Below are 140545 nucleotides of genomic sequence, written 5' to 3'. Positions count from 1 at the left end.
CAACCAGGTACTCATAGTAAAGATCAGAAAAATCCCCAGAGAACTGACACTGCCAACTTCAGTACTAATTATAAAGCTAAAGTAACCAAAACAGTGTGGAATTGGTGAAGAAAGAAAAAACAGACAAATAGGTTACTGGAAAAGAACACAGAGCTCAGAAATAGTCCTACATAAATAGTCAACTGATCTTTGAGAAAGGCACAAAAGCAATTTAACAGGGCAAGGATAGTCTTTTCAACAAACGGTGCTAGAATGACTAGACATCCACATGCGAAAAATAAATAAATCTAGGCACAGATTTTACACCTTTCACTAAATGGATCTTACACCTGAATGTAAGGTGCAAAACTGTAAGACTCGGGCCGGGCGTGGTGGCTAACACCTGTAATCCCAGCACTTTGGGAGGCCAAGGCAGGCGGATCACAAGATCAGGAGTTCAAGACTAGCCTGGCCAACATGGTGAAACCCCGTCTCTACTAAAAATACAAAAATTAGCTAGGCATGTTGGCGCACACCTGTAATCCTAGCTACTCAGGAGGCTGAGGCAGGAAAATTGCTTGAACCCAGGAGGGAGAGGTTGCAGTGAGCCGTGATGGCACCACTGCACTCCAGCCTGGGTGAGCAAGACTCTGTCTCAAAAAAAAAAAACAAAAACAAAAAAAACACTGTAAGACTCCTAGACAATAACATAGGGGAAAATCTAGGTGACTTTGGGTTTGGTGATGACTTCTTAGATACAATGACAAAAGCACAATCCAGGAAACAAAAAATTGATAAGTTGAACTTCATTAAAATTAAAAACTGCTTTGTGAAAGACACTGTTAGGAGAATGAATAAACATGTTATAGTCTGGGAAAAATATTTGCAAAATACAGATTTGATGAAAGACTGGTGTCCAAAATATATAAAGAACTCTTAAAACTCAATAATAAAAAAGCAAACAACCCAATTCAAAAATAGACAAAAGATCTGGACACTTCACCGGAAAAGATATATGGATGGCAAATAAGCATATGAAAAAGATGCTCAAAATCATTTGTCACTAGGAAATTGCATATTAAAACAATGAGATATCACTATACACCTAATAGAATGGCTAAAATCCAAAGAAGGGACAATACCAAAGGCTGTCAAAGATGTAGAGCAACAGGAACTCTCATTCATTGCAGTGGAAATGCAAAATGGTAGTCACTTTGGAAAACAGTTTGGCAGGTTTTTTTTTACAACGCTAAACATAGTATCGCAATATAATCCAGCAATGGCAGTTTTAGGTATTTACCAAAGTAATGTGAAAACATGCTTACTCAAAAAACTCGCATCCAAGTATTTAGAACAGTTTTACTCATACTTGTCAAAAATTGGAAGTAACCAAAATGTCCTTCACTAAGTGAATGGCTAAACAAACATGGTATATCTGTACAATAGAATATTATTCAGTGATAAAAAGAAATGAGCTATCAAGCCATGAAAAAACATGGAGGAACTTTAAATACATAACGCTAGGAAGAAACTAGTCTAAAAACTCTATACACTGTATGATTCCAACACTAGGACATTCCAGGAAAGTCAAAATGGTAGAGATAGTAAAATGATCAGTGATTGCCAAGCGTGAAGGAGGGATGAATTGAGTTGAATACAAGGAGGTTTTCAGCAGTGAAACTATTCTGTGTGATACTGTACTGGGGATTTATGACATTAGGTAATTGTCGAAACCCATAGAACTGTAAAACTCAAAGAATGAACCCTAATATAAACTACGGAGTTTAGTTAATAATAATGTATCAATACTGATTAATCATTGTAAAAATGTATCACACTGATGCATGATACTGATGACAGAGGAAATTGTGTGCTAGGGGACAAGGGAGAATAGGGGAATTCCCTATACTATCTGCTCAATTTATCTGTAAACCTAGAACTACTCTAAAAAATAAAGTCTATTAAATTTTATTAAAGTTAGGATGCAACAGCCCCAAATCAAAATTTTGGTGGCATCCTGTTATTATGTGGTTAATACGGGGTGTTGAGGTGCACCAACCTGGAGTCAGAACAGTTGGAGATGTCAACGCCTATGCCTTCAACCTCTGGCCCTGTGGGTGTCCCTGGAATCCAGAGAGCAGATCAGTTAGCTGGAGACAGCCTCAGTGCTCCAGACAGCACAGGCTTCTGGTAAGGACAGGGAGAAACCATCTCAGGGCAGAACTCGGTGAAGACTAGGAACCCCTGAGACTCAGCAGCTGCCCCAGTGATGCCCAGAGATCAAAGAAGGAGGCTGGGAAGAGCTGAGGGCTATAGGATGATCTCTCTGCTTAAAGAAACAAGTGGCTCCAGAGACTGGTAAATTTTGAGAGAGAATCAGAAGCCAGAAAAAAAAAGCTTAGGTTTCATTGCAGAGTGGTCAAGAAAGGAAAGGGGGAAGGGGAAGGAAAGAAAAGGAGGTAGGGAAGAAAGGAAAGGTTAGGGAAGGGAGGAAGGGACATAAGAAGGGAAAGAAAGGAAAGGAAGGAAGGGAAGAAAGGGAAAGGAGAGAAGGAAAATAAACTTGAGTGAAGGCTAGAACATCGTGGGTGGGCTTAAACCACCAGTATTTTCCATAAACAGCCCACGTGCTAACCAATTATAGCACAGAGACACAATAATGCTAAACCATATACTGTTACCATATGGTGACAGGGGGCTCCCCAACCCCTCTATACTCCTCTGAAACACATTCAAAATCGACTGGAGCCAGAGACATTGAGTTTTGCCTTTGGGCAAGTTTAGACATCCACAGGAATGAGTTGGGGCACTGCGACAGGGAACACCAGGCCACGACTTTCCCTGCTGCTCCTCATCTGCCTCAGAAGCTGCCCCGCTGCAGGGGGGGCCTCAGCCCCTAGGTCTGGAGTCATCCATTTGCCTCTTTTTTTTTTTCTTAAGACAAGGTCTCACTGTGTCACCCATGCTGGAGTGCAGTGGCACTATCTTGGCTCACTGCAGCCTCAACTTCCCAAGCTCAGGTGATCCTCCCACCTCAGCCTCCCGAGGAGCTGGGACCACAGACATGTGCCACCATGCCCAGCTAATGCCTTGCTTCAGAGTATTTCACTGCTTGCACTTGCTTCCAGTCCCCCAGGACCCAGTAGGCATGCACCTGGGAAGGACACAAACTGGCTGTGCCCCTATATCTCTGCCCACTTTCGATCCCTACAGAGGTGGGCTCCATGGGGCAGTGACCTGAGATTTGCTTACAATGGGATCCCTATCACAGAGTAGGGTCTGGCACCTTATAGGCGCCCCATGAATGCTCAGTGAAAGAAGGCATCCGCCACAAGGTCCTGGGTAACCAAGAATTATTCAATTGTGGCCTATAAATTTTTAATCCTAGAAGATATCGGAATGAGAAACATGAGGGGCTTTCAAAAGTGGCCAGTCTCTTAAACCATTATACTGGCAGGTGAACCATGTCACTTCAGACTACACCTTAAGTAGCCAGGATATCTAGTTATATCTATATACAGATAGATAGATATTTGGTGATATAGACATATGGCCATATCTATAGCTATGGAGCTATAGTGCTATATATATATCACCAAGTGTATTTACCAAAATATGCACAATGGTTGTCTCTGGATATCCCTTTTTTCTTTATATGTTTCTGTATTTTTCATTTTTCTCTCAGCGGATACTCAGTAACTTTATAATCAGAAATATAAATATATAAGTGTTAAACTTTCAATGTCTCCTCACTCAAAATAAGGCTCAAATGTCTTTATTCAGCATCGGAGGCTCTTAGTGATCTGGCCCTTTGTGGTTTCCATGTCCTGATCTCCTGCAGCCTCCGAACACACACCCCACGCACCTACAAACCTCCAAATCATCTGTATTTCTCCAGGGGCTTCTCCCTTACTTCATTTTCCTCACCTTCCTTGACTGGCTCTTACTTATCTGTCAAGATTTTCTTTGGCTCTTACTTATCTGTCAAGATTATCTTTAAGTACCTCCTCCTCCAGGAAGCCTCCCTAACACCCCATAAGGTCCAGATATCTCTGCTTTCTGTTCTGCACTCCAGCAACAATCAGAGTCACCTCGGCCATGATAATAAGAAGTAAGTGTTGCTTTATTTGTCTTCCTGCCCTGTTAGACTGGGATTCCAAAGGCAGGGACTGTATCTTTATTTCTGTATCCACAGTGTTTAGGTAGTGCCAGGCATAGAGTTGGCACTCAGCAAGTACCTGAATAAATACAGACAATCCCTAACCTACAATGGTTCAACTTAACAAAGACTTTTTGACTTTCTGATGTTGCGAAAGCAATACACAACCACAAAGTTTCAGACTTTAAATATTGGTGATTCTTTACCAAAAAGTCTCTGGGCTGAATTTTCAATTTACAATACTTTCAATTTATGATGAGTTTACCTGGACATAACCCCATCATAAGCTGCGGAACATCTGTATACAAAAAAATGGATTTGTAAAATATAATGGGTTTCTCAAATAGTCGTTATTATATATATATATATATATATATATATTCATATTCATTTTGAATATGAAGAAATATGTGCAGGGAGGTTAAGTGACTTGCCTTAGGTCACAAAGCTAATGAATGAGAGAACCAGAGCTCAAATCGATTGTCTAATCTGCCTTCCACTTCACCACAGCTGCCACCATGAAATAGTAACAAGAAAAAATATGCATGATCATGTGTCGGGTCAAGTTGATGGACAGGTGTCTCATACCAGGAAGCTTTTCTATCAGGAATAGACCTTCACAACAGTCACGGATAATGTATTTACTGTTATGGTTTAAGAACAGATTAAGCTAAAAAGTTTGAATGTGTTTTAAAACATTTTAACTCATTTCTTTGCTGGAATAGATGATAAATTTTAAGTCATGTTTTTCAAAAAAGAGAAACTGAGCATGCTCAGGCTGATGTGGGCTATAGGGACACTTCCATCATTGCACTCTTCCCTTCCTCAGATGCCTCAGGACCACTCTTCTTATCATCCTGTGTTGATCACTGATTTATGGTTCCTGCCAAAATCCACTGAGAGCATACTCTGCTCAGAACACACAACACACCAAGAGAAATCTCTCCCCAATGAACCAACAAGCATCAAGGGAGACAAATGAGCAGATAGGCAATTTCCCTACTCTATGATAAGGGCCACGAGAGGCTAAAGGAGCAACACCCAACCCCAGTCTAGGTGAGGTTGGGGAGGCTTCATGGTGGAAATCACATCTGGCCAAATCCTAGCGGCTGTCTGGTCCTACAATCTGTCCCCAGCCAGTATGTCTACCTTCTGGCCTCCTTTCACTGCCTTCCATCACCACTTGTCTCCTCACCTGGAGTGTGAATTCCTCAAACGGAAGGACCATGCCGCCTTCATCTGTGCATTCCCCACAGCACCCAGCCCAGCAGCTACAGCCAAATGACAGACTCCCAATCTAATGCCCTCACCACTAGATGGCTGAGCCTGGCTGGGGAAAACTATGCTGGAGCCAGACATCCTGCCAGAGTTCCAGCCTGACTGTAAGCTGTGCAGGGAGCCATAGAGTGTTGCCCAGGAAAGAGTTATCTATGAACCGACAACTGAGAGAACCAGTGTCTACACACCCTTCCTTGCAGGTCACCACGTCAGGGGTGGGGCAAACAACTTAAGACTAATCACAAAGCAGGTTGTTTTCACCTAAGAAACCCCACCAGCAGCTTAGCAGCTTAGTCTGCACCTTCCTTCCCAAACCAGTGCTCCTCCCTGCATTTGGCAGGCACCAGAGCACAAGGTGTCCAGGTCTGAAAACTTCTGGCAGTTCTGCTCCTTCCTCTCCCTATGGCCAAGAGCTCAGTAGCAGTAGCCTGCAGATTCTTCCTGTTCTTTCTCTCAAATCTGTACCTTCTCATCCACCCTTGCCACCATCATTCCAGGGTGGGCCTCCCTCATCTCCTGGCCCTCATTTTCTCCCAGCTTCACCCCATTCTCACATCACAGCTGCTCTCTCCTCCACAGCTGGCCGTGGTCCCTCCCTCTATGATTTCACTGTGTCTACCAACACAGTGATCAAAGGAGAAGGAGGCTGGGAAGAGCTGAGGGCTATAGGATGATCTCTGCTTAAAGACACAAGCGGCTCCAGAGACTGGTAAATTTTGAGAGAGAATCAGAAGCCAGAAAAAAAAAGCTTAGGTTTCATTGCAGAGTGGTCAATTTTTTAGCCTGGAATTCAAAAGCATCAATAATCTAGCCCTCATCCCTCACCCAATCCCTCTTTCTAGCCACTCTTGCTGTTCCTCCAGTGTGTCCTGTGCATACTCCCCTTGGCATCTTCCCTCGTGTTACTCCTCCCCCAGGACTACTCTTCTCTCAGCCCCTGTCCCATATGCTCAATCAAGCCTATCAAATCTGACCCAACCTACAAATCTCACTTCAAATCCTATGTCACCCATGAAGTTATTCTTAAGAGTCCAGCCAAGAGGGAGCCTGCTGTTCTGAAGTCCCCCGTGCAGCACTGCCCACACATGCTACCTCACCTCAGTGCTGGTTGTGAACACTTCTCATGTTCCTGCCCAGATTGTGGTTATGTTCCCAAGCAGCTGTCATCGCTGTGGTTCTACCAAGAGTAAGGCAGAGTCGGGTGGTGACAAGAGGGGAGGCTTTGAGACTAAGCTTATCTGGGTTCCAATAGGACTATATCAATGCCCTTAGGGAAGTTATGTAGCCTCTCTGAGCTTCCTTTCCACATCTGAAAACAGACTGGCTATCTATTTTACAGGGCTTTTGTTAGATTTACAGATAATATACATAAACCACAATAATTATTACTATAATCATAGCACTAATCGACCTAAAATATTTCTTGGAGTGATCATAAGAAACAAATAAGATAACATATGAGACAGAACTTCATAGAATATAAAATTATTGTGTTAATTTTTAACAAGAAGACTTGGAGTATGTTTGTGGGGGTTTTTTTGTTTTGTTTGTTTGTTTGTTTGTTTGTTTTTGGCAGAGTCTCGCTCTGTCTCCAGGCTGGAGTGCAGTGGTGCGATCTCGGCTCACTGCAACCTCCGCCTCCTGGGTTCAAGTGATTCTCCTGCCTCAGCCTCTCAAGTAACTGGGATTACAGGCATGCACCACCACACCAAGCTAATTTTGTATTTTTAGTAGACACAGGGTTTCACTATGTTGGTCAGGCTGGTCTTGAACTCCTGACCTCAGGTGATCTGCCTGCCTCGGCCTCCCAAAGTGCTGAGATTACAGGCATGAGCCGTGTCCAGCCCATTTGTGTTCTTCTATCAAATGGCCATATGTTGGTCATATGACCATACATTGGTCACATGATACAAGACCTCACAGATGCCCCACTAATTACCAGCCAGTACATCCTCCAACAGCTAAGCACTTTAGCTTTCAGAATATCTGTGCTCAAAGCTGTTAGAATGAATTCACTTAAAAGTCAACCAATAAAACTGGTGGAATCCTATGCTCAAACTGAGGTTTTGGTCCATATGGTACCAGACACTAGTTCAACTTAACAACCTATTTTCACCTATATATATATATATATATATATTTTTTTTTGGCGTCTTGTACACAGAGCATTACTTTTCTCACTGCTCAAGCCCAGAGAAATGCTGCCAAAAGCAAGAGAAAATGGGGTAGGATGTCAACCTAAATCACAGCCTCCATCTCAAGCCAACTAGGTAATCTTTCCAGCCCCATATTCAATCCTCTGGTTTCCAGCCAAGGATTTCCTGCCTGGGCCACTCAAGAGAAAGTAAACCCCACTGTCAAGCTATTCCCACTGTGGCCACCAGAGGGTCCCACAGCATTAGCTACAAAGCAAGAACACACCCTTTCCCAGTAAATTGTCCATTTTAAATATTTCCAGAAAGCCTTATGGCAGCCTCCCCAGCTTTCAGCCAATAGGACTGCCCAGAAACCCCAGAGCTAGCTGCTGCTAACATTGTTGAGGCGTCAGTTCATACCAAGCAGCCAGCATTTCACAAGGGGTTTGAGTCACTGGGGCCCCACAGAGTCCAATTTCTGTGGGTCTGAGCTCTCCCCAGCCACATTCCAGTATCATCAATGAACAAAGAGTATCTGTGGCTTCAGTAACTGTTTCCCTTTGACACAGCATCCAAATGTTTGCCTGGAACACCACTTGCTCTCAAGTTTTAATGAAGAGAGGAGAAATGCACCCTATCAGTCTGGCAGACCACAGTCCATGATAGGCAGGTCATGTCTTGCAGAGTTCTCCCCGAGTGCCAAACACTGGGATTCAGACAAGCTAGCATTCCGTTCTGCCTGATCACTTCACTGAAGGTGAAGAGTAAGTTGTCTTCTCCTTGGAAAAGGACATGTCCAAGATCACACAGCTAATGAGGGGCAGAGAAAACGTGATTTCCTCCCAAGCCTGTCTGAAACTCCAGAGTCTGCACTTACAACCACTATATTACATAATTGTTTTATTTTTTCCATTACCAACAAAAAGGGTTGACCAGATCCCTGTAGCTCAGCTGTACTCCCTCTCGGCCTCATCCCATGTCACACTTGCCTTGCTTCAGACACACTAGTGGTTTTTCAATTCCTCTAACAGACCCAGCTTCTCCTCATCTCTGGGCCTTTTCATGGGCTTTTTCCTCCCCTTAGGACACTTCCTCCCACCCCTCCTTTATTTGCAATCCTAGTTTCTCTTCCTCCTCTAAGGCTGGATTTAAGTATCCCCTTCTCAGAGAAGTCTTTCCTGATTTCCTACCTAAAATGGGTCCCTTCAATTCTCTCACTCAGACTCTTGATTTCCCATGATGGCACTCATTATAAACTTACCAAATTTTTGTATTAGTTTCATTTTCCCCTCTATTTCTATTTTATTTGCCTTCCTGAGGTAGGAGGTGGGACTTGATGCCAGAGGCGGAGCTCAGACACCAGATCAGATTGAGGACTAGCTAAAACAGGGCTTGGGCAAAAGCAGCTTTCAATCAGACATGCCCATTAGTGTGCCATGTCAATTTACCATTGCCATGGCAATATCTGGGCAGTTACTACCCCTTTCCATGGCAATGCCCCAATGACCCAAAATCTACTACCCCTTCCCTAGAAATTTCTGCATTAAACCACCCCTTAATCTGCATGCAATTAAAAGTGGGTTATATAAATACAACTGCAAAACTGCCCTGAGCTGCTGCTCTGTGCCTACTGGGTAGCCCTGCTCTGTAGGAGTACTCATGGAGCTATAACACTGCCTCTTCACTAAAGCTGTTTTCTTCTACCTCTGGCTTGCCCTTGAATTTCCTAGGCAAAGCCAAGAACCCAGTGGGCTAAGCTCCACTTTGGGGGTTGCCTGCATCATTTCCCACTATAATGTAAGGCCTGTGAGTGCAGAAATTTGTCTTAGTCATTGACATATCTCCAGGACCCATAACATGCCAGGAATTAGTAGGTACACAGTAAATATTTGATAGATTATAATTGTTAGAATTTGCAGCTCACCTGTAGGAGAAGACAGGTGGTTTTCGACCCCAATCTAACAGCTATCCTATTTTTAAAAACAAATTTAAAAAGCTACACTTCTTCAGCTTCTGCAGCTCCAAGAGATATGTTAGCACAGCAAGCACAGCCTTGGTGGAGTCCTCCCAGTACCCTAGACAGAAGTCTGCTGAAAGGCATTCACGAATCACACACACTAAAAACCCTGGGTGACAGAAGAGCCCTGTTTGGCTTCCTGACAACTGCCCCTCCACAGAGTGGGAGATCACACAGAGGAGGTGGGGATCTGCCTTCCAGAACCTGCTGCTTGCTGAGCTGGATGGCTTCAAGTTCATTAGATGGTTCAGTCTTTTCCATCATCCCAGAAGATAGGTGGAGACCCAGGTTCATAGTGGTGAAATGAATTGCCCAGAGCCATGCAGCTAATAATGCCCTTTTTCACATTCTTTAGCGGCTCTTATTACCTTAGGAAACTCCTTAGCAGAATATCTCAGGCACCCCAGGAAAGACACCTTCTCTCAAGACTCATCCCCATCCAAGACTCTAAAGGACGCTGCACTCTCCTCATGCAGAACAGCAGGTAGTTCCTGGCACAGACATAGTACCTCACAACTCCATCAGGCACATGCCTTTCCCTCCTGTCTGCCCCCACACAATGGGGCTTATTCCTACTTGTCCCTTAAAATCCACATAAATAAGTGAAAAAAGATAGGTCCTGATAGAAACATATCATAAGGAAACAAACATGAGGGCAGATATATTTATTCAAAAGTAGTCTCTGATATATAGTTAGCTTTGACAGTAAAAAATTAGAAACAACCGAAATGTTCAAAAAAATATGGGAAATGTTTAACAAATTATAGGATTTCCCTATTTAGGGGCTACTAATACAGCCATACCTGGGTTGGTTGGTTTGTCTTCCTTTTTGGATTGCCAGCAAAAAGTCTTGACCAGATCACTGTAAATCAGTGATTCTCAACTGAGGAGGCAGGAAGAAGTGCTAAGACTCCTTCCCAAGGTATTGCAATTGGTAGGTAAAGTTTATACAACTATGATTCATGCTGTTGACATGGTGTCTGGGCAGACAGAATGTTGAGCTGGGTTTTCACAGGTTTCCATGTGGTACAGGGCACAGCTTGATACACATCAAGAAACAATGACACTATGCATTTGCTAAGACCTGTGTGAACTTTGCTTCATAAGTATCTAAAAGAGTGACCAGGGCAGTAAGTAGTTCTGCTCAAACAATGACACTATGCTGAGGTGTCATCAGTATAATAGTGTAATTACTACACATGCAAATTAATCCTTTCAAATGTGCAGCCAAAAATACTAGCACTCAATACCAGCACTTTGTTAAGGTTATGCTGTAGCAAATAAACATTCAAATTCCAAGGTTCTTTCTCACCCACATAGCTAGTCCAATGAGGATGTTCCTGCTCAGCAAGTGATTTTCCTCCATACAGTGATTCAGGTACCCAGGCTCTTTCCAATTATGACTCTTCCATCCTTAGAGCCTTGGAGTCCTGTCAGGTGGAGAGAAAGAATATGGGAAAGTCACCTCTTTACTGCCTTGGCCTGCAAGTGACACATATCACTTCCAGTCCCATTGTGTTGGTGGCTAGTCACATAGTCCTACCTAGGGGTATGAGGTGGTAGAAATATAATCCCTAGCTGAGCGGCCAAAACTCTACACAATGAAAAGAGGAACACACATTTCTGGTAGATAGCCCACCTTCTGTGCCACAGCCACAAACCCAAAAAAGTTGAGGGTAATAGGATTTTGTGGCTGTGCCACATGGAGAAGTGGTAAAATTCCCAATACTGCCTCACTAGTGGATCAATCTCTCCAGCTCCCAACATTTTGTACATTGGAACCTACTTCAGCCCTGGTAGAAGATTTGAACATTGCTTTCTCATCATTTCAGAGACCACATGGATGGGGCCTCTGCTCTCATTCCTCCAGTGGCCATTCAGTTGGCTACCCTCCTGCTAAGACACTATCCTTGCTGGGCAGCTCAGGCTTAGGCACTGGTCCCTGATGCCATCAGTTTTCTCTAGGGAAGCAGAGCTGGCTTCACTGAATGCATGTAGTTGACAAGGTATAACTACTTCCTGGAGAAAGAACTGCCTGGGACCCCTTTTCCTAGAGAGACTATAAGCATGGCTGATACTTGAAGCTTTATGGACCTGCTAGTACACAGAGTCATTAAGAAACCACATGAGGCCAGGAAGAGCAAGGTGTGCTGACCATTTTCATCACTGTATTCCCAGTACTCAGCACAATGTTTTAGAAACCCTGCAGCATCCTCCTGGAGATGCACCCACTAGGGCCTTAGAGTTCTGCTGGCAGATTGGAGAAGAGAGAAAAAAGAAGACACAGTACAGTACAGTTGAACAGTTACTTGTCAAATAAAAAGGTGAAAAGAATGATTTAAATGAATAAACATATGATCTTGATAAATATTTAGTAACATAGGAAAGAGTAAGAACAAAAGGAAAAAGTATGGGACAAAAATAGAAACAGTCATGTGTCGCTTAATGATGAGGATACGTTCTGAGAAATGTGCCCTTACACGATTTCATCCTGCAATCATCATAGAATGTACTTGTACAAACCTAGATGGCATAGTCTACTACACAGCTAGGCTGTATGGTACAGTCGAGGACTCTGAGGCTACAACCCTGAATAGCATACTGTAGGCAATTGTACTACAATGGTAAGTATTTGTGTACCTAAACATGGAAAAAGTGTAGTAAAAATATGGTATAAAAGATTTAAAATGCTATACAAATAGGACACTTACCATGAATGGAACTTGCAGGACTGGAAGTTGCTCTGGGTGAGTCAGTGAGTAGTGAGTGAATGTGAGGGCCTAGGACATTACTGTACATTACTGTAGACTTTAGAAACACTGTACACTTAAGGCTACACTATGTTTAAAACAGTTTTTCTTTTATCAATGATAAATTAACCTAGCCAGATGCAGTGGCTAATGCCTATAATCCCAACACTTTGGGAGGCCAAGATGGGTGAATCACATGAGGCCAAGAGTTCGAGACCAGCCCGGTCAACATGGTGAAACCTCATCTCTACTAAAAAAAACAAAAATTAGCCAGGCGCTGTGGGACATGCCTGTAATCCCAGGTACTCGAGTGGCTGAGGGACAAGAAGCACTTGAACCCGGGAGGCGGAGGTTGCAGTGAACAGAGATCACACTGCTATGCTCTAGCCTGGGCGACAGAGGGAGCCCCTGTCTCAAAAAACCAAAATAATAATAACAAATTAACCTTAGATTACTGTAAATTTACGTTATAAACTTGGAAATTCCTTTTTCTTTCCTTTTTCTTTTTTTTTTTTTTTTTGAAATGGAGTCTCACTCTGTCTCCAGGCTGGAGTGCACTGCCACAATCTCGGCTCACTGCAACCTCCGCCTCCCGGGTTCAAGCGATTCTCCTGCCTCAGCCTCCCAAGCAGCTGGGAGTACAGGTGCGTGCCACCACGCCCGGCTAGTTCTTTCTCTGTAAGATGGGGTTTCACCACGTTGGCCAGGATGGTCTTGACCTGTTGACCTCGTGATCCGCCCGCCTCGGCCTCCCAAAGTGCTGGGATTACAGGTGTGAGCTACCACGCCCAGCCTAACTTGTAAATTCTTTAAATGTTTGACTCTTTTGTAATAACACTTAGCTTAAAGCACACATTATACAACTGTAGAAAATATTTTCTTTCTTTATATCCTTCTTATGTAAGTTTTTTCTATTTTTAAAATTTTTATTTTTTTTTAAGTTTTTTGTTAAAAACTAAGACACACACACACAAAAAAAAAAAAAAAAACTAAGACACAAACACACGTATTAGCCTAGACCTGCACAGGGTCAGGATCATCAATATAACTGTCTTTCACTTCCACATCTGGTCCCACTGAAAGGTCTCCAGGGCAAAAACACACATCTCCTGTGATAACAATGACTTCTTCTGGAATACCCCCTGAAAGACCTGCCTGAGGCTGTTTTTTAAACTTTTTTTTAAGTTTTACTGTTTTTTTAATAAGTAGAAGGAATACACTCTAAAATAATGATGAAAAGTATAGTGTAGTAAATACATAATGCAGTAACAGTCATTTATTACCATTATCAAGTATTGCATACTACACATAATTGGTATGTGCTATATTTTTATACAACTGGCAGCACAGTAGTTTGTTTACACCAGCATCACCACAAACACATGAGTAAAGTATTGCGCTAGACAGCTACAAGGTCACTAGGCAACTGGAATTTTTTTAGCTCTATTATAATCTTATGGAACCACTGCTGAATACATGATCCATCGTTGGCTCAAACACTGTTATGCAGTGAATGACTGTACTTAATTTTATAATCAGTATGATCACAATTATGCAAATATTTGTTACATATGCATAAAAAGACTAGAAATATGAAAATGTTTATCTTTGGCTCATGTATTTATAAATCATTTTTTATACATTGATATATTTTCCAAGCCTTCTAAGAATGGAATCTTTGTACAGATTAAAAAGTTACAATAAGTGTTATTGTTGTTTTTAAATTTCTACCCAATGTTGCTTCCTGCAGAAATTATTCTGTGACCACTCCAAGAGGACTTGGAAGCCCCTCCTCAGTGTTCTCCTAGTATCCAATAGTATCCTCTACCATTCACTAAGCACACTGGATTTTAATTGTTTGCTTATCTAACGCCCAATACTTGGAACTCTTCAGAGAAAGAGACTGATTCTCTAATCCCTGAATTCCCAGGCCTACCACATACACTAAAGCACTCCTAAGGTCTGTGGACCAGATGAAGAAATCAGATGAGTAGGGGTACGCAAACCCAGGCATTCCCATTCTAAACCCAGTCGCATTGCAATCCCTGCAACAAAAGGGATCCGAGATTTCCTCCACTGGTGACTGTGACCTGGGGACTGGGAAGTACTGTATACAGGAAGATCTTGAAGAGCTGTCCCCTTGAATAGTCAGCACCAGGGTTGCACGGAAAGTAATAGCTGAAATCCAAGTTGGGTTTTCCTGGCAACAGCCAATATTAGTCAGAGGTGGCACTTGGAGGATTCCCCAGGTCTGCTCATTCCTTTAGGATCATTCATTCCTCCCAAGGCCTCCCTTGGGAACAAAGGAAAACCCCAGAGTTTGGGATTGGGCTCTTTTCCACCAACAGCTGCTAGTAGTTTGTATTTAACCCTGAGTCACAATTAAAATAAAAGAGGGCGGGCGGGGGAGGGGCGAGGAGTTGGTAAGCATCCCCTAGGAAACACTTAGGTTTTCTCTAAATTTATTCCAGAAAATTCTTCTAAAGGACTTTTCAAGGACCACAGCATACTGCCTTGGAAACTTAGTTTTTAACCTTTTTCTTTTCTTTTTTTCTTTTTTCTTTTTTTTTTTTTTTTTTGAGACAGAGTCTCACTCTGTCACCCAGGCTGGAGTGCAGTGGTGCGATCTCGGCTCACTGCAACCTCTGTCTCCCAGGTTCAAGCGATTCTCATGCCTCAGTCTCCTGGGATTACAGGCGCGCATCACCACTCCCGGCTAATTTTTGTATCAGTAGAGACAAGGTTTCACCATGTTGGCTAAGCTGGTGTTGAACTCCTGACCTGAGGTGATCCGCCCGCCTCGGCCTCCCAAAGTGTTGGGATTACAGGCGTGAGCCACCGCGCCCGGCCAGTTTTTAACACTATTAGCCACACTGAAACTGAACTATTGATCAAGTGACGCCACACAAAGGGGTAAATCCCCTGTTCAACAAAGGGTTTGTGACGCCCCTGGGTGCTGACAAGCCAAACCGCACCCTCCCTGCGGCACCTCGCGGGCCGGTGGGGCGGGAAGCCCGGCTTCTGGGGAGGTGCCGCCCCTCCACTGGCGCAGGCCGCCGAGACCCCCAGACGGACCTCCTAGGGCTAATCTGATAGTGCCTCTGAGGTCGATAGGACTCCACGTGCCACTCCCTGCAGGGTCATCCAGCAAGTAATTCCTAGACCCGTAGGTGGCCGCAGAGCCGGTTACCTCTGGTTCTGCGCCAGCGTGCCCCACCCGCAGGACGGCCGGGTTCTTTGATTTGTACACTTTCTAAAACCAAACCCGAGAGGAAGGGCAGGCTCAGGGTGGGGATGCCCTGAAATATTCGAGAGCAGGACCGTTTCTACTGAAGAGAAGTTTACAAGAACGCTCTGTCTGGGGCGGGCGAGGCCTCTGCGAGGCGGGTCCGGGAGCGAGGGCAGGGCGTGGGCCGCGCGCCCGGGGTCGGGGGAGTCGGGGGCAGGAAGAGGGGGAGGAGACAGGGCTGGGGGAGCGCCCTGCCGAGCGCCCGCCAGGCTCCTCCCGCTCCCGCGCCGCCTCCCTCTACCCACCCGCCGCACGTACTAAGGAAGGCGCACAGCCCGCCGCGCTCGCCTCTCCGCCCCGCGTCCAGCTCGCCCAGCTCGCCCAGCGTCCGCCGCGCCTCGGCCAAGGTGAGCTCCGCCCGGCCCACGCGCCCCTCCTGGGTAGTCCCCAGGCCCGGACCTGCTGCCCGGGGAAAACCCTGCACCCGGCTTCGCGGGGCGTCCGGAGCACCGCGGGGCTGGGCGGGGAGCGGCTGGTGGGGAATCCGCTGCTCAGTGCTCCGGGCCACACCCAAACGAGGCCAGCAGCGCCCCTCCCCGGCCCGGGCGCGGCCGCCCCCAGACCCACGCGGACCAGAGGAGGGGGCACTTGTTCTTTAGGAGGGGACCGTGGTATTGGTGCGCCTGAACCTCTTCCCTCCTCCCTTTATGTTTGCGTTGCTTTACTCCCACCTTTCCTACTTTCCCACTCGTCTCTCGGGTTACCGAATCCCTCCTACACGCCCCTGCCCTGGCTGGCGTGTTTCTTGGTGGGTTCCGCTCGCAGGCCGGGTCTGCATGTTCGTAGCCTGCTCCCGGCTGTACCGCCCAAGTAGGCGCGGGTAGGACGAGTAGGCAGCTGGGGCGTCCCTTCCGTAACCCTTAGTCCGTCGGCCAAACAGGCGTTTCTGGTCGGGGCTTCCTGTTGTCTGCTCGACGGAAAGGGTCTTCCTGCTGAGGGAGGGAGGTCCACTTGTTTTCTTTCTACAGCAGTTTGGCTGGGGTTTGTGGGAGAGGGCCCTGTGTGACGTGGTTTCTCTACTGAAAGGGTTCCCTTGCTGTCTTAATAAGTGGAACCAGAAAGAGATGGAGGAAGAGCAGGCTTGATGAAGGATCTTCCAATCATAGATTAATTTGGCCCGGTGCAGTGAAACAGACAGACGTGCCTTTGGTACTTGGTTCACCACCTGTGCTTTGGCCGAAGGAATGGCGCTGCCCCTAGCCGTGGACACTGCTGCCTGTCCAGCCTCAGTCCAGCTCTGCCTAAGTGAAACCAGGAGCTCTGCCTTGTTGGCTGGGGTGGAATGCAGAGCGCTCCAAGCCAGGCCAGCACAGGGGAGCCCTAAGCCAGATTCTGGGATGCATTAAGCCCACCCCGTTTTCTGCCCCCACCCAGTTCCGTCTCTGCGGGAGCTTCTGCAGGGCGTGGTTAGCACAAAGGGCTCCAGGATTCTCCCAGTGGTCTGAGGCCTGTGACTCAGCTGTGAGACCATGTGGGTGTGGCCGGTTGCAGATACTCTCGGTGGATGGTTTGGACAGAACACTCCCTGAAGGAAAAGGAGAACTGTGCCATCTCAGAGGGCATTTTCCAAGAGGAAGTGAGTCACACCTGGTCTGGCTGCCAGTCTGCAGGAGAGGTTTCTCGACTGAACTGCCGGTGAGGGCAGTAATTAGATCTGCAGGGCCTTGGCGAGACCGCTTTTCGTTATCGGCCAGTATGCGCCTGGCAGCCTGCCTCAGCCTTACTTGGGAGGTAGCTTTTCCCGCTAAGAGGTTTGCAGTTGTTGCGGATATTTTTCCCCAGAAGCTTGAGTTTCAGTCTCCAGGAATGGAGTTTTATGTTGTGCGTTTTAGGTGAGGCCAGGCTCATGGAAACACCCAGTCGGTGATCTTTGCCTCCAACATGTTTCAGCAAATTGCAAAAGATAATGCCAGGGGTTGGAGTGGGAATGAGTTCATATAACTTATTGGAAGTTTCTTCATCGGCCCTGCCCCCACAGATTCCTATCCAGTTTCTCTTTAATCATCCCTTCCAAATGGTGTATTTGTTCCTTCACAGCCAGAGGATAGTTTCTTCACTGTGGCCCTTGATCCACCATTTGGAGTTTCTTATCTAGGTTCTTACAATTTTTTTGGTCTACTGGGCATGAAGCAATTTTTGGGTCTTACCCTGCTTTCTGGGTGATGCTCTTCCTAGCTTTTCTCCGACACATCATATAGGCCCCTTTCCTCCCGTGTGCTGGCCAGCCTCCTAAGCAGCCACTCCAGTGAGGTCAGGGTGGAGCTGAGACTGTGTGCCTCCCTGCTTTCTACTGACAGTTCAAAAAATGTGACTTTTGTAGAGCACAACCCACTTGGTATACCCTTGGACACAGTCCAGTCTTTTAAAGCGTAAAGTTGAGAGAAACAATGGAATTCTTTCAGGATTATAATGTATAAATTAGCACTCAAAGTGCTGAGAAAGCTGGACTAAAATTTTAACATCTTAAGTTTCTCATTTTTCTGGGGACTCAACAAATTTAGGAATCCACATCAAAAGCAAAAAGAAAGAATGTACTTCTTTTAAACAATTTTCAGCACTTTCTATCCCTTTACTAAATAAATACCACCCATCCTACCAAAGGATTTAACTAAAAGCAGTTTTGACAGTAGCTATGTTGGCTGATTAGGCTGATGCCTAAGCATTCTTTAAGGAAAAATTGATGTAGTTGGTTAGATTGAAGGAGGTTTCTTCCAAGTTCTTTCTTCCTATTGAATTGCATCTGAAACGTTCCTTTGCTGCCCAGTTCTTTAGTGGGCAAGTTTTAGTTGGTGAGAGGTGAGAGAGACAGCCTGGATCCAGATCCATTGCTTCAACTCATTTTTTCTGAATTCCCTTCAGAGATCAAATTTAAGAATGCCTTCTGGGTTCAATTTTAAAAACTCCAAAATTTCTAAAGCAAAAGGAAGGAAACCTCAAACATATTTTAAATAACAGATGTTTGTTTTTACTGACACCCTGCCGTTTATTTTCTGGGTGGGCTGTAAGAAAACTAGGGTATGGACAAGACACAGAGGAGCAAAGCAAGTCCGACTCACTCTGCAGAAGTGTCCTCTTTGAAACTGCAGCCGGGATCTGGGCATAGGTCCAAAGCAAACATTTGAGATTTTTCAGGAGCAGACACTTTTCTGAGGAGGACTCCTGCTTGTCTGCTACTCGCAGGACAACCAAAATACATCATTATCAATTTCTTAACAATTCATCGAGCAGGCTCTATGAGGGCTGGGGCACTGGCTATTGGGACCCTGCTCAAAAAACCTGCAACCTAGTGAGGAAAGAAACAGAAACACAAATAACTAGAATTCAGGCCAAATGCTTTAATAGTATTCCATTAGCTGGTGAACTCCTCAAAGGCAAGCACCATGGAGAGCTTTGTGTGTGTGTGCATGTGTGTATGTGTGTGTGAACACCCTCATGCCTAACACCATGTCTGGGACATTCAAAGTAGGTGCTCAGGGAGGGAGAACCAAAAATGGAAAATTGAATTCCTCCTAAGGTAACTAAATTTGTGGAGTCCAGAATTGTTTTCCATAGAGAAAACTATGCAGAGAAAGATGTCTCCGCCTCCCTTCTTAAGACCTGTTGCTCAGACAAACATGTAGAGGGCATGTATAGGCATCAGATTAGAATACTTCAATAAAAGGTGAGTGGACAGCAAGGCTGTTATTATCCTGTGGAGCTCAGCAGTGAGATAGCAGCACTAGAAAAGCAAAAAGTAGAAGATGGGATGAATGAAACACGAGAAAATAGCAAGTGTTAGAAGAGAAGGAGCACAGTCATGTCATTCTGACTAGACCTGTTTAGCAGGACACATATTTTTCCTTTTGCGTATGGAATGTGCACTCCTGTGTACTCTATCTACTGTTCCGTTCATAGTTGAACACTTTTGGGGCCCCTTTCCTGGCCCTTCCCAGCTCTCACATCGTCCTCCTGAGCTCTGAGCTACAAGGCTTTCAGCCTAGTCCTGGGTAATCACACCTGCACCTCAGCTACTGCCCAAGGGATTGTGTGGTTCATTTATGCACATAACAGTTATATAGTGCTCCATGAATAAAAGCAGAATAATTTGTAGTTCTTAATCAAGAGAAGCTTAAATCTCAGGCAGACAAGTAAACAATTAAATGAAATTGAATGTTTCAGGTGCAAGAGTACGTTATTGGGGATAGAGAGGACACTGCAGCCCCTCAGCCCCAGCCCCAAGGCCCTCCTGTCAAAATGTGTCTAACCAGGATGCAGGAAGCCCACATCTGTCCAGGAATAGAGCTTGCAGAGTGGCTACGTGAGGGTGGAAATGCCAGATTGAAGTCCCTGAAGAACTTCAGTTTTGGCAGCTAGCAGTGCTGCAGACAGCCCTGCCCAGGCAAGCCCCACCCAAGAACGGAGGGCCAGGCAGGGCTGACTCAGTTGGGCAACCATTGGCTGCACTCAGACAAGAGTTACATGATTCATCCTCTAGCCAAGAGAACAGAGTTTTAATCACAACATTTCCCCCTTTCCTTTGTCTTATTTTAAAGCCAGTGTGCAACTCCTTCCCCAAAACAGAGTTCCTTGCTGTGGCCCTGGTCAGTGCCCTTTGGGGTACTGGTTGCTGAGGAGACAAGGGCTTCTCCACTGATTTTCAATGCTATTTTCACCTCCTGGCTACTCCCTCCTCTGCATCCTTATTGCAGAAGGCCTACTGGACACACAGGGAGTCAGCTGGCTGCAATATTCACAATCCATCCACTGAATAAAACCGCTGGGGGAGGAGGGGAGGGGAAGACCAAGTGGGAGAAGGATGTAACTTCAGAGAAGGAAGCTCCGTCACTTCGTAATGGCTGTGGGCAAGAGAGGCATGCGACTGAGTGACTTCAGACCTAAGCACTCACACAGTGTGAGGTAGACTCACCTTGCTCTCCTGAAGAAGATACTCAAGGGTGGCCAGGATTTCCTCAGCTGACAACTTGTATTTCTTAGAACCTCCTAAAATTAGCCTTTTTAAAATTTAGAGGTCCTTACCCTGCTGCATTCCCTTTCTTAATTCTGCACTTTCCTTCTGTCCTGTCATCTGAAAAAAGTAAACTAGGTACCCCACCCAGTTCCAATTTCTGGGATCTTTGGGAATTGATCCTGAAGTGCTCTGCTGCTCTGAACTTGAGCACAGGTATTTTTAAACCTCTGTGGTGTCTGACTCCTTTCCTGAGTTATTTAAGAACTGGGGTGGGATCCCACGTCCTTCTCCCAGAGGTGACTCGCCCAGTTCAGTTCTCTTAAATTGCTGGACTTGGAGTACCAGTCCAGGCAAGGCAGACTCTCTGTAAGCCCACTGCCATCTGAAACCCATATGAGGGATGGGGGATGAGCCAGATCTGAGCTGTGTCAGAAGAGAAGGAAAAGGGTGTGGTTCCCCTGGAATTCATCTCACAGCAGACCTTGAAGCATTAATTTGCAGCTCTCTCCAAGATAACTAACTGCCTTTCAGATGACTCATGCCAGATTCTGATTTATAGCATTCTTTGGCCTGCTGGTTCCCATACTTTTCTGGAGATTAAGGGGTAGAATTTACAATTCTTAAGTGTTAATTGCTCAATCCTCATGTTTACCCACTCCACCTTCTCCTCTGTAAAAGATAGCATTTGAGAATCAGTGTTGAACAGGCATCTCTCAGAGATAGGAACCAGACCAAAGCATGTCTCAGGTTCCCATTAGAGCTCTTCAGCAGAGGAATTTGCCAGCCCTTCAATCTAAGCTCAAAGCCTATTCTTGTGATTATTTATTTTTATTTTTTAGTGCTATATTACAGTCTCCATTCACGTTCACCTGTTTCCTATCCAGTAGTGATTTTAGGTGATATTAGCCAAAGCTTATCTGTTCTCGCCAAATGATTCCTTCCAATTAAGCCAAAATTCACTGAGGTTCTATTAAGTACCACGTACTGGGTCTTGTGAGACATATACCCCTAGTTCATTATACCCAAATGTAATGATCTGACATGTTTCCTTTCCTTTCTTATAAACGCTTCATGATGAAAGCTCTTGCTTTCCCACTGTACCCCAGACTGTGAGAGCAGCTCATCTGTCTAATGTCACTAAAAACATAGGAGGCCCTCAAATGAGTTAGGTTATAGTATTACTTGTTGCTTCTCAAGTGAACTAGACAATGGACTTTGAGTAGTTTTCTGTTTGGGTAGAGCAACTGTATTTTACTGCCAGAGATGCAACTGTCTTTATTGCAGTAAATAACAAGTTCAGAGCTTTAGTAAAGAATACATATAGGCCGGGCATAGTGGCTCACGCCTGTAATCCCAGCACTTTGGGAGGCCGAGGTGGGCGGATCACGAGGTCAGGAGATCGAGACCACGGTGAAACCCCATCTCTACTAAAAATACAAAAAAATTAGTCGGGCGCGGTGGCGGGCACCTGTAGTCCCAGCTACTCGGGAGGCTGAGGCAGGAGAATGCCGTGAATCCAGGAAGCGGAGCTTGCAGCGAGCCGAGATGGCGCCACTGCACTCCAGCCTGGGCAACAGAGCAAGACTCCGTCTCAAAAAAAAAAAAAAAAAAAGAATACATATATACCCAGCAGATAAATTCATTTGTAAGCAGATTTCTAAACCCTAGAATCACACTGAACCAAGTTACCACTTTAAGCTTAGAAGGGTGAAGTTTTCGTATTTACCAGACTTGACTGTGTGGATTGTTAGTATCAGCCATATCTAAGAATCCCATTTACTAGTGCCAAGAGAAATTATGAACTATCTGTTCTTTCAGTAGGTGCTTTGTCAGTTAAAAAGAGGAACACTGGGCCGGGCGCAGTGGCCTGTAATCCCAGCACTTTGGGAGGCCGAGGTGGGCGGATCACCTGAAGTCAGGAGTTTGAGACCAGCCTGCTCAACATGGCAAAACTCCGCCTCTACTAAAAATACAAAAAATTAGCCGGACATGGTGGCGGACGCCTGTAATCCCAGCTACCTGGGAGGCGGAGGTTGCAGTGAGCCAAGATCACAACACTGCACTCCAGCCTGGGCAACAAGAGCAAAGCTCCGTCTCAAAAAAAAAAAAAAAAAAAAAAAAAAGAGGAACACTGATGTTGCTTTTCTAAATTATTAGTTTCTATTCTTCATTAGATTATTCATGCAAATTAGCTGGAGTTAGCTAAACCCCTTTATTTACAGCACCAGTATCTGAGGTGTCTATTTCTACCAACAAGGGACCCAAACTGGGGTGGACTGGTTCTTAGATTCATTCACTGAATTTTAAAGCTGGAGAAGATCAGATGGATGATCTAATCTCCATCTTTCCAATTATCCTAAAAAGGCTGGCAATACATATGGCTTAAAAGTTAATGTAAATCTACAAAGATGAACCTGGAGGACGTTACGCTTAGTGAAATAAGCCAAGCACAGAAAGACAATTACCAGATGATCTCACTCATGTGGAATCTTAAACACTGAATTTCATAGAACTAAAGAATAGAATGGGCTGGGGTGATTGCATTTGAGTGATGTTGAGGAGCTATTGGTCAAAAGATTGAAAATTTCAGTTAGGAGGAATAAGTTTAAGAGATCTACTGTACAACAACGTGACTATAGTTAATTACAATGTATTGTATTCTTGACAAATAGTTAAGAGTGGCTAAGTGTTCTCACCACAGAAGTGCTAACTATGGGAGGTAATGCATATGTTAATTAGCTAGATTCAGTCATCCCACAATGTATATATACCTGAAAACATCATGTTGTACACATTAAATACATACAATTTTATCTTTCAATTTAAAAAAAATAAATTCATGCATAAAGTCTGCCAAAAAAAGTTAATGTAGACCCTGTTACTTTACATCCTTTAATAGGCTTCAACGGACCACACCAAAATGCCATCTCAAATGGAACACGCCATGGAAACCATGATGTTTACATTTCACAAATTCGCTGGGGATAAAGGCTACTTAACAAAGGAGGACCTGAGAGTACTCATGGAAAAGGAGTTCCCTGGATTTTTGGAAGTAAGTGTTGAAAAGCTTACAAAGAACCAGACATAAAAGTCAATGCTTCTAGGCCTTGGTTCCTTTTCCTTCTTGTTTCCATCCCTTCCCTGTGGAGGTCACCACTAGTGAATAAATGAATGTAGTCACCTGAAGGAATGAATGAATGACCTCATTCATTCATTTATTAAATAGTATTGAGTACCTGCTATTTGTAAGATACTGTTGAGGAAACAAAGTAATGAAGACACAGCCCCAACCTTCAAGGAGCTTACAGTCTGCAGGTGAAATAAGACTGCATACAAATAACCACAATATGAGCTGTTTGTTGGAAAATTCCATCGGGTTATCTGTGTCTGTTGTGACGATGTTGGGGACAGAGTTGGGAGAAAGAAAGCTTTTCACAAAAGAGTAGTCAACCAGAAAATGGCTACCTTCAGGTCCAAAAACCTGGTGGTGGAGATGCCACATCCTGGTCACATTCCATTTTGAGCAACTCGAATCTCCCTTCTTAAATCTCTTCAGATAAAGGGATTGTTTTTTCTTTTTCTAATACTACAAAGGAGCAGTGTCAGTCATCTACTGAATAAAAGCCACATATCACTCCAGAAATAACTGCTTTTCACATAATAATGCTCTGACAGCACAGGAGCAGTTTGAATTTATGTCTCACCTTTGACAGACTGAGAGATGCATGAAGACCTATAAGAGGACTCTGCCATCAGCTCAGATACATCACTCAGGACATGGGGCCACAAGGCACAGTTGTCCTTTTATATTCCAGGTTCTCGAGAGGTGGCTGTTGAATTCAACTGAAGGTGCAACATTGCATGACAAAATAGTAGACTGAAATGCAAGCCCTTCTTTCCCTACCACAATTGTAGTCACCTGAAAAGATTGTTTCTGTGCTTGGTGTTGAATAATGCATTAACCTGTAAAGGGTGAGAGGAGATACGGTAAAACGTTGGGTCCTGCCTCTTGTCATCTGACTGGTAAACGGCACATTAGTCCAGCCCCTGACTCCTGCAATCAATAAACATGAGGCTTTTTAGTATACTATAATTCGTATGTCATCAATATCAGTTAAATAAACAGATATAAATAGCCTAACTGCTCTCTCAGAGCTGCAGTTATTACCTAATGCTATCCCAGAATGAGTTAGAATATGCAGGTCCTCTGCTTTTGTAGAGTCCTGTGATATAGCCCCAGACCAGGAGTTAGAAGATCTGGCTCTGCCTTAACTAACAATGGGCAGGTTGCTTCAGCTCTCTAGTCTTCAGTTTCCTCCCCTGTAAAATTAGAGAGGGCTGGACATAATTATCTGCAAGGTCACTTTCACTTTCTATGATCATTCAAGACAAGCATTAAGATGCAAGGACAAAATGTGCTCATTGTAAGCCTGCCTGTCCTATAGACAAAGGCATTCTCAGTACACTAAACACTTGTTAAGAGTGTTGTTAAGAGCCAGAGTGAGTATCATGTAAGACACAGACCCTTTCTTCCTAAAGGCTTTGTGGCATCAGACACATAAAGGGTATATGTAGTGTGGAGCACTAACCATGGCAGGGTAATTTATTCCAGGCACAGAGTCATAATTCTGGAAACATCTAGACTCACTGCATTAACAGAGCATTTTGTTTCTAAAGTAGACCTCTTATGTCATCCAGATTTCACTCATTCTGACCACAGCCAGGAAGCTGAGGGTGAAGCCAGAATTAGCTGAAACCCACCAAGAGCTGCATAGAGCACGTTTAGCTAGAGTAGGAGTTTGCAGTGCTCATGTGGGAAATGCTGCTGCTATACTTTTAGGAATTTCTGAGTGCAATTTAGAAACATCTAGCACACTTGAAACACTGCGTATCATTTTCCTCACTCATGAATATAGTCATCAGAATTCATAAATAGTTTACCTGAGCCCTTTAACAACCTCAAATAGGCCATATTTCTCTCTCTGGTTGATGGCATGGACCCTACAGGAAAAACCACACCTTACCGCTTCTGACCAGCATCACTACAAAAAGGAGTGCTGAAGCCAATCACCATGTAAGCAAGATAAAAGCAAAGGGGGTCTTGCCTGCCCATCTCTGTTCCATACATTCTTACCAGGCACTGAGAGTCATGGGGAGTTTAAGACTCCATCCCACATACTCCTTTTGAAACTGGTCCAGTGTACAACATCCAGTGAAGAGTATAGGATGGCATAGACTTACCAACTCAAAGAATGAAAGGATTCTAGAAACATTATAGTCCAACCTCCTCAATTCATCGTTGATACACAAAGGCCCACTAAGCTGTGTGGTTCACTCAGCATCACGTGGCTAATATGATATGAAGCCACACTAGCTTGTCCTCAGCTGTGCCAAGAATGAGAGCTGCCTTCTCCAAACCTAAAACCAACCCATGGCATCATTAACACCTCTTTAAAATCCATAGGACAGTGATCCAAAACTTATTCCCTAAATCATAAATATCTTTTCATAAGGAGTTTCCTTTGTAAGGGATTTGACCATGCCATTAGGAATAAAATTTTAATAAGAGAATGTAAGTTTAAACCATAAAATGAGGAGCTTAGGGTGGTTCTTAGGCAGAATCTAAATATGAAATTACTGAAATGCTCCCACAAGGCAAAAAAAAAAAAAAATACATTTAGATGAACTCCAAAGGTTGCTTATGACCTAAAACAAGAGCTCAAGTAATTGGGAGATATATACACAGTTCTCAGCAGTACAAATCAAATAAGCTCCTCATTGCAACCTTTGACTTCTATTTCTTGCCTTTGTTCTTTTTTTTTTCAGAATCAAAAAGACCCTCTGGCTGTGGACAAAATAATGAAGGACCTGGACCAGTGTAGAGATGGCAAAGTGGGCTTCCAGAGCTTCTTTTCCCTAATTGCGGGCCTCACCATTGCATGCAATGACTATTTTGTAGTACACATGAAGCAGAAGGGAAAGAAGTAGGCAGAAATGAGCAGTTCGCTCCTCCCTGATAAGAGTTGTCCCAAAGGGTCGCTTAAGGAATCTGCCCCACAGCTTCCCCCATAGAAGGATTTCATGAGCAGATCAGGACACTTAGCAAATGTAAAAATAAAATCTAACTCTCATTTGACAAGCAGAGAAAGAAAAGTTAAATACCAGATAAGCTTTTGATTTTTGTATTGTTTGCATCCCCTTGCCCTCAATAAATAAAGTTCTTTTTTAGTTCCAAATTTGAGACAGAATGTTTGTTGTTCCCTCAGAAATTCTTGTTCCCCAAGAGGCAGCTTGCCCTTGGGCAGCCAGCACACAGCAGAGCTTTTCTTACACAGCAGAGCTTTTCTCACAGAACTGGCAAAATGAGAAAACACTCTTCATTCAGGCTTGGAGTCTGACTTCTCTAATTGTTCTGCCCTTGTAGCTGTGTCTATATGAAGGACTCAAACTTGAAGGATTAGGAGAAGGCTCTACAGGAATAGATGGTAAGTTTATAATTACTGGGCACAGTTTTGCCCAGTTAAATCAGTGCTTTTCTAGCCAGCACTTTGCATGCCTGCAATGTCTGAATCCAATTTTCATAGCAAAGTGTCAGCAAACCTAAGGCAGAACTAGGAGAACCAATCAGGAGAGGGTGTAGCTTGACACCTTGGTAATAACATCACATTAGCATCTATTAAGTCAACTCCCAGATGTCAGGAAATATGGTAGGCATGACTTATACACGGGGCAGTACACTTTTGTTGAAAATGAAGTGTCAGTACTGATGTCTTGATAATCAATGCAAAATGTTCCTCCTAGCCCTTTTTTGTGCCTGTTAGAAGCTTCAGGGTATATGTGCATCAATGCTATATGCTTATTAATAACACAGTACTCTATGCTTTTATGGAGAGGTGATATATGAATTCCATGAATTGGCACATAGCATTGTTCCAAGTAAATAGGTCAAAGAAGATGGAATATTTACTTTTTTTTTTTTTTTTTGAGACGGAGGCTTGCTCTGTCACCCAGGCTGGAGTGCAGTGGTGCAATCTCGGCTCACTGCAAACTCCACCTTCCCAGGTTCACACCATTCTCCTGCCTCAGCTTCCCGAGTAGCTGGAACTACAGGCGCCTGCCACCATGCCCAGCTAATTTTTTGTATTTTTAGTAGAGACGGGGCCTCACCGTGTTAGCCAGAATGGTCTCGATCTCCTGACCTTGTGATTTGCCCGCCTCGGCCTTCCAAAGTGCTGGGATTACAGGCGTGAGCCACCGCGCCCGGCCTGGAATATTTACTTTTTTGATTGGACACATCAATATTAACTCTGGGAAAAACTTCCATCTCACTCTGGGAAAAAGTGCAATATAAGGTTATCGATAGTCACAAGGAAAAGCATGCAAAAGAGAACAGGATAGTTCAAAACTGGCTTTGGTAGAAAGAAATCCATAATAAAAAAGGAAAACATTCCAACCATTTTATTTTTTCTCAGTCAACAAATGAACAGTGTAAAACAAACCATAGCTTTGCGGCTGAAGCATTATATCAGCAAGTTTACAAAGAGGAATTTATTACGGGAGTATTAATGAAGGAGGGGAGTTGATTAGTTAAAGAAGTGACTCTAGATTGACTCCAGGAATGACTTCCAAACCCATGCTACAGAACTGGGCCGCCAAGGAGCTGCTGGCTCAGGAAGCTGCCTGCTGAATGAGGAGCCATAGCCACAGCTGGCTGCTCCAGGACCATGGCACAGTCTGCACAAGCAAACGCACATCCCCATCACCCTCCCTCTTTCCACATACGGCTGGGCTCTCATATCCAAGTCTCAGTGAGGTGCATCTGACTGGCAGAGCCTTAACCACAACAAATTCCTAACCGCAAGGGACTCTGGGAAATAAAGTTCTAACATTTTCCAACCTTTGCACATTAGCAGCTGATTCTACCACAGTGACAATTCCTAATCCTACGTGAAGTCTTCCAACCTGGAAGTTAAAGAAATTGTGGCTCTAAGGAAAGGAGGCTCTGGAAGATGACGTCTGTAATAGAGACAAGAAAAAAAAACTGGCCCATCACAGTAAGGCAATCCATGAGAATTTGTGTCAGTCCAGATTCACCCCTTTGGTTAACCTGCCTCCTGGGCAACTGTGTTTACTGGGTATTAGGAGGATTAGTGGTCAACTCACAAATGAATGGGGAAGATTATAAAAGGGAGATATTATGAGCTCACATGTCCTGAAATCCATAGCAAACTTTCACACTCTAAGCCTCTTTTACCTGAAAACAAAAACACAACTATCCCAGGAGGAGGGAGGCTCTCAGGGTAAGAGAAAGGAAGCATCAACTCATCTTCACAGTGGGTGTGTAGATTCAGAAAAATTCTGAAGCAATGTGTTATTCCCAGCAGATTACCCCAAACTCTCATTCAGAAGGTGCCCAGTGCCAGGAAATGATCTGAGTCACTGTATTTGGGATGGATGTGTATGTGTATTGAGGGAAAGGGTTATGGCACCTTCCTCGCTTTGGCCTCATTGCTCATTTAGTAGGGAGCTGTATGAGGAAAATAAAAATGGTATTTATGGCTTGAAATCCCACATGGCTCTTTGTGCCAACAAAAACACACGGATCCCACAATCTGACCTGCTAAAACTGCTGTCTAGGCTTCAGGGGTTGCAGCCCAATGGCTCCCAAGGGGCAAAACTGCCATTATGCCAACAGTCATCAAGAGGAACCATCTGGAAAATTCCACTCATTCTGCTACATGGCTGAGTTGTAAAAAGTAGATCCCGCCCCTCCCCACACCCAGTTACAAAAAAAGAATGAATAGCAGTGCAGAAAGTCAGTTTCCAACACGCTGCAGAGCTGACCCTGAAAAACATCATTTTTCTCTCTTGGACCCACTCCCTTGTCCAAGTCCCCTGAACAGCGGCCAACTACCTGTGATTTAATAGTTTTCTACCTAACCCATCTCACTAGGAGACCGAGGACAAGTCTACAAACCTCTCTCATTCAAATTTGACCAATTCGTGATTGGTCAAGTAATTGTTCAAGTCCCTTCTCCAGCTCTTAACCCCACAGGGATAGTTGTGAATAGAAATTCATTCACTTGGCAAATATTAGCAAGGGCTACCATGTGAATGGCACCAAGCAATGTTCTGTATAAAGGCAGGTACGAAGAAGCAGATGACCACAGTGCCTGCTCAAGAAGATTACAATCTAGATTGAAAGATAATAGATAAAGCAGGCCAGGCGCGGTGGCTCACGCCTATAATCCCAGCACTTCGGGAGGCAGAGGCGGGCGGATCACGAGGTCAGGAGATCGAGACCACGGTGAAACTCCGTCTCTACTAAAAATACAAAAAATTAGCTGGGCGCAGTGGTGGGCGCCTGTAGTCCCAGCTACTCGGGAGGCTGAGGCAGGAGAATGGCGTGAACCCGGAAGGCGGAGCTTGCAGTGAGCCGAGATCATGCCACTGCACTCCAGCCTGGGCGACAGAGCGAGACTCCGTCAACACAACAGAGCATTGGCAAGGGAGACATGTGATGGGCACCTCTGGTCACTGTTGATAGGTATGTAATTCACACGACCTTTCAGAAAGGCAAAAGTTAGCAATATGTACCTGAATCCTTTAATGTGTTTTCTTTGACCCAGTATTTCTATTCCTAAGAATTTCTCTTAGCAAAATAATCAAAGATACTTATGATATTCATATACAAAGCTATTTGATGCAGCATTATTTAGAATAGCTAAAACCTAAAGAAAACCTCAATATTCAACAATGGGGTCATGGTTAAATAAGTTATGTTTAGATTGTTTAGATGTACATGGGATGCTATATGGCCCATCAAAACCATCACTTTGAAAAATATTAAATGAGATGGGGAAATGTCTATGTAAAGTAAAGCAGACTGCAAAATTGGTATATAATCGGATTCCTTTCTTTTCTAAATATGCGTGTCTGCTTGAGTGCATGCCTGCAAAGACACACACACACACAGAGAGAGAGAGAGAGAGAGAGCAAGAGTGAGAGCAAGAGCAAGCGAGCGAGAGAGAGAGAGAGAGAGAGAGAAACTAAAGGGAATACACCCAGCTGTATTTAGTTTCCAGAGTAGGAGTTACTGGCCAGGGAAATTGTTGCTCCAGAAAGACGTTTATGAGACTATTGTAATTTTCTTTATATACAGTGCTATATTATCTTAATTTTCTATGCAATTCCTTCCTAGCCCACCTACATGCACTTGCACTTTCACAATCCATAAAATTTTAAATAATATATTTTGAAAGAGCCTGTGTATTTATTGAGGGTCTACCATGAGTCAGGACCTGTATGAGATACTTTTTAAGCATTTATCTTACTTGGACCTCACAATAACCCTGTGAAGGTATTATAACATCCATTTTACAGATGACAAAACTAAGACTTAAGTAACTCCCTCAAAGTCCCACAGCACTTATTGTTTCAAGATTTAAACCCAGATATCAAGATAGTCTCCTTCCTTCCTTCCCTCCTTCCTTCCTTCCCTCCTTCCCTTTCTTTCCTTTTTTTCTTTTTCTTTTTTCTTTTTTAGAGTAAAGTGAAAAGCAAGGAAAGGAATAAAGAGTGGCTACTCCATAGGCAGAGCAGCTTGTATTCTGCAGTTGTCTCAAGGGGCTATTTGAGTAAATTAACTATCAACTGTGTTATTCTTTCAAAAAAGTAAGAGATTTCGTGGGTTAGATGAGGCTAGTCAGATAAGATTTTGTGTAAGAGATAAGATGTTATCTGGTCTTTGAAGATTGGAAGAAATTTAGATTTGGATACCAGCTAACATTGAGTTCTTACTACATTGCAGGCTCTGTTCTAGTGCTTCACAAGTATTAACTCGTTTGTTCCTCCCAACAACTATGAAGTAGGTACTATTACTGTTCCCACTTTACAGGTGATTTGACCAAGGTGGAGGCAGGATTTGAACACAGGTGGTCTAAGATTTTAGCCACTCTTCTCTGCTGCATCCCTGGACGTAGTAATGATGGAGCAAAGGAATGTCCAGGACACAGAAAACTCAGGAGGCCACGTAGAATCCAGCATGTCTAAAGTGGTGTATGCTCACTGCAGAAAGTGTGTGTAGGTGGGATAGGACAGGCAGGAGGTGTTAAAGGAATGATAAATGGAAAGAATAAAGGATATGTTGTGGGTGAGTTTGCTCAATAAAAATCTCTACAGGTCCTAGGTTTGGGTTATTACTACTCCTTCGGGAAAAAGAGGTGGCCCTCGTCTAAAAGGAGACAATCAGACAGTATGTTCTTGTGAATGTTCAACCCACTTTTCTCCATTGCTCACATTCCAATCACATTCTGGCTACAAAAGATAAAACAGGGATGGGATTCACTTTTATCTTTCTGAGAAGCTCTAAGTACAGAGGAAAAAAATTTGACCTCTGGCAAGTCATGCCAAAATTGAGAGGGAAAAAAATCAAGATGATAGGGCCACAGCGTCTAGGTGAGAAAAGCCTCTGATAGAACATTAGCTCATCTAGTTTCCCACTGAGATTCCAACTCATCTGAAAAACGGTATGTTCACTCTAATGGTAGCTACTGTATATTTTTTTAAATGCATGAAAGTGGGAATTAGCCAGGCGTGGTGGCGCATGCCTGTAATCCCAGCTACTTGGGAGGCTGAGACAGGAGAATCGCTTGAACCCAGGAGGGGCAGGTTGCAGTGAGCCAAGATCATGCCACTGCACTCCAGCGTGGGCAAGAGAGCACGACTCCATCTCAAAGAAAAATTAAAAATAAATGCATGAAAGTGGGCAAAGTCTGGAAGGGGTTATATAAAATGAAAATAAATTTCATAACATGGAAATAGTCATGTTATCAATGTTTTCTTTAGCATCGTTACATTGTCCTTTCAATAAGAGGGGAAATAATTTCAGTTAGCTCTCTGGACACAGAACTCAACCTGCTCAGTGTAAAAATCGCATTTGCCATGTTACCCAAAGCAGCTAATCAATGAGCAGCCACTGCATTGCCGGCTCTTCCTGCAAAAGCTCAAGCTACTCCCTTCAATCTCTTCTGGGCATTTCCATTAAGGCCCTGATGAGCATTAGGAGCACTTAGCCTCAAGCCTGTTTTTCTAGAAGGAGGAGAGGGTGATTCAGCTTTGCTCCCTGCAGGGAGGACTCTGCTCTGTCCTGCCCCACTCTGGGATGGGTCGCCACAGTGAGTCAGTCCACAGAGCCAGGAGTCTTGGTCATATTACAAATTTACAAATTAAAATTTCCCTTCAATGATGTGATTTAAAGCACCATAGAAAGTAGCAAATTACATAGAAAATGTGGTCACTGGCATACAAAGTTTACGGTCTCGTGGAATAAGACTTCATTTCAAAGCAACAATACTTGACAATACATATGAGTTAAAAGAATATCAGTGAGTGGTAAATGCTGGTGTTAGCTCTGCAGGTAGAGGGTTGTGTGAAAGAAGGATTCACGCGAGAAAGAACAGAGAGAAAAATCCACTATGGGCAGGGCAGTGTTGGGAGGACAAGGCGTCTGGCCTGGGGAGTTCATCTGGCCTAGGGAGGTACTTCAGCTGAGGAATTCGAGGCTGCAGTGAACTATGATGGCACCACTGCAGTGAACTATGATGGCACCACTGCACTCCAGCCTAAGTGACAGAGCAAGACCCTGTCTCAAAAAATACAAAAAACAAATTTAATAAAGTTATAATGTTTAACGTAATTCATAGCTTTTAAAATATTTTTAAGAACTTTTCTATTTGAGTAAACAAGCATTGTTTTAGTAATTATATATTAATGTGATTTTTAAAGGTTTTAAGTGCATATGGTAGTAATCCATGGTAAGAGAAGCTAAAGTTTGGATGAGAGTACTAAAACAGGAATGGAAGAATGAGATAGATGAAAACATCATCTCCAGGGTCCCTTAAGCCCAGGCTTATCTATGGAACACACATTCTGCTGAGCTCTTAACATGCTTTATCTCATTTAATCCTCACAGTGACTCTTTGAGTTGAATATTTTTATTGGCCCCACACTACAGATTAAGAAACTGAGCTGTAGAGAAGTAATTTGTCCAAGGCCACACAACTTTTTAAGTGGTAGAGTGTGGTTCATACCCAGGTCTGAAATTAAAGTCTATGCCTTTAGCCAAACAACTATTTAGTCCATGGGGAAGAAGTCAGAAAATCAGAATTGAGAATCAAGTCTAGGTATTCTCTTCACCAGAGACTAATTGTTCCTGCCTGAGGGGCAATAGCATAATTGTTTAAGAGCATAGACTCAGGTCAGGAGCCAGATTTCTGGGTTCAAATTCTGACTTTGATATTTACAAGCTATGCAACCTTGAGCAAATTTCTCAGCCTCTCTGTTCCTCAAATTTATCCTCTGTAAAATGGAGATAATAATAGAACTAGGATTAAGTTACTATCCTAGAGCACCTAGAATAATGCTTGGCATAAGTTGGCACCATATTAATATTGACTAGATTAGTCAATATTATATAATATATATAAGATGTCCATGTTGGTGCATCTCAGTAGCACAGAGAGGCAAAAGCAAGTGTGTTTATTCTAGCAGGCATACTCAGGAAGAAAAGTCAGACCTTTGGTACTGAGTTAGTCAAACATTAATTGAGGGCAGCTTCTTTCGCTAGATCTCTACCAAATGGCACTGTATGTTTGCTCCAGTAAAATCTCTTTGCATTCTAGCTTATCAAGTCATAAAACAAGGACCTAACTAAATTCCAGTCATTTTCAGGGCACTCCCTATAGGGAACTTAAGCTTTTAAAATATTGCAGGTAAGTGAGCATTACACTTTGGGGTCAAAGCAAGCATTAATCTTGGGGTCACGCCTAGGTTCTCCTGTGTGACTTTGGGCAAGTTACCTCACTTTTCTGGACCTCCACTACATCACGTTCAAATTGGGGGAAGCAATATCCACCCTCAGAGAGTTGTGTAAGGATTAAATAACAATATATAACCTACACTTGTCCTTTCCTGCTTTTCTTCTATTAAAAAGAACTAGAAACCTTTATTTTCCTCTAAGGTTAATCCCTCCTGCCGTACTCTGATCTCATCTCCTCCCGGCCTTCTGCAAGATTTCACTCCACCAATCTGCTTGCTTCCTTATCTTCTTTCCATTGCTCCCTCTACCAAGTCATTCTACTCCTTCCCATTAACATTTTATATATGTTTAAGTCTCTTCCATTAGAAGAAGAAAAAGAAAGAAGTCCCTCAAATCCCATATCCTGCAAATCTCTTGAAAGAATTGAGCTTACTTGCTACCTCCATTTTCTCACCTTTCTCAATTATTTCTGATCTGTATTATCCCTACACTGCTTCTTTAAAAATGCTTTCACCCAAACTACCCAAAATGTCCTGCTAATAGACGATTTTTAGCCCTTAATTTATTTGACTATTCTGCAGGATTTGCTCTTTTTGGCCATTCTCTCTTTTAAAACACTCTTCCCTTGGGCTCCATAAGGTCGCATTTTCCTCCTGCCTCTCGGGCTTACTCTTATTCTCCCTTCCTCCTTTTTTTTTTGAGACGGAGTCTCGCTCTGTCGCCCAGGCTGGAGTGCAGTGGCGCGATCTCGGCTCACTGCAAGCTCCGCCTCCAGGGTTCACGCCATTTTCCTGCCTCAGCCTCCCGAGTAGCTGGGACTACAGGCGCCCGCTACCACGCCCGGCTAATTTTTTTTGTATTTTTAATAGAGACGGGGTTTCACCATGTTAGCCAGGATGGTCTCGATCTCCTGACCTCGTGATCCGCCCGCCTCGGCCTCCCAAAGTGCTGGGATTACAGGCGTGAGCCACCGCGCCTGGCCTGTAAGACAGTCTTCTTAGCATGGCTCACAAGTCCCTTCATCATCAGGCCCCTGCTTCCTTTTCAAACATTAGCCCTTGCATTTCTCAGTTTGCACTTAATTTTCAAGGTACATAGAACTTCTTTCTGTCCCTTTCATGCTCTCCCTCCTCCAGTCCTTTGCACATACTATCTTTCTCCTCCTAAAACACAATCCCTAGTCTTCATCTAACTAACTCTCCTTCAACCTTTTTATATCTACTTAAATGTCACTTTCTCCAGGAAACCATCCTGAATTCCCAAGTTCACGTTTTATGTTCCTTCTATCTGCTCTCAAGGCGTCCTGTTCTCCAAAAGTTTCCTTAATTCTCTGCCTCCGCCAGTAGTACTCTGTTAAGTTTCAGGAGGGCAGAGACCATCTCTTTCTTGTTCATTATTGCACCAGAACAATTTAGCACAGTTCCAGGCACAAAGTAAAACTTTATAAATAAGCACAGTACATATTAGGTGCCAAAAATATTGTGGAAATTAAAAGAAAAGAACTGAAACAGTGCTAAAAACAAGTTATAGCGTAACTTAGCCAAACTGGAAGGAGGAGCATGAGATGCTATGGCTCAACTTTCTCCTAGTTTCCACCTCAGTTACTCTGTGAAATATAGACCTCCAACTCAAGAAATCATGGAGGGCCAGGTGTACCACATTTTCTTTATCCAGTCTATCACTGATAATCTTGTAATCCCAGCACTTTGGGACCCCGAGGTGGGAGGATTGCTAGAGGCCAGGAGTTCGAGACCAGCCTAGGCAACATAGCAAGACCTCATCTCTCCAAAAAATTTAAAAATTAGCCAGGTATGGTGGCTTGTGCATGTAGTTTCAGCTACTTGGGAGGCTGAGGCAGAAGGATAGCTTGAGCCCAGGGGGTCAAGCCTGCAGTGAGCCGAGATCGCACCACTGCACTCCAGCCTGGGTAACAGAGCGAGACCCTGTCTCAAAAAGAAAAAAAAAGAAATCATGGAGATAGCTTTCAACAAAAATGACAGAAGTTATGTAGGTCTATGGATAATGTTGCTGCCAAAATAATTTATAATTCATGAACTGATTTAGAGTTAGCCTTAATGACTTAGCTGTAAGTCCTCAAAGTCTAATAACAAATTTATGTAATTTGGCAACAGAACAGACAGGCCGTATCACAGGAGGTTAACTGCTGAGTCAAACAGCACATTAAAGTACAGTGAGTCTGGCCGCTCTCCTTCAAGTGGTGACTCAGAGACTTCCAGTCAGCAAGAGGGAGGGAGTAAGAAGCAGGGACAAGAAAGTGTGAAAGAACTCACATCTGCTACTTAATTGCCTTTCATTTATGTGCCACTGCTGAGAACTGGTGACATCTTCCTCTGTGACTACTTCTTTAAATCCACACCCCCACACACAACAGTAATTAACTATTTTCTCCTTGGGGCCACCACTTTTCTTTGTGCATGCATTAATTATCACACTCGTCACATTATACTACAATTACTTGCTCATACGTCTGTCCCTATTATACTGTAAGTACAGGGACCAAGTCTTTCCACTGCTGTGCTTTCAGAGCCTGCTATAACATCCAAGATGTACTAGGGGCTCTGCAAATGTGTGATGAAGAAATTAACACTCATATATGCATGCGAAGGAATCGCCAAGTCATGCAGAGCAAAACGTGAATGGTGACATTCTTTTGTTGCTTATGGAAGCCAGCAAATGAAGATAATATTTCCAAGCCAATAAATATGGCTCTGGGGCATCTAATCTTAATGCAGCTGTGACTACACAATTCATGAACAATTTCATTCTAATTTCAGATTAAGGTGAGGAGTCAAAGCAGTATTTTCTCATTTCTACTTATTCTTTTATACCTATTCATAAGTTTAAACCCAACGTGAGACACCCAGATAGAACAGCAAGCAGGAGTAAGTTCCTGACCAATGAAAAATCAACACAATGATGAGTTTATGCCAAGTTTATACAACTTTTTATGGCTGAGGATAGATTGAAATTTTGATTAATTTTTTTATCTCCTTTTTATAACGGTAAAATAGGTAAACTGGTTTTGTAAAAGAGCTTTTTAGGGAAAAAATGTTGAATATTCATACTTTTTCTCAATCAAAATGTCAATGCTTACACCAAAAATAGAGGTTTTTTTTGTTGTTGCTGCTCGTTTGTTTGTTTGTTTTTAAGACGGAGTCTCGCTCTGCATGCAGTGGCACAATCTCGGCTCACTGCAACCTCCGCCTCCCAGGTTCAAGCGATTCTTCTGCCTCAGCCTCCTGAGTAGCTGGGATTACAGGCGTGTGCCACCACGCCGAGCTAATTTTTGTATTTTTAGTGGACACAGGGTTTCACCATGTAGGTCAGGCTGGTCTTTAATTCCTGACCTCATGATCCGCCCACCTAGGCCTCCCAAAGTGCTGGGATTACAAGCGTGAGCCACCATGCCTGGCCCAAAAAAATGGAGGTTTCTAAGGAGCAGAAGACAATTAATATAACCTTTCCTAACCTGCCTGTTAAACTTTAAGTCATACATCTAGGGTCAATGCTCAAGTTTAACTATATATTCACAGTTCCATTCTTCGTGGCTCAATGCTGTTTATTTTATTAACCAGAAAGACACTAGGAATTAACATTTACTAAAATGTAACATAAGGTACTATGTTAGATCCTTTTTCTATGTCATCTTATTTACTCTCCCTAACAACTTCGTCAGGAGGTGCTATAGACCCTGGATGGGTTTTGGGCTGCCCAGCATCTGAATTCCCTTCATATGTTTGACGAATTCCCCATCTTTTGAGTCTTGTTGGGGGCAGAGTCTTCTTTCCCCTATAATGGCTGAAAACCCAGGTAGTCAGTTCCAAGACTCCCTTGCTACTAGGAAGTTATCTCCAGGCTTAGGCCCCATCTATCAGGTAAATTGATCCAGACTTCAGTCAGGAGCTAGTGACCCAGAGAAGCAAGTACTGGGAAGAATCTCAACTAATGAAATTATTACTGTGGTCACCTGGATAAATAATCCATCAAAGGGAAGTGTTGAGGGACAAAGTAGTCATAGACCAACATGAACAACTTGAGGAATTCAAGGACTATGGAATGGAGTGGTTTCCACTAAAGTCACCGGAAAGAAAAAAGACAATAATAAGCTCAAATTCTTATGATTTCCCCAATGACATGGACTGAAACCCAAAACTTTATATAATTTAAAAATAAAACATATATATTTTACAATTAAAAATTTTTTAAATAAAATTCTTATCTCTTTTGGAGACAGTCCAAAAAACACCACAAAGTTTGACTCTGTGGATCACCAAATTATTTGTTCAATCCACAGCTTGGTAAGATCTTTTGTGTGACATTTAGGACACTGAACAGGAAGAATTTAACCTTAAGTACTAATATGGTAGAATGTGGCAGACACAACCCCCACTCTCTCCCTCCTTGTCTGGTGAGTGTTTCATCCTCCCCTGAGGATCCTGCAACCTGGAGGAGGGATCAGGCCGGGGAAGCCAGTTCATCTCCTTCTCCGCCCACACTCACACCCCAATGCCCCCCACCTGCCCCGCCCATCTCTGTACTTTTAACTAGAGTCAGATCTTGGCATGCCCCAAAGAGCCATTACAAAGTCAAGCTCCGGAAAAGAAGCCTGGAGATTATTAAGACTCTGCTTATATATATTGGAAAAAACTTGGAAGACTCTTCTATGCAAGTGGGAGATGCTGCAGCAGAAATGAACTCCCTGATTTCAACAAGAATACTAGAATCCCAGAGCTGTAAATGCCAACTAGCAGGACTCTAGTGTCAGATTCCAATTCAACAAAATAGGCTATTTGGCTGGCCAGGTTATCAGAATAGTTTGTCCGAGGGGATCTTTGGTGGTGCCTTGTTAATCATAAGGTCCCAAAGACTAATATACTTCAACTATATCTGTATATCTGAAAATATTTCAGGTCTGAACAGAGACCTGACTTAAGTCTGCATGGTAGAACGTCATTGCCTCTAAGCCACCTCCCACGCCTGAGTCAATGCACAGACACCTAGCCCCTCAATGAAGAGGAATTCAAGTACATTTGAGCAAGAACCCTACAATAACAGATCAAGCACTAGCATGCATCTTCTTCCAAGCTCTCCCCTGAGGAACCTCAGTCATTCACTAGGAAAACCGTTGGGAAGTATCGGTCTTTAGCTCTGAGCTAACCCTAACTCCTAGAGACCTAAAATGTCATTAAAGTCCACCAGCCAGAGTGAAATATTGTGGAAGTAAGTCACTAATGATTTTTTTCTTTTATAAATATTCGTAACATATTTATTGAAAGTCCAGCCATCCTAGAGGCTGCTAAAGATATTTTTATCATTTTTAGTTTTTATTATAAAAAAGTTCTAAAATATACAAAATTAAGTGTATTTAATATAAAAATAGCAATGTACCCATCATTAGCTTTAACAATGATTAACTCAAGGCTAATCTTATTTCCTCTTTACTCCCTAACTTCCTCTCTCAGATTATATTGAAACAAATTTAAACAGCAATGATTTTGTCTATAAATATTTCAGTGAGTACTTCCAAAAGACAAATAACTCTACTTTTTAACCACAATACAATTACACAAAAAATCAACAGGTTAACCGAGTTTTAAAAAATAAGCTACTATATCTATCTTAGATAATTGAGCATACAAGAAAAACGCTCAACACTTGGTAATTGTGTCAATCAGGATAAGTCAGGAGACAGAAACCACACAGTAATTTGAACAGAGAAAGTTTAATATAAGCAATGACTAATTAGTAACAGGAAATTAATAACTAAGGGGTAAAAAGAACTCTAAAGAACATAGAAATAGCAGATACAGGAGGAAGTTACTACATCTAGGCTTGAGGCAGAGTGCCTCTGGAGATAGAAAAAATATGAACCAAAGTGTTTTTACTATTCTTGCACTCAAAAATCAACACAGAATACTTCTGCAACCTCTGGTTACCAGAATGTGTGGGGATTTCTTCCCACCAGCAACCAATTAATTCTGCAGCAAATTCTCCAGCAAACATCAGCTGGGTGTCTTCCAACTCAGTTCAGTTCTGATACTACATTCCCGGAGATAGCATCAGATTCCACAAGTTGAGGGCTCAGTCCCACAAAACTGCCTTCCACTTCAGATGTCAGTTCAAAGCATAGGTTGTGACCTGTGCCTCTGACCAACTGGCTATAAATTAGGGTTCCTATGACCTCCTCCTGGGTTTGATTAATTTGCCAGAGTGGCTCGCAGAACTCAGGGAAGCCCTTTACTTATGTTTGCCTGTTTATTATAAAGGATACAGATGAACAGCCAGATAGAAGGGATGCATAGGCAAAGTATGGGGGAAGGCAGTGGAGCTTCCATGCCCTCTATGGGCACAGTATCTGGAAGCTCATCCAAACTCAGGCCTTTTGGGGTTTCACGAAGGGTTCATTAAATAGGCATGATTGATTACATCATTGGCCACTGGAGATCAACCTGACCTTCAGCCCCTCTTCCCTCTTGAGAAGTTGTCAAAGGTAGGGTGGGAGGTTTAAAGATTCCAACCCTCTAATCGCATGGTTGGTTTTTCTGGGTGACCCGCCCTCATCCTGAAGATAGTTAGAGGCCCCCAGCCACCAGTCATCTCATTAGCATACAAAAAATCATTCATTACTCTGGAGATTCCAAGAGTTTTAGAATCTTTTTGCCAGGAAACTGGGACAAAGACTAACTAAATGTTTGTCAATATCACAGTAACCAAGGAATTCAGAAGAGTCCCCCTCCCCCACCCCTGCTGCTGCCAGTAAGGCTGGTTAGGACTTCACTGGAAAGGATACAGCCATGGCCCATTGGAGAACATATAATTTACTGAGGTACCACAGGCTGGGGCTGGTAACCAGGAAACCTCCTCCTAGGGTGCTGAAGGAACTTGGTGGGAAGCAGCTCACTGGACTATTTGCAAGACTTGCTGGATGTTTCTCGGAAACCTCCAACAGGGATGCCCGTGGAACTCATTGGGAAGCCAACTTCTAGGATACCAATGGAATCTGCTGGGCATCCACTCCCAGGGGTGCTACTGAAATCTGCTGGGGGGGTGCCCCGCATGGTGCTAACTGCTGCATACTGCAGGTGCAAGCAGGAAGGAAGGCACAGTAGGCGCAGGAAGAGAAGCCCCTTTCACCTTCAGTGTTCCTCCAGCTCCCTCTATTGACAAAGCTAAACATTGCTGTGGGTGGCAAAAAAATATTTACAAGGTCCAGCTCCAATATCACAAAGCAAAGCAATAAAGGGAAGGGTACATTTGGAGCTAAGAGGGAACTCATTGATAATGGGCACAGTGATATTCTTTGGATGTAGGAGGCAATACATACCTCAATTAGATGTGCTGCTCTTTTCCACATACAGAATAGACCTAAAGACTGACAACTCTGATTGAAGCCCACAGAAGCAAAGGCTCTCCAGCTGGTCCAGGCTATAGTGCAAACAACTCTGCCACATGGCCCCCATGACCCAGTGCATCTAATGGTGCTCACACTGACTGTGGAAGATCAAGATGCGGTGTAAAGCCTAGGGCAAGCTCCAATAGGAGAATCATAGGGGCATCCCCTAGGTTTTTTGGAGCAAACCTATGTTCTCTTTAGGCAGTTTTTATTATCCTTTTGAAAAAAAATTATTGATAGCCTGACAATGTGTGGTAAGGCATGGTCAGACTTTCTGCACCAATTCTTTGATTCAGCCCCATTATGCAGTAATGCATAAGATGTGAAAGTAGCCAAATCATACAGTCGCTATACAAGAAATTTCTACTATGCTAGTACATTGGATCCTTGAGTGCTATATGGCACCACTCTGCAACCTAAAATGCTCCAAAAGGCAGAAAGCTTGTGGTTCTGGGCTCCTTTATCTCACTGAATGTCTTACTCTGCATTGGCTTCTGAGACCATTGAACTTCAGGCACAAAGGAAAAAGAGAGGAAGTAAGGAGCCTGGGAAAGAAAGTATCTAGTATTTCATACCACCATACTCGAACTGGTGACTATCATGTGCTTTGCTTGTCTTCTGGTTCTGTAGTAAACTAAAATGAAAGTAACCTTGATCAAGTCCTAATCATCATTCCTACTAATCCTTGAAGCTGGCCTAGATTCTGTGGTTTGGTCAGACTCACCATGGAATATCAGAGCACCATGTGATCTGAACTGCCAATCATAAACTTAGGTGTTATTTTATCCCCTTAGCCAAAAAATCAGAAGTGTTCAGCAATGCCCTATCATAAAATAGAAGTGGAAGAAATGAGGCCAGGCCCTACAAAGCACAAATAAATTGTACTTTCAAGGGGCTCACACTTAGAGCACCTACTCCTGCCACAGTGTCACCTGTCCTTCAATCCTCCCCTGCAACCTCATGGAAAGTTATTTCCTCTTTTTGAGAAGGAAAATAATAAAAATTTAGTTTACTAATCACTGAATTTTTTCTTGACTTTGGAGGGAAAAATTAGAGCCTAGTTTGTAGATTATTCCACATGATATGCTGACATCAACCAGAAGTGGAGGCAGCATCTCTTTGGCCCCACTATGGTGGCACTGAAGGATGATGGGAAAGAGAAAGCCTTCCCAGAGCATGACTTTGAGCTGTACATCTCATCATCTACTTTTTCTGAAAAAAGAGATGGCCTCATGTAAATGCCTGTGCTAATTCATGGTCAGTAACTAATGGTTTTATCTGATGATCAGGAATTTTGACCCTCCCTGATGACAAGGAGGCTTGGGGAGAGGTGTGGAGATGGTCCTCTAAGAACGTGCTTCGAGTGTGTGACTGTGTATATCCCATAGGAATGCTGACCAGAAGGTCTCCTCCATAGAGAAAGGTTTTATTAAACAGATGGACAAGATGTGACCTGCTCTGTGGATATTGTTCCACCTCCTTATCCATCTCAGTGAGACTGAGATTTGCTGTTTCATAGGTATTGATATCCAAAGGATCCTACCAAAAGAAGCAGTTTTTCAATTTAATTGGAAACTGAGACTGTCATTTTCAGATTTCTTGTGCCACTGGGAAAACAGGCTTTGTGCTTGTTACTGTGTTATTTGAGATGATTAATCATAAATATCCTGAGGAAATTGGGATGCTGCCACATAATGAGCTGGGAAGAGTACAGCTGGATCCAGGAGATCCTTGGGGCAATTCCTAGTACCACCATGTCCAATGGCCAAAATTAAAAGGTATAGATATATAGATAGAGTGTGTGTGTGAGTGTATGTGTGTGTATGTGTGTATCTACAGAGAGAGAGAGAGAGAGAGACAGCATGCCAAATTCAGTTGTATGATCCAGAAAAGGCCACTGATCAAGCTGCAGAAAACTGTATCTTAAACTGTTTGTTAGGGAGATATACCATAACAAATAGACAAATAGCCTCTAAAGATCTTCATCTGGTCAACTAAAGAACCCATATGTAAGGATAGTAGTGTTATATCACAATGTTTATGTGGAACTGACTGCATATTTGGTAGCATTAAAAATTATATAAAGATAAAAATTTTAAAATGAAAGATATATTGGTAGAATTGCCAAGGACCTAGATCCCCCAGGAGTGAAGGTTTGGGTAATACCACTGTGTGAAGAATGTCAGCCAAGGTAAAGGTTGAAGGTAAGGGGATATGGGATGGGGAATGAAGGAGGGAAATCTAAACTACTTACTCTGGCCTTGTGATCTGATGCAGAAGCATGGAATATAGCATCTATCAATATTTTCTTTCTTGTTATATCATGTATGTATTTACAAATTTTAACTAATTTTCTCTTTCCCCCTCTATTTTATATAAGATATGCCAGTGATGGTTAACTCTACAATTCAGTCTATATATTATACAACACTGAGATGGGATCACGTCTGTATTAGTCTGTTTTCTCACAGTTCCACATGGCTGGGGAGAGCTCACAATTATGGCAGAAGGCAAAAGGCACTTCTTATATGGCGGCAGACAAGAGAGAATGAGAGCCAAGCAAAAGGGGGAACCCCTTATAAAATCACCAGATTTCATGAGACTTATTCACTACTACTAGAACAGTACGGGGAAAACCACCCCCATGATTCAATTATCTCCCACAAGGTCCTTCCCACAATACATGGGAATTATGGGAGCTACAATTCAAGATGAAATTTGGGTGGGGACACAGCCAAACCATATAAATGTCAGAACTGAAGGAGGAATGGAGACCACCTAGAGACCCTAAATTTGGAGATGAACCCAATAACTGATGAAACTGGTGTGTGCTCCTTGAGGAAGGGGTGAGAGCATTTTCAGTTACACAGCATAGTTACATCAGGTTGGATGAGAAACCTTAAAGTGTAAACATAGGGAAAAGGAAATAGGGCAATGTTGGACAACCAAAGGAATGGACCAGAGCAGAAATTTTTTTCTTCTCTTTTCTTTTTTTGGTGATGGGGGAAGCCACCTGGTGTCTGACTCTCCTTATGTTTAGAAATTCTCCATTCCTAGGAGTTTTGGTGGATGGGAAGAGCCACCTCACACTATAGAAGCTGAAATACTAGATACTGGCTTTCCTAGACTCCATCACTAATAGGAAATAGCAGATGACCTAAGTCCTCCAAACAGACACACCCTGCCCCAAACACTGAATTGGAAGTGAGCACCACTAAGAGACTTCAGAGAATCCACTGCGTTGGCAGGCAGGGCAGAAGGGCAGCAATCCTGAGTTCCTGAGCAGTTCTGCTCCTGAGCAGAGGGGCCATGAGTGCCAATGAGCATTAGTGTCCAGCTATGGGCATCGCCATCTCCACCAGACCAGCTCTGTAACACCAGCTGCAGTCCTGGTGGCTCCCTGGCTTACTCTGTTCCTGTATATTTCCTTTCTAGAGACTCTGTGAGCTATCCAATACCCTATCAGTAAACTCCATTCTGCTTAAATGTGCTTAAATAAATAGGCAACTAAATGTGTAGTTGGGCCAGAAGCAGCAGCTCACGCCTGTAATCCCAACATTTTGGGAGGCCAAGGCAAGAGGATCACATGAAGCCAGGAGTTTGAGACCAGTCTGGGCAACATAGCAAGACCCCAGCTCTACAAAAAATAAAAAATTTCACCCGGGCATGGGGGTACACGCCTGTAGTACCCATGGGGGTACACACCCAACCTGAGTGACAGAGCAAGACCCTGTTGCAAAAAAAGAATATATATATGTGTGTGTATATATATATATATATATATATAATTAGTTGCATATATACATAATTAGTTATATATATATAATTAGTTATATATATATAAAACTGGTTTCTGTTGTTATAAATTAAGAACTCTGGCTGATATAGGTGGATAGTATCTCATTTCCTGGCTGTGGAAATTGAGGCTTTAGAAAGGTTAAGTGACCTACAAATAAGACATAGCTAAGGCGTGGCAGGGTTGGGTTTGAATCCAGGCCTGTTTGTCTCTCGTCTATGCTCTTTCCTTAGCATTCTGCAATATCCAGAACTAAAATGTTTTCCTCTATGAAGAAAAATTGCTCAAGTCAACGATGCTGTCAAATTAACATAGAAAAATGTCATACACAACATTTTAATGGAAGATTGGGAAAAATCATTTTTTTCGAACATTTCCCAAATTCTGCTTATCAAAGTCAACCACCAGAGTGGAAAGCATTAGAATTCAATACTTCTATCCTCTTCAAAACAAAATCTGTTTCCTTTCTCTGCCAGAGCATGCTAGAAAAAACTGTTGTTCCTAAGAACTGCTAAGAAAATGTTAAAGGACAGTATCTTTTTTCCTCCTGCTATGAAGTGGAAACAATCCTTTAAATAATTAATTGACTAAAGGGGCATAACTCTAGGAAGAATCAGGTTCCTGTCTTATTATTAAACAATTGAGGGAGGTGCACAAATTCCAAATGAACAAGGCCAGCTGTTTCACAGAACACCGAGTTGGCTAGATAGCTGTTTTGATTAGAACACCACCCTGCCTGGTCCTTGGAGATGTTCGGACTGCTTGGTCTTACACACAGCAGGCACCCAATAAATACTTATTGAATGAATGCATTTTCACCATTCCTGTATTAAGAGTTCCAAGCTATCTATCCTGGAGTTCAGATCAAAAGTAGATTGAGGATCTGAAAAATAGAAATTACTTCAATCTTTTTAGAAGGCAAATTCATTTTTCTCAATGCCCCAAATTCCATTCCCTTATGTTGTCGCTGCTGAAGATGAGCTGGAGGCAAATTAAGCATGACCAACAGGGCCAGACTTTCTTTCGAAAGGATCCCTAGAAAAGCAGAGAATTCTGTGGGACTGGGATTGAAAAAAAAAAAATCTGGCCCAGAAGAGAGGTTGTGTCAGTCACCGATGCCTGCGCTGAACGAATATACACTAATAGAATTACGCATGCTATTTTCTTATCCCTGAACTAAATAGAAGAGCAAGACCTAGAATTCTCAGTGCCTAGGAATCTACTCTACTTACCCCAGGGAAACCATTTATATTAGATACATATTTTCATCTCTCCCAGGATCAATATTCAGTGACTCAGAAGACAAATCTATGACTTACCTAGCACAAGCACCAACTCCTATTCCTTGTCTTTAAAAAAATCTTTCCCTGGAGGCATAAAGTAGGCAGAATAATACACCCCTCTCCCAAAGGTGTCCTCATTCTGAGAGAATCTGTGAATGTATTACCTTACATGTCAAAAGCAACTTTGCAGGCCGGGCGCAGTGCTCACGCCTGTAATCCTAGCACTTTGGGAGGCCAAGGTGGGTGGATCACCTGAGGTCAGGAGTTCGAGACCAGCCTGGCCAATGTGGTGAAACTCTGTCTCCACTAAAAATACAAAAATTAGCCGGGCATGGCAGCACCCTCCTGTAATCCCAGCTACTTGGGAGGCTGAGGCAGGGGAATTGCTTGAATCCAGGAGGCGGAGGTTGCAGTGTGCCGAGATCGCGCCACTGCACTCCAGCCTGGGCAACAGAGAGAGACTCTGTCTCAAAAAAAAAAAAAAGAGTCTTGATTAAGGTGAAGGATCTTGAGATAGGAGATTATCCTAGATTATCTGGGTAAACCCAATCTTGTCATTGTTAGTCCTTAAAAGCAGAGAAACTTTCCTGCCTGGGTTAGAGATGAAAGGGGAGACAAAGGAGAGATTTGAAGTGTGAGAGGGATTCAACCTACTGTTGTCAACTTTGAACGTGGAAAAAGAAGTCATGAGTTAAGGAACGTTGATGGCCTTTAGAACAGCTCTTAGCTGACAGCCAGCAAGGAATCAGAGATCACAGCTGCACAGCAGCAAAGAACTCAATTCTGCCAAAAACAGAAATGAGCAAGGAAACAGATCCTCCCCTAGAGCCTCCAGAGGGGAATGCAACTCTGTGGACACCTGGATTTTAACCCATTGAGACTACGTCAGACTCCTGGCCTATAGAACTATAAGAAAATAAATGCGTTGTTTAAACTGCTAAACTTGTGTTAATTTGTTATTGCAACAATAGAAAACTAATTCAAGATATAAGCCTCCACCTGAGAGTTAATTATTCACTCCCCATTCAAGTTCACTTTAGAAACAAATATACAGGCAAGCCAAGGGAAGGGAGCCTGTTTCTATTGTTGCTGTTTGATTTCTCATTTGTTTTCCTCACCACCTATTAAAGTCCCTGAGTCCCTCTGGAGTAACTGCTAGTACCATCTTTCCTGTGTGAAATTACTAAAGAATGAGTGGGCCACTGGGGTGCTGTAGGTCAGTATCTGGGCTCATAAAGAGGGCAGTTTCTCAGAGAATGTAGGAACTAGTTGGCATCCTTGAGGCATCTAGTTGAATCTCCTTATTTCATAGCAGAGGAAACAGTTGCCCAGAGAGTTCAGATGACTTCCCCAAGAACACACAGCAGGCTGTGTCAGAGCTGGGACTCTAAACCCAGTCTTTTGGCTTCCACTTCAGGGCTTGGTTTCCAACACACTGGTGGGTCCCAGCCCTAGATGTGCACAGAATCACCTAAGGAACTTTAAAAAAAAAAACACCCAGAGATTCTGGCCTCTACCCTAAGAGATTCTGAATCACTTGGTCTGGGGTGGGGCCCAAATCTGTATTATTTTTTAAAAGCTCTCCTATTCTAATGTGCTATACACAGTGTCTCTAAATTTTGGCTTGCTCTCAGCACACACTGAATTCTACTTAAAGGTCCAGATTAATGATAATAAATGCCCAATATAACAAAGAAACTTGTACCAGTTTTATTCCTGGTTACTATAGGTCTTTATTAGATGTGAAGTAAAAGCAAAATATCCCAATGAGTTTCCACAGGTGCTTTCCTAAAAGAAGTTCTTTTCCGCGTGCTTGTTTACCTTGTGAGAGAGAACATTTTGCCACTTATAATTTCTGGCATCCAACTCCATTTCCTGCCCCTAGCCCTATGCTGTTAATGTTTCCTTTTCCTCTCAGTCTTGTCTACCTAAATAACAGACAGAAAGAGGCTATGTAAAAGAAAAATGACACTAATTCAGAAATGGGCATTGCCATGAGAATATACATCCCACAGTAAACTATGTGTGTATTCAGGGAGGTAAAAGAAGACAAAGATAAAAAAAATAGGATTACATAATTGTTTGAATCAAGAATCAATTAACCTTGACTACAAGGATCAATAACAAGGGTGGCACCAGTGACCTCCACAGAAGTATTTGTGCAAGGTTGTGGTTTTTGCAGTATTTGGTGATAGTTCTTGTTATCAGGTACTGGTGCATGAGAACCCTCTCTTTATAGCCTTCCCTGGCTCAATTCATCAGAGTTTTTAACAAAAGCCACTTCATTTTTGATTCTGACAACTTTCACATTTCCCCTTTTTAATCAAGATCCTTCTCCAAAAGCATTGCTGATCAGTTATCCTGTAGTTAGGTTTTGATTGTCCCCTCAGTGTGTCTCAAGTTATTGGTCTGGTCCTATGTGGGAGGGAGTGATTGGCAACTGGGAATCAGTGTCAAAACCCTTTTAGACATATTTGAGCAATAAAGGAGGCTTGGAGGGAGTAGCTCTCAGGCTAAGTCTACCTGGAGTCCATTGCTAAGTTTAATTTTGTCTGTTCCATAGGTGTTGGTTATAACCTTAAAATGCTAGGCCAGGCTGGGCACAGTGGCTCACACCTGTAATCCCAGCACTTTGGGAGGCTAAGGTGGGTGGGTCACCTGAGGTCAGAAGTTTGAGACCATCCTGGCCAACATGGTGAAACCCCATCTCTATTAAAAATACAAAAATTATGGTCGGGCGCGGTGGCTCACGCCTGTAATCCCAGCACTTTGGGAGGCCGAGGCGGGCGGATCACAAGGTCAGGAGATTGAGACCATCCTGGCTAACAGGGTGAAACCCCGTCTCTACTAAAAATACAAAAAACTAGCCGGGCGTGGTAGCGGGAGCCTGTAGTCCCGGCTACTAGGAAGGCTGAGGCAGGAGAATGGCGTGAACCCGGATGGCGGATCTTGCAGTGAGCCGAGATGGCGCCACTGCACTCCAGCCTGGGCGAAAATGTGAGACTCCGTCTCAAAAAAAATAAATAAATAAAATAAAATAAATACAAAAATTACTATTTTTTTAACTGGTGGGTGCCTGTAATCCCAGCTATTAGGGAGGCTGAAGCAGGAGAATTGCTTGAACCCAGCAGGCGGAGGTTGCAGTGAGCCAAGATCACGCCATTGCACCCCAACCTGGGTGAGAGTGAGACTCTGCCTCAAGAAAAAAAAAAAATGCTGGGCCAACATTATTGTTAAGAGTTGTACTTTTATAGAAATTTAACAAACTTTAGTGGGCACAAACTTTAAAAATAAAAATACAAAGTTAAATTAACAGTAATATGATCATCTCACTTTGAATAATAGTTTTGAGCCATGAACCTAGACTTACAGGCAACCAATTGAATGAATCAAATGGCCGTGGAGAGTTAGGTAAGCCCTGTTGTAACCAGGTGGTCTATTTTCTTATTTTGTGTATATGGTTCTAAACTTTCTCAGAGGAATTTATCCAGATATAGCATGTAGTATTAGTAATAGTACAAGACATTTCATTATTTAACCAATAGAAAATGTAAAACAATCTTATTATCTAGTATCCCATGACTGGGTTGAGCTAAAGCAGAGAGTGAGCAACAGTTGTATTAGAGATGTTGCCAAAGTTACCTACTAGGTAGACTAAAGAACCCCTTTGGTCGGGTTTTGTCAAGTTACCAGCAGAAGCCACTGCTTGTGAAATTTCAATTACGCCATCATCCTGTCAAGTGAGAAAGAGGGATTAAGAGGGCATTAAGAGGGATAAGAGTATCATTATGATATGGATTCTGGTTCCAATGTCTTGGAGAAAGCTGTCTACAGTGGGAACCTGTCAACTTCTTATCCTGCTTTGCAGTTTGAATGTCTCTGGTTATGGCATCAGACAGTTTGGGGGATTTTCTGTGTGGTTCATATATCAGGCATGAGACTTGTCCCTTAAAATGTATCTAGTTTCAGCTTATAGAGCTTCAGGAGAATAACAGTTCCATTTTTAGTAATTCAGTGGAAGAAGGTTGGATGGAAGAACCTAGAAGAATTTAGTATCCAGTCCAGCCTACAGGTAAATAATGAAAACTAAAATACAATATATAGGGCTACAATATAATAACAAGTATATTAAAACATTTTTTAGAAAACATAAACTTTTCTCTCCATAGTTATCCTGCTTGCTACAAAGGTAATCAGAGTAAGACAAATTTGTTTATAAAAAAGTTTAGTTTTATCAAATTTTTGTTTGATCATTTACATAAGTGTAGCATGAATAATGACTGATCACATAGAAATCTCAGATTTAAAACTTCTCAAGGTTAGAAAGCCAAACCAAGGCAGACTTTAGATTTTGCCTACTGTCTTAAGGTTCCTGGGCCTGCCAGGAAGTGACAATTTTTATTCACTCAGTGTAAGGCTGGGAACTCTTGAAGTCAGGCATTTTATGTGTATTCTCAAATATGATATTCCAGTGAAAGCCTTGGTAATATAACCAATGTTTCCAATTGTATCCTGTTATAAAAAGAGAGCAAACTTATTGAACTTATGCAAAGAACCATATTGCCTTAAAAAAATAAGAATGTTCATGAATAATTTCTGAATTGTGGAAGGATCAAGTAGAAAGAAAAATAAATGCTTTTAATTTTGTTTATAAAAGTATACCTTGGCCAGGCACGGTGGCACACACCTGTAATCCCAGCACTTTGGGAGGCCGAGGCAGGTAGATCACCTGAGGTCAGGCGTTCGAGACCAGCCTGGCCAACACGGTGAAACCCCGTCTCTACTAAAAATACAAAAAATTAGCTGGGTGTAGTGGTGGGCACCTTTAATCCCAGCTACTCAGGGGGCTGAGGCAGGAGAATTGCTTAAGCCTGGGAGGCAGAGGTTGCAGTGAGCCAAGATTGTGCCACTGCACTCCAGCCTGGGCAACGAGAGCAAAATTCCATCTCAAAAAAAAAAAAAAGTATACCTTAAAATTACTGCAAACTATAGATAGTTTAGGAGAAAAAGTTTTCTTAAATGTGGAAAACAAAACGTTTAAGTATTTCTTTCAATAATACATTTTTTAAAAATTTAAGTAAAGAACCAACAATGTTTCAAATAAAATATATAAAAACGTCTTTACCAGTTATTTAATCTCATGTACTTAATTTTCATTTTGTTTGATCTTGTTTAGCAGTTTCAAATTCATCAGTTTTTTCATTTGAGTTTTGGAAATTTTTACTTAGTCCATTGGTAAGATCTTAAAGTTATTCGAAACCTGTATTAAAGAATAATTGTTAGAGTTTTTTCCATTAATCTGATCATAGATGTTTTTAGAAAAAAATTAAAGCAATGATTACAGATGACAAAATCCTTAGATTAGCCATGATTAAAATTTCGATGAGAGTTCATAATTGACAAGGAAACTTAGTTATTTTTGTGACATACATACATAATAACCAGAATTATGACTGAGGACATATTAAATGTTTAAGAATTTTATACAATTTTTGAACATTCATATCAATAACATACCCATAAGTGTAACTGAAAGAAGAATCTAGCATCACTTATTATTTGACAATGTTTTCCACATAATTCAACATCTCAAATAAGCCTGATTTCGTTTAATACTTCTCTTTTATAAACTTTTGAGATGTTCCAGGGCCCTCTGAAACATCCCAACATTAGTTTGAGATCAAGAAAGACTTAATTTAGAACTTGATCCTGGGGAAGCCTGCCAAAGATGCCAAAAGGTTTAAAATACCTTATCAAAACAGGATCACAGATTACTACAAAATATTAGTCATTTATTTAACCAGAGTGATAATCAAAGGACTTCAAAAGCAATACATAAATTTACATGGATGCCGAAAAAACTCTTTCTAACCACAGTTCTCCTAAGTAATAAAAAGTAATAATAAAAGCAACATGAAACAGAGGGAATTATCTTGATAAAACACAAAATCTTTGTTTCTTGGGCCAGTTACCAAAAAGGTAAAGAAAAACCTCCTACAATGTGATTGCTTCTCCTTCTGGGAAGCTCATTTAGATAACCTGGAAGTCAAGCCTGATGAAAAGGTGTTTTAATTTAATCAGACATAGGAAGAGTGTGTGTCCAAGGTTATGAGTGAGCACCATATTACAGATGAATGCAAACAAGAATACTAGTACATTGAGTGTGGGAATACATGATTCTTAGTAAAAGCATGGAAAATTACCTGGTCACAAGGAATAATTCAGACACAAGAGAAAAGCCAAGAGTACAGAATCAAGTTCTATTAAAGAAAATATTGCTGTAAAGTTCAGACGATGGCTGAAAATTTTTTTAAAAAAACAGATTTCAGAATTAAATTAAAACCTCTTGCAAATATTACTAAGAGCAGATTAATACTTCAAGAAAACCTTGATGTTTTAACATAGGGGACCAAATTTTAGTTTTGTATCAGTGTATTTATATGTATTTTTAAAATCAGGCTGGGTGCAGTGGTTCACACCTGTAATCTCAGCACTTTAGGAGGCCGAAGTGGGTGGATCACCTAGGGTCAGGAGTTCGAGACCAGCCTGGCCAACACAGTGAAACCCCATCTTTACTAAAAATACAAAAATTAACTGGGTGTGGTGGCATATGCCTGTAGTTCTAGCTGTTTGGGAGGCTGAGGCATGAGAATCGCTTGAACCTGGGAGGCAGATGTTATAGTGAGCCAAGATTATGCCACTGCACTCCAGCCTGGGCGACAGAGCAAGATTCTGTCTCAAAAAAAAAAAAGCTCAATCTTTAGAAAGACTTATAAATAATTACCTTTTAATTATAGCCATCTTTATCACATACAAAATTTCTTTCATAAATTCATCCTTTACTTCCACGACTTACTCAGACCTTCCACAACATACTAAGACCATTAGTTTTGTCCTATACTTCCTCTTTTTTAAATAACCAATCATTTTACTTTAGGACAAAATTTTACCACACTTGATTCTTTCTCATACAAAATTATTCTCTTTTATTTTTAACCTTCTTCACCAAAAATACATCTTCATACTTATAACTTTTTTTCACATCTCTGTCTCTCATACTTACTGGCTTCTTTTTATCTTGTTTTTGTTGCTTTTTTAAACTTACTTTTTGAAACACTCTTAAATAAGGTCTGAATTTAGACAAAATTACTTTTTAATAAACAACACATTTTTATACTTCTAAGTATTTTTTAATAAAAAAATTGTTAACATATATATATATATATATGTATTTGAATTGGTTTTTTATTTTTATTTTTGTTTTTGTTTTTTGAGACAGGGTTTTACTCTGTCACCCAAGCTGCAGTGCAGTGGTATAATCACAGTTCACTGCAACCTCGACCTCCTGGGCTCAGACAGTCCTCCTGCCTCAGCCTCCACTGAGTAACTGAGACCACCAGCATGTGGCACCACGCCTGGCTAATTTTTTAATTATTTATACAGACAGGATCTCCCTATGTTGCCCAGCCTGGTCTTGAACTCCTAGGTGCAAGTAATCCTCTCGCATCAGGCTCCCAAAGTGCAGGTACAGGCATGGGCCACAGCATCTGGCCAGAATTATCAACTCTTAATAACATTAATGTCTAGCAAAAACCTAGGAAGCAAGACATTTTGAACTGTCACATACATTTTATAGACAAGAACCATTTAATAATTTTTAGAAACATGTTTTTCTATATATTAATAAGCCCAAATATATTTAGTCTAGTCTTTTTATTAAATTTAAAAAGCCAGCCGAGCACGGTGGCTCATGCTTGTATTTCCAGCACTTTGGGAGGCCAAGGTGGGCGGATCACTTGAGCTCAGGAGTTTGAGACCAGCCTGGGTGACATGGTGAAACCCCATCTCCACTAAAAATACAAAAAATTAGCTGGGCATGGTGACAAGTACCTGCAGTCCCAGCTACTTGGGAGGCTGAGGTGGGAGGACTGTTTGAGCCCAGAAGGTAGAGGGTGCAGTGAGCTGAGATAGCGCCACTGCACTCCAGCCTGGGTGACAGAGCCAGACCTTGTCTCAAAAGAAAAAAAGCCAAGAACAAACTTATATTTATGTTCAACAATTTGTGTTTTAGTATTTTATCTTATCTGGAAATGACCCAGACATTTAATGAGTATGTATTACTTAATTTAATGTAACATAACTTTCAGATTTTAAATTACATGAAAAATTTATTTAAAAATATTTATCCCATTATGTTTACCTAATTTATTGTTAACAATTATACCTAGATTACTTATGAAAACTGAGCTATTAGACAAAGCTAGTCATCATTTCAAGCTTTTGTTGTTGTCATTAACTATTCTTACAGTATGTGAATTTCAGGTATTCACCTAAGTAAGAATCTTACAGATAAACATATGGGTATTTTGCTGAGAACAAGATAACAAAAATTTTGCTGATAATAGCTGTTTTATTAAATTAACATTATTAAATTTGTCTTACTTATTAAAGTTACACAAAGATCATTTTATTTTTAGACTAGATATACAGTTTTATAAACTTTGTGTCAAATCCTGACCCCTTAAAACATTTAGCAGAGACAAATATAAAACTGTCTAATCGGTAAACTCAGTCAAAAATATATGCTGACAATTCTGAAGACATTTCTATTTTTATTTTATCAACAGAATTAAAACTAGCATATTTATCAAAGATTTATTTAAGTCACATGAACTAAAATGCATTTGGGTTAGTTACTATATATTTTAACAATTTATATGAGCATTCACTTATCTAGCCAATCTGAATAGAATTTCTTAAGGGAATTCTACTGACTACATCAGGTTTTACCATATAGATACAACACAGAAAATAATAAATGTACATATGTGTAGGCACACCTAAACACAAAGATTTTGTGGCTTTTATTTTAGGATTTTATTCATGAGACAGTAAAACATAGTAATACAAACTCACCCATTGTGGAGGAAAAGTTAAATATTAAATTTGAACTCAATTAAACATGAACACAAACAATAGTCACCAAGTCCTGGAACAGGTTGTTTGAGCCCCTTGAGGCATTCATCCAGCGCTGTTTCAGAAAAATCTCTATTTCAATCTATTCCTGTACATTAGTTATTGAAAAACAACAGACAATCACAAAAACAGGTTGACCTTTTTGTGTTCCTTGAGCCCAGTTGCGAAGGGCCCTCCTGACTGGACCTCATGCCAAACAACTCGTTACAAAAAGAGATAGGGTCCCAGACCGCACCGAAGCTTCATGAGGCCGCTCCTCATCTGTGCACGGATGAGTGGTGGACTCTGGAGCCCAGGCTGTTACTTCCCAGTCTGGTGGTGAGTGTCCAACTCTGGAGCCCAGGCTGTTGTTTCCCAGTCTGGTGGTGAATCCTCCACAGTCTGGTGAGTGTAAAGATATATATATATATCTTTTTCCTTCTCCCCTTCCCATTGCAATTTGCTTATTATATCATTTGCTTATTTTATCTGCGCTGCCATTTACGTGGGATAAAGGTTGTTTACCCTTAAAGATATTGTGTGTGTGATCTTTCTTCTCCCTTCATGCATTTCCCACACAGAACACCCATTTATAAAAGACAGTTGTATTCAAATTATATTTCTGACAAAATGGGACCTGTTCACATGGCTAAATTTTATTTTCTCTGATAGGTAATCTAACAAAGGCTGTGGACCAAAATATTGGGAAAAGTAGTTTGGATTTTTTAAATCTCTTTTACCCCCTTTTTTGTCTCAAATGAGTTTAGGGGGTTAAATTTTTAAATGTTTACATTTTAGCTAGAACTGGCTGAAGAGTATAAGAAACCAAAATTTCCAAGCAGCCTTGAATTAGTAACAATCTATCTTTTGTTTGTCAGTCTGGTTTGCTTGACTAGTCAATGCAGTTGTGAAAGCATTTTAGAAAAAGTTATTTGTAGGTTTTTTCCTAGCTATTTCTGACCCTTGCATGGCAGATTAATTTTTTTTTATGCCAGACAGAGTTACCTTATATTATTGCTCAAGATTTTTACCTGTTCGACCTATGAGCCTAACTTTTATAAATTTATTTAGTTTATTTCTTTCAGAATAGCAATCCTTCAATTAACTGTTTCATCACTCTAAGCTATTATTAGCCAAATTTACATTTTCAAAAGGTTTGACTCTTAGATGTCTAGGTTATTTATTTCCACAGAGCTATTGTAATTTGTAAAGTCATTAATTTAAAAGTCTTTTAAGATTTCTTTTTTTATGTTGGCTGGAATGTCAAAAGCAGAGAATTTGTCTTAATACCGGTAGAAAAGTCAGCAGATTCAAAGTAGGCAGAAAAAAATAGAGAATTTAAAGGCCCTACATGTTAGCTCTATAGTTGCTGGCAGTTTAAAAACTAAGCTTACAGAGTTCAAATAATGTCCCTTGAGCTCTGAATTTTTCTTGATGTAATTTTCCATCAGTTTAAAAAATGTGCTCAGCCAGGCGTGGTGGCTCACGCCTATAATCCCAGCACTTTGGGAGGCTGAGGCAGGCAGATCACGAGGTCAGGAGTTTGAGACCAGCCTGGACAATATCATGAAGCCCCCGTCTCTACTAAAATTACAAAAATTAGCCCGGTGTGGTGGTGCACGCCTGTAGTCCCCACTACTCAGGAGGCTGAGTCAGAAGAATCACTTGAACCCAGGAGGCAGAGGTTGCAGTAAGCTGAGATCATGCCACTGCACTCCAGCCTGGGCGACAGAGCAAGACACCATCTCAAAAAAAAAAAAATATGCTCGAAAATAAGCCATAAGTTTTGAATGTATAGCCAGCTGGAGTACTAAAGGGTTTGATATGCTTTTGAATTTTGAAGATCCTGTTCCATTTCTTATTAATCTCTCCAGAGCAAAGAAAATCTTATAAATCCTGTCAGAAAATACCAGGAATTTGGACTGGTGCTTTGATGGTGGTGACCACCATAGTGGCTTTTCATTCCATCTTGTTTCCACCATTTAGAATATTTATTTTTTGCTCTTGAAAGATTTTCAGAAATAGGAGGTACGGGCTTTGGAGGGTGGAGTGGGAATTTAAAAGCCAAATCATTTACAGATACATATAACAAAACCAGATGAAACCAAAATAAAAGTTCTCACAAACACTTTAAGCCAGGCATGCAAACCAAACAAAATATTGAACCAAAATTGAAATAAAAGAACAAAAAATGAATTCACAAGAAAAGACACATCTCACAGATAGAATGTAATTCTGGTGAAACCATAATACATTCCAAAGGACATGGCTTGACAGCAAAGTCTTCTATAGTCCTAAGACGGATGCAAGGTCCTTTACTTAAAGCAGCCTTATAACCAAACAGATCCTGAATAAAGTCAAAAGAACCCACCCAGCCAGGCGTGCTGGCTCGTGCCTGTAATCTCAGCACTTTGGGAGGCTGAGGCAGGTGGATCACGAGGTCAGGAGATCAAGATCATCCTGGCCAACATGGTGAAACCCCATCTCTACTAAAAATACAAAAATTAGCTGGGCGTGGTGGCACGTGCCTGTAATCCCAGCTACTCGGGAGGCTGAGGCAGGAGAATCGCTTGAACCAGGGGGTTGGAGGTCACAGTGAGGGCAACTGCACTCCAGCCTGGCGGACAGAGCAAGACTCCATCTCAAAAACAAAAAACAAACAAACAAAAAGAACCCATCAAAGGGTGGGAGTCTGAGAATCCAAAATAAAATTCAGCAGGGCAGAACAGGTGACTCACACAAGCAAAGAGCACCAACACCTCAGTTGGAACTGCACTCAATTCCAGTATCTGTGGATCCATCTGAGGTGAGCTCGCTTTGGTCTTGCTTCTGGCACCATTTATGTCAACCTAAATAACAGACAGAAAGAGGCTCTCTAAAAGAAGACAAGGCCCACCTAGAAGCAGTTTCTCGGCTCCTTCTCGAGTCTCTATGTGGTTCCACTTGCCTGCCTCCACTTCTGCCTACACCATGTCTACCAGGGTGACCTGGAAGTCCTACGGGGTGTCCCCCTTGGCCCCAGGGCCCTCAGCAGCTGCTCCTACAAGAATGGGCTGGTGCCTGCATCAGCTCCTGGAGCTCCTCCCAAATGGGCAGCAGCAGCAGCTTCTGGAGTGGCTGGGTATCAGCATGGGTCTGGGTGGAGGCTATGCCAGGGCCAGTAGTATGGGAGGCATCACAGCCGCCATGGTGAACCAGAGCCTGCTAAGCCCCTTAAGCTGGAGGTGGACCCCAACATCCAAGCCGTGAGCACCCAGGAGAAGGAGCAGATCAACACCCTCAACAAGTTTGCCTCCTTCATCAACAACGTGGGGGTTCCTGGAGCAACAGAACAAGATGCTGAAGACCAAGTGGAGCCTCCAGCAGCAGGAGAGGAGGCTGGAAGCAACATAGACAGCGTGTTCCATAGCTACATCAACAACCTTGGGTGGCAGCTGGACACTCTGGGCCAGGAAAAGCAGAGGCTGCTGGAGGACTTCAAGAAGAAGTAGGAGGGTGAGACTGATAAGCCAACAGAGATGGAGAATCAATCTGTCCTCATCAAGAAGGACGCGCATGAAGCTTAAGTGAACAAGGTAGAGCTGGAGTCTCGCTTGGGAGAGCTGACTGATGAGATCAGCCTCCTCAGGCAGCTGTATGAAGAGGAGACCTCCAGACTCGGACACATCTGTGGTCCTGTCTATGGCCAAAAGCCGCACACTGGATGTGGGCAGTGACATGGCCAAGTCCCCAAGTGGGAGGAGATAGCCAAAGCAGCTGGGCGAGGCTGAGAGGGCACCAGATCTAAGTGTGAGGGGTTGCAGACACTGGCTGGGAAACACAGGGATGCCCTGTGGTGCACAAAGATGCAGATCTCAGAGATGAACCCGAACATCATCTGGCTCCAGCTGATACTAAGGGCCTCAAAGGCCAGAGGGCTTCCCTGGGGTTCACCATCGGAGAGCCAAGCCGCTGGCTATAAAGGAGCCAACGCCACGCTGGCAGAGCTGGAGGCCACCCTGCAGTGGGACAAGCAGGGCATGACATAGCAGGTACGCGAGTGCCAGGAGCTGATGAACGCCAGGCTCCCCTGGACACTGAGTTCACCACCTACGGGAAGCTGCCGGAGGACAAGGACAGCAGCCTGGAGTCTGGGATGCAGAACATGAGTATCCATACAAAGACCACCAGTGGCTGCTCAGATGGGCTGAGCTCGGCCTACTGGGCCTCACAAGCTCTGGCCTCAATCACAGCCTGGGTTCCAGCTTTGACTCTGGCAAGAGCTCTGACTCCTTCAGCCGTACCAGCGCTTCCAAGGCCACGGTTTTGAAAAAGATCCAAACCAGCAATAACAAGCTGGTGTCCAGCCCTCTGCTGTCCTGCCCCAGTGAACGGCCATGGCAGCCCCTCCCAGCCTCCTGCTCCTGTGGCTGCCCCAGAGCCTGCAGGGGAGGCCGCTGTGTAGGGAAGCAAGGGGAACAAGAGACCCACCTGAGGCTCAGCCCTAGCCTCCCCTGGGGTACCTCCTCTTGCCCATACCCCCAACTAAAAAACAATTCAATTGTTTTTTTTCCAAAATAAAGCAACAGCTAGCTCTGAAAAAAAGAAGAAGAAGAAGAAAGAAGAAAAAGGAAGAAGAAAAAAAAGAGGAGGAGGAGGAAGGGAGGAGGAGGAGGAGAAAAAGAAACAAGGAAAGAGAAAAGAAAATGAGGTCAGGCACAGTGAGTGGCTCACACCTATAACCTCTAATCCCAACACTTCAGTAGGCCAAGGCAGTAGGATTGCTTGTGGCCAACAGTTGGAGGCCAGCCTGAGCAACATAATTTTTCTACAAAAAAAATTTTTAAAAATTAGTCGGGTATGGTGGCACACCCTGCAGTCATAGCTATTCAGAAGGGCAAGCGGGAGGATCGCTTGAGCCCAGCAGTTCAAGGTTGCAGTGAGCTATGATCGTGCCATTGCACTCCAGTCTAGGTGACAGAGCAAGACCCTGTTTCAAAATAAATAAATTATATTATATCATATTTATTTGGGAATAGGCATTGCAATGGGAATACACATGCCATAGTAAACGTGCATATTCAGGGAGGTAAAGGAAGATAAAGATTTTTAAAGGATAAAAGAGGGGGGATTACACAATTGTTTTGAATCAATTATCCTTGGCTACAAGGATCAACAACACTAGTGGCACCAGTCCCAAGTTGGACAGGCAGTGGCTGGCAGATGTCCTCACAAAAGTATTTTTTTGTGTAAGTTTGTGATGGCCTTTTTAAAAGATTGTGGGTTTTGCAGATTCTTTTCTAATAGTTCTCATTATCAGTCATTTGTGCATAAGAACCTTCCCCAGCTCCATTTGTGAGAATTTTTAACACAAGTGATTCAATTTTGATTTTTTTTTTTTTTTTTTTTGAGACAGAGTCTCACTCTGTAACCCAGGCTGGAGCGCAGTGGTGCGATCTCGGCTCACTGCAACCTCTGCCTCCCAGGTTCAAGCAATTCTCCTGCCTCAGCCTCCCGAGTTGCTGGGACTACAGGCAGGCGCCATCACGCCCGGCTAATTTTTTGTATTTTTAGTAGAGACAGGGTTTCACCATGCTAGCCAGGATGGTCTCGATCTCTTGACCTCGTGATCTGCCTGCCTCGGCCTCCCAAAGTGCTGGGATTACAGGTGTGAGCCACCACGCCCCGCCTCAAGTTTGATTCTTATAACTTTTACAATACCTTGAGGGACTAAAGTCCCTCCCCAAGCCCCACTCCCAAGGACTGACAGACCCTATATCTAGTCTCCCACTACCGCCCCTGCTGGCCTGAATCACCTTTGGCCTCCATGGACACCCTCCGTACTGTGCTCACCTGCAGCAATCTCTGCCTTTCCCATTGCAGCCCACCTCCCCTCCCCCGCCCGACTTGCTCCCCTGAAGGTCTGCTTCTAAAACTGGCCCCAGAGTGATGTGGGGCTGTTGGTGTCCTTGAAGGCAGCAATTGCACATAGAAAAAATTATTTGCAAAATTTTGATTTTTAAAATTAATATTTGCCTTATTAAAATTAAATTTCCGAAACCCAGGTTTGGCCGGGAGCAGTGGCTCACACCTGTAATCCCAGCACTCTGGGAGGCCGAGGCGGGTGGATCACGAGGTCAGGAGATCGAGACCATCCTGGCTAACACGCTGAAACCCCATCTCTACTAAAAAAATATAAAAATATACAAAAAATTAGCCGGGTGTGGTGGTGGGCACCTCTAGTCCCAGCTACTCGGGAGGCTGAGGCAGGAGAATGGCGTGAACCCGGGAGGCGGAGCTTGCAGTGAGCCGAGATCACGCCACTGCACTCCAGCCTGGGCGACAGGGTGAGACTCTGTCTCAAAAAACAAAAAAGAAACCCAGGTTTTTCATCTTTTTGTACCTTAAGTATAAATCTTCATATCCTAGTTTTTAATCAAGCAAAACTCAACAATCACTTTTAAAGGTTGCCTTTCATAATAATCAAATGCCCTTAAATATTATAAAACTGACGTTGAAGATTGAGTATACATATTTTTCTGATTAATCACAGCTTTCATTTGGCTCTTGAGTCACTATAATGTCACCATGCCAATTCATCAGATCCTTCACACCTTATAAAATTATGTTGTTAATTTCTGCGCTTGATTGTATGACTTGGGTTGACTGAAATCTCTATTCTTTTCACTTTTTCCTTCCTTGGCAGGCCCATAACTTGCAAGTTTTTGAATAGCCTCCTTTGGATTCCACATAGTTCTTCTGGTTTTGTTTGGCTCCACAAGTACTACCCTCTGTATTAATGACCCTCCATGATATGCTAATAGCACCCCACTTAAATGACTTGTCTTGTCCCCAGTTTCTGGCCCTCCCTTGGCCAGTCCTCACATCCTTACATGGACCAAGTTCCAGGGATGAGGCCCAATCTTTGTGCTGTTGATCTTTTCCCCTTTCCTGAATGCCCTCACCCTCTTCTCTACCCATACTTCAAAACTCATGTCAAATCCCACCTCCCTTGACCACCACAGCCCATGGTAATTTCTCCCTCCTCTACACACGTATCACCCATTTCTGGTACTATTCATTTAATATTACCATGTGCATCATATTATTGCAAGTTATTTTTTCCTATGTTTTTTTCTCTTCCTTCTCACCTAAGATTATAAGCTCTCAGTAGGAAAGAGCTGTGTTTTACTATGTTTAAACTCCTGATTATATCCTAGCATTGTGCCTTTCTCATGGCAACAGCTCAGTAAGACCTAGTTAAGTGATTGAGTGGTTGACATTTATTAGCATGTCATTTCCTAGAGGGTATGTCCACACTCTGCTCCTGCCCAATATGCTATGAGTAGTCAATGAGAATTGAGCAATATTAATCATAACTAACCACTTGAGGTGTATGACACACCTCAGGAGGCAACATGTAACCACTTCTCAGCATGCTTGAGGCAGGTTTACTGACTTCAACCAGCACGAAATTTCAGAGGAGTCATGTAAGGTATAGATCCTCCATCCTGAAATTACGTTGCCTATAGTTGTTCAAACACTTCCTGCTGAAAAGTTTAGGATAATGCTGAATAATATGTTTCAGATGCCTTACTTATGGACAATGAATATGTGCAAAGACACGGGATGGAAGAAAGTCACAAAAATCCTTTCACTAGCTTTAGTTGTGTCAACGCTTCACAGGAAAACAGAACTGATTTTATCAGAACTTAGTTGGAAGTTTTTTATATAAGCGGAAGAGCAAAAGGGAATCTACTGTATCGCTCCCTCTACCCAGAGGAAGGAAATAGAAAATGTCCACACAACAAATGGACCAAGTGTATAACAAAACCCTCAGCCCCAAGGTGTCTCTGATGTACTGCAGGAACCAAGGCAGTCTCCCAATTCAACTATTATTGGCCTGTCCCTTTTAATTGAAAGCAGTTGCCCTTTCCCCACCCATCCCTGAGTATGACTCATTAACTGCCCCCGGGCCAAGTGTTTTACAAAATACTCTGCATCACCATGGCAACAGCCCAGCATCTGCCCTCACGTAGGGTGTGGCTAGAGTAAGTACTACCGCTTTTTTGTTTGTTTGTTTCTGTTTGTTATAAATTGGAAACTTTAATCACAGGAAGAGGCTGTTTGGCACCCGAGAGCTGTCACATAGCAGTGCAAGAAGTAAAGAGAAAAAGGGGAGAGCCAAAATAACATAATTACTTCTTCACAGCTAGGATATGTCTCTACCAGATTACACTGAACTACCTGAGGATGACTGGAAACAGAGATAGTGGTAATTATTAAGGTCTTACTATGAGGCACTCTTAGTCTTCAATTATCATTATTCCTATTTTAAAGATGAAGAAACTGAGATACCCAGAGCTTAATGTTATGTGTCTGGTGAGTAACAGGGCCAGGATTCAAGCCATGCAGTCTTCTTCCAGGGACCCACACCCTTAACCATTATGTCTGATGACCTCGGGTTATAGGAAAGGAAGAGCCTCACAAGTTATTGATGGATTTTGTTCATTTGTTTGTTTCTGCTGACTATAGTTAAATTATATCAAGGCTTTAAAGACTAAAACAGGATGGATTTCTAATTTGACAGTTAACTGCTAAGGGAGCAAAAACTGAATTGTGTAGTGGAGACCTGGCTACCAAGATGGACATGTTCCAGTCACAGGCATAGAGAAAGTTCTCTGTTTGGTGCCCATCAACTTAAGTCCTTCCTTATACCTGGCAGTGTCACCATCTTTCACAGTCACAGATTCTGCCACTTTGGCCAGGCGTCTCATTAGTCCCACCCCTCATCACAAAAGAGTCTACTGGGGACAGGTCAGCACAAACCCACCAACGTGACCAGAAGCATAACTCACAGAACCTATCCTGCTGGCAGAGGGGAGCAAGGGCACCAAGGACAGCCTCATCCCCTGGAGAAATGTCCTCATTTGCCAGGATGCCTCATTGGCTGCTTGAATTGGTTGGACTCAGGAAGTCTATTAGCTCTGAGTCCAGAGCTGTTGTTTGAGACTCAAGATGAAAAAGGAGGCAATTTCTACATTTATCTAATGCACAGCTAAGAGTGGAGGTTGGGTGAACCTGATTTCAAAAGCAAACTGAGTATTAAATTTCACCACTTTTTAAAGCGCTGACGTGATGTAAGGATGCTGTCATTGTTGGCTAACAATTTTCTTAGGTCTAATTTGGGTCATTAAAGGTGACATGAAGCTCCTCTGGGCTCACAGCATTGTGCTGTAAGCACTGTAGCTATGCTGTGTCACAACGCAAAAGCATCGTGCCACAGTAAGCAAGTGTGATAGGTTTTGTCACCACATTAGGTCTGCCTTGGAGAGGTCAGCAAAACGTGCTTGCCAGAAATTCATCTTATCATCAGAGTACAACCTTCAGGCTGCCTGGATCTATGCCCCACCTCTGCCATTTACTAGCTGTGTGACTGGGCAGTTACTTTCCCTCTCTGTCCTTTGGTTTCCTTACTTGTAACAGGGACAGAAAAATATTTCCTACTTTTAGGGCTGCTGTGAGGATCAAAGAAGTTAATTCATGCCAACTGCTTGTAAGAGTTCCTGGCATGTTTTGCCACACACTTCAATCTTGGATTAAAGAACTTGCCATTCAGTTGAACTTACGGTATTTCTGCCTGAGCGCCCCTCAGCCTGCCCTCTGAAATAGGGTATGTAGGGAATATCAGTTTGCTTACTTACTGGGACACTGCTATATACAAAGCCATGTTTATCTAATTCTTCTCTATTTTGCTCATGTACAGTTTTTCTAAGTATTTACAAGCAAAGGGACCTCACCAGAATTTTGGAGGCTTAACAGGGCTAAGTCAAGCATGATTACTTTTAAAAATAATTCTGGGCCAGGCACAGTGGTTCATGCCTGTAATCTCAGCACTTCGGGAGGCTGAGGTGGGAGGATCACATAAGACCAGGAGTTCAAGACCAGCCTGGCCAACATAGCAAAACCCCACCTCTATAAAAATTTAGAAAATAAAAATAAAAAAGAAATTCTGATCACAGTTCCAACCAAGCACCTGTATCATGTTCAAAACAGGGAGTCAGATGGACTTCAGCAAAACAAACCATAAAGCCACATTATTTGCAATAAATTCACTAGTGCAGGGATGAATGATTCTGTGGAATGAGACCTAATTCCTGTTGATTTAATTCACAACTCCCTTCAGAGAGAGGGGTATAGGCAGCCATCAACCTCCTCATTGTCCCTTGGAAATTTCTAAAAAGGAAGGACGTAGGGTAATAGTCTGGGAAGAGATGTGGCACTTGGGCACTTGTCTTGCCCCTCATTTGCAATGGCAAAAAAACCACTATTTTACTTGGAATGAATATTTATTGGGGAGTGGGGTGTCTTTGTGGGAGTAAGGGGCTGAAGTCCCCCAAATTGCTACTTGGTTCTTGCCACTTTGCTCATTCCCTACTAAATGACAGAGTGTTTAGTTAAATCAAATATTTACCTTAATTATGTTTTAAGATTATTTTGAGAATTTCAAACATTCCTATTCTTCCCTTCCCCAAATAAGATCAACGAGGCATCCTTGGAGTATTTTAAAATTAGACTTTTCTAGATGTATTAGAAAAAGGAAAAGACAAACCATAGAAACGTTGTTTGACCAGAGCCATCTTCCTGATTCAAGGACTTCCTTTTGAGTATGTAACTGAATGCCCTGATATGACAGGCATGAAAACACATTCTTGTTCACTAGCTTGAAACATTTCTGATGAATGGGCCTAAATGTTTCCGGTGAATGGCTAAGATTACTGATGCTCTACTTCAGTTACAGGAGTTCTTAGATGATGTGGTTAGTAATGCTCAGTATTGGGTTCTTGCTTTTCTATCTCCTCCACATGAGAAGGACTTGACCCCTGCTGGCTCTTATCATTGCTATGTGCAGTTATTGGGTAAGATGTTCTGTGTGCCAGGCACCAGTCAGTTCAAATGCCTTTGAGCTGCTGATCACAAGTACTTAAAGAGAGAATGCCCTTGGAGGTAATCCCTACCCAGTTCCTATCTATTGTGGCCATATAGGAAAGAGGGCAGAGGATTTTTAGACCTTCCCACAGTTTCAAGAGAAGCCAAAAATTCAGGTTGTTATAAGAAATCTCCTGAATTTAAGGTAGGCAAATTACTAAAATGTTTTTAAAGAACTACATGGGCCGGGCGCAGTGGCTTGCGCTTGTAATCCCAGCACTTTGGGAGGCCGAGGCGGGAGAATCACGAAGTTAGGAGTTTGAGACCAGCCTGGCCAACACAGTGAAACCCCATCTCTATTAAAAATACAAAAATTAGCCGGGTGTGGTGGCATGCACCTGAAGTCCCAGCTACTCAGGAGGCTAAGGCGGGAGAATCACTTGAAACCAGGAGGTGGAGGTTGCAGTGATCCGAGACTGCGCCATTGCACTCCAGCCTGGGCGACAGAGTGAGACTCTGTCTCAAAATAAATAAATAAGAACTGCATGGACGACCAAGCATGTAGAGACCCCTAATTCATAAACTCTAGCCACTGATGGCACCCCCTGCACATTTGCTTCAGACCTTTAAAGTTGGGTGACCTTGGAGCACACGTGATCTTTACTGCTTGTTCCATCCAATCACTTGCCTTGGGTACCCAATGTTCTTGTTGTTGTACACCCATCCTCTCATTTCATTCTCCACACCTACAACACTATGAGTTAGGAACTAGTGTTATCTGCCTTTACAGATAAGAAAACTGAGTCTTGAGGAGCTTAACTAATTTACGTAAAGTCACACAGAAAACACACAGCAGGGTTTTGTCCTGGGGGAGCCCTCTGTTCTGAGCAGGGAGTTCCCTATTTCCTCCAGCCCTAATGTCCTAGGATTCCACTGAGCCCGCCTCTCAGAGTAGGGAACTAAAACATCCAAGTTCAGTGTGGTCAGGTGTCTTCCACTCAAAATATGAAATTTATTTAATTATTCTCCTTTAATAAGGGACAGCAGTGTTGAAATTTTGCCCATAAATATCTAAAAATAGTAATTTTAAGAGCTATTAGAAGTGTTTTCATGCCATGGGTTCGAATTCCTAACTTGCAGAACTTGGCAAAAGAGTGCTATGAGTGGATGCCAAACACAAAGGAGGAGTGTGGGCAAAGGTATGACATAAGGACTATGGGATTTTTGTTGCCCTGTTACAGTAGTGAGAACTAGAGGCTGCAAAAAGAGGTGGAAAAATCTCTGTGGGCATTCACCAGAGCCAGTTTTTAAGGATTACTTAGAACAGTGTATAGTTACCAAGCAACTGTAACCAAGTTACTATATTAGTGGTGAAAATACAATACATACACTTACACAATCTTTCCAATGAATGGCTCCTGACTCATTTTCACCAGTCCTTACTGTCATCATTCACAGACCTGGAGCAGCTATGATATTGTCATTTCTTCCAGTGAGCCAGACAGGGGAAGAAATACTATGAGAGAGAGAGAGAGACTGTGTGTGCGTGTGTGTGTGTGTGTGTATGTGTGTGTGTGTGTGTGTGTTTAAGTGAGAAACAGGCAGGGCAGCTAGAAAGGGAGTCAAATGACCTTGAAAAAGACTGTGTGTGTATGTGTGCGTGTGTGTGTGTGAGAGAGAGAGAGAGAGAGAGAGACAGGCAGGGCAGCTAGAAAGGGAGTCAAATGACCTTGACCGATTTCCCCAGCAACAGGCTTAGTCAGATTCACTTAGGATACACTAATAAATTTTATTTAAATCACTGTATTTTTGGGGAACTGATTCAGGACTGCCCAGCTTCTACCATAACAGAGTGGGGTGCAATGGTTACTTACACAGGCTCTGGCACCAAACTGCCTAGGTTTGAATTCTGATTTCTTTACTTACTAGCTTTGATTTCATGGATGAGTTACTTAACCTCAATGAGTTTTAATTCCCCCATCAGTAAATTGGGAATAATAATAGACTCTAGACTATAGGGTTTTTGTGAGGATTAAATGAGTTAAAACAGACAAAATGTTTAGAAGAGCATATAACACATAACTAGTGGTCAACAAATGTCAACTTTATTATTGTCATCTCTCCTAATGAAAATCCCAGGTAACTCAAAAATGCTGACCCACTGACCAATGATTCTCAACCGGGATGATTTCACTTCTAGAATGAGTCTTAATTTTTTTTGGTTGTCACAATGACTGGCAGGCACTGCCAGCATTTTCTGGGTAGTGTTAGGGTTACATATTAGATGTTCTGCAATCCATGGGTCAGGGCAATGGTAAACTGCCCCCATGTCCTACACAACTTTATAAATCCTCTCAGTCTTTATGTAAGTAAAAACACTGTTTATGATTATCTGAACCTGGAGCCTAATTTCATTTTACATATAAACACAAAGCATTTTTGTACAGCATAAATATTACCAAATTTTCCAGGAATGCAACTGTCATGTAAATCAAGTAAAACTAAACTTCATGTTGTTTGGAATGTTCCCAAGAGTTGTTCACATTTTGTAAAATTAGATAACTAACAACAAATCTGATTTGCCAGCATAATTAATCTGTATCATCCAGTACCTGTAGTTATTGCAATCACAGTGATTCTGTGTGTACTTGCAAGAGTCTTATTCCATCATTATGTCTTCTAAGTAGCTATGTTTGAGAAATTACATATTGGAATTAACAGCATTTTTTTTTTAGGTTATAATAGCCATATTCTTTATTACTTTATTGAGATATAATTTACATGCCATAAAGTTTACCCTTAAAATATACAAGTCAGTGGTTTTAATAATATTCACAAAGTGGTACAATCATCATCACTTTCTTGAAATTAACAGCATTTTATCATAAATTACTTCCCTTTTATTTCTCATTTACATGACCATTTGGTTTTTTAAGTTAGGCAAGTATATGCTACATTATCTGTGAACTTCATTTCAGGAGAGCAAAGGGAGCATTACAAAATGTTTGCTACAAAAAGAGGATGTTGGACCATTATGATGGAAGGACATACTTACAGAGCCCACGTTGTAAAGGGAATTCAAGGCTGGGAGCAGCAGCTCAGCCTGTAATCCCAGTACTTTGGGAGGCTGAGATGGGAGAACTGCTTGAGCTCAGAAGTTCAAAACCAGCCTGAGCAAAATAGTGAGTCTTCATCTCTACTAAAAATAAAAAAAATTAGCCAGGCATGGTGGCACAGGCCTGTAGTCCCAACTACTCAAGAGGCTGAGGCAAGAGGATCACTTGAGCCTGAGGAAGTCAAGTTTGCAGTAAGCTATTACTGTGCCACTGCACTTCAGCCTGGGTGATACAGCAAGACTCCATCTCAAATAAATAAATAAATAAATAGGACATTCATTAATTGCCAGATTGTACAAACAGGTAAATTCCTTTTTTTGAGACAGAGTCTTGCTCTGTGGCCCAGGCTGAAGCGCAGTGGCACAGTCACAGCTCACTGCAGCTTCAACCTTCCAGGCTCATGTGATCTTCCTACCTCAGGCCCCTGAGTAGCTGAGACTACAGGCACATGCCACTACACCCAGCTAATTTTTGTATTTTTTGTTGAGTCATGTTTCACCATGTTGCTCAGGTTGGTCTCAAACTCCTGGGCTCAAGTGACCCACCAACCTTGACCTCCCAAAGTGTTGAGATTGCAGCCGTAAGCAACTGGGCCTGGCCAGCTAAATTCTTTAACTAGTAAAATGATGTTAAAAATGTCAACTATGTTAGTACTCGATGAGGAAGGCAGAATAATGCCCCCTGCCCTGCAAAGATGTCCATGTCCTAATCCCCAGAACCTATGAGTATATGAGGGTACATGGCAAAAGGGAGCTAAGGTTACAGATAGAATTAAAGTTGCTAATCAAATGACCTTGCAATAGGAATTATCTAGGTGTGCCCAATGTAGTCACAAGAGTCCTTAGAAGTAGAAAGGAGAGGCAGAAGAGTGAGAGCCAGAGGAAGATGTGATTATGAAAGTATGGCACAGAGAGATGCAATGTTGCTGGTTTTGAAGATGGAAGGAGACACTAGCCAAGAAATGTGGGTGGTCTCTAAAAGCTAGAAAAGGTGAGGAAACAAGTTTTTCCATGGAGCCTCCAGAAAGGAACATAGTCCTGCTGACACCTTGATTTTAGTCCAGTGAAACCCAGTTTGGACTTCTAATCTACAGAACTGTAACATAATAATATATTTGTGCTGTTTTTCTTTTTTATTTTTAAATTAATTTTTTTTTTGAGACAGGGTCTTGCTGTGTTGCTCAAACTGGAGTGCAGTGGTGCAATCAAGGCTCACTACAGCCTTAACCTCCCAGGCTCAATTGATCCTCCCACCTCAGCCTCCAAAGTAGCTGAAACTACAGGCACATACCACCATATCCTGCTAATTTTTTTTTCTTTTTTGTAGAGGCTGGGTCTCGCCATGTTGCCCAGGCTGATTCTGAAATCTTGGGCTCAAGCAATCCTCCCTCCTCAGCCTCCCAAAGTGCTGGGATTACAGGTGTGAGCCACCGCACCAGGCCCATGTTGTTTAAACTACTAAATTTATGGTAATTTGTTACAGCAGCAATAAAGAACCAATATACCTGAAATAAACATATATGAAAAAATCAGAATTCGGAAAACACACACACACTGCCTGAAGCTGAATTTAAATAGATAAACAGATGAAGAGTGTGGAGCTGTGGTGACTCAAAATGAACAAGCCATGAGCTTCAAGTCCATGACGAGCAAAAAGGACAAAAAAAAAATTTTTAATGGACAAGGCTCAGGAGACCCCAGTCCTAGGCCCATCTCCACAACAAACTTGCTATATGAAGTTATGAGTCAATTATCTCTCTGGGCCTCACATTTTCTCATTCAGGTAAAAAATATTTACAGAACGCCTAGTACTAACTGGGCTTGGGGCTTGGCTTTCTACAGACAAAGAACAAGACATTGTCCTTGGTCTCAAGGAGTTTCTGTCACTCTGGAAGAAAAAGTCTCTGAGGTCTCACTCAGCTTTAATAGTCTGTGATTCCATTAATCTAAATAAAATTTAATGCTTCATACCTTTTATGTATGTGTGTGAGGTTGCCTGAGTTCATAATTTTTTTAGATTGCTGGGAACAGTTTTGTGAAATCAGACCACTGGAAAATTTTCTCTAAAACAGCAAAAGAAATCACAATCGCAATTTCTCTTAATTTAATTTCCATGTTAAACTTTCCTTTTCTCTAAGTTATAAGTATTGCTGTTACTTTTTTTTTTTTTTTTTTTTGAGACAGAGTTTCGCTCTTGTTGCCCAGGCTAGAGTGCAATGGCACGATCTTGATCACCACAACCTCCGCCTCCCAGGTTCAAGCGATTCTCCTGCCTCAGCCTCCCTAGTAGCTGGGATTACAGGCACGTGCCAGCACGCCTGGCTAATTTTGTATTTTTAGTAGAGATGGGGTTTCTCCATGTTGGTCAGGCTGGTCTCGAACTCCCGACCTCAGGTGATCCGCCCGCCTCGGCCTCCCAAAGTGCTGGGATTACAGGCATGAGCCACTGCGCCTGGCCGTATTGCTGTTACTTTCAATTACATTTTATTTTAATTCATTTCTCCCCCAAGCCCCCCAAAATTAGTGAGTACCTATTAGCACTCTCTTCTCTTGGTAGTAATTACATTTTTATAATATTAGTGCTGCTAATATTATCAGTTACCTTCAGTTTACATGTATAGAGACAATTTTAAAACAGTATATTTTAAATTTAAAATTTACATTTTAGGAATATATTTAGACACTTAAAAATAAAGGAAATAATCTTAAGAGGGAAAAAAGACAGGGGGGAGGGTGGATTATAAGAAATAAAGAAGCTTAGTTAAAGTAAGAAGCAAATTATAATTATAGTGGACAGTGTTAGGAAGAAAAGAAAGGGAAACGTGATAGGGAAACAGCAGGGAGGAAATTGAGACATCTCCTCTCTCCATCTGGAAGTTTCCCTTTGTCTTACTCCTACCCTTCATCCCCCAACAGAGGGCTATCCCTATCACCGTGCCCTTTGGCCCTATTGAACTGTGCTAAAGATAAATGAGTCGCAAGCTTCAGGGGGTGTCTGATGCTCCCTGCGGGACCTCAAGGCTACTTGCTTTCTTTTACTTAACGAAGCTTATCAGACCATGTTTGACCTTCATATAGAAACCTGGGTCTAACAATGAGAGAGTAAGTACAGGTTTCAACAGTTGTATTGTTGCGCGATTTTTAAGGAATTAGAGAGACTGATGGGGTTTAGAAGGATATTTATTAACTATTTAGGTGTATTGGCCCAGTCGGATTAATATTTAAAGGACTGAGTTTTGAATAAAGAGTTATTTTTTAAGTATTTTTGGGGGCAGGGGGAGATTTGTGCAGGGGGAAGCATATTATAGAAGAGAGAAACAAAGGCAGTTATTTAGTTAATTGAGACGTATTATATTATTTTTTATTTTTTAAGGAGAAACATGTTTTATGACTTGAGTTTGTTTAGTGACTTTGTAGTTGTATAGCTAGGGAAACAGGGTTTTTACAATGTTTGGGAAAGGAGGAGAGATAAGGCTTATTGGCCACAGAAAAACAGGCAGTTAATTTTTAAAGGACTCCAGCTCTTTCTCTTTCTCAGGGGGAATTGGGTTTTTTAATATACAACTGAGTTTTTGCTTATACACTCCTTAATTTCTTTTAATTCCTGTTCCAGTATGTTTCTGGGAATGATAATGAGATTAGCTTTGGCACTCTCCATATTTATTGAGAGATTTCACCAACATGTATAAAAGACTGGTAGTGTAGTTTGCTGTGATTTAGTTAAAAAGCATGAAACTTGTCAGAGAGATTTTGGTTTTAATTCCTGCTCCATAACTTACTAGTTGTGTGATCTTGGGAAAGCTCATAAATCTCTTGGAGCTGTTTCCTCACGTTTAAAAATGGAGGTATCTAAATAGATGTGTGAGAATTAAATGACATTATGGGTATAAAATGTCTCTCTTTCTTTTACCTTTAAACTCTGTTGAACTTGAAAAAAGTGGCTCATTTAATATCTAGTACTGGGAGCTCCTCAGTAAGTGGTTGCTTTTATTACCTCATTCCAAAGAGAAAAATATATTGTGGCCAGGCACGGTGGCTCACGCCTGTAATCCCAACACTTTGGGAGGCTGAGGCAGGCAGATTGCTTGAGCTCAGGAGTTCGAGACCAGCCTGGGCAACATGTCAAAACCCCGTCTCTACAAAAAATACAAAAATTAGTTGGGCATGTTGGTGTGCGCCTAGCTACTTGGGGAACTAAGGCGAGAAGATTGCTTGAGCCTGGGAGGTCGAGGCTGCAGTGAGTTATGTTCATGCCACTGCACTCCAGCCTGGGTGCGAGACCGTCTCAAGGAAAAAAAAAATTGTTAAGTGCTCTACAACCCTTGTGATACCAGAAACCAAGGGAATATAAGTAATAGTCTTGTGATAATCTCCCGTTCTTTATTCTCCCCACTTTGTTTTCCCCAGCCCTCTCCATGATGAAGATGGCTGCAGTTTCCGTGGTTTCTGCTATGGAATGAAAAATCCTACAGGCAGAGCCCATGCTTCCTGCAGCTGCCAGCTCTGCCCTGCCTCCTTCCCCTCCCAGCTCCCCTGTGAGAAGCACTATCCTCAGAATGACTCAACCTCATTTTCCAGGAGGGTCTTAGAACTCATTGTACTTTTTTCTTGCAACCGTAAATTTTCTGCAGTTTGTTCACCTAAAGACTTTTCACATGACAGGTTTCTATGTCTTAGAACCTACTTTCTCTGATCCTAATCCCACTCAGGGGAGGACACAAATATTGCACTTCAGTCACTTTTAATGTGTCTGCTGTACAATACCACCTGGCAGAGTACCCAAAAAGCAACAACTCAAAATCTAGCCCACCAGATATTCCATGAGATTTGATGGTGATGAGCACTGCAGTCCAGGGTTCAAGGAAAGCTAGGATGGGTATTCCTCATGGTAATTTCTGAGCAACTTTGAGTCACTCAACGTATTTCATTGTCTTCTAGGCGTATTTAGTCTTTCTATTGAATGTAAGAACTGGACAGAGAGGTGGGGAGCATCTTATCGCTCACTTTGCAAAAGAGGAAACAGCTCTGAGGTCTCATTTTACGTATCTATTGACTATTTTATACTCAGTTTGGAAACAAAATGATAAATAATAGAGCAATCTATCACTTTGTAAAATCTAGAAGACTAAGCTTTGAAGTTCTTCCAAGTCCCTAATTAGATAATAGTCATCACTTAAAGAATAAACTGTTAGGTATTGAGATAGATATAACCTGTTCATTTATTGACGAATATCAGCCTAAAAGTTTACCAGGAAATAATTTAAAATGTATAAAATCTTCCTAATTACTCAAAGGAAATTTATAATAGTCAAAAATTTTACCTACTAACCAAAAATCCAGAAGATTCAGGACAAAAATAAATGGAAGAATAGATAATTATCTAAATACACTTGTGGAGGTCAGAATAATGGGCCCCCAAAAAGGTCCAAGTAAGTCTCTGGAGTCTGTGAATACGTTACCACACATGGCAAAAGGGATTTGCAGATGTGATTAAGTAAGGATCTTGAGATGGGAAGATTATCCTGGATTACATGGGCAGGCCCAATGTAATAACAAGGGTGTAGGGTGCAAGGAAGAAAGGTGCGGAAGAGTTACAGAAAATGGGACGACAGAAGCAGAGGTAGTTTTACAATTGCTGGCTGAGGGACCAAGCCAAAGAATGTGGGCTCCCTCTAGAGGCTGGAAAAAGGAAGAAAACAGATTCTTCCCTAGAGCCTCTAGGAGTACAGCTCTGCTGACACCTAGATTTCAGCCCCCTGAGACCCACTTCAAATTTCTGACCTCCAGAACTGTAAAATAATAAATTTGTGTTGCTTTAAGCCATTAAGTTTGTAATAATTGTTATAGCAACAAGAGGAAACTTATACACACTCTTTTGGCTCTTTCGGGTTAATGTGCAGTTTTGGTGACAACATACTGATCAAAATTGTCAACAAATTATGTGATCTCCCCCTTGTGTATAGTCAGTGGTATTATAAGGTAATTTCAAAAGAAATGGAAGAAAAAAGTTTTTTAAATAAATGGAAAACAGTTACTATTAATATAGTCTGATTGGAAAGGTTAAAACCACTTGGAAAGGTTAAAACTTTATGGAACATATAGCTGCAAACAGTTCCACACAAAAACAAAAACAAAAAAGGCTACAAGAAATCTGGTGCTATTCCCAATGCCTTTCTACACTAGCTGGTGAAATGTCACAGTTGTCAGTGGACTATTACCCATGTTTAAAGCCCATCTCTCCTCTTGCAGAGAACCCAGACTTAGAATCTCAAGCAAAACAATGGCTTGCATTTGAGAAAGAATGTCTAATAAGAAAACATTTATATTGTTGGTGCTGCCTCTCAATATCTATCAAAAAACTTTATGCAAGATTATCTGAAGTATATATAAGTCACAGTACATGTTTCTCTGAGGCCAGATTACCAGAAAGCTGAATAACTGTACTATATTGTTTTGCCCCCTCTGCTGGGTCGCCTCCATTCCCTTTGAATTTCTTTCACTGAAATTTGATGCCATCAGCTTAATTAAGAGACATTACATGGTTTAGCCCTGTGAGACTTTTGTTGTCTTTACAGTTAGGATTCTTTGAGGTTGTTATTTGTTGTATTACATAGAATCCCCTCCATGAAAACCCTTGCATAAATCCATGTGTTAAGGTGTCTGTACCAGAAACAGGTAAGCCGCTTCTAAGCAGAGGGTCATTCTTCTTTTTAACGCTCACAGAAATATAATACACATGGCACTACACAGCTGTCAAAAGCTATGGAACTATACAACAAAAAGAATGAGCCCTAATGTAAGTTAAGGACTTTGGTTAAAATATCACTGCTGGCTCATCAATTGTAATAAATGCACTACACTAACGCATGACATTGATAATAGAAGAAGCTGTTTGGGTTTGAAGAGGGTAGGGGTAAATAGTAATTCTCTGTACTTACTACTCAGTTTCTCTGTGAAACTAAAACTGCTCTAAAAAATAAAGTCTATTAATTTAAACATATATATGTATATATATATACACATATATATGTATATATATACACAAAAGCATATATACATATATATGTGTGTGTATATATATATATATATATATATATATATATATATATATATATGCACACACAAAAAGCAAAGTACACTGTAGCATAGTAGATTCTGGGAAGATGGCAGCAGCAGGGGCAACAGCATAGGTGTTCAATCTTTCCTAATCCTAACACAAAAACAAACGAGCAACTTGCTATTGTCTGAATGTTAGTGACTCCCCTGCCCCCAAAATCCACATATAGAAAACTAACTCCCAAGGTGATGATATTAACAGGTAGGGCCTTTGGGAAAGGATTCTATCATGAGGGTTCTGCCCTTGTGGGTAGGATTAGTGCCCTTGTAAAAGAAGCTCAAGAGAGCCTGTTCACCCCTTCTGCCATGTGAGGACACATGGAAGGCACTACCTATGAAGAACAGGCCCTCTCTAGTCACTGAGTCTGCCAGTGCCTTGACCTTGAACCTCTCAGCCTCCACAACTGTGAGAAATAAATTTCTGTTGTTGGTAAATTACTCTCTCTAAGGTATTTTGTCATAGCAGCCTGAACAGGCTAAGTCTCAACTAGATAGCAAAACCAAACCCTACAGACATTTACAAAAAAACAAATGACAAAGTATTCCCACGAGCCTCAAAATACAAACAAGTGGGGACAAACCAGCAGTCACAAAACTTGCATGGTTTCTGCATCAGTGTGTGAGGAAGAAGAATGAAGAAATGGAGACAGTGTCTGATGGACCTGAGAACTCTCCAACAGTAATAGGTATGGAAGACACAGCTGAAAAGGGAAAGATCTGATCTCTCCAATAGGAGGTAAGTACAAGAGGCCCACAGTAAGGACTTAAGAGGGCTGGAGCAGTCTGGCCCCTATGAACTCAAAATTCATTTGCCAAGGCTCCCTTCCAAGACAGGGACCCATGCTAGGGAGAAACTACAGGGAATGCAGTTTTTAAAAATGAGGAGTACAAGGACAAGAGAGATGATCCAAAGAGAAGGTCTTTATCCAAGTTAAAGAGAACAGCCTGGAATCTCAGAAAGCAAGCTTCCACGCCAGACGCGGTGGCTCACACATGTAATCCCACCACTTTGGGAGGCTGAGGGTGGGTGGATCACTTGAGGTTAGGCATTCAAGACTATCCTGACCAACATGGTGAAGCCCCTTCTCTACCAAAAATGCAAAAATTAGGTGGGCGTGATGGCACACACCTGTAATCCCAGCTACTCAGGAGGCTGCGGCAGGAGAATCTCTTGAACCCAGGAGGTGGAGGTTGCAGTGAGCCGAGATCATGCCACTGCACTCCAGCCTGGGTGACAGAGTGAGACTCCATCTCAAAAAAGAATAAAATAAATCAAATAAATAAATTATCTTGTGAAAGTTATGCCAAATAGTAGAATGGCTCTAGATTACTAACTGGCTAAACAGAAAAGTATCTGTGCAGTTGCTGGCACTTCTTGTTGCCCTTGGAGAAATACATAGAGTATTATAAAGACTCAGTTATAGGGGATTAATAAACAGGCTGCTTGGTTAAAGTGAGTAGACTATTAATCTAACTCATTATTTGATCTATTTGATTTTAGTTGGTTTGGTTCATGGGGACCCTGGCTAAGGAGCATACACCAAACTCTTGGCATTATCCTTTTGATAGTCATAATAGTAGTCTCCCCGGTCTGCCGTATTCCCTCAAAACTTTTAGATATTTGCATGCAGCCATCTCTAGAGTGTTAAATGGTCTCTCTTCCACTAGAATGAGAAGAGCTGAGAGAAATGTGTGACCATGAGGGCACTGTAACCTATGAATGACATGCTGAGAATGAAAACCCAAAATGATGGTAACTGAGAGTAGCGTTAAGGCTCTAAGTTTTGGTTATACTCTCACCTAAGGGAGAACCTGACCAAAAGCGGGGAGTTTTTAAACAAAATTATGAGTGGCCATTGTTTTGGACTGAGCTCAGGCTCTAGGCCCCAACAAACCAGATCAAACCAAAGTGGAATAATTCATGCTAAATGTGACACATCAAACTAAGACTTTAAGAAACAGATAGATCCTAAAACAGACCAAGTTTTATTTTTCTCCTGTAAACAGAAGATTCCAGCATGAGGAGGTATCCTCTACTCTAACCCTTACCAAAAAAATAATCTGAAGTTCTTGTTCCCACCTTACAAAACCCACTGGTCTGCTATTTATCAGTGGGTTTGAAGACCAAATAAGTACATTTATGATGGTGACAATGACTAAAGTTTTGGTCAATTTCTCAAAATTGAGAAGATGACCAAAATAAGGAAACTGTTAAATCAAGTTTAGCCTAAAGCTGCCTCCTTCCATATTTTAAGTTCTCCCTAAAAGTTTCTCTGTACACAGTATACTATAACCTAAATGGAGGTTAAACAGATTGTAACCTACTCTCCTGACAATCACAGAGTTTTGGCCAAAGGTGGCCAACTGTTCAAACTGTGTTTAAATTAGGCAACACTGAGCTGTAACCAATCCAGCTATTTCTGTACCTCACTTTTGTTTTGTGTATATCATGTTCCTTTTTCTGTCTATAAATCTTTCACCATGTGTCTCTGCTAGAGTCTCTGAGCCTACTGTCAACAAAAAATCAAACTCTGTAAAATATTTGAAGAGTTTTATTCTGAGCAAAATGTGACCGACCATGGCCTGTGACACAACCCTTAAGAGACGCTAAGAACATGTGCCCCAGGTGGTCAGGGCGCAGCTTGATTTTATACATTTTAGGGAGATTTTAAACTACTGGAGAGAATTTTCAGATTAAATACCAAATTAATGTTACCAAAGACGATCAAGGCCATGTGAATTAAAAGGCATCTGAGCTAGCTTCTAGCAGTCTGATAAGTGCTTACTTTTTTAAAGTCAACTAACTAGAACTCTTTCACATAGTTTGGTAGTGAAATATCACTTCCACATGACCCATATAACATACAGATATAACAGGCATACAGAATAAAAAAGGCAAGTCCAAAAGATTTTTCATTTGCTTGTTTTCCAAAAAAAATTATGTCCCTTACTTTAGATTACTAATTAAAAAAAGAAAAGTTACAGGGGCCAACAAAAGGTGAAGAAGAGACCAGGTACAGTGGCTCACACCTGTAATCCTAGCACTTTGGGAGGCCGACGCCGGCGGATCACTTGAGCTCAGGAGTTCTAGACCAGCCTGGCCAACATAGTAAAACCCCATCTCTACTAAAAACACACACACACACACACACACAAAAATAGTGGGGCATGGTGGCACATGCATGTAATCCCAACTACTTGGGAGGCTGAGACACAAGAATTGCTTGAACCCAGGAGGCAGAGGTTTCAGTGAACCAAGATCATGCCACTGACTGGGCAACAGAGTGAGAGTCCATCTCAAAAAAAAGGTAAAGAAGAGAGTTACCTCCCAGGCCTTTTCAAAAGAGAGAAAGAGCTAAACTTCTGATATAATAATCTGAAGAATTTCAAAGAGACAGATTACAGAATTTAAAAATTAAAAACTTCTTGCATTAAGAGTAAATCAATATTTTTAATAAAATCTTGTTCTAACCAATTCTTCAGTTTTGTATTTGTGTATTTTAATATCAAAATCTCATCTCTAGAAAGTCTATTATATTTAACTATCACCAACTGAATTATATAACCTTTTTTAAAAATAAATTCCTTTTTTTACTATCCTTATTTACAACTTACATAGGCCATTCATAGCATGCTTCAACTTTATGGCTTGTCCTAAACACCTCTCTTTCTGGAGCAACCAGTTATCTTGTTTTAGTACAAAAAAATTCACCACATAAGATACTTTCTCATATAAAATCACTTTTCATTTAAACTTTCTTAGCCAAAATACCTCCTTATATCTATAAATTTACATTTCTCTTACTTCCTGGTTCCTTTTACTTTGTTTTATATATAAACTTTAAATAATCTTTGAATTGGCTGGGCGCGGTGGCTCACGCCGGTAATCCCAGCACTTTGGGAGGCCAAGGCAGGTGGATCACAAGGTCAGGAGATCGAGACCATCCTGTGAATGGTGAAACCCTGTCTCTACTAAAAATACAAAAAATTAGCCGGGTGTGGTGGCGGGCGCCTGTAGTCCCAGCTACTTGGGAGGCTGAGGCGGGAGAATGGCATGAACCCAGGAGGCAGAGCTTGCAGTGAGCCGAGATTGTGCCACTGCACTCCAGCCTGGGTGACAGAGCGAGACTCTGCCTCAAAAAAAAAAAAAAAAAACCTTTGAATTAGACAAAAAATATTTACCTTTAATAACAACACTTTTTAAAATGTTTTCCTATAATGTTTAAATTGGAAATTATACATTTAATTAATATTTAATATAATCTTAGATTCTAAATTATGACAAATTTGTTTACAAGCATTTATTCCATTACACTTACCTGATTAAATTATTTGATAGTTTACCTATATTATTTATGAAAACTGTGACAGTCATTATTTAAAGTTATTTCCCTGTTAATCATTTTTATAACCTATTAATTTCAGCCATTTACCTAACTAAGGAACTTATGGTTAAAAGTATGAGTATTTAACCAATAACTCAGGATTTAGCTGTTTTCATTAAACCAACATTAAATGTCTTATTTATCAAAAATTAAACAAGCAAAGATCATTCTGTTTTGGGCTAGGTTTATAGTTTTATAATCCTCATGGCAAATTTTGACACCTTATAGTGTTCTGCAGCGATAAGTATAAACCTCTTGATCAATAAATGCAAAAAAAACCTAACAATTCTTAAGATGTTTCTAATAATTATTTTACCAATAATTTTAAAGCCAGCTTAAGATTTTACTTAAGTCATGTGAACTTGAAAGAGCATTTGACTTAATGTCTCTATTTTTTAAGCACTTTTTTCTTTAAGCCAATTAATTAGAACTCTTTTATATATTTGTAGTAGTGAAACATTATATACACAACATATGAATACATAGACATATTAGGCACACAGATAGAAGTAAATGTTACAGATTCATAAGACTTCTTTTTTTCCTCTTATTTTAAACTTCTAATATCTGAATAACCTGTTTCATTACCATAGGCAGTTGTCAGCTAGATAGCCTTAAATTTGCATATTAAAGGAAACAACTTTTAGGTGAAAAAAATCAGCAAAATTTACATCTCAGAATAGAGAGAAAAAGTCTGTTGTGCTAGAGGAAAATTAAAACAGACGCCAGGCCAGGCGTGGTGGTTCATGCGAGTAATCCCAGCACTTTGGGAGGCCGAGGCAGGTGGATCACTTGAGGTTAGGAGTTCAAGACCAGCCTGGCCAACATGGTGAAACCTCATCTCTACTAAAAAAATTAACCAGGTGTGGTAGTGCATACATGTGGTAGCGTATACCTGTGGTCCCAGCTACTCAGGAGGCTGAGGCACAAGAATCACTTGAACTCAGGAGGCAGAAGTTGCAGTGAGCAGAGATTGTGCCACTGCACTCCAGCCTGGGCAACAGAATGAGACCCTGTCTCAAAAAAAAAAATGCCAAGTCAAACATAAAATTATAGAAATCTATCATAGAGTTGTATAATGAGACCAATTTCATTTAGATAGGTAGTTCTAATTTTAGTCTCTATCTTTTAACAGGATCTCTGAGCTCTGGGCAGAGCCCACCCTGAATCCTGGGTCTCCAAAAAAAAGAATTTTCATGAGGCTAGACCCAGTGATGCTTTTACAGTGCACCTTTTTTTTTTTTGACAAAGGCATTTCTCTAAGTGTCTACACTACACTCTTTCCTATCTTAAACATCCAAGAGTAGCTTCTGCTGTAATAACTATTTTCACTCAGAAAAAAAAAAATCAGGTAACACAATACAAAATCAAGAAGTTTAAGATCTGAGAGGAACTTGGCTATTTATACTCATGAGGTTTCATAAGGGAAAACAGAGGTTTCTCCCCAAAAAGGAGTCTGATGCCTTCTCTACTTTAATCCTTTTCACAAGGCAGTTTATAATTAAACCTAGAGCTCTGACAGGTACTCTTGAATACCAGTCTCTGATAACTTTAGAAATTGCACCATTGTAATAGAGAGGGAAAAAAAACAAACTTCTAAGACTCTCTTGGAGAGGTGGATAATGTTAAACATTGCCAATCCTTTTGTTTTTCAGTTAATACAAGTTTTTTCTTTTGAACTGTTTACAACTTTACCAATTGAGTATACTCCTGTGAACAAAATTTGGAGCATATTGCTTTCTCCCTACCTGATTTCTCCAGAATTTAGAAAGATTTTGTGAGTATTCTCAACTTACGGCAGTATATTTATTTGCATAAGTGCAAAAAGATTCTGTTTTCTTTTGTAACAGAACACAGTTAGAGATTCTGGTTATTTTACCAAGGCTTTGACTAGAATGGCATGCTTTCAAATATAAACAGATTGCTTTAAGGAATCAAATTTTACTTACAGGATAGCTGGCCTCATACTTTGTCTACACAGTCCTTGTACAGAGTTCCTGACCTGTGTTAAGTAAACAATGTCACTTTCTGACAGGCCCAGGAGCCCTACATTATCTTGGGACCTCAAGAGGAAGAACATGGCCGGCCGCGGTGGCTCACGCCTGTAATCCCAGCACTTTGGAAGGCTGAGGCGGGTGGATCACAAGGTCAGGAAATTGAGACCATCCTGGCTAACATGGTGAAACCCTGTCTCTACTAAAAAAAAAAAATACAAAAAATTAGCTGGGCATGGTGGCGGGCACCTGTAGTCCCAGCTACTCGGGAGGCTGAGGCAGGAGAATGGCGTGAACCTGGGAGGCAGAGCTTGCAGTGAGCCGAGATCGCGCCACTGCACTCCAGCCTGGGCGACAGAGCGAGACTCCGTCTCAAAAAAAAAAAAAATAAAAAGAGAAAGAACATTCATCCAACTCATACAGATATTTTCAGGCATAGATAAATCCAAGGCTGGACTCAAGGCTTTAAAAAGTATAATCTGAGATTCCTTATAGAACAAAGTTTCAGCAAAGCCGATTTTAAAAAGAGCCTATTTGGCAAATAATTATTCTTGCTACACTGTAATATTCCTACAACAAAATGGCCCCCTAAGTGGAATCAATAAAGACTGTAAATGGTCTCGTAGACCTGTTGTATAATAACTAACAGTCTGCTCTGCTTTGCTGATTTTACAAGGTGCTTTGTGATCATCCAGCCCAGGGAGTCCTAGTCTCTTGCTATTTCCTCTAAGGAAGAAAGCACACAGTTTTATATAGTGCCATAGTCCCTGATCAATAAAGTTCCAGATTTGGGGTCAAACCCCCACTTAAGTGCTTGTTAGTCTCCTACTTTGGTTTGTCTTCAGCACCCAACTAATGCACATGTTTCTCAAGAATCCACTGAGACTAGAAACTCCCCAGACACTGGAAAGTACCTTAAGAATGTGTATCCCAAGACCTGCAATGACCAAACACATGGCCTACAAGTACTGTTACTTTCAAGCCCTGGAACTTGTCTATAGCAAAAATCTTGATACAAACAACTTTTTAAACCACTGCCTGCCAAGTCTCTTTTCAAGTTTCAGAATAAATTAAGAGATCAGCTTTCAGTTTTCAAATCCTAAGCTCCACCCCTCCTACCCTTCCTAGGCAGAAATCATTGTTTTTAGATCCTTGCTTCCTAGCTTAATTTCTTCTCTGCCTCAGTTTCAACATCTGTAAAATGGAAATAACAGTACCCACCTCAAACAGCGGTTAGAAGTATTAAATGTAAAATGTTAAGAATAGACCAAGTCCATCATACTGCTCAACACCCTTGTCCCACATTCTGGATTGGGGGTTGTAGGGGATGGAGGTGTATAACTTTTTAAAGCTTTTTAAAATAAGTTGCTGTGAATACTTCAGGTATAAAAAAGCAGATTGGGTGATAATCAACCAGCATTCCTACCATTCTTATCTGCTTATCAAGACAAAACCTGCCAATGTCCCTGGCTACCTGCATTCCAAGTGTTTTGGAATTTGGTGGTAAGACCTGACCTGAGGCTTCTTATAATCTTTACTCAGTGGAAATATGCATACAGTTTACTACAGCATATTGTGTTTACTTAGAGGAGCTGCCCTGGATCTTTGGGGGATGGGTCTTTTCTAAACTATTAAAAGCAATTAATGCCATTATTCTGAATAAATATTTCTAATATGCAAAAAAGTTACTCTTGCTCTACTTTATACAAATAATTGGGCCAAGCATAATAAGTCTTAAAACTAAGACTTATTTTGCAAGTAAATTTGTCCTATATTTTGTCTTTAAAAAATGGGGTGCTGGAGAGAGAAAAATTGTGTTTCAAAAGAACTGTAGTATACTTGTTAAGATTCTAGTCTTGGGCCTGGCGCAGTGGCTCACGCCTGTAATCCCAGCACTTTGGGAGGCCGAGTCGGGTGGATCACGAGGTCAGGAGATCAAGACCATCCTGGCCAACATGGTGAAACCCCGTCTCTACTAAAAATACAAAAATTAGCCAAGCGTGCTGGTGGGCGCCTGTAGTCCCACCTATTCAGGAGACTGAGGCAGGAGAATCACTTGAACCTGGCAGGTGGAGGTTGCAGTGAGCCGAGATTGCACCACTGCACTCCAGCCTGGTGACAGAGCAAGACTCTGTCTCAAAAAAACAACAACAACAAAAAGATTCTAGTCTTGTCTGTTGTTCTTGAGTTTTTATTATTTTCTACAATTTGTACTAAATTCTGAATTCTTTGTGGGCTATGAGCCCCCAAACTAATGCTTTCAAATTTTTCTTCCACTTTTCTGACTTCCACTCAATGAAATTTTTACTACCTTTTTCCAGAGGCCCTGCAAGCTAAAGCTCATTCCTTGTCCTACGGTTGACAAAAATGTGTCAGATTGCCATGCTTCCTCGTCTACAACTAAAGGTATTTTGAGTCTAACATCTGGATAAGTTATGCCCAACATTAACATTTTTCTTCTGTTCCATAGAAATGCCTCTTATTTAAAATCTGTGTGCCTTCATCACATATAGAGGCCTAGCCCATCTGCAATGCCACTCTCCTGATATGAGAAATAGCTATTTAACTGAACTGATCTAGTCTCAGGACTAGGAAACTGACTAAAAATGTATGGAATGGTATATTTAAATATGCTCTTTCCCATCTATCCCAATCGGTCTAACAACCTCTGACCTAAATCTCTTTCTGCTAGTGACCCCTGTCTGACTGTTTCTTGGAGCTATTTACCTGGATCCCTCAGAGATTAAGATCAATTATACAAAGACTTCTGAAGCCAGGAGTTTCACTCTTTATCCTAGGACTCATTATTTACCTTCTAATTCACTGTTCACTTAAATGTTGTGTTAAAATTATAAATGAGAATACTAATGCCTTTATCATGCAAGCCTTGAAACCCCATTGCACTTGAGCATGTGCAAACAGCTGCAAAGCAGTTCCACTCCTCTTACCTTAGGGTCAACACCTACTCCCATTATGCCCCATGTTGGCAGGAAGAAGCTAGAGCGGTCATTAATCACCCTTTCCCATCTTCATAGCCCACATCTTAAGAAGAAGGTGTTTTATAACCTTATTTACTCCTGAAATTTACTCCTGCCTTTAGAAACCCAAAGGGAGGGACTGAAACTGACTTTGCAAAAATTATAACTCAGAATATTATGATGGTGAAAGAGATCTGACCTAACCAATTCCATCTTGCCTCTACCCTCCAAGCTGTCCTTGTTCATTCCTGGGCACAGGCTGAACTAACTTTGGGAGGAACTTATTAGAGTTTAACACTTTGAAACAAAGATTATAACAGCCCTTTCCCATAAAAAAATCCCCTTCCTGCCTGGGGACTAGGCTGCCTTTGTAAGACTACCAAATCAGCCACACGATTAGAAATTATGGTTTAGGAGTCATGCAACTGGAGGCTGCCAAGATTCCGAATATCCCCAAACTGCTCCTCAGGATAACATCACTATTATAAAACCTAAGACCAATGCTTGAGATATTTTGCAGACCCTGCACTCAATGGATCAGCTGGCACCACCTAGATCAATAAACTGTCTTATTTGGTCTTGTGGCCCCAACCCAGAAACTGACTCAGCACAAGAGGATAGCTTCAATTCCCTGTTTCATCTCCCACCCAAACAATCAGCATTCCTGCTTCCCAACCCTCTACCCACCAAATTATCCCTAAAAAATGCAATCCCCAAATTTTGGGGGAGACTGATTTGAGTAATAATAAAACTCCAGTCTACCATACGGAGGCTCTACACAAATTAAAGCCTTTCTCTATTGGAATTCCTGTCTTGATAAACTGTCTCTGTCTAGGCAGCAGGCAAGGAGAACCCACTGGGTGGTTACAGGAGCACTGAAGACTGAACTCTGACCACCCATTCTGTTACTGGATAGTCCTGCACAGTTCCAGGCCGTTGGTGTCCTGAACAAAGAAGTGGAAGTGACACGCACAAACAGCAAAGCAGCAAAAAGTTTATCAAGCACAATAACACACTCTCGGAGAGGGAAGAGCAGGCTGACCTCTGAAAAATGAGATCAGTTTGGTGTATTTTGGGTCATTTTTTTTTTTTTAGACAGAATCTTGCTCTGTCGCCCAGGCTGGAGTGCAGTGGCACAATCTCGTCTCACTGCAACCTCTACCTCCCAGGTTCAAGAGATCCTCCTGCCTCAGCCTCCCGAGTAGCTGGGACTACAGGTGTGCGCTGCCATGCCCAGCTAATTTTTTTTTTTTTTTGTATTTTCAGTAGAGACAGGGTTTCACGACATTGGCCAGGCTGGTCTTCAACTCCTGACCTTAAGTGATCCACCCACCTCGGCCTCCCAAAGTGCTGGGATTACAGGTGTGAGCCTCTGAGCCCAGCCTGTTTTTTTCTTCTCTTCCCCAAACTACCTAATCTCTAGCCAGCATGTGCCTTTTGATTGACAGGTGGGTTGCTCAGTTTCTTGGCCTCTGTGCATTTGCGTGACACTTCCATTCCATAATTTTAAGTACATGCATGATATACAGCCCATATGCATGAGCCTTAAGTAGCTAATCACCATGGGTAATTGTGGGGTCATTTTAAGGATATATTTTCTCTCTAGCGGGCATGCCCATCTCTTAGGAGCTGCCCCTTACTGGTTTAGTCCAGATCTAGCCAACCATGGGGCTCCTTACTCACTTCTGTATCTTACTTCTGGTTTTGCTCAACTTCTGCTTCTTGTCTTGCTTCTGCTTTTGCTCACCTGCCTCTTTATCTTTCTTCTGCTCCTACTCATTCCACCCTTTATCCAACCTCCAGTTCCCTCTGCTATGCTCCTGCCTCAATTCTTTGTTCTAAATTTCTTCCTGAGGAACCTGGATGGAGTCACAACCACAAAGCAAATCTAACATTTTCTGCTGACCCCAAATTTTAAACAAAGCTTGTCTTTCTTAACCAATTGCAAATCAGAAAATATTTGAGTCTACCTATGACCCTGTAAGCCATCCCCTTCAAGTTATCCTGCCACTTTAGGCCAAAACCAATGTGTAGCCTTCATGTATTGATTTATGATCTTGCCTGTGGGAGGCCGAGGCTGGCGGATCACGAGGTCAGGAGATCGAGATTATCCTGGCTAACACGGTGAAACCCCATCTCTACTAAAAATACAAAAAATTAGCCGGGCTTGATGCGGGCGCCTGTAGTCCCATCTACTTGGGTGGCTGAGGCAGGAGAATGGCGTGAACGCAGGAGGCGGAGCTTGAAGTGAGCTGAGATCGCGCCACTGCACTACAGCTGGGGGACAGAGCGAGACTCCGTCTCAAAAAAAAATAAATAAATAAAAATAAAAACCATTACCTGCAAGCCATCAGGGGGTCAGGATTTAAGCACCAGCTGTCTGGTGCCTTGCAAACAAATGCCTTCCTTTCCATAGCTGCAAAACCTCGGTGTGGATATCTGCTCTTACTGCACTGGGCTAGTGGACCCCAGCTCGGTTCTATAACATGGGGAGCTTCTAAGTTGGTGAACTTGATGTACTGGAAGGGTGGCATGCCCAGAGAGGGCATGGAAGTTATGTCACCCTCTCCGTACCCCACACCCCCATCCCTGCCATATCTTTCCCCATGCATCTCTTCTTCCATTTGGGTGTTCTGGAGTTGTATTCTTTATAATAAAACTGTTACCATAAGTATAGTGTTTCCTGAGCTCTGTGAATCATTTTAGGTGTCATCCAAAAGACCATGAGAATGGCTAAATAGTAGAAAGGAGAATTTTATTGGTGATATCAGTTTGCAAGCCAGGAGAGAGGCTCCAGTGTGGACCAAAGGTGCTCTCTCTTCCAAGGTGTTAAAAGAAAACACTCTTTTCCAAGGTGTTAAAAGAAAAACCTTAGACAAATTAAATTTATCAGAGTTTAATGGAGCAAAGAACGATTCATTAATCAGGCAGCCCCTGAGCTGGAATAGACTCAGAGAGACTCCAGTGCAGCCAAGTGGTGGAAGATTTATGAACAGAAAAAGGAAAGTGACATACAGAAAACGGAAGTGAGGTACAGAAACAGGTGGGTTGGTTATAACTTGGCGATTGCCTTATTTGAACACAATTTGAACAGCTTCCCCATTTGATTGACCAAAACTCAGTGGCTGGCACAAGAGTAGATTGCAGTCTGTTTACACTTCCATTTAGCTTACTGTTCACTATGTACAGAGAAACCTTTAGGCAGAACTTAAAATATGTAGCTTTAGGCTAAACTTCATTTAACAAAGGGAAAGAATATGTTGGATTTTATGCCTCACAGGACCAGTATAATAGATAGATATTCAGCAAGTTTGAGAGAAAGGCTATACATATTTATGAGGGGAGCCCCATATATGTTTAATGGGTAAACATAGTTACATAAATCCTATGTTCACTTTGGGGCAGAATTTTAGAATGAAAATGAAGTAGAAGTTGGCCTTTATGTCAAAAGGTGAGCTGTAGGACACAAAGATGGTTTGTGTGCAGCCTCTATAAGCTGGCTAAAACTGGCTTGAGGTCTGTAGTTGCTTATTAGGAAAGAATGTTTGTAAGACTGGTCCTGTGTCCAATCAGAGTTGCAGTGGTCTTGGTTGTAAATCAGAGGTGATTGCTCCTTTATTTTTTTGAGACAAAGTTTTGCTCTTGTTGACCAGGCTGGAGTACAATGGCGCGATCTCAGCTCACTGCAACCTCTGCCTCCCGGGTTCAAGAGATTCTCCTGCCTCAGCCTCCCAAGTAGCTGGAATTACAGGCAACCACCACCACACCTGACTAATTTTTTGTATTTTTAGTAGAGATGGGGTTTCACCGTATTGGCCAGACTGATCTTGAACTCCTGACCTCAGGTGGTCCACCCATCTCGGCCTCCCAGAGTGCTGGGGTTACAGGTATGAGTCACCGCACCCGGCCTGATTGCTCCTATTTTTAGGGAGTTTAGTCATAGGAATTTCAAAATGTGCCATGCCAGCCAGGCCCTGAACCCTTGACCCATAGGTAATTTTGTTTCCTTAACCTTTGGGTCCATATTAGTTGATAAAGTGGCATCTATTTTTTTCTTTCTGGTCACATAGGGAATTACTAAAGAGGAAAGAGGTCATGGGAACCCCAGAATTAATAGTTGGTTAGGCAAAAGTGTAGGTAGTCTGGGAATCCCATTTGTGGTGTCTGAAGTGAGGGCAGTCTTGTGGGATTAAGCACAAGGTTAACATGGGGTCTGTGCTAACCCGGTGTAGTTAGTGTCAGATTTTAATTCAAATGTAGAACACCCCATTGGTGTCAGAGAACTGAAGAATTGGTTGTTATTTGGAAAATCCAGTCCCTCAGCCAGGAAGGGTCAGAGTCAAATTTAAACCCAAGCTTTCTATCAGAATCTAGGCAAAGAGTAGCTAATGTTGCCAGAAGGCCACACAATGTGAGAAGAGAGTCCAAAGGGCAAATGTTCCCAAATTTAATAAGAAAGTAGGTGATTCCATGAAGAAACAAATTTCCAGAGATATAGGAATTAAACTTAGATGAGTTCGTATGGAAACCAAGGGAAAAGGAAGTTTAAAGAAAGGTGATTTATACTCTTAATTGCTGTGAAGACATTAAGTAAGACAAGGCTTGACAAATATTCACTAAACTTGGCAGTTGTGAATGACAATTCAATAATACCTGGGGCCAGAACAAAAAGAGTTTTTTAAATGTAAGTTGGTTTGGGTTTTTCTTTTCTTTTTTTTTTTTTTTGGAACGTTGTCTTTGGTGGAAAGAGGGGTAGCAATGGATGAAGGGTATAGGTGTGAGAGTTTCTGCTGTCATGACTGTTGTTTTATGTGAAAGAGGTTTGAGTATGTTGAAACAGGCAGAGGCTAGATATAGAAAGTGCTTAATGGGGGTGTCAAAGGATACAATTCCAAAATATTTAGTTTGAAGACCTCAATTGGCTTTATTTGCAATTCTAGAATAAAACAAAACCTCATTCTATAAAACAGAATAGTGTTCCAATGAGCTGAGCAGAGGAGATTGGTTTTACAGACAGAAGGGCTGAAGAAAGCAGAAACAAAGAACAAAGAGCGGATAACTCATTTCACAGTTACTTTCCTTGTACAGTGAGAAGAGGAAACAGAACAATGGAGAAATAACTAATTGTTAACATCAGGTTACATTTTTTGGTAATGATTAGGGCAGACGAAACTTTATTATCATGCCCGTTTGGGAAATTAAGCTGTTCTCTCTCTCCTGATTTCTAGGAAGATCAAATAACAACTTAGTTTTGGTTTGGTTACATTAAACTTTAGTATGACTGGCTCCATTTTGATTTTTATTCTGATCTGCTGGGGCCTAGTGCAGGAGCTTAGTCCAAAACAATGGCCTCCTATAATTTTTATTTAACAATTTTCCCCTTTTGGTCAAGGCTCAAGTGAGAACCTGACCAAAACTAAGGGCATTGGCACTAGTCTCAGTTACCATCATTTTAGGTTTCCAGTCTCAACACATCATTCATAGGTTAGTGTCCTCATCATCATGCATTTCTTTGAGTTTTTTGTTATTCCAGCCAAAGACAGACTATTTGACATTCAACAGATGGCTGTATGCAAACATTTAAAACTTTTTTTTTTTGAGATGGAGTCTCGCTCTGTCACCCTGGTGGAGTGCAGTGGTGTGATCTCAGTTCACTGCAACCTCTGCCTCCCAGGTTCAAGCGATTCTCCTGCCTCAGCCTCACGAGTAGCTGAGACTACAGACACGCACCACCATGTCCAGCTAATTTTTGTATTTTTAGTACAGACAGGGTTTCACCATGTTGGCCAGGCTGGTCTCGAAATCCTGACCTCAGGTGGTCCGCCCACCTCAGCCTCTCAAAGTGCTGTGATTACAGGTGTGAGCCACCACACCCGGCCACAAACATTTAAAACTTTTTGAGAGCATACAGTGCAACAGACAGACTACTATTATTACTCTCAGGAGGATATTATCAAGAGTCTGGAGTATGCTCCTTAGCTAGGGTCCTCATGAAACAAACCAACTAAAATAGAATAGATTGAAGAATGAGCCAGATGAGGAGTATATCGATCTTAACCAAGTAGCCAGTCTATTTTTTCAGCCCAGTCTCTATGATACCTGATGTATTTATCCCTGTGCAACAAGAAGTGTTAGCAACTGCAATGATTCCTTCTTGTTCAGCTAATAGAAAATCTCATGACTGAGTTAAAGTATGGAATGACAATTTGCAAGTCACCCACAGAAGCTACTGATTGTGAAATTCTAACGATAGCATTATTCTGCCAGACAAAAAAGATAGGCATAAACAAGGAAAAATTAAGGGAAATAATAGTCTCATTATGGCAGGGTCTTGTTCTGACAGTTTTGTCTGTTTGTTTATTTGTTTGTTTGTTTTTTGGAGACAGGGTCTAGCTCTGTCACCCAGACTGGAGTGCAGTGGCAGTGGCATGATCTCAGCTCACTGCAACCTCCACCTCCTGGGCTCAAGTCATCCTCCCACATCAGCCTTTTGAGTAGCCGGGACTACAGGCATGCACCACCGTGCCTGGCTAATTTTTGTATTTTTTTTAGAGACGAGATTTCGCCACGTTGCCCAGGCTAGTGTCAAACTCCTGGGCCCAGCAATTCACCTGCCTCAGCCTCCCAAAGCACTAGGATTACAGGCATGAGCCATTGCACTCAGCTGTTCCGACAGTCTTGAGAAAAACTCCCCATGATAAAGTTAACAACTCATGTGGGTTTGTAGTTTGAATGTCTCTGGTTATGGCATCGGGCAGTTTGGTGAACTTGGTGTGGTCCACACATCGGGCATGAGGCTTGTCCCTTAAAATTTACATTGAGTTGTCCAGCTTCAGCTCTGGGGCTTTAGGAACAGAGCAATTTTTGTTCTTAGTTGGAAAATTATAGCCAGATACTGAAGGAAACTAGAATACAGGATCCAGTCCGGTATACAGGTAGACAATAAAAATTTGAAAACAATGAATAGGAGTAAAACCTAATAACAGGTGTACTATAGTTTTTCCTCAGAAACATAATTATTCTCTTTACAGTCACCCCCATTTCTATCAAAGATAAACACTATAAGACTCATATGTTTGCAACATAAATTTAGTCTCATCAAACTTGATCGTTAGACTTTCTTCTCAGTATTTAAAAAACAGAAAGCACCATGTTTCTTTAAAAACAATCCTTTCTTCACCTCTGGCTGCTGTCCTCTCTTCTCACTATAAGAGGTCTGAAGAGTAGTCAGTCTACTCCTGTTTGTATGTTTACCTCCCACTCATTCCTCCAGCCTCACCTCCCCACCTCAGCTGCTCTTACTGATGTCTCTAATATGTTCTGTGTTCTAAAAAAAGGACACTTTCAGGCCTTTATCTTAAGTTCCAAACTATTCTATTATCTCTGCGGTACCTTCAACACAACGTATCCAGAAAAGAACTCACTTTTCTTCCCTGTGCCCCTAAACATACTCCTCCTTTTCCCTTTCTAAAGGGTACCTCCACAATTTGTAGTCCAGGAAACCTGGATAACATCTTAGTCCTCCTTCTTTCCCCTGCCCTTGGCCTCATCCATTACCAAATCCCCTCACTCTATCAATCCCCACAAAGCACTCAAGTGTTTCCTTGATTCCAATGCAATTTCCCCGGAGCCTCTATCATGATCCTTCTAAAATATCAATCAGATAATGCCAGTCCTCTAGTAACAGTCTCCCTGTAGCTCTCCATTTCCTCCAGAGTGATCTCTAAACACATATAGGAGAATAGAGTCCTTTGGGATCTTGAAGCCCCAGCCTGCTTCTCCAGCCTTTTCAGCCTCATCTTTCACCACAACCCCCTCTTACTGGATGCCCAAACTCCACGGAAACTCTCAGTAGTGTCCTGAACTTGCCAGGTGACTTCATGCTGTCCTTTGACACAGAACCTGCAATGTCCTCTTTTGCCTCATTTGCTGGGCCAACTCCAACTTGTCCCTCAAGACTTAGCTTCTACTGTACCTGCTCAGGGATTTAGTAACTTGCACAAGGACAGTTTCACTATTCATCTATTGTAGGTTTTCTTTTTGAGACTCTTAAGATATTTGAATTAGTGTCAACCCTAAATGGTTTCATACAATACTAAAGGAAGTCTGGCCTGCAGTGATCCCACAACTACAGAAGTGGATTTGTTCCTTTAGTCACATGTTGGTGACTCAAAATCTATATTAAGCATTTGTAAGTATTTATAAATGATACTTTTTTATTATTCACAGTATACCAAGGCAAAAATAAGCTTTCTTAAGTTAGAATTCTGTAAAGATTGCTGCTTATCCAGTTCATCCCACCTCACTCATTACCAGAATTTTCATGTAACAGCTTGGTTGGTCTGTCAATCCAGGTGTCTTTACATAACAAATCCTACAGATGCCCTTAACTCTGAATTCAACAAAGGCAATGTTGAAAAAGACCAACCCAGCACTCTGTATTTTTTAATTTTTTTTTTTTAATGTTCACCCTGTCTTATGGTGCTGCAGCACTCTGTAATGACAATGATATATCAGAACTTTCTTGGGAATATATCATAACATCCATGAAACCCTACATTTGATGATGGCATGGGAATATATAATTTTCTCCAGGTGTTTCAGCTGTAAAATAGGGATAATAATGGTAATCTCACATGATTATCCTGATGATTAAATGAAGAGAACTTTGAACTAGAGATAAAAAGTTAAGATTCATCAGCAAATAAAAGGTATTTAAACCATGGGAATTGATGAGACAACTAAAGAGAAAAAGTTGAGAGAGAAAAGAAGATCCCAGCCCTCCTTCCAAATGTTTCCCACTCATTAGTTCATTCAACAATTATTTTTGAGTGTCTAAGATCTGCACGTCACTGAATGCATGGGTACACCAAAGAGACATGGAAAAAGCCTATAGTCTCCTCAGAGAGACAGGTAGCACACAAATATATATTTAACTACAAACTATAATAATTGCTTTAAAGGAAAAGTTTCAGCACTCTGAGAGAATTTAATGAAGACCTAATTCAGATTAAATAAAATCATGTATATAAAGCACTTAGCATACTGTCTGAAACCTAGTAAGCACTTTGTTCAGGGAAGGCCTCCCTAAGAAAGTGGCAATTATGCTGACACCAAAAATTTAGTAGGAGTTAGCTACGAAAGAGTAGGGGGAAAGAGCATTACAAGCAGAACATCAACACACAAGAAGGCCCTGGGGCAGGAAAGAGCCTGCGGCACTCCAGGAGCTGAAAGGAGACCTGTGCAGCTAAAGCATATGACAGGTAGTAAATGACAATACCATCTACCTGACACCCCACAAGTAGAAATCTCCCTCTCCTCCATGTGATTAAAATGACTTCAAGAACCATACAACATTACTTGGACATATTGTATGATGGTTAAAAAAAACCACACAATAACTCTGTACATTATATTAAAATATTAATGATGCAGATAAATTGTATCTACCTAAAAATGAGCCTGCAATTCCTCTTTTCAACCTCCTCTTTCACAGTCACCCTTCTTCCACTACTGAAAGGGAAGATGGACCCTTCACCCAGCCGGAGACTCATTTTGGTGCCTTGCCCCATGGATAACAATTCAAGAATACATCCTTTCCAAGAGTGAGACCTATGACAACAAATCCAAGAAAAATTCAGCAAGAAATATTAAAGCAGCTAGCATCACGCTGACATTCAGTTTTCTTATAAATGGAAGGTTTGAAATTTAACTTAAAATTTAGATGTGAAATGTTATCAGAGGTGCATTAATAAGTGCAATAATAAGAATACAAATATCTCATTATTTTAAATGGGCAAAATATTTGAATAGACGTTTCAATGAAGAAGATACACAGATGAAAAATAAGCCCATAGATGTCCTACATTATTCATCATTAGGAAAATGCCAATTAAAACCACAATAAAATACTTACACACATCTAGTTACAATGGCTAAAACATAAAAGATTGACCATACCGAAGGCTGGCAAGGATATGGAGGAACTGAAATCCTTATGCACTGCTGGTAAAATGATACAACAACTTTGGAAAAGTTTGGCAGTTTCTTAAACAGTTAAACATACATCTACCACATGATCCAACCATTCCACTCTTAGATATTTACCCAAGAGAAATGAAGGCATACATCCATACAAAGACTTGTACTCACAGCAGCTATATTTGTAATTCACAAAAACTGGAAATAAGCCAAATGGTCATCCATGGGTGAATAGAAAAATTGTGGTACATCCATACAATGGAATACTACTCAGCAATTTTAAAAAATAAATTCTCGACATAAGCAAAACATGGATGAATCTCAAAATAGTTATAGTGAATTAAAAAAATCCAGACCACAAAAAGTACATACTATATAATTCCATTTATATAAAACTCTAGAAAATGGAAATTAATCTACAGTGACAGAAAGTACTGTACGATAGAAGGGAGGATTTACAAAAGGGCATGAGCAAATTTGTGGGTAATATTTTGTGGCTCATTATCTTGATTATGGTGATGTTTGCATGAGTGTAAACTTGTATGAAAACATCCAATTGTATACTTTAAATATGTTCAGTTTATGTCAACTATCTCTTTTTTTTTTTTTTTTTTTTTTTTGAGACGGAGTCTCATTCTGTCACCCAGGCTGGAGTGCAGTGGTGCAATCCTGGCTCACTGCAACTTCCGCCTCCCGGGTTCAAGCAATTCTCCTGCCTCAGCCTCCCGAGTAGCCGGGATTACAGGTGCACGCCACCATGCCCAGCTAATTTTTGTATTTTTAGTAAAGACGGGGTTTCATCATGTTGGTCAGGCTGGTCTCGAACTCCTGACCTTGTGATCCGCCTGCCACAGCCTCCTAAAGTGTTGGGATTACAGGCATGAGCCACTGCCTCTGGCTTTTTTTTTTTTTTTTTTTTTGAGATGGAGTTTCGTTCTTGTTGCCCAGGCTGGAGTACAATGGCGCGATCTCGGCTCTCTGCAACCTCCACCTGACAGGTTCAAGCGATTCTCCTGCCTCAGCCTCTCAAGTAGCTGGGATTACAGGCATGCGCCACCACACCTGGCTAACTTTTTTTTTTTTTTTTTTTTTGAGACTCAGTCTTACTCTGTCGCCCAGGCTGGAGTGCAGTGGCGCGATCTTGGCTCACTGCAAGCTCCGCCTCCCACGTTCACGCCATTCTCCTGCCTCAGACTCCCGAGTAGCTGGGACTACAGGCGCCCGCCACCACGCCCGGTTAATTTTTGGTATTTTTAGTAGAGACAGGGTTTCACCGTGTTAGCCAGGACGGTCTCAATCTTCTGACCTCGTGATCTGCCCGCTGCAGCCTCACAAAGTGCTGGGATTATAGGAGTGAGCCACTGCGCCCGGCCTTAATTTTTGTATTTTTAGCAGAGACGGGGTTTCACCATGTTGGCCTGGCTGGTCTCAAACTCCTGACCTCAGGTGATCCACCCACCTCAGCCTCCCAAAGTGCTGGAATTACAGGTATGAGCCACGGTGCCCATCCTATGGCAACTACACCTCAATAAAGCTGTCTACAAAATTAAAGAATGGTGAGAAGACTATTAAGTTTCATACCATTGGCTTATTCGAAGCCTAGTTCTATCAAGATTGAACATTTGTTCCTTGCCTAAACCATACAAGCTTCAAACTCCTTCACTTCCATAGCCTATCAATCCTATTTCTAGACTGTAACCTGCCCTTCCTCTTCCAAATCTGACCAGACATTTTATATGTGCTGTCAACACGAATATCCCAGAGTAAGCCATGCAAGAGTGTGGATGACTTAACTAAATGCACTGCCGCTACTTGAAAAATTTAGAGTTAAAATTTAATGAAGTTTAAACTCAGTGTAACTGACCTCTAATTGCCCTAAGTCTAAGGTCTTTTAAGAAGCTGATAGGTGCCGAGTGCAGTGGCTCATGCTGGTAATCCCAGCACTTTGGGAGGCAGGCAGATCACTTGAGGTCAGGAGTTCAAGACCAGCCTGGCCAACAGGGTGAAACCCCGTCTCTACCAAAAATATAAAAATTAGCCAGATGTGGTGGCACGCGCCTGTAATCCCACCTACTCGGGAGGTTGAGGCAGGGAGAATCGCTTGAACCCTGGAGGCAGAGGTTGCAGTGAGCCAAGATCATGCCACTGCACTTCCAGCCTGGGCAACAGAGTGAGACTCCATCTCAAAAAAACAAAAGGAAGCTGTTAGGTGAGCTATTGGTACATTAATCATATAGACAATCTTAGCAGGGTTGAAGTCTATAGGTATTGATTGATTTGACTACACTGTAAATTGTAAATAGATGCAATTTTAAGTTACCTGAATAAACTTTTCTATTCATTAACAGTAGTCATCTCAATTTTAGAGATTTACGTTATGCTCGTGCCTCCATCTGCACGCACAACATGGGAAGACAACAGACACCAAAGATACTTTGGATTCTTGCTGCTAAGTAAGTATTCAAGCACTACGTGCACGTTGTTACAATTAATAAGGCAATCTGACCCCATCCCTGCCACCAGGAAACTGCAATACTATTAATATATTAAAAAGGAAGACAACTGAGATAAAGGGAATGTGGGAGGTTGGGGGGGGTGCTTAGGAGATATCAGAATACAACCTCTTAGAATTACAGAATCTCAACAACCATCCTTTATGCCTGATCTTCGGTTCAGTAGCTCTAGGATTCCAAGGGGCCCCTCCTAACTGCATTGCCTTCTCTCCCCAATTCCCTTTCTCTCAGAATGTTACACCTTCCCCCAGTTAATAGTGTAGGCTTAAAATGTATCTAGGTGTTCTTACCTACTGACAAACTGCTGGAGTTGTTCATGGGAAAGGAATCAAGGCAAAATATCTAATGCATTCAGGTCATTCGAGTTTTCTTTTTAATTTATTGCTTTTTTGAGATGGGGCATCAGTATGTTGCCCAGGCTGAAGTGCAATAGCAGTATCTCTGCGAGACTCTGTCTCAAAAAAAACCCATTAGAGTCTTCACCTTAGGATGGACTAGGGCTATGGCATACTGGTAAGCATTTAAAAATAAAGGGGTATGATGGCCCGGATTTGCATTATCTGAGTAATGGGAATACTCCAACCCAGTCCGATTTCAAGGTCCCAGTGAGGTTACTGAATTCGAAGCTCAGAAGGTATGCGCCTAGTATTCCCACCATACGAATACAAGCGAGGTAAGTAACCTCAAAAGCATCGATAACAGTAAAATAGTTACAATACCTGTTACGCCTTTAGTATCCATTACCTTCGTTTAATTTAACTGTCAGTTTACATAACAAAAGAGTCTTTTAAGGCGTAAGCGCGCTCCTGGGGAGGGTATGGGGCTGTTGGCAGGGAAAGCAGCTTTTCGATCGTATAAATGCTCTTTGTGCCCAGACTGCCCTCTATAAATCAGCACTATCAACCCTGTCCAGAGACTTGCCCATGACCTCCAAGAAAACACTTTATTCATACTACTCCTAGCGTGCGCTCCTACCCGCCCCAGGGACTTCAGTCTTCCGGGGGAGGGATAACTACTTGGGGACACGGAGCACTGCGTACGCCCTGGGTCATGTGGGAAGGATGACCGCAAAGCCTCCAGTCGGCGCGCGGGTTCCGGGGCTGAGGGGCTGAGGGGCCCAAGGCGATAACCGGGATCCGCTCCGGCCGCGCTCCTCTTGCCTTTGAGAAGCCCCGGAAGTGGCCCGGCTGTTGGCCGCAGCGGGAGGTCTTCGGAAAGAAAAGGCCGGAACCAGAAGATAGACTCAACAGCGATGCCCTACCCGGACCCCGCCGGCCTCACACCCCGGCCAGCCAGCCGCCAGTAGTGCGCACCGCCTCCTCCCCAAGCCCCGCCCTGCGTCCACCCCAGGGGTTAACTCGCACGCGCGCTCTTGTGGCGGAGGTAGAGTGCGCCGTCCAGGGCTAGAGCAAGCGCGGCCCCGCGGCCCGGAGCCATGCTGAGGAGCTGCGCCGCGCGCCTCCGCACGCTGGGGGCTCTGTGCCTGCCGCCAGTAGGCCGGCGCCTGCCGGGAAGCGAGCCGCGACCCGAGCTGGTGAGTCTGGGCACCCTCGGGCATGGGGCGGGAGCAGGACTCAGAAACACGCCTGCGGTAACAGAGCCTTCGATTGTTATCCATACCCCAACCAGCCAATCTCAGAATAAAAGCTCACCTGGGCACCACAGGGCAGCATAAGCAACAGGGGCCTAGGAATACAGTCCTGAGATTCAAACCGTTAGAAAAGGGATGGAAAGGTGACCCCGTTTTTTTGTTTTTTAAGAGACAGGGTCGGCAGGGCGCTACCTGAACTGCATAATTTAGTCTGTCTATTTATATTTTGACAACATCTGTATTTTACCAATAATATTTGAGGCTGTTTTTATTTTTCAAAGATTAAAGTGACGTGAACTAAAAGATACCACAGCTTTTATCTTCCCTTTAAAAAAATATTTGATCCAAACGCTTATCTTCCTTTAGGTCAATTAATTAGAGATCTTTTTATAGACATCACACACAACACATATATAACTACACAGACAGGCAGAAGAAAACCCAGTTGCCATAAGATCTTTCATCACAGGGAGAGGGATCTATCTGCTTTTAATTCCTGGGGTTCCATGAGGAAAACAGAGATCGCCCCTCTTATGCAGGCATTAAAAGTGGCAAGGCAAAATGGAGAAAAATAACTCAGTCGACCGCAAAGAAACACTTTTTCCAGCAAAATAAGGTCCAAGAAAAGGAAAACATAAAGGCCTTATAAATATAATTACAACTTAGATATCTACTTTTAATTAAGCTGAGCACTCCTTAAGAAAATTCTTTTAACACCCTTATTATCTAACTTTAGCTCCACCAAGCGGCCAATATTTCTGGCTTTCAAACTTTACTTAAAGGCTCAGAGAAAGGAAAATCCAAGGTGGTTGGTGGAGGGCAGGGGAATCGACAAATAGCGAAAGGGCATACAGATACCAAACCAGAAAGGACTCATTCCCTAAGCCAGGATGAATCTGGGCCATGCCGGGCTAAACGAAGCTATGCAATGGGGTTACAGGCCACGCCCCCAAGGACGTAAAACAAGATGGAGGCCTGCAGCGAAGTTTGCTGTGGAGCATACAGAAAGACATGCAAAACACACAGATTGGCTACAGCTTACGACTTACCTCACAAATCCTTTCGCACAAAACTTTACAGAAAATATAAACGGTAATCCTCATCATTCCCAAAAGAGCAAAACGTCTTCCAAAAGGAAAAGAAAAACCTCCTTTAAAAGTATACTGCTGATGGGTTGGAGAGGAGATAAGGATGCCTGGGGGAAGAACCTCTTATTCCTATGCAAATGGTTCCTCCACCAGAGAGAGGAGCTTAATTGCTGTGGGACAGAGCTAGACTCCCTGGAATGGGGAGGGGGAGACTGCAGGCACCTGGTAGGGAACGCCAGCCAGCCATGCCGGCGCCTTGGAGCCTGGGCAGTGGCTGTGGCTCATTTATGCCCTGTGTGGCTACTGGACACCACACACACATGCTGCAGACACCACCATGCACCCCAGCCAGTAAAGAAGTGGGGCCAGGGAGCTACCCCACCCAACTGTCTTGTGAGTGCACTGGTGACCATTGGGGTGGGTGTGGACCACCTCCAGTATCGTAAAAAGAAAAATAGGTGCCGTTGCTGTCCCCCCAAAAAGAAGAGGAATGCCATAAGACCAAAAGGCTCAGAAATGAAAGTGAGAGGTTTTGAGTCCCCATTTCACTCATCCTTCTGTTGCAGGAATGAAGGAGGACTGGAGAGGCCATGGGGTGAGACAGGAGAACTTTATTGAGTGCACTCAGACCCAGCGGACTAACATCCAAAAGCTGGGCCCAGAACAAAGACAGCACTTGACTTTAATACACACTTTTAAAAGGGGGTGGGCTAGCTTGAAACAAGCTTACAGTGGCGTGAAGCATAGTGGCGTGAAAGCAAGGATACAGAGGCAGCACAAAGGCAATTAATTCATCAAATTGTGACAGGTGCATAATTCAGGATTACATACTGTGTCGGAATTGATGGGTTCTTGGTCTCACTGACTTCAAGAAAGAAGCCACGGACCCTCGTGGTGAGTGTTATAGTTCTTAAAGGCGGCATGTCCGGCGTTTGTTCCTTCTGATGTTCGGATGTGTTCAGAGTTTCTTCCTTCTGGTGGGTTCATGGTCTTGCTGGCTCAAGAGTGAAATTGCGGACCTTCGTGGTGAGTGTTATAGCTCTTAAGGCAGCACGTCTGGAGTTGTTCGTTCCTCCCGGTGGGTTTGTGGTCTCGTTGGCTTCAGGAGTGAAGCTGCAGACCTTCGCGGTGAGTGTTACAGCTCATAAAGGCAGTGTGGACCCAAAGAGTGAGCAGCAGCAAGATTTATTGCAAAGAGCGAAAGAACAAAGCTTCCACAGTGTGGAAGGGGACCCGAGCGGGTTGCCACTGCTGGCTTGGGCAGCCTGCTTTTATTCTCTTATCTGGCCCCACCCACATCCTGCTGATTGGTAGAGCCAAGTGGTCTGTTTTGACAGGGCCCTGATTGGTGCATTTACAATCCCTGAGCTAGACACAAAGGTTCTCCACGTCCACACCAGATTAGCTAGATACAGAGTGTCAACACAAAGGTTCTCCCAGTCCCCACCAGAGTAGCTAGATACAGAGTGTCGATTGGTGCATTCACAACCCCTGAGCTAGACATAGGGTGCTGATTGGTGTGTTTATAAACCTTGAGCTAGATACAGAGTGCCGATTGGTGTATTTACAGTCCTTTAGCTAGACATAAAGGTTCTCCAAGTTCCCACTAGACTCAGGAGCCCAGCTGGCTTCACCCAGTGGATCTCGCACTGGGGCTGCAGGTGGAACTGCCTGCCAGTCCCACGCTGTGTGCCCACACTCCTCAGCCCTTGGGTGCTCGATGGGACTGGGCGCCGTGGAGCAGGGGGCAGCACTCATCAGGGAGGCTCGGGCCGTGCAGGAGCCCACGGAGGGCGTGGGAGGCTCAGGCATGGCAGGCTGCAGGTCCCGAGCCCTGCCCCGCCAGAAGGCAGGTAAGGCCCAGTGAGAAATCGAGCGCAGCGCCAGTGGGCCGGCACTGCTGGGGGACCCAGTACACCCTCTGCAGCCACTGGCCCGGGTGCTAAGCCCCTCATTGCGTGGGGCCGGCAGGGCCGGCTGGCTGCTCCGAGTGCAGGGCCCGCCAAGCCCACACCCACCTGGAACTCCAGCTGGTCCACAAGCACCCCGCGCAGCCCTGGTTCCTGCTCGCGCCTCTCCCTCCACACCTTCCTGCAAGCTGAGGGAGCCGGCTCTGGCCTTGGCCAGCCCAGAAAGGCGCTCCCACAGTGCAGCAGTGGGCTGAAGGGCTCCTGAAGTGCCGCCAAAGTGGGAGCCCAGGCAGAGGAGGCGCCGAGAGGGAGCGAGGGCTGTGAGGACTTCCAGCACACTGTCACCTCTCACTATGACCCTTGCTTATGCAGCCCAGGTGGCTGTTATCTAGGCTTGCTCAAAAGAGCCTTGCAAGTGCTTATCTCATAATCTTCACTATGGTGCCCAGACGGCCGCAGCCTAGGCCTACTCAGGCATGTCTTATAACCTTCACTGTGCTGTTTAGATAAAACAGAATACTTGAAGTTACTAGTTACAGAAAACAGGAATCTATAAACTCATAAAACTTGCAGAGCAAGGTACAATCACACGGAAGGGGATGGGATTCAAGGGGGAACTTTACTTTTTCTTATCCTTTTGTTGAGGGAGTGCTGGAAGAGTCTCCAGAGCACATCCTTTGAGCCCTGGTTTCTTTGAGAATGTTATCAAGACTACACCCGGGTCAGGGCTTTGCCTGTTACTGCCTTTGGGATGAGTCAGCCTCATATAGAAAGCTTGTTTTTCACTTTTTAAATTTTATTTTGCTTTCTTCAATTTCCTGCCTCACTTCCTCAGGCCCCATATTTGAGCGCCAAACACAGTTAGGGTGAGAGTGAGACTCTGTCTCAAAAAAAAAAAGGACTTTCTTCTCAATTCATCTAAGTTCTTGTCACACAATCAGGAAAGATCAGTCTTGTGGACACAGAAGGGTGAGAATAATGGAATTTATTGGGCAAAAAAGGAAAAAGAGAAAAACCTCAGCAGAGGAAGAGGGAGCTGCTCCTACCCTGCCACACAGGAACTCAAGAGGCCAGGCTCCTTGCGTCTGCCAATGGCATGAACTTCTGTGGCTCCACCCTGTTCTCCCAGTCAAAGGCTGGTGGGAGGTTCTCTGGGGAGCTCTTTTTACTTCGCTGTCTTACCACTTTATAAATGTGTAACCAAAGCTCAAGCAAGACCTTTCCTCTGTTCAGGACAACAAAATATAATCGTTGTCCCTAACATTTCTACTTCATTTATAATCTATGCTTTGTCTTTACTTCAGGTATCTCTTAGTTTTCACCTCCTTGAACTGAAACCTTTATTATTTCTATTTCTACATTATTATAGTGTCCATCTGGAGTAACAAATTCAACCCCTGCCAAACTAAAATTAATAGTTACACTCCTGTTTTCTCTCTCCTGATCCACATGTGCACACTAAGAAAAACCTTTCTTTTCATTCTATTCACCCTAGTTTTCAAAGCCACAGCTCTAGATAATCATTCAAGACTCTTCTGCTTTCTCTTTCCCAGTCAGTAACTCCCCACATCCCTCAGTCCCAATGTCCTAAATATCTTAAAACTTTACTTTTCATTACTCAGTACCTAGTTCAGATTCTGACCATATCTGACCTGGGCCTTTGCAACAGTCTTTTAACTGGTTTCCCTACCATTGCATTTCACCATTTTAATTCATTCGTTACACCAGATGGAGCTTTCTAAAACCTATGTTCATATTACTCCCTTGCTTAAAACTCCTTAAGTCTCCTCATAAAGGAAAAACGTGCTGTATCATTCAAGTGCTTTCATGATTCTTTAAAGACGCCACTTCTTTAGTTAACTTAATCCTATGTAATAACATTGGTGAAATCACGTGTGAGTTTTCTACTTATGTCCTTTTATAATATATGAATATATTTTGTTATATTTTAAAATACATATATTTTTGTCCTTGTGCCACCTAAAATCATTTTTCATGCTGGTCTTTGGAAATACTGACCTAGAAGTTGAAATCTAAGCCCTATGGTGTGATCCCTCTAGTTCTTCACATCTTGCTGCTCTTCTCTTTCCACCTTACATATATGAAGGCTGAAACCCTAGCAGTTCCCCAATGTGATACGTTTATTTCAATCTCCTATGCCTTCGCTTGGAGCAGGCCCCCTCCCCATTCTCTCCTTAATGAACTTTTTATCCGTAGGAAATCACTCCATCATTTCAAAGTTTTCCCTGAAAGTCATCCGTTCTATGCCTGTATCTATTTCTCTTGTAGTATTTTTCACATCCAAGGCTGCTAACACTTGAAGGCAGGGTCTAAGTCTTCTCTCTGTTTTACCTGTCCCTCACATAGAACCAGGGCATGTAGTAGGACTCAAAAAAAGTTTCTTGGATTTAACGGAATCCCAGACTTTAAAAGTTAAAATCAGGAGAACCCACAGTTAAGGGAGTCATTCTAATTCCTAAAAGTATTTAATTAGCTCTGTATCCATAAAAGGACAGTGGAACTGATGGATCCTAGTGTTACTTGTTTAAGATGAGACCAGTGGCTAATGAGATGAGTTCAAATTCATAACTCCAAAGCTTATACATACTATTCTGCCTCTCAGTTGACATGTTTTGGTCAATACATAGTAATCTGTGATGAATTGTCTTGTTGGGTTACTTCTAGATTCATGTCCTTTAAAAGTTACATAATCAGGACTGGATTCTAAGGAAATAATCCAAAATAGAGGAAAAGCTATATTCATAATGTTCCAGTGGACATTTTCATTTAGAGCAGCAAAAGATTGGAAATAATTTAAATATCTACCTTAATGGCTAATTATATAGTATATCAGTTTAATGGACTATTTTTCTGCTATTGAAAATGGTGGTAACTGATATTACGGAGAAAGTGAACACTAAATAATTTCAAGTGGTAAATGTAGAAAGCAAAATTGTGGGATTTTTAAAATTTTGTTTGTTTTTGTTTTTACTGAGATTACAAGTATATTAGGAAAAATTATATTTAAAAAATTTGGAGGAAAGAAAATTTGCCATTAATTATATTAAGAGGGAGAGATGGGTGGGTTTAAAACTTTTTCTTTTCTTTCTTTCCCAAATTTTCTGAGCTGGGTTCTGGAAGGATGAACCAATTAAAAAATATATATATATGGAAAAAGATTACAAATCCTGGGCTAAGGGCAAAGTGGTTTCAACCCTGATCATGTATCCCCAACCCTCTGATACTCCAAAGTCAGGACTTCCTTTTTTTCAGCCAGGACGTTTTTATTCTGTAGAGTTTTTTGTTTGTTTGTTTTTGAGACAGAATCTCACTCTGTTGCCCGGACTGGAGTGCAGTGGTGCAGTCTTGGCTCACTGCAACCTCCACCTCCCTGGTTCAAGCAACTCTTGTTCCTCAGCCTCCCAAGTAGCTGAGACCACAGGCACACACCATCTCGCATGGCTAATTTTTGTATTTTTTGTAGAGATAGGGTTTCACCATGTTGGCCAGGCTGGTCTCAAACTCCTGACCTCAAGTGATCCACCCGCCTTGGCACCCCCAAAGTTCTGGGACTGCAGGTGTGCCACCACGCCTCAGCTTCCATAGAGTTTAGTTTTGATCTGTTTTGTTTAATTTTTATTTTTTAATTTTATTTTTCCATAAGTTATTCAGGTACAGGTGGTATTTGGTTACATGAGTAAGTTCTTTACACTAGTGATTTGTGAGATATTGGTGCACCCATCACCTGAGCATTATACACTGCACCATATTTATAGTCTTTTATCCCTTATCCCCCTCCCATTCTTCCCCCCAAGTCCCCAAAGTCCATTGTATCATTCTTATGCCTTTGCGTCCTCATAGCTTAGCTCTCCCATATAATTGAGAACATACAATGTTTGGTTTTCCATTCCTGAGTTACTTCACTTAGAATAATAGTCTCCAGTCTCATCCAGGTCACTGGGAATTTGGGTTGGTTCCACGATTTTGTGTTGGGCATTTGGGTTGGTTCCATGATTTGCAATTGGGGATGATGCTGCTATAAACATGCATGTGCAAGTATCTTTTTCGAATAATGACTTCTTTTCCACACTGTTTTCCATAGCAGCTATACTAGTTTACATTCCCACCAGCAGTGTAGAAATGTTCCTTGATCACTGCATCCACAGCAACATCTACTGTTTTTTGAGTTTTTTTATTATGGCAATTCTTGCAGGAGTAAGGTGGTATCGCATTGTGGTTTTGTCTGTTTGTGCTCTTTCAGACTTTTTGAGGTAGGCATTTAGGGCTATGAACTTTCCTCTTAGCACTGCCTTAGCTGTATCCCAGAGGTTTTGATAGGCTGTGTCATTATTGTCATTCAATCTGAAGAATTTTTTAAATTTCCATCTTGATTTCATTTTTGACCCAGTGCTCATTCAGGAGCATGGTTTTTTTGTTTTTTTTTTTTGTTTGTTTTTTTCTGAGACAGAGTTTCGCTCTTGTTGCCCAGGCTGGAGTGCAGTGGCACAATCTCAGCTCACTGCAACCTCTGCCTCCTGGGTTCAGGCAGTTCTCCTGCCTCGGTCTCCTGAGTAGCTGGGATTACAGGCGCATGCCACCACTCCTGGCTGATTTTTGTATTTTTAGTAGAGACTGGGTTTTGCCGTGTTAGTCAGGCTGATCTCGAACTCCTGACTTCAGGTGATCCTCCCGCCTCAGCCTCCCAAAGTGCTGGGATTACAGGCATGAGCCACAGCGCCTGGCCTATTTGCATGGTTTTGAAGGTTCCTTTTTGGAGTTGATTTCCAGTTTTATTCCACTATGGTCTGAGAGAGTGCTTGATATAATTTCAATTTTCTTAAATTTATGGAGGCTTGTTTATGGCCTATCATGATCTATCTTGGAGAAAGTTCCATGCACTGTTGAATAGAATGTGTATTCTGTGGTTGTTGGATGAAATGTTCTGTATGTATCTGTTAAGTCCATTTGTTCCAAGGTATAGTTTAAATCCATTGTTTATTTGTTGACTTTCTGTCTTGATGACTTGTCTAGTGCTATCTGCCAAGACCAGCTCAGTTATGGAGACCCTAACCCAGCAGTGCTAGAGAAATTAAAGACACACAGAAATATAGGGTGTAGAGTGGGAAATCAGGGGTCTCACAGCCTTCAGAGCTGAGAGCCCCTAACAGAGATTTACCCACATATTTATTGACAGCAAGCCAGTGATAAACATTGTTTCTATAGATTATAGATTTACTAAAAGTATTCCTTAGGGGAAACAAAGGGATGGGCCAAAACAAAGGGATGGGCTCTGGCTAGTTATCTGCAGCAGGAACATGTCCTTAAGGCACAGATTGCTCATGCTATTGTTTGTGGCTTAGGAACACCTTTAAGCGGTTTTCTGCCCTGGTTGGGCCAGGTGTTCCTTGCCCTTATTCCGGTAAACCCACAACCTTCAGCATGGGCATCATGGCCATCACGAATATGTCACAGTGCTGCAGAGATTTTGTTTATGGCCAGTTTTGGGGCCAGTTTATGGCCAGATTTGGGGGCCTATCCCCAGCAGCTGTCAGTGGAGTATTGAAGTCCCCCACTATTATTTTGTTGCTGTCTATCTCATTTCTTAGGTCTGTTAGTAATTGTTTTATAAATTTGGGAGCTCCAGTGTTAGGTGCATATATGTTTAGGATTGTGATATTTTCCTTTTGGACAAGGCCTTTTACCATTGTATAATGTCCCTCTTTGTCTTTTTTGACTGCTGTTGCTTTAAAGTTTGTTTTGTCTGATGTAAGAATAGCTACCTATCTCTGCTTGCTTTTGGTGTCCATTTGCATGAAATGCCTTTTTCCACCCTTTAAGTTTATTTGAGTCCTTATGTGCTAGGTGAGTCTCTTGAAGACAGCATATAGTTGGTTTGTGAGTTCTTATCCATTCTGCGGTTCTGTGTCTTTTAAGTGGAGCACTTAGGCCATTTACATTCAATGTTATTATTGAAATGTGAGGTGCCATTGTGTTCATTGTACTCTTTGTTGCCTGTGTACTGTGGGGTTTTTTTTATTTTTTGTTTTTGCTTTTTAACTTGTATTTTTGTTTTATAGGTCCTGTGTGATTTATGCTTTAAAGAGGTTCTGTTTTGATGGGTTTCTGGGATTTGTTTCAAGATTTAGAGCTCCTTTTAGCAGTTCTTGTAATGGTGGCTTGATAATGGCGAATTCTCTCAGTATTTGTTTGTCTGAAAAGGACTGTATCTTTCGTTCATATATGATACTTAGTTTCACTGGATACAGAATTCTTGGCTGATAATTGTTTTGTTTGAGGAGGCTGAAGATAGGGCCCCAATCCCTTCTGGCTTGTAGGGTTTCTGCTGAGAAATCTGCTGTTAAGCTGATAGATTTTCCTTTATAGGTTGCCTGGTGCTTCTTTCTCACAGCTCTTAAGATTCTTTCCTTTGTCTTAGCTTTGGATAACCTGATGACAATGTGTCTGGGTGCAGATCTTTTTGTGATGAATTTCCCAGGTGCTCTTTGTGCTTCTTGTATTTGCATGTCTAGATCTCTAGCAAGACCAGGGAAGTTTTCCTCGATTATTCCCCCAAATATGTTTTCCAAGCTTTTAGAATTGTCCTCTTCCTCAGGAAGACCAATTATTCTTAGGTTTGGTAGTTTAACAAAATCCCAGACTTCTTGGAGGCTTTGTTCATATTTTCTTGTTCTTTTTCTTTCTCTTTGTTGGATTAGGTTAATTTGCATTTCTAAAAGTGTGTCCAAAATTTCCTGAATTTTTTATTGTTTTTTCTTTAAGCTATTTCCTTGAATATTTCTCCCTTCTTTTTTTTTTTTTTTTGACTCACTCTGTCGCCCAGGCTGGAGTGCAGTGGCACAATCTTGGCTCACTGCAACCTCCACCTCCCAGCTTCAAGCAATTCTCCTGCCTCAGCCTCCCGAGTAGCTGGAACTACAGGCGTGTGCCACCATGCCCAGCTAATTTTTGTATTTTTAGTAGAGATGGGGTTTCACCATGTTGGCCAGGATGGTCTCAATCTCTTGACCTTGTGATCTGCCCACCTTGGCCTCGCAAAGTGCTGGGATTACAGGCGTGAGTCACCACACCTGGCCCTCCCTTCACTTCTTGTATCATTTTTTGGATTTCCTTGCATTGGGCTTTGCCTTTCTCTGGTATCTCCCTGATTGCCTTAATAGCTAACCTCCTGAATTCTTTTTCAGATAAATCAGGGATTTCTTCTTGGTTTGAATCCATTGCTGGTGAACTAGTGTGATTTTTGGGGGGTGTCGACAAGCCTTGTTTTGTCATATTACCTGGGTAGGTTTTCTGGTTCCTTCTCATTTGGGTAGGTAGACTCTGTCAAAGGGAAGGTCTAGGGCTGAAGGCTGTTGTTCAGATTTTTGTGTTCCACAGGGTGTTCTGCTGATGTAGTACTCTCCCCCTTTTCCTGTGGATGTGGCTTCCTGTGAGCTGAACTACAGTGATTGTTTTCTCTCTTCTGGGTCTAGCCACCCAGTGAGTCTGCCCAGCTCTGGGTTGGTACTAGGAGTTGTCTGCACAGAGTCCTGTGATGTGAGCTGTCTATGGGTCTCCCAGCCATGAATACCAGTGCCTTTTCTGGTGGAGGTGGCAGAGGGTGCAGTGGACTCTGTGAGGGTTCTTAGCTTTGGTTTAATGCTCTACTTTTGTGCTGGTTGGCCTCCTGCCAAGAGGTGGCACTTTCCAGAAAGCATCAGCTGTAGCAGTATGGTGAGGGACCGGTGGTGGGCGGGGCCCTAGAACTCCCAAGATTATATGCCCTTTGTCTTCTGCTACCAGGGTGGATAGGGAAGGACCATCACCTGGGGCTGGGGCTAGGCACATCTGAGCTCAGACTCTCCTTGGGGGGATCTTGCTGCAGCTTCTGTGGGGGATGGCAGTGAGATTCCCGGGTCACTGGAGTTGTGTACCTAGAAGAATTATGGCTGCCTCTGCTGAGTCATACAGGTTGTCAGGGAAGTTGGGGAAAGCCGGCAGTCACAGGCCTCACCCAGCTCCCATGCAAACCGAAGGGCCGGTCTCACTCCCACCATGCCCTTCCAACATCCCCGTGTCTGTTTCCAGGTGGAGGGCAAGACGGGCTTGAAAACTTGTCTGAGGCTTTCCACCTCCCAGCTGCAAAAGAAAAGGGCTTTAGTTCTTCCCCGACCTGTGAAGTCTGCAAGCCGGGTTCATGCCCTCCCCGAGTTCTGGCCAGGAAGCTTCTCCCCAGTTCAAACTGTTACAAAGTTCAGCCGCAGAATTTCTTCTCCCTGTGGAATTTTACCCCCTGCTCCTTTGGCCACCCTCCTGATGAATCCCTGTGGTGCCAGGCAGGTATGGGCTGCTTGGGGACCCAGTGAGCTCCCAGGGCCTTTCTGCTGCTTCCCTTACCCTGTATTTCGCTCAGCTTAGCTCTCTAACTTGACTCAGCTCCAGGTAAAGTCAGAAATTTCTCCTGCAGACAGACCAGCTTCTCCAGTAGGGGTGTGTGTTCAGGAGAGGAGGGTCTTTCTTTCCCAATTCCACAGTTGGGGCACTCACAGTATTTGGGATGTCTCCCGGTCCTGCAGGAGTAGTCCGCTTCCTTCAGAGGGTCTGTGGGTCCTCTTGGGATTGCTGGTTCTTGCAGTCAATCTTGAACTAAAATTCACAATACAAGCCTCCACATGCTCAGCTAATACGATTTTGAAGAAAGTTGGAGGAATCACTCTGCCCAATCCAACACGTATTATGTTCCTACAATAATTAAGAACGATCACAAGGTCCCACAATAGGCTGTCTGCAAGCTGAGGAGCAAGGAGAGCCAGTCAGAGTCCCAAAACTGAAGAACCTGGAGTCCGATGTTCGAGGGCAGGAAGCATCCAGCATGGAAGAAAGATATAGGTTGGGAGGCCAGGCTGTCTCTTCTTCCATAGAGTTTTTGAGACAGGTTCTCTGTATTCTTCCCACCAAGCCAGCATTGGAGCCAGCCCCTGTCAGCAGAAAGCTGGTTCTCCCATCATACTGTGACCTCCCCGTTTTGGTTTTATGGTGCAGTGTGTGTATTGTAGGTACATTAAATCTGAATGAATTGATAAGGGTGGCTGAAAGTAGAATGCCATGGAGTTAATAGCTTCTGTGATCCTACATGTTCCAAGATAACTGCAGCAGTCCAAAAAGCCAGTTTCCTTTCTGGTGTTTGTGGGCATACACTTTGTTCTGCTCCTGAGTAAGTCACACTTTGTCTTCCAGGTCCTCTAGGATCCCTGCAATGTTCCATTTGTTGCCTGGGCATTGGAGTAATAGCAGTGCTTGGTGCTACAGAAATAGATGGATGGAAGTTGTGGTTACTGTGACACCAAAAACTTGTCCCCTGAGCTCCCTACTCCTCTTTCTCCTATATTTTTTGGTAATTGGCTCTGTCATTCACCTCACTGCAGGATTCAGAATCCTGGTACTGGGTCTTGTATTTCTCTTTTTCCCTTACCCTCCTTATCCAAATTGTCACCAAGTTCTGCTTCATGCTCTCATGATTTCTCACCTGAGTTACCCTAGTAGCTTCCAAATAGGGCCCTCTGATTTCAACCTTGGACACTCCCACTATCTTTTATATTATGGAAAGATCTAATCATGTTACCCCCCATTTAAAATCCCTCAGAGAGCACTGCAGATACAATTCAAGCCAGTTAGCTTAGTGTTAAGGTTTTACATGCATTTCTGCAGCCATCTGCCCCTATTCTTGCACCCTAATAATGCCAAACTTCTTTTAGGCCTTAATTTCATCATCTGCAAAATGAGGATAATAAATAGTACCTACTTCATATGATTGTAATAAGGCCCCTCAAAACTGTTTCATGCCTCTTTTGCCCACTGCATTAGGCTGTTCTCACATTGCTATAAAGAAATGCCTGAGGCTGCGTAATTTATAAAGAAAAGAAGTTTAATTGACTCACATTTCTACAGGCTATACAGGAAGCATGATGGTGGCATCTGCTTGGCTGCTGGGGAGGGCTCAGAAAACTTACAGTCAGCCGGGCACAGTGGCTCACTCCTGTAATCCCAGCACTTGGGGAGGCCGAGGTGGGCAGATCACCTAAGGTCAGAAGTTCGAGACCAGCCTGTCCAACATGGTGAAACCTCATCCCTACTAAAAATACAAAAATTAGCCGGGTGTGGTGGGGCGGCACCTGTAACTCCAGCTACTCAGAAGGCTGAGGCAGGAGAATCACTTGAACCCAGGAGGTGGAGGTTGCAGTGAGCCAAGATTGCGCCACTGCACTCCAGCCTGGACAACAGAGTGGGACTCTGTCTCAAAAAAAAAAAAAAAAAAAAAAGGAAGCAAGAAAACTTACAGTCATGGCAGAAGGCAAAGCAGGAGCAGGCACTTCACATGGACACAGCAAGAGCAAGAGTGCAAGGCACAAGGTACTATACACTTTTAAACAACCAGATCTCATGAGAACTCACTATCATGAGGACAGTACCGAGGAGGATGGTGCTAAACCGTCCATGAGAAATTCACCCCCATGATCCATTCACCTCCCACCAGGGCCCACCTCCAACTTTGGGGATTACATTTCAATATGAGATTTGAGCGGGAACACACATCCAAACTATATTCCAGTGTTTTTTTTTTTTTTCCTGTAATACTTTTTCCAGCTGGCTAATTTCTGCTTATCTAATCAATATTCAAGTCAAAGAACCCCTTCCTGAACCCCTAATCCTAGATGAGTACTTCTCCCTTATCCCCTAACTTCCTGTGCATAGCCACTGGAAGCACTTTCAACATGGAAGATAATGCCTGTTCTTAACCTCCATCTCCAGTGTGCTGGGCTTACCTGTGCTTGATTAAAGTCTGGAAAAAAAGAATGGAATCAGCAGACCTGAGCATAATCCTGGCTCTGTCAATAGCTCGCTGGGTGATGTTGAGCAAATCATTTTCCCTCTCTCAGTCTCTCATTTTCCCAAGGAGGTTGGACCAGATGATCCCTGAAATTCCCTTCCATTTTGAAGTGACAAGCTTATGGGGAGAAGAAAAGCAGCAAGATAATCTTAGAAATTGGGAGAATATGTTATGAAATAGAATGCACCTCCCATTACTTACTTTTCTTTTTCTTCTGTCTTTTAGAGGTCATTTTCTTCTGAGGAAGTCATTCTTAAGGACTGTTCTGTCCCCAACCCCAGCTGGAACAAGGACCTAAGACTGCTCTTTGACCAGTTTATGAAGAAATGTGAAGACGGCTCCTGGAAACGTTTGCCTTCATATAAACGTACACCTACTGAATGGATTCAAGACTTCAAAACCCATTTTCTTGGTAGAAACAGCCACTTTCCCATTAATATATCTGAGCATCAAATATAAAGCTAAGAACAGATTGAAGTACTAGTTACTACCTGAAAAAAAGAAAGAATATAATGCAGGATTATGGTTCTATAGTCACCAATTTTATAGACCAGAAATCACAATAAATTTTGCAGATTGGAGAGCATAAAGCCTATTGTCAAGAATAAGACTGCTCCCACCCTGGCATTCTTATCACCATTAGCAAGAGTGAAGAAAGGGCCCCAGAGAGCTTCCACCCTCCTACAACCTCATCACCTCTCCGTCTTGAGGCTGTCATCTAATCTCATTTCACCCTTTATCCCATATCTGGTTATATCACCCTAAGAAGCTTAGAACACTCAGGTTATACCCACATCTCCCAGTATCTAAATCCCCAGGGCAACCCACCCAACACCCAAAACACACACATAGCAATTCCTATCCTTCTGTGTTTTTTTACTAATATACTTTTTTAGCATTATAATTTTATAGAAAAATTAGCCTAAAGTACAGAGAGTTCCCATATACCCTTTATCCCCTCCCCACCCCTAATTTCTCCTATTATTAACATCTCACATTACTGTGGTGTATTTGTTACAATTGATGAGCCAATATTAATATATTATTCTTAATTAAGGTCCATAGTTTGTTTTAGGGTTCACTCTTCGTATTATGTTTTCCGTGGGTTTTAACAACTGTGTAATGACAGATATCCATCATTATAGTATATTTGAATCATTCACAGATATTTCTGAGTTACTCATTATCTTTTAATCATCCAAACACATCTTTAGGTGGTGGTTGGTTTTTTTTAACTGACTTTTAAGAAGGCCCTTGGGCCAGGCACCGTGGCTCATGCCTATAATCCCAGCACTTTGGGAGACTGAAGCGGGCGGATCACTTGAGGTCAGGGGTTTAAGACCAGCCTGGCCAACATGGTGAAACCTCGTCTCTACTAAAAATACAAAAAAAATTAGTTGGGCCTCGTGGCGGGGACCTGTAATTCCAGCTACTTGGGAGGCTGAGGCAGAAGAATTATTTGAATCCAGGAGGCAGAGGTTGCAGTGAGCTGAGATCGCGCCACTGCACTCCATCCTGGGCAACAGAGTGAGACTGTCTCCCCCCCTACAAAAAAAAAAAGAGAAAAAGAAGGCTCTCAATATTGCCCAACAACCATACTTCATGTTTCCCTAGTTTATTCACTCTCCTCCCTTACTGGATGAGTATTTTCTGCCTTTTTCTTTCTTCTTATGCCTCTAATACTTTCCCTTCTCACCCTCAGTTGGTCTCGCTTCCTATCTCACTAAGAGAAAATAAAAGCAGTCAGAAGAGAACTCCCAGTCTCCCATTGCCTCACATATCCTCCCCCCTGCATCTGTGCCTGATGTTCTGCTTCTTCCTGCTGTGAGTGAACCATCCACACTCTTAGGGAGACCAAGCCTTCCATTTGTGCGCTGCATTCCATTTTCTTTGGCCTACTGAAGGACATCCATCTCTGCTAGATGTTTCGTATCAGCATATAAACATGCCACAACTGCATTTCTCTCTTCCCAGTCTCTCTCTCTCTCTCTCTTTTGTTTTGGGTTTTTTTGTTTTGTTGTTTTTTTGTTTTTTTTGTTTTTGGTTTTGAGAATGAGTCTCACTGAGTCACTCAGGCTGGAATGCAGTGGCGTGACCTCGGCTCACTGCAACCTCCTCCTCCCGGGTTCAAGTGATTCTCCCACCTCAACCTCTCAAGTAGCTGGGATTACAGGTGCATGCCACCACACCCAGCTTATTTTTATATTTTTAATAGAGACAGGGTTTCACAATGTTGGCCGGGCTGGTCTCGAACTCCTAAATTCAAGTGATCTGCCCCACCTTGGCCTCCCAAAGTGCGGGGATTACAGGCATGAGCCACTGTGCCCAGCCTATCTTGAACCCACTCCCTCAAAACAGCTCTTGCCAAAGGTACCAGTGACCTTCATGTTGCTGAGTCCGCTAACCTCTCAGCTTTTGGCACAGCTGTTGACTCCTTTCTGTTTGAACATAACTTCTAGGACACCACATTCTCCACTTCACTGGTGCCTCCTTTTCAGTTTCTTGGGCTGGCTCTTCCCCATCCTCAAACCCTTCATGTTGGGGTGCCCTCAAGTCTCAGTCCTTAGTACTCCTCTCTTCTCCACACTCCATTGGTAATCTCATGCAGTCTCTCAGCTTTAGAGACCATCCAGAAGTTGACAACTTCTTAATTAAATGGTTGAAATTTAGTGCCTGGGTTCAAATTCTGGTTCCACAATTTAAAGCTGTGCAACTTTGAGCAAGGCACTTTACCTTTCTGTGCCTCAGTTTCCTCATGGTAGATACTTTAGTATTTGCTGAAGGAATGAATAAAACAAAAATAAAACTAATCAAGAAAAATTATAGAGTTCTTAAGTTTCTTTGCAGAATCTCTGATATATCTCGAGGGAAGAATTATTCTGTTTTATAAATGAAGAGGAAAAATGTGTAGTTTGTATTACTTATTCTCTTCCAACTGTTAGCACATCACACAACTGACTGTCCTTATCCCAGCACAATCTGGCTTCTACCCTCACAGCTCTACTGAAATGTCTTCATTGAAGCCACTAGTGACGGAAGTGCCAAATTCAGTGTGCATTCTTCAGCACTTACTGTACTAGACCTCCCTGTCTCATTCTCATTGAAACATTTTCTTTTGGCTTTCATAAACCTTTCAGACCAATCTTCCCTCCTCCTTCTACTTGCTCCTTAAATGTCAATGTTTTCCAGGGTTCCATTCCTACATTTTGCTCATTTCTTCATCCAACCCTCATTCGCTCTTGACTAAAATTTGACCCTCTCAGAATCAAGAGGAGTTTGAGATCCTCTTTGCTACCCACACTTGTTTTCAAACCATTACTTCCCCTCATCTTAAAAAGCCCTCTGGGCTGGGCACAGTGGCTCAACACTTTGGGAGGCCAAAGTGGCAGATCACTTGAGGCCAGGAGTTTGAGACAAGCCTGGGTGACAGAGCAAGATTCTGTCTCAAAAAAAAACAAAAACAAAAAACCTCTGTTTCTTTGAGTTTATACCATCTAACTTTGTCACCCTCCTCTTCTTCTCCTCCTTGTTGCTGTCATCTGTCAACCTCTCCCTCAGTGTTGAGTATTTCAGCAGCTGGTCCGCTATCTACCCAACTCCATTCAGCATCCTCAGCAACTCGAGCATCTACACAGTGGCTCCTCAGTTTATGTGCTTCCTCATCACCTATGAACTTTTCTTATCCCCCAGCCCCAGCCACACACTGCCATGAACATCTCGAGCCTTATCTTCAGACAGTACACAGCCTCCAAATGCATACATTTAAACATCCTGTTTTCTGATGACAGCATTTTTCCTTTCAGCAGCTTACTTGTTCAAAGGCCCCTCAGAAACAATTGTTATTTCATTAAGACCTTCTGAGTTCATTGAATCCTTTACTTTCTCATGGTCCAATAGCCCTCATCTATCTGAACTTTTGTAGCCCACCTAACCTAGGAAAACCCCAGCCCTGGATGAATCCAACCATCTGCCATCTTTACTTTGAACTGGCTTTCACATAGTTAAGCATTGCTAGAGAAAATCACCCCATCTAGCAGATAAGTTTGGTGATTGTGATTTTTGTAGTTTCATCTCCTGTCTCCATTCTTATCCTCCTCAAAGCCCTTCTTCCACTCAACTGTCAGAATGATTCAAAATGCAAATCTCATCATGTTATTCCAATGCTATTTTCAGTGCTATCCCATTTCTTAAAATACTCTTGCCTTTCAGACTTAAAAATGAATATGAAGCACCTAGGAATCTTGTTAAAATGCAAGTTCTGCTTCAGAAGGTCAGAAGTAGAACCTGAGATTCTGCATTTCCAACAAACTTCTTTCACCATCACAAAGGACAAACACATCCTCTTGAGAGTAGTAGCTTTTGGTCTTTATTTTGAAATGACCTACATTTTAACTCAACCCAGACCTTATTTTTCTCATTTTTATGAAATAAGCTCAAGGTTTGCCAATCTAGACCAGAAATCTCAAACTCCTAAGTAAAACAATTATAAGCACTTAACACCTATCTTATCCTGAAGTCCTGGAATGTCAGAGTTGGAAGAGATCTTAGAGCTCATTTTGTTTTATCTCCTCATTGTATGGATAAAGTGTAGTGCAAAAGAGTGAGTTCTAGGCCAGAGGTAGGCCAATAATTTAATTTTCCCAACTCACGGGCCAAGGTTCTTTCCACTGCACCATAATACTGATCCCCAATTTTAAGGTTCCTTGTCTGTCCTTCTAAACCATCAATTCACTCAACAACTGCTTAAGTGTATATAGTATGTGCACATCTGTGCCATTTGTTGGGTATGCAAAGTCTAAAAGACAGGGTGCCTGCCCTGAGATGCTCATGACCTAATTCAAATGCATCCTTCCTGTCCCTCTCCCCACTTCTCCTGGATCTTCTCATCTGTATCTTTTTCCACGTTTGTAAATATAAATTCAATAGAAATAAACAGTTTTATATATGGCAAATCATGATGAGCTATGAAAGAAAGGTGAGTAGGGGGATTAAATTTTAAAATAGATACAAAAGGATAAATGCACTATTTCTTGAGAGCAATGGCTTTCAATCTTTATTTTGAAGTGACCTATATTTTGATTCAATCCAGTTCCCCCAACTTGCTCACAATTGTGTAAGTGAAAAAAAACTGTGTCTAAACAAGTGCACTATTACTTACCCAGAGTATATGGTTCTGTTAACTAAGTGTTCTGTTTCTTTTTAAAGCCTGGTTAATGGCCGGGCGCTGTGGCTCACGCCTATAATCCCAGCACTTTGGGAGGCCAAGGCAGGCGGATCCCTGAGTTCGGGAGTTCAAGACCAGCCTGACCAACACGGAGAAACCCCGTCTCTACTAAAAATACAGAATTAGTCAGGCGTGGTGGTGGGCGCCTGTAATCCCAGCTACTCAGGAGGCTGAGGCAGGAGAATCGCTTGAACCCGGGAGGCGGAGGTTGCGGTGAGCTGAGATCACGCCATTGCACTACAGCCTGGGCAATAAGAGTGAAACTCTGTCAAAAAAAAAAAAAAAAAAAAAGAAGCCTGGTTACAACCCACAATCTGATTTCATGAACCCTAATGGTTCTCACTGCCAGTTTTGGGGGCTTAGAGTCACAATCACTTGAGTGTTGGGCTGAACTGACCCTGTTGCTGATTCAGACTCAACTCATGTCTGCCAGGGAAACCTCCTTTCTGTTACATTTTTTATTTTCTGTAAATTGCATTTAAACCACAGTTCTTCCAAGAAGGATTTCCGTCTTTACCGTACCATTTTATTCAGTATATTGTTAGCGTTTATATACTATATTCCTGATTGCCATGTGTGGGTACTTCATTTTGATTTCATGTCTGTTTACTCTGTCCCCAGTTGGACTGTTAATTCCACAAGGGCAAAGATCCTATCTTCTGTTTCATTGAGACGCTCCCATTCCTTTCAATTTTGCACCCTGTGGACATTTGAATCAATCATCTATTGACATGTGATTCTAGCAGGGTACAGGTGCTTGGCTCTGCCATGGCATTTCTCTCACCCTTGTTTCTCATTTGCCATCCACCTCATTTTCTATAGACCCAAAGCTTATGAAAGAAGAACAAATGTCACAGGCCCAGCTCTTCACCAGAAGCTTTGATGATGGCCTGGGCTTTGAATACGTGATGTTCTACAATGACATTGAGAAAAGGATGGTTTGCTTATTTCAAGGAGGCCCTTACCTGGAAGGACCACCTGGGTAAGAATGATAGCCTGAAAGTGTGGATCTAAAAGATTTTTATCTTACACTGCCCCCATGTGTCCTGTACATGGACTACAATAAAGATTTTCAAATGGTCACATAGATGTATATTTATTGACATGGAAAGATGTTTATAATACATTATTAAAGGACATCTTATCTATATTATTAATATTGATTAAATATTTTTATATATGAGCATTATAATATTATAGGGCATAGGGCAATAGAGTATAATTTGAGAGCATATCATTAATGTGTTAACAGTGGCTTGTCACTGACTAGGTGGGTAGTATTATGGGTCCTAAATTTTTTTCTTTTTTTTCATATTTGCATTACCTACATTTCTAAACAATGAATATGTATAGTTTGTTTTGTTTTGTGAGACAAGGCCTTGCTCCTTTGCCCAGGCTGAAGTGCAGTGGCATAATCATAGCTCACTGCAGCCTCGAACTCCTGGGCTCAAGCAATCCTCTCACCTCAGTCTCCCGAGTAGCCAGAACTACAGGCACATGACACCACACTTGACTAATAATAAAAACATAATATAAATTTTCTAAATTACATTTTAGCTTTTTGCTTGCTTGCGATCTGGTTACTATTAAGTTCTGGTTTTATTACAAATACTTAAGACTATATTATTATGCTGTGAACAAAACAAAGTTGGGGACATAGATAGTATTTGGCATTCAGTACACTGAACATGGGCTAAGTGGACCTTTCATAAGTAAATAGTGTGAAGATGCTTGGATAATTTTTCTCTTTCAAGAGGCTCTCTATCTTCAGAACTTCTGAAAACATTTCTCCTCCACTCCTGTTGTAACTAGATTCATTCATGGAGGTGCCATTGCAACCATGATTGATGCTACTGTTGGTATGTGTGCAATGATGGCTGGGGGAATCGTCATGACTGCCAATCTCAACATCAATTATAAAAGGTAAATTCACAGTAATTCTCTATTTATCCTTAGGTGTTGTTAAGTCAGGTTCCCAGTTGCAGATCTTGACACCATAATTTGTGTTCAAGTGATTATTAAGGAAGTGCTCCCAGAGGAGACTAGCAAGGGAGTGGGAGAAGCAGGACGGGGAAGATGAAGAAGTGTCAACCAAGGCTGAACTCTCAAAAGTCCAGCAAAGCATAGCTTTAGCCAGATCATACAAGAGAGCTCTAGAATGAAATTTATGCCTCAGAATTGTCTCCATCTCAGATGAGGGAGCTAGAGTCTTTATACTCTCGCATGTATTGGTCATAGGATCAGGGCCATCCCAGGGACCATAAATTTCCAAGTACTTCTAAGGGTCTCTGTGTTTGAGCAAAGCAGACTCTAGAGAAAATAACCAAAACAAGTGAAGAAAGGATCCAAGGGGCTCTGGGTGGAGCACCAACATCTACTACATAACAAAATTAATTTTTTAAAAATTTAGCTGGGCCCAGCAGTGCACGTCTGTAGTCCTAGCTTCTTGAGAGGATTGCTTGAGCCCAGGAGTTCAAGGCTACAGTGAGCTAGGATCATGCCACTGCACTCCAGGGTGGGCAACAAGACCCCAACTGTAAAAAAAACAACAACAACAAAAACACACACACACACACAAAACACCGAGTCTTTTCAGTCCACAGGCACAGATGTCTTTCCATTTATTTGTGTCTTTAATTTTTTTCATCAATGTTTTGTAGTTTTCAGTGTATAAGACTTTTGCTCTTTGGTTAAGTTTATTCCTATGTATTTTATTCTTTTTGATTTTTTTATTTTTAATTTTTTTATTATTATTATTATTATTTTGAGACAAAGTCTCACTTTATTGCTCAGGCTGGAGTGTGGTGGCATGATCTCAGCTCATTGCAACATCCACTTCCCAGGTTCAAGCTATTCTCATGCCTCAGCCTGCCAAGTAGCTGGTATTACAGGCATGCACCACCACAGCTGGCTAATTTTTTGTATTTTCAGTAGAGACAGTGTTTCACTTTGTTGGCCAGGCTGATCTCAAACTCCTGGCCTCAAGTGATCCGCCTGCCTTGGCCTGCCAAAGTGCTGGGATTACAGATGTGAGTCACTGCACCTGGCCTTAATTGTTTTCTTAATTTCCTTTTTGGATTAGTCATTGTTTGTGTATAGAAATGCAACTGCTTTTTCTGTGTTGATTTTACATCTTGCAGCTTTGCTGAATTTGTTTATTCATTCTAACAGGTTTTTGTGGAATCTTTAGGATTTTCTATATACAAAGTCATGTCATTTGTAAACAGATCTTTGTACTTCTTCCTTTCCAATTTGAATACCTTTGATTTCTTTTTCTTGCCTAATTGCTCTGGCTAGGACTTCTAGTACCATGTAGAATAGAAGTGGCAAAAGTGGGCATCCTTGTCTTGTTTCTGATCTTAAATGAAAAGGTTTTAGTCTTTTACCATTCAGCATGATGTTAGTTGTAGGGTTTTCATAAATAGCCTTTATTATGTTGAGAGAGTTTCTTTCTATTCCTAGTTGTGCCTTAGATTTTTAACCTTTAAACCCAGATTGTCATTGTACCTCCTTTTAACAATTTTAATAGCAATTACATTGATTCTAGAGATTAATTTGGGGAAAGTTGACATATTTACAGATGGTCAATATTTCATATTAGTTATAACTATAAATTAGATTCTAGAAATCTGGGTTTTCTTAACATGTTAAAGAATATATTAAAAATTAAATTTTTTATATTTTTCCATGTCCCATGTTTTTAAAAATATTTTTCCATGTTCAAATAAAGTTGAATAATGAAGTATAACATCGTTCCTAAAAAAATAAATGTAAACGGTTACTTTGAAAACAAGCTGAAACAAAGTATTTAGATTGCTGTTTATCTCAAAAAGTGTTTGTGTCTTAAGCACATACTCAAATGCAAAATGGGAAACAGAACCTGCCAAACTCTATGCTTAGTGTTTGTCCCACCCAATAAACCATCCACAAAAATCAGTTGCATTGCTGTTCATTTGTTCCCCACAATTGGAAAACATACTGAAAAGAAGTTTTACCTGAAGTCATATGGATAGAGAGCAATTTAGTCAGAATTAGAACTCACATCTTATGACACCAAATCTGATGCTCTTCACTACAACACACAGCCTCCATTGTCTTCTGTTAGTTGATGACTAAAGACCAGAATAAAGTATTGGATTTTATAAGTAGTTTAGAATTTAATATTTATCACTCTCTGTTTTTTTGTATACAGTTATTTAGGTTCATAATAATAGTAATAATATTAAATTTAATATGATTACTTGACAGTCCTTCAAGATGCTACAGGTAACAACCTGGGATTATATTTTAATTGAAAATAATTTGCAGTGTCAATTAATCATCAGATGCCTTAATCTACCTTACTTCCTTTAAGAAGCAAGATTATTCCTTAATGATTTCAAATAATTTCCAGCCCTCTGATCCAAATATCCCACTTGATTTATTTCCTTGTGCCTAGCACATTAAGATAAATAGACAAAGCAGGTCAAACTAGTGATGACAAGCCAGCTGAAAGGGTAAATATCTCAGCATGCCAATGACCCATTCATGACACATGAGTTGAGAAGCTCCTGATTCGATTTCTTCATGCAACATGGCAAACAAGAAATGCTAAAGGACATTCCTCCTTCAAAACAAGTAGATCCTGTACCAAATACACAAGGAAAGAAACTACCAAGGGTGACTATCAACAGAAACAATAAATAAGATTTAGACCTCAGGGATCTAAGATATGATGATAATCAAATACACAATATAAATGAATAAAGTATGAGATGTTTAAAGAAATAAAAGATGAGGCTGGGCACAGTGGCTCACGCCTGTAATCCCAGCACTTTGGGAGGCCAAGGCGGGTGGATCACCTGAGGTCAGGAGTTCAAGACCACCCTGGTCAACATGGCAAAACCCTGACTTTACTAAAAATACAGAAATTACCCAGGTGTGGTGGCACGTGCCTGTAATCCCAGCTATTTGGGGGGCTGAGGCAGAAGAATCGCTTGAACCTGGGAGATGGAGGCTGCAGTGAGCCAAGATTGTGCCACTGCACTCCAGCCTGGGCAACAGAGCGATACTCCATCAGAAAAATAAATAAATAAATAAATAAATAAATAAATAAATAAATAAATAAATAAAAGATGAAATCACAAAAAGAGAAAACAATGATAAACTATAAAAATTATTAGGCAGGTTTGCCACAGAACCTAATAAAACTTTGAGAAATGAGATTGTAGGCCGGGCATGGTGGCTCACGCCTGTAATCCCAACATTTTGGGAGGCTGAGATGGGCAGATTACAAGGTCAGGAGTTTGAGACTAGCCTGACCAACATGGTGAAACCCCGTCTCTACTAAAAATACAAAAATTAGCTGGGTGTGGTGGTGCGCACCTGTAATCTCAGCTACTTGGGAGGCTGAGGCAGGAGAATCACTTGAACCCAGGAGGCAGAGGTTGCAGTGAGCAGAGATTGCACCATTGTACCCCAGCCTGGGCGACAGAGTGAGACTCCATCTCAAAAAAAACAAAAAAAAAACAAAAAAAAGGAAATGAAAGTGTAATTGTTTAAAAACAAAAAAATACCTCAGTGAATAGGTTAAAGGACTATTTAAACACAGCTGAAAGTGAACAGAAATATAGAACTGAAGAAATTACCCTGATAAGATGGTATGCTGGTAAAGGTCAGAACATTTCCTCTGAATTTGCTAGAAACTCAAAAGCTGTGGAATGTCATTTCTTTCTCTCCATTTTCCTATTATAACTACCCCGCCTTGTGGGCAGTCTATATAGAAAGGTTTCTTTGATACCTGACTGATGTAAGAACAAGAGGGGTAAATGTGAATTCTTATGGATAGATAACACAGGAGTTACTTCTAAATATCACTCCACTGCAAGAATTTAAAAGAAAGCTTTAAAAATACACTCAATAGTTTTCTTGAAAAGGGAAAATGACAATCCCTAGGCTTCTGGGTTTTGTTTGCTTTTTAGAGTTTCGATTGCTTTTCATTCTGTATTTTTTTTAATCAGAAGCTCACATCACTTTAATAATCTTGTGGCACTGTGTTTCTAATTTGTAGCCAACACATTCTGGAAGCTTCTTCCTTCCTTCCTTTATTTATTTATTTATTTATTTATTTATTTATTATTTTGAGACAGAGTCTCACTCTGCCACCCAGGCTGGAGTGCAGTGGCGCAATCTCAGCTCACTGCAACCTCTACCTCCTGGGTTCAAGTGATTCTCCTGCTTTAGCCTCCCAAGTAGCTGGGATTACAGGCATAGGCCACCATACCCGGCTAATTTTTGTATTTTTAGTAGAGACGAGGTTTCACCATGTTGGCCAGGCTGGTCTCAAACTCCTGACCTCAGGTGATCCACCCACCTCAGCCTCCCAAAGTGCTGAGATTACAGGTGTGAGCCATCGTGCCCAGTGCTTGTTCCTTTAAAATGCACAGTTAAGGCCAGGCTACTTGGGAGGCTGAGGCAGGAGAATCGCTTGAACCTGGGAGGTTGCAATGAGCCGAGATCATGCCACTGCACTCCAGCCTGGGCAACAGAGTGAGACTCCATCTCAAAAAAAAAAAAATGCACAATTAAATCCTTTATTTTCACTAACAATTTAGTTAGACATTTTATAATTCTGATATGGTTTGGCTTTGTGTCGCCACCCAAATCTCATCTAGAATTGTAATCCCCATGTGTCAAGGGAGGGACCTGGTGAGAGGTGACTGGATCATGGGGGCAGTTTCCCCCATGCTGTTCTAGTGATAGTGAGTTCTTATGAAATCTGATGGTTTAAAAGTGTTTGGCAGGCTGGGCACCGTGGCTCACGCCTGTAATCCCAGCATTTTGGGAGGCCAAGGTGAGTGGATCACCTGAGATCAGGAGTTCAAGGCCAGCCTGACCAACATGGTGAAACCCCATCTCTACTGAAAATGCAAAAAAAAATTAGCTGGGCATGGTGGTGTATGCCTATAATCCCAGCTACTCAGGAGGCTGAGGCAGGAGAATTGCTTGAACCTGAGAGTTGCAGTGAGCCGAGATTGCGCCAGTGCACTCCAGCCTGGGCAACAGAGCAAGACTCCATCTCGAAAATAAATAAATAAATAAATAAATAAATAAATAAATAAAAGCATTTGACAGATCCCCCCTTGCACTCTCTCTCTCTCTCTCTCCTGCCACCATGTAAGACGTGCCTTGCTTCCCCTTCCCCTTTCCCTTCACCTTTGCCGTGATTGTAAGTCTCTTGAAGCCTCCCCAGCCATGCAGAACTGTGAGTCAATTAAACCTCTTTTCTTTATAAATTACCCAGTCTCAGGTAGTTCTTTATAGTAGCATGAAAATAAACTAATGCAAACTCTCATGATTTTTATAATCTCACAGCCCAGTAAACCTTCAAATCATTTCTCCCTACAAGTTATTTTCCCCTTCCATTGAAATTTAATCAAGAGTTCATTTGTCAGATCCATATGCTCGGTGATGGTGGTGGTGGTTGTATTACTAAAAACACTAAATTAGTCACCAGCTCCATTGTTCTAGTGCGGTGTTGAGATATATCCCATAAATACATCAACATGCCCACCTCAACTAAGTCATTTGGCAGATAAAACAAGCTCAAATGCAAAATGGGAAGTAGAACTTTGAATCAGACTGTTGGGGATTTGAATCCCATGTGTGCCACCAAATAGCCATACAGCTTTAGCAAATTACCTAACCTCTCTGGGCCTCAGTTTCCTCATCCATTAACCAAAGACAATAATACTTTTCTTAAAGAGATATTTTGAGGATCACAGTTAATGTATTCAGAGCTAGCAGCTTAATATGTTAAATGAAGCTTTTTTTTTTTTTTTTTTGAGATGGAGTCTCTCTGTCACCCAGGCTGGAGTCAGTGGTGCAATCTTGGCTCATTCCAACCTCCGCCTCCTGCGTTCAAGCGATTCTCCTGCCTCAGCCTCCTGAGTCGCTGACATTACAGGCACATGCCACCATGCCCGGCTAATTTCTGTATTTTTAGTAAACATGGGTTTTTGCCATGTTGGTCATGCTGGTCTTGAACTCCTGGCCTCATGATCCATCCGCCTCGGCCTCCCAAAGTGCTGGGATTACAGGCGTGAGCCACCATGCCCGGCCTAAATGAAGCTTTTTAATTATTATTTTCAGATCTATGTTTAGCAGAGAGAGAGAGAAAAAAAAAATTACCCTGAATCCAGCACAGAGAAAAAAGGAAATGGGAAATATAGAGAGCATAAGCTATAGTGGACAAATAAAAAGATCTAACATGCTCTAATTAGAGTCCTAGAAAAATAGAATAAAGAGAATTGAAGAGATCCAGTATTTAAGGAAATAATGGGTCAGCATATTCAAGAGCTAAAGAAAATCATGAATTGACAATATAGAAAGCAATCTATATCAAGCTAGGTTTTAAAAGTATATCTAGAGACATTATAGAGAAATTGGAGAATACTTAAGACAAAGAGATCTTAAAAGCAGAGCTAAGATAGAGCAGCCATTACAAAGCAGTCTTGCTTTTTAGAAGCAAGAGGGCACCATTACACTGGCAGTAAACCTCTCAATAGCAACAGTAGAAGCCAGAAGACAATAAAACATCTGCCAAAAGAAAATGTCGATCTAAAATCATGCTCTCAGCAAAGCTAAAGTTCAAAAATGAGCGCAAAATGAAGGTGCTGTCATTCAAACAAATGGAGAGAATTTATGGAACAGCAGGACAACACCCAGGGAGCTCCTAAATGGTGGACTTTAGAAAGAAGGAAAGCAATCCCAACAGGTGGGAGGATGAAAGGAGGAATCATGAGCAAATTAATTGGTAAACATGTAGATAACTAAAATCTAAATAGAGTCTATAAGTAATATTGATGTCTAAATTCTGAGGATTGGTGTGTTGCAGTGGCTCATGCCTGTGGTCCTAGCTACTTGGGAGGTTGATGCAAGAAGATCGCTAGAGCCCAAGAGTTCAAGGTTGCAGTAAGCTATGATTGCGCCACTGCACTCCAGCCTGGGGGACAGACTGAGAACCCATCTCTAAAAATAATAAAAATAAAAATTTACAATAAATAAATTATAGTGATTAACAAAAGGACAGCTAAAATACTGGATAACAATAGCATGTAGTTTGGGAGGAGATGAACAGAGTTAATGTTGATACATCCTCATATTTTTCAGTGGAGAGAATGATTAAAATAAGAGAAAATGAGTGTATAACTAATATCTAAAACAATACAAGATCAAACAAGTAGTAAAACTCAATTTTTAAAAAGGCAAGGAAAAAAAGAGGGTTAGAAAAAGCGAGTCAAATAATAAGCCAAAATAAGATGATAGAAATAAGTCTAAATAAATCAGTAATGACTCTCTATAAATAGACCAAACCATCAGTTCAAAGACAGATTATAATATTGAATTTTTAAAAGTAAAAAACTAGAAACTATATGAGACATATTTTTGAAATGACACCAAAAAGTTTAAAAGGAAGAGAAAATATGCTACACAAAAGTTAACCAGAAGAAAACTGGGATCAGAAAAAATAATGAACTGTCAAAAAAGTAATATTGGGGATAGAGAAGGCTACTTCATAGTAATAAAAGATTCAGTTCAATAGTAGGTAATAATAACTAAATCAATATGCGTCTAATAAAGAGTATAAATTAAATTGATATAATCATAGGGAGAAGTTGACTAGCCCACCTTTATATAGTGGGAGATTCCAACACATTGTTCTCAATTTTTTTTTTTCAAGACAGAGTCTCGCTCTGTCACCCAGGCTGGAGTGCAGTGGCGCGAGCTCAGCTTATGGCAACCTCCGCCTGCTGGATTCAAGCAATTCTCCTGTCTCAGCCTCCCAAGTAGCTGGGACTACAGGCACCCACCACCATGCCTGGCTAATTTTTTTCTATTTTTAGTAGAGACAGGGTTTCACCATGCTGACCAGGCTGCTCTCGAATTCCTGACCTCGTGATCCGCCCACCTCGGACTCCCAAAGTGCTAGGATTACAGGTGTGACACAGCACCCAGCCTGTTCTCAATTATTGATAGGTCAAGCAGACAAAAAAAAAAAATCAGAGCCAAGTGAGGTGGTGCACATCTATAGTCCCAGCTATTTGGGAGGCTGAGGCAGGAGGATTGCTTTAGTCCAGGGGTTCAAGGCTGCAATGCACTATGATAACTCCTGTGAATAGCCACTGAACTGCAGCCTGAGCAACATACTGAGACCCTGTCTCCAAAAAAAAGAAAAAACAATTAGAAAATGGAGGATTTAGGCCAGGCACGGTGGCTCAAGCCTGTAATCTCAGCACCTTGGGAGGCCAAGGTGGGTGGATCATGAGGTCAGGAGATTGAGACCATCCTGGCTAACATGGTGAAACCCCATCTCTACTAAAAATACAAAAACTTAGCTGGGCATGGTGGCATGTGCCTGTAATCCCAGCTACTTGGGAGGCCGAGGCAGGAGAATCGCTTGAACCCAGGAGGCGGAGGTTGCAGTGAACCAAGATCGCGCCACTGCACTCCAACCTGGGTGACAGAACAAGACTCCATCTCAAAAAAAAAAAAAAAGAAAAGAAAAGAAAGAAAGAAAATGGAGAATTTAAACATCACAAGATAACAAGTATGGTTTATTAGACAAACATAGAACTCTGCATCCAATAATTAGAAAACAGCACACTTTCTTTTTCCCAGCACACATTTGCAAAAATTGATCATGTATTGGCTTATAAATTAAGTCTTAATAGATTTTACAGAACCAGAACCTTACAAGCCAATGTTCTGGCCACATTGAATTTGAGGTTAAAAAAAAAAAAAGAACTTTTTAAAAAAAATCTATAGTAAATTAGAGTAACATTAGCTAGTGTAACTCCTACATTTCACTACTTTAAACCTATAGGCTTTTTTGGTTTACCTAATAGTCTCATGTGGTTATCCTGGTCAGTGAGGGTAACCCCATGAAGTGATTGAGAGACCCAGTCTCGTTTCAGAGTGAGACTCCTCCTTCCGCTTAGTGCCTCAGTGTCTTCTTTATTCAACTATTCAGGCTTTCTAATCATTTTCTTAGTTTTAATAAATTTTTGAAATTTTTTTCTATTTCATCTGCATTTTCAAATGTATTGACATAAAGTTATTCATAATATTCACAATATTCTCAATTTTTAAAAAATTTCAGCTAAATCTATATCCTTTTTGGCCCCAATAGTATTTATGTATGCTCTCTCTCATTGTCTTGATCTGTCTTGCCAGAAATTATTAGTCTTTTCAAAGAGTTATCTTTTGGCTTTGTTATGCCTTTCCAGTGTGTGTGTGTGTGTGTGTGTGTGTGTGTGTGTGTGTATAGACATATACAAATATAATAAAACAAATTTTTTTATTTTTAAATGCTGCTTTTATCTTTGTTATCACTTTTCTGCCTCTAATACAAATCTAATTAAGTGTTCTAGCTAAACGAAGGAAAACAAGCTAAAGCCAGTTTCCTGTGCCAACCAAACTGATCTGTGCCTAAATATTAGTTACATTTAGAAAATTACACTGTATAGTTGTTGCATTATTTTGTATTTTCTGAAACATTTTCTGTTAGTCTCTTTACTAATCTAGGACTTTCTGTTACAAGGGCAACTCTTAACTCTCACTAGCTTAAGCAAAAAAGGGAATATATTGGCTTGTATGGTTGAGAAGTCAGGTGTGGCTGAGTGCAGATATTCAGTGATGTCATTAGGAATCTCAGCCACATTTTCTTCTAGATCTGCTTCATCCTTACGTAGCCTTTCCCAGTGTAGTGGCACAATGGCCACCAGCCAGGCCAGCCAGGCTTATGTCTTGTAAGCCTAGCGCCTCAGAGAAAAAGAACCCAGCCCCAAGGGCTACAGCACAAGTTCCAGGATTGACTATTTCAGCCTGTGCCCACCCCCACAACTGGTCACTATGTGTGTGTGGAGTGGAGGGATCATTATTCAATGCCAGTCAACCTACATGGGCTAAGAATGAGGGAGAGGTGGTTCCCTGACAAAAGGGGTACATGAGTATATCAAAGAGAGAGATATGAAGAGAATGAAGGGAGGGTAGGGGATGGATAAATGAAGAGAGTCATGTTAGTAGAAAAGGGAGTTGCTGGGCAGGCGAGAACACCTAATGTCCCCTGGGTCTTAGTAAATGTTGAATTGACTCAACAAAAGAGCAAAGGAAAAGCTAATGGGAGTGGAAGTATTAAAAGTTCATTGAAAGGAAAACTGGGCAGAGAGATCATCACAGTGATAACTTCCTTTCTACCTGGGGTAGTTCCATCATCTGCTTGGTAGTACCATAGGAGCACGAAACACGTTTCCGTGCTCTACCTTCTGTTTCAACCAACTGAAATTTCACTTTTAAAGAGATATCCTTTCATTGTGATATGTTTCTCCAGGATTCCCAGAAACGTCTGTAGCCACTAGTCACATGTAGCTATTTAAAGTTAAGTATAAATTAATTCAAATTAAATAAATTTAAGGACTCAACTTCTCAGTTATGCTAGCCACATTTCAAGTGCTCATTAGGCACATGTGGCTACCAGGTTGGACAGCTCAGATATGGAACATTTGTATCATCACAGAAAGTTCTATTGGACAGTACTGACTTAGAGCAGTAAGCTGTTATCAGCAATTTGTTGTTATTAGGTGTCTTTCTAGTGACCATTACTCAGAATTGAATGAGAAATGTTGATTATGACAGAAGAAATGAGAGAAGCTGCCTGGGACCATCTGTTGGCCCTATTTTCACTTCTTTAAAGCATTTCAGCTCCCTTAGGACTTTGCAGTGGATCTCCAGATGGGATAGTCTCTGCCATCACAGAGCTGGAATTCCTGATGATCCCTTTGAAACAAGCCCAGAGAGACATCCAGGGACTGTAGCCCAGGAGCCACCTGAGAGCAGTGGTGCTTGGGAGAGGGGGAGCTTGAGAGGCTGTTGGTGTCAGAGTCCTTGAGGAATGTATTGTCTAAGGCAGTCAGTGCTCATTGTTGTCAGGTGTCATAAATTTCTATCCCTTGTCATGTACTTGATCATCTTTTAATGTTATATAAGTCAGATAAAAACTGATTTTTTTCCTTTTTCATTTTATTCTGCAGACCTATCCCTCTTTGTTCTGTTGTTATGATAAATAGCCAACTTGATAAAGTTGAAGGAAGGAAATTTTTTGTTTCCTGTAATGTTCAGAGTGTTGATGAGAAGACCCTATACTCAGAGGCGACAAGTAAGAAGCTGGTCTTATCTCTTTCTTGGGGTTTAGTTGGGTTGGGTTGGGAGTTTTGGTTGGTTGGTTGGTTGGTTGATTTGGGTTTTGTGGGGGTCAGGGGGGTGTTTTGGTTTGGTTTGGTTTTTTGCCCTGGTATTATAACCCATACATGCCAAAAAATTCTTAATTCCCTGTCATACAAAGAACAAGTTAAAGATATTCTTATACATTGCTAGTAAAGGGCAAGTTGCCAACAGCTATCAAAATTACAGCCCAATGCATAAGCTCATGCCTGTAGTCCCCGCACTTTGGTAGGCTAAGGTGGGAGGATCACTTGAGCCCAGGAGTTCGAGACCAGCCTTGGCAACATGGCAAGACCCCATCTCTACAAAAAATACAAAAAATTAGCGGGGCATGGTAGTGTGCGCCTGTAGTCCCAGCTACTTGGGAGGCTGAGATGGGAGGCTCCCTTGAACCCAGGAGACAGAGGTTGCAGTGAGCTGAGATCGCACCTCTGCACTCCAGCCTGGGTGACAGAGCCAGACCCTGTCTCAAAAAAAAAAAAAAAATTTACAAAGTGATATGCCCTTTGACCCACCTCCAGGACTTTATCTCACAGGTATAATAACTGCAAAATTATAATGTGTTAGATTGCTATCGGGTTCCAGTGATTGTGTCACTCATGCAACATTATTTGCAATAGCAAGAAAAATGGCAAAACGTAGCAAACATAGCTATCCATCAATAGGAGACTGGTTAAAGAACTACAGCTCACCTATGAACTATATTGTATGTGTGTGCCATTAAAAAATGGTGAAATATTGTGATACCATAAATAAGAAAAATATGTCTATATTTATGTGTGTGTAGACTGTCTCAGGAAAGTCACACACATGACCTGTTACTTCCCTGGAGTACTGAGGTTCATCCATGTTGTTGGCTGTGTTCACTTGTTTGTACCACTGTGTAATACTCCATATGTGACTGTCCCACAATGAATGTCTCTCTTCCAGTGACAGGCCTCTGACTATTACAAATGGGGCTGCTATAAACATTCTTGTTCATGTCTCCTGGTGGTGTGCATGGGCAAGAGCTTGGCATATACTTAGGAACAGAATTTCTGGGTGGTAGAGTATTGTGAGTATTCAGCTTTACAGAGGAATGCAAAATTGTTTTCTAAGCCTGTACCAAATTAAACTCCCACCAGCAATATATGAGATTCTTTAGATTCCCATCTTCTCTAGCAATTAGTGAAGTCAGACTTCATGATTTTTGCCAGTCAAATGACTATAAAATGACTTCTCGGTGTGATCTTGATTTGCATTTCTCTGATTACCTGTGTGGTTGAGTGTCTCTTCATATGTTTATTGACCATATTTTTTCCCATTCTGTGAAATTTTTGTTTGTTCAGCTTTTTTTCCATTTGTTCTCATTTTCTTACTGATTTATAGATGTTCTTTATATATTTTCTATTAGAACAATTTTTTGTTGGATATATAAGTTGCACATACCTCCTTACAGTGTGTAAGTTGTCTTTTATTTGCTTTAAGGTATCTTCTTTATGAACAGAAATTTTTAATGTCAATTTAGTTGCATTTATTACATTTTTCCCTTTATGGCTAATTTTTTTGTATCTTGTTTAAGAAATTTATTTTTCCTCTTAAGTATGAAGCATTTGCAGGAATGATGGATTTAAGGAGCAGGTGGAAGATAATAACTTAAATCCACAGTCAATTTAAGAACTCCATTCCAGGCTGTGGTTTGTACTTCCTGTCTCACTAAACCTTTCAATATCATAAAGGTGCCAGATGGCTCACTTGTAATTTTAGTTCTTTTCATTTCTAATGGAAGTAGTGAGGAACCATGAAATGGCCAAGTGGTGAGGACCTGGTTACCCAGGGAGAAGTAATACAGTATTGTGATAGTCAAAAGCTGATTCTTAATTTGGCTGAAAAATGAGAGTGGACAGATAGACTGAAGCTACAAATGTGAATCAAATCCTTCTTTTGTATATGTCTTTCTATTTAGAGTAGTCCATCAAATTGAAGTCAGTTGACATATAATCATCTGCTGTTATTTTGTTTGTTTAGGCTTATTTATAAAGCTGAATCCTGCTAAAAGTCTGACATAAAGAGCTGCTGGTGAACTCCATCTCATTCTCGCCCCTCCAGAAGAAGCAGTTGTCCCCCAAATACTCTGCTCCCTCACTGCTGAATCCCTGTAGGGAGAAGCCTGCCAACAGTGACCTTCCGAAACAGCCTTCTGAATACAAAGAGGATTCAGTTTCCATCTTCTCAACTTTTTAACACAGAAATACTTCCTGCGAGCATATCGACAACTCTCGGGCCAGGCGCTGTGGCTCACACCTATAATCCCAGCACTTTAGGAGGCCGAGGCAGGCGGATTGCCTGAGCTCAGGAGTTCAAGATCAGTCTGGGCAACACGATGAAACTCCGTCTCTACTAAAATACAAAAAATTATCCAGGCATGGTGGCGTACGCCTGTAGTCCCAGCTACTCAGGAGGCTGAGGCAGGAGAATTGCTTGAACCCAGGAGGAAGAGGTTGCAGTGAGCCAAGATCATGCCACATCACTCCAACCTGGGCAACAGAACAAGAACCCATCTCAAACAAACAAACAAACAAAAAAAAAAAACTCTTGTCTCCTTAGGATATGTTACCTGCTCCACTGCAGACTAGAGAAATAAATGTGTATTGAACCTTTTACTGCAAACTTGAAAATGCTAGAAAACCAAGCATGAAGAATAAATACATGGTGGGAAACACACAGGCATGTGCATATGCATATACATTGTAAGTTAGTAAGTTAGAAAGCTAGCTTTGTTGTATCTGAACACATGAATCTTTTTTGGTCAGTGTAGGAAGCACAGCCAGATCCTATAGGAATGAATACCTCAAATCTGTTGTCTGAGATTCTAGAGATTAAACCACTGTGCCATTTTTAACCCAGGCTGTACTGTTGTTTCTTACCAACAGCATAGGTTTTCATCACTGGAAGGAGCCTGTGTTCATTTCCTAGGGCTGCTGTAGCAAAGTAGTACAAACTGGATTGTTTAAACCAACAAAAACTCATTGTCTCTCAGTTCTGGAGGCCAGAAGTTCAAAATCAAGGTGTTGACCAAGGCCATTCTCCTGAAAGTGCTAGGGAAGGAGCTGTCCACGCCTCCCTCCTGGCTTCTGGGAGCCTCAGGTGTTCCTTGGCTTCTAGATGCATCATTCCAGTCCTCCATCTTCACATGGCATTCCCTCTGTGTGTCTCCACAGTGTCTTCCCTCTGTGCAGATCTATCTCTGTGTCCAAGTCTCCTCTTTTTATAAGGAAACCAGTCATAATGGACCCACCTGAATGACCTCATTTTAACTTGATTACCTCTGTAAAAAATGTATTTCCAAATAAAGTGACCTTATGAGGTATTGGAGATTAGGACCACAACATACCTTTTTTGGGAGGACACAATTCAACCTGTAAAAGAGCCTCAACAAAACTAAAAAATGAACGGAGAGTTGAAGGGGGCCAGCCCCTCCACACCTGTGGGTGTTTCTCATCAGGTGGGATGAGAGACTGAGAAAAGAAATAAGGCACAGAGACAAAGTATAAAGAAAGAACCCTGGGCCCAGGGGACCGGTGCTCAGCATACAGAGGACCCGCACCGGCCCCAGTCTCAGCTCTCTCAGTATTTATTGATTACTGTTTTCACTATCTCGGCAAGGGGAATGCAGCAGGAGAACAGGGTGATAGTGGGGAGAAGGTCAGCAGGAAAATCTGTGAGCAAAGGAATCTGTGTTACAAATAAGTTCAAGGGAAGGTACTATGCCCAGATGTGTACGTAGGCCAGATTTATGCTTCTCTCCACCCAAACATCTCAGTGTAGCAAAGAGTAACAGCAGCATTGCCGCCAGCGTATCTTGGCTCCAGCCACAGGGTGGTTTTCTCCTATCTCAGAATGGAACGAACATAGGATCGGGTTTTACACCAAGACATGCTGTTCCCAGGGGCATGCAGGAGACAGAGGCCTTCCTCATCTCAACCACAAGAGGCCTTCCTCTTTTACTAATCCCCCTCAGCACAGACCCTTTGCGGGTGTCGGGCTGGGGGATGGTCAGGTCTTTCCCTTCCCGGGAGGCCATATCTCAGGCTGTCTCAGTGGGGGGAAACCTTGGACAATACCCAGGCTTTCTTGGGCAGAGGTCCCTGCGGCTTTCCACAGTGCATTTTGCCCCTGGTTAATTGAGAATGGAGAATGGCGATGACTTTTACCAAGCATACTGCCTGTAAACATACTGTTAATGAGGCACGTCCTGCACAGTCCTAGATCCCTTAAACCTTGATTCCATACAGCACATGTTTCTGTAAGCACAGGGTTGGGGCTAAAGTTACAGATTAACAGCATCTCAAGGCAAAGCAATTTTCTTAGAACAGATCAAAATGGAATTTCTCATGTCTTCCTTTCTACATAGACACAGTAACAGTCTGATCTCTCTTTTCCCTACAGAGACTAATGTTCTGGAAAATATATTCTGCTTCCTAGTGCAGGCAATAGATTATTTGGGCTTCCATTTCTTTCCTTTCTTTCCCCATATTAGAAATTTAAGCTGAACCATATGAAATCACTATTTCGAAGAACAGAATGGTCAAATATTGACAATTTCCTATGGTTCAACCTAATAACTTAGGGACAGCCTTGTGGTACCCTACCCAGTCATCCTTCCACAGCCAAAAGATCAGCTGGAGCCCTCCATTGCCAGAGCTGACTGACCTGGGATGGCCAAGCCAGAGGAAGACCCACATCCTGGAAGCCCTGTCTCTAGTGCCCAACTCCAGTTCTCAAGTTGCAAGGGCCCAGCAGACATGGGGGCACTGCAGGGGTGAAGCTGGCAGTTCCTTCTCCCAGAAATTCTGAGAGAGCCTGGGAAAGTGCCCCAGGAGATGGCTGGGCTCACAGCTCTACAAGTTACAGGTCTGGCAATGGCCACCCTCTATTCCCAGTCTTCCAACAAATCCTGAAACTTAAGAGAGTGGACTCTTACAATAATTATATTTCACATGTTAAAAAATATGACTCCGAAGGAATAAGCCAGCGCTGCTCATTTAGCTAGTTTCACTTAACTAGTTGGGAGGAAGTTTAGACAATGAAGGTACTGTACTCTCATCGTTAGATTTCTCTGGCAGGCTTGCAGAACTGCTATGGCACACCAGACCTCCAGCCAAGTGAAAGAACCTAACTGAAAGAGTGCCAAATGACCAGGTTTTCTTCATGTTAAGTATGCCTGCCTCCCTTCGTATCCACTTTTTTCCCTTTACAGTTTCATTTCTTACACTGGTTTGCTCACATCCAGGTTAGATGCTGCACAAGATCAACTAAGGAAAAAGCTCAGTCACTGTTAACATAGGGTTCCCCATAGCCAGTGAGGGAAAAATGGCTTCCCTGCTTTGCAGCAGACTATTCCTAGCCTTCACCATGCCCTGGCACTCTTGCTTTCCTCAGGTTGTATTTTGACAAGTATGTAAGATAACAAAAGGTGGCAGAACAGGTAGAAAGAAGGAGAGAGATGCTATCAGAATTGCCAGCTCCACTCCATCACTGGCTTGCTGTGTGACCTAATGGAACTATTCCTCATTTCCTGTTTCCTTCTTTTTCCTTTCTTTTTTCTTTTTCTTTTTTTTTTTTTTTTTTCAAGACAGGGTCTGGCTCTGTCGCCTGGGCTGGAATGCAGAGACACAATCTCAGCTCAATGCAACCTCCACCTCCCAGGTTCAAGCGATTCTCCTGCCTCAGCCTCCCAAGTAGCTGGGACTATAGGCATACACCACCAAACCCAGCTAATTTTTGTATTGTTTGTAGAGACAGGGTTTTGCCATGTTGCCCAGTCTGGTCTCAAACTCCTGGGCTCAAGTGATCTGCCCACCTCAGCCTGCCAAAGTACTGGGATTACAGGCATGAGCCACCTTGCTCAACCTGTTTCCTTCTTTATACCAAGTGCTAACATTTTGAATGAATATTAGGAATTGATGCTGGTTAGTGCTAAAATATCTTTAAACTATCAGTGTAAACATAATTAGGCCGTGAGTTTTTGCTCTTACTCCCAGGTTTCTAAATGTCTAAGAAACAATAAAATGAGAGTCATGTACAGAAATATATTGTTGGAAGAATTTTTTCAAAAAGCAAAATAAGATTAAGTTTTTTCTCTAATGGGAAGATGGAATGAAATATATAAGTTAAGAAAAACCTTTTCTTCTGTATTAAGGAAGCTCATATCCTACATGTTCCTATGTTCCCTATCCCATTACCTTCTCAGGACGCTTAACCTCTTCTGGGGACTTATGAAGCCAAATTATTGTCTTACCTAATGGATGACCATCATGGGACCCTAGTCAAACATATTTTTCAGGACCAAGTATACAACATCCTCTGTGATGGAGACAATGAGGCAATCTTTCAAATTTAAGTCACTAAAGTCATGAATTTTATGTCTCAGAAAAGTTTGAAATTTCACTTGATAGTATTCTTGGTCTGGCACTACTCTGGCCAGTTTAGAATTACAGAATTGGTTTATTCCTTCTCAATTATAGATTTAAAATTAAGTGGACTGCAGACAAAGATACCATAAGAGGAAAAAAAAAGTCAAAACTACAGATCAATATCCCTTACGAGTATAGATGCAAAAATACTCAACAAGATAACAAGCAAATCCAATAGCACATTAAAAAGATTATATGCTATGACCAAGTGAGATTTATCCCAGAAAGGCAGAGGTGGTTCAACATAAGAAAATAAATCAATGTAATACACCACATTTATACTTCAAGAGAGTAAAACCACATGATCATCTCAATTGGTGCAAGGAATGGCATTTGACAAAATCCAACACCCTTTCATGACAAAAAGCACTCAGAAAACTAGGAATAGAAAAAGACTACCTGAACATAATCTAGAAAAATGCACAGCTGGTATCACACTCAGTGATAAAAGACAGAAAGCTTTCCCCTAACGTTAGGAAAAAGGTAAGGATTTCCACCTTCACTACTGCTATTCAATATAGTACTGGAAGTCTTACCCAGAGGAATTAAGCAAGAAAAACAAAAACAGCTTGCAAATTAGAAAGGAAGATGTAAAATTATCTCTATTTGCAGATGACATGTCTACATATAGAAAATCCCAAAGAATTCACCAAAAAAACAAAACTAGCACTAATAAATAAATTCAGCAAAATTGCAGGGTACAAAACTTCATTGGCTGGGTGCGGTGGCTCAAGCCTGTAATCCCAGCACTTTGGGAGGCCGAGGCAGGCGGATCACAAGGTCAGGAGATCGAGACCATCCTGGCTGACATGGTGAAACCCCATCTTTACTAAAAATACAAAAAATTAGCCAGGCATGGTGGCGGGTGCCTGTAGTCCCAGCTACTCAGGAGGCTGAGGCAGGAGAATGGCATGAACCCGGGAGGCGGAGCTTGCAGTGAGCCGAGATTGCGCCACTGCACTCTAGCCTGGGCGACAGAGCAAGACTCCATCTCAAAAAAAAAAAAAAAAAATTCATCTTTTGTGCATTAAAGAATAATATCAGTGAAGTGAAAAAAAATCCCTACAGAATGGGAAAAATATTTGCAAATTATATATCCAAAAAGGTGTTCGCATTCAGAATATATAAGGAATTCTTACAACTCAACAACAAAGAACCCAGTTTAAAAATGGGGGAAGAACTTGAATGGACATTTCTCCAAAGAAGATATGGAAATGGAAATGGCTAACAAGTATATGAAAAGAGCCTCAACATCACTAATCATTAGAAAAATGCAAATCAAAACCACAATGACCACACCTACTAAAATGCCTATAATTT

The 140545-nt window shown here is 41.9% G+C and overlaps 2 protein-coding genes, 1 long non-coding RNA gene and 1 pseudogene across 3 annotated transcripts, besides 15 other annotated features; all 4 read left to right on the top strand.

Moving 5' to 3' along the window:
• Window positions 10439-10733: a silencer, noted in NCBI's record as "tiled region #9275; K562 Repressive non-DNase unmatched - State 22:ReprW". NCBI's record gives its function as "represses a minimal TATA promoter and a strong SV40 promoter by Sharpr-MPRA in K562 cells {active_cell/tissue: K562}" and the evidence as "EXISTENCE:reporter gene assay evidence [ECO:0000049][PMID:27701403]".
• Window positions 15420-15549: a silencer, noted in NCBI's record as "silent region_1334". NCBI's record gives its function as "represses an Ori minimal core promoter by ATAC-STARR-seq in GM12878 lymphoblastoid cells {active_cell/tissue: GM12878}" and the evidence as "EXISTENCE:reporter gene assay evidence [ECO:0000049][PMID:35858748]".
• Window positions 15680-15729: a silencer, noted in NCBI's record as "silent region_1333". NCBI's record gives its function as "represses an Ori minimal core promoter by ATAC-STARR-seq in GM12878 lymphoblastoid cells {active_cell/tissue: GM12878}" and the evidence as "EXISTENCE:reporter gene assay evidence [ECO:0000049][PMID:35858748]".
• Window positions 15740-16039: a silencer, noted in NCBI's record as "silent region_1332". NCBI's record gives its function as "represses an Ori minimal core promoter by ATAC-STARR-seq in GM12878 lymphoblastoid cells {active_cell/tissue: GM12878}" and the evidence as "EXISTENCE:reporter gene assay evidence [ECO:0000049][PMID:35858748]".
• S100A10 (S100 calcium binding protein A10) lies at window positions 15847-26791 on the top strand. The gene is made up of 3 exons (NM_002966.3): window positions 15847-15954; window positions 23455-23607; window positions 26382-26791. The coding sequence occupies exons 2-3, from the start codon at window positions 23476-23478 to the stop codon at window positions 26541-26543; spliced, it is 294 nt and encodes a 97-aa protein (NP_002957.1). The 5' UTR covers window positions 15847-15954; window positions 23455-23475; the 3' UTR covers window positions 26544-26791.
• Window positions 16608-17807: an enhancer, noted in NCBI's record as "P300/CBP strongly-dependent group 1 enhancer chr1:151964375-151965574 (GRCh37/hg19 assembly coordinates)". NCBI's record gives its function as "activates an origin of replication core promoter dependent on BRD2, BRD4, P300/CBP, MED14 and CDK7 cofactors, with strong dependence on P300/CBP, by STARR-seq in HCT116 cells {active_cell/tissue: HCT116}" and the evidence as "EXISTENCE:reporter gene assay evidence [ECO:0000049][PMID:35650434]".
• Window positions 40393-40893: an enhancer, noted in NCBI's record as "H3K4me1 hESC enhancer chr1:151941289-151941789 (GRCh37/hg19 assembly coordinates)". NCBI's record gives its function as "activates a minimal SCP1, AML or CMV promoter by ChIP-STARR-seq in naive H9 embryonic stem cells {active_cell/tissue: H9 hESC(naive)}" and the evidence as "EXISTENCE:reporter gene assay evidence [ECO:0000049][PMID:30033119]".
• On the top strand, window positions 56070-87428 carry LOC124904421 (uncharacterized). Its single transcript, XR_007066624.1, has 3 exons — window positions 56070-56227; window positions 85662-85746; window positions 87154-87428. It is a non-coding gene; the product is annotated as an uncharacterized LOC124904421 (long non-coding RNA).
• On the top strand, window positions 58714-60399 carry KRT8P28 (keratin 8 pseudogene 28; annotated as a pseudogene).
• Window positions 63497-64032: an enhancer, noted in NCBI's record as "OCT4-NANOG hESC enhancer chr1:151918150-151918685 (GRCh37/hg19 assembly coordinates)". NCBI's record gives its function as "activates a minimal SCP1, AML or CMV promoter by ChIP-STARR-seq in primed H9 embryonic stem cells {active_cell/tissue: H9 hESC(primed)}" and the evidence as "EXISTENCE:reporter gene assay evidence [ECO:0000049][PMID:30033119]".
• Window positions 72483-73128: an enhancer, noted in NCBI's record as "OCT4-NANOG hESC enhancer chr1:151909054-151909699 (GRCh37/hg19 assembly coordinates)". NCBI's record gives its function as "activates a minimal SCP1, AML or CMV promoter by ChIP-STARR-seq in naive H9 embryonic stem cells {active_cell/tissue: H9 hESC(naive)}" and the evidence as "EXISTENCE:reporter gene assay evidence [ECO:0000049][PMID:30033119]".
• Window positions 79268-79317: a silencer, noted in NCBI's record as "silent region_1331". NCBI's record gives its function as "represses an Ori minimal core promoter by ATAC-STARR-seq in GM12878 lymphoblastoid cells {active_cell/tissue: GM12878}" and the evidence as "EXISTENCE:reporter gene assay evidence [ECO:0000049][PMID:35858748]".
• Window positions 87619-87913: a silencer, noted in NCBI's record as "tiled region #4547; HepG2 Repressive non-DNase unmatched - State 24:Quies". NCBI's record gives its function as "represses a minimal TATA promoter and a strong SV40 promoter by Sharpr-MPRA in HepG2 cells {active_cell/tissue: HepG2}" and the evidence as "EXISTENCE:reporter gene assay evidence [ECO:0000049][PMID:27701403]".
• Window positions 99223-99810: an enhancer, noted in NCBI's record as "NANOG-H3K27ac hESC enhancer chr1:151882372-151882959 (GRCh37/hg19 assembly coordinates)". NCBI's record gives its function as "activates a minimal SCP1, AML or CMV promoter by ChIP-STARR-seq in naive and primed H9 embryonic stem cells {active_cell/tissue: H9 hESC(naive and primed)}" and the evidence as "EXISTENCE:reporter gene assay evidence [ECO:0000049][PMID:30033119]".
• Window positions 99799-99918: an enhancer, noted in NCBI's record as "active region_1727". NCBI's record gives its function as "activates an Ori minimal core promoter by ATAC-STARR-seq in GM12878 lymphoblastoid cells {active_cell/tissue: GM12878}" and the evidence as "EXISTENCE:reporter gene assay evidence [ECO:0000049][PMID:35858748]".
• Window positions 100159-100468: a silencer, noted in NCBI's record as "silent region_1330". NCBI's record gives its function as "represses an Ori minimal core promoter by ATAC-STARR-seq in GM12878 lymphoblastoid cells {active_cell/tissue: GM12878}" and the evidence as "EXISTENCE:reporter gene assay evidence [ECO:0000049][PMID:35858748]".
• THEM4 (thioesterase superfamily member 4) lies at window positions 100195-138840 on the top strand. The gene is made up of 6 exons (NM_053055.5): window positions 100195-100346; window positions 114512-114698; window positions 120333-120492; window positions 121323-121433; window positions 132581-132705; window positions 134778-138840. The coding sequence occupies exons 1-6, from the start codon at window positions 100248-100250 to the stop codon at window positions 134816-134818; spliced, it is 723 nt and encodes a 240-aa protein (NP_444283.2). The 5' UTR covers window positions 100195-100247; the 3' UTR covers window positions 134819-138840.
• Window positions 102910-103449: an enhancer, noted in NCBI's record as "H3K27ac-H3K4me1 hESC enhancer chr1:151878733-151879272 (GRCh37/hg19 assembly coordinates)". NCBI's record gives its function as "activates a minimal SCP1, AML or CMV promoter by ChIP-STARR-seq in naive H9 embryonic stem cells {active_cell/tissue: H9 hESC(naive)}" and the evidence as "EXISTENCE:reporter gene assay evidence [ECO:0000049][PMID:30033119]".
• Window positions 110788-111987: an enhancer, noted in NCBI's record as "CDK7 strongly-dependent group 2 enhancer chr1:151870195-151871394 (GRCh37/hg19 assembly coordinates)". NCBI's record gives its function as "activates an origin of replication core promoter dependent on BRD2, BRD4, P300/CBP, MED14 and CDK7 cofactors, with strong dependence on CDK7, by STARR-seq in HCT116 cells {active_cell/tissue: HCT116}" and the evidence as "EXISTENCE:reporter gene assay evidence [ECO:0000049][PMID:35650434]".
• Window positions 138841-140545: the final 1705 nt, after the last annotated feature.

Source organism: Homo sapiens, chromosome 1 (assembly GCF_000001405.40).
Source record: "Homo sapiens chromosome 1, GRCh38.p14 Primary Assembly".
NCBI classification, from domain to species: Eukaryota; Metazoa; Chordata; class Mammalia; order Primates; family Hominidae; genus Homo; species Homo sapiens.
This window is presented reverse-complemented; position numbering and strand designations above follow the sequence as displayed.

Excerpts from the sequence above, each read along its gene's own strand:
- THEM4 (NM_053055.5), top strand. The coding sequence starts at position 100,248 with ATGCTGAGGAGCTGCGCCGCGCGCCTCCGCACGCTGGGGGCTCTGTGC. Across the intron at positions 100,347-114,511 it reads GCGAGCCGCGACCCGAGCTG|AGGTCATTTTCTTCTGAGGA; the intron begins GTGAGTCTGGGC and ends TCTGTCTTTTAG. Across the intron at positions 132,706-134,777 it reads CCTATACTCAGAGGCGACAA|GCTTATTTATAAAGCTGAAT; the intron begins GTAAGAAGCTGG and ends TTGTTTGTTTAG.
- S100A10 (NM_002966.3), top strand. The coding sequence starts at position 23,476 with ATGCCATCTCAAATGGAACACGCCATGGAAACCATGATGTTTACATTT. Across the intron at positions 23,608-26,381 it reads AGTTCCCTGGATTTTTGGAA|AATCAAAAAGACCCTCTGGC; the intron begins GTAAGTGTTGAA and ends TTTTTTTTTCAG.